Source organism: Myxocyprinus asiaticus, chromosome 14 (assembly GCF_019703515.2).
Source record: "Myxocyprinus asiaticus isolate MX2 ecotype Aquarium Trade chromosome 14, UBuf_Myxa_2, whole genome shotgun sequence".
Lineage (NCBI taxonomy): Eukaryota > Metazoa > Chordata > Actinopteri > Cypriniformes > Catostomidae > Myxocyprinus > Myxocyprinus asiaticus.
In genome coordinates this window covers 12,849,316-12,993,494 of record NC_059357.1, presented here as the reverse complement: position 1 = coordinate 12,993,494, position 144,179 = coordinate 12,849,316, and the positions used below count along the sequence as shown (strand labels likewise).

The window sequence follows — 144,179 nt, the reverse complement described above, 5'->3', positions numbered from 1 at the left end:
AATACTTCGGCTGCACTGATTTTCATTATTGTACCATCTGTGTAAACCACTTTATTATGCATGGCACAGCAAAAGAGACCCGGTATTTCATCAGACTGCATGGAATCAATTGCTGTGACCGGATGAACTTGTATTTGTGTGTGTGTTAGAAAAAGAATGCACGAAGAGAGAGAGAGAGAGCAAGACAGAAGGAAAAGTTATAGTGAAAAGATGCAGAATAGCAACAGCACGGTTCAAAAGTCTGAAACCACTAGTAAAAATGCTTATATTTGGCATTTTTCTAATTCAATTAAGTTTTATGTCAATCTGTTACTATTCAATATGCTCCCAGACTTTTGGACCCCACTGTACAGTATGTGATAGCTCAACTGGTCAGCTGAAGACCACATGAAGGCCGCATATTAGTGATGTGACTTTGATGGGCTCATCACTTACCACATTCCTCCTCTGTTCTTTATAATCCCCATTTTCTTTCCTTCCATTCCTCTTTGTTTTCATTCTTTGAGAGCAATACAACGATTCAGACGTGGTGAGGGGGCCTAAAAAATTACAGCATGATATACAGTTAGCATCAAAGAGATGATAATGTATGTTTTTTTAAGATACTCTGCCTCTCTCCTACAGCTTGGCTATGTTCCACTCAGATACATGTACTCATAGTTTGTGAAAGAAGGTATATTCATCAAGTATAATTCCTTTTCAGTAACCAATTGCATGTGAGGTTCCTGCTCTAATGTGACAGGTTTAAATGCACACATATGTGAACTCACATGCACATTTCTCTCTCTTTCTCTCTGTCTTTTAATAGCACCACTTCTCTTGCACACTTAAGGGGGCGTACACATTGACAGCATTTTGCAAAGACAAAGCAACAGGAAGTCATTAATTAATCACATTTACTCTCAAAATCTGAAAAAAAAAAAAAAAGTAACCCAATAACTTTTCGGTGTACAAGTTGCCCTACACAGAGAGGTGTGCTGGTACCTTTCTTAGCAATAGAATTTAACATTTTTGCATGGCGGATGACAAAACAGGCCAAAAAATCCCATTGACTTGAATTGAAGAGCAATATCTAGTAGGTACCAGAACATCATAGAGACTTGGGTTGGGCTAAGGTCAGTTTGCAACCATCCAGAATACACTAGCAACCACCCATAAGACCACAACTGCATAGAAATATGCTAAAAACCTTTTAGAATCCTAGCAACCACATAGAAATGCCAAGGCAACCACTCACAACACCCTAGCATTGTGGTGGCGAGTTTAGCGCAGGCAAGCACCGCTTACAGTTTCTTGTGTCAAAACAATTTGTGCGAAAAATGTTCAAAATTCAGTTTCAATGCAAAGTTGAAAAGAGTTCAACTTTATGCAAATGATGGGATGCGGCAACTACCAATGGGGATGCAGACAGAGATGAGCCGCTAAAAGTACAAAGACATGGCGAACTCCAGCAATTTAATCACTGTCATTGCAAACACCGCTCTACTGATGTCTCAATAAATGTTAGTGTTTGCCCCTCCCCCGAGGGACTCACAAAATGCACAATGAGATATGACTACAATATGTAGCTGCCAGTGACCCCTTTGTGCTCTATAGGTTTGCAATAACTGGCAAAGCGAATGGCATCGTGGAGTCGGCATGCTTTAGATCCATCATATGGTTGGAATCAAAGAGGCACAGCATTCCGGGTGAAAAAACGTAACATCTGTAGTGTGGATTATTTGTAACAGGCCGCAATGGGAATGTTGAAGGTATTTTGTGCAGCCTGGAGAGGCTTCAGCTCTTTGTACCGTGTGCACAGTGAGTGTTAAACAATCGCAATAACAGTTGATGTTGCTTACAGACAGTGTCAACTGATTGTTTAATATAACCCACTCCTTTCCTACTCCAAATATAGCAACGCAAATGTCAGACATATTTAAAATATCTGGGTTAAAAAGGTCCATAGTAAATTCCTGTATTAATGGGTTTTGTGCAGACACCGTAGTGACCTGTAGCTGATACATTCTGTAATTGGGGTCAATGACATTACTGTTTCTTAAAAAAAAAAAAAATAAGCAGTGAAACAATTTTGTTTTAAAATATTATTAATATTTGAAAACAACACGCAAATAGCCAATCTGTTGACAAGATTGGTTCATGACAAGGAAGCCATAAAACAGAGTGTGTGAAATGAATGCTGACACTTTATTCAGGTCAAATGGAAAAACCCTAAGAAAACTTCAGTAAAAAATTCATGCTTTCAAATATATATATATATATATATATATATATATATACACTATATTGCCAAAAGTATTCGCTCACCCATCCAAATAATTGAATTCAGGTGTTCCAATCACTTCCATGGCCACAGGTGTATAAAATGAAGCACCTAGGCATGCAGACTGCTTCTACAAACATTTGTGAAAGAATGGGCCGCTCTCAGGAGCTCAGTGAATTCCAGCGTAGTACTGTGATAGGATGCCACCTGTGCAACAAATCCAGTCGTGAAATTTCCTCGCTACTAAATATTCCACAGTCAACTGTCAGTGGTATTATAACAAAGTGGAAGCGATTGGGAATGACAGCAACTCAGCCACGAAGTGGTAGGCCATGTAAAATGACAGAGTGGGGTCAGCGGATGCTGAGGCACATAGTGCGCAGAGGTCGCCAACTTTCTGCAGAGTCAATCGCTACAGACTTCCAAAGTTCATGTGGCCTTCAGATTAGCTCAAGAACAGTGCGTAGAGAGCCTCATGGAATGGATTTCCATGGCCGAGCAGCTGCATCCAAGCCATACATCACCAAGTGCAATGCAAAGCGTTGGATGCAGTGGTGTAAAGCACGCTGCCACTGGACTCTAGAGCAGTGGAGACGCGTTCTCTGGGGTGACGAATCACGCTTCTCCATCTGGCAATCTGATGGACGAGTCTGGGTTTGGCGGTTGCCAGGAGAACGGTACTTGTCTGACTGCATTGTGCCAACTATGAAGTTTGGTGGAGGGGGGATTATGGTGTGGGGTTGTTTTTCAGGAGCTGGGCTTGGCCCCTTAGTTCCAGTGAAAGGAACTCTGAATGCTTCAGCATACCAAGAGAGTTTGGACAATTCCATGCTCCCAACTTTGTGGGAACAGTTTGGGGATGGCCCCTTCCTGTTCCAACATGACTGCGCACCAGTGCACAAAGCAAGGTCCATAAAGACATGGATGAGCGAGTTTGGTGTGGAAGAACTTGACTGGCCTGCACAGAGTCCTGACCTCAACCCGATACAGCACCTTTGGGATGAATTAGAGCAAAGACTGCGAGCCAGGCCTTCTCGTCCAACATCAGTGTCTGACCTCACAAATGCGCTTCTGGAAGAATGGTCAAAAATTCCCATAAACACACTCCTAAACCTTGTGGAAAGCCTTCCCAGAAGAGTTGAAGCTGGGGCCGAGGGTGGGCCGACGTCATATTAAACCCTATGGATTAAGAATGGGATGTCACTTAAGTTCATATGCGTCTAAAGGCAGATGAGCGAATACTTTTAGCAATATAGTGTATATACTGTATATACAGTTGCAATCAAAATTATTCAACCCCCTTGACCAGCAATACATCCTGGTGATGTGAATTAAAACAAATCAACTAAAACCTCAGGAAATGGTCAAAGTGAGTTTTTAATACACATTTAAGTGATTTTGAGAACAAAGAGTTCGGTTTTCCCAAATTTTTAAATAAAAAATAACTAATTCTCACAGCAAATGTCATGTCAAAAATATTCAACCCCTAAAGTCAATCATTTGTGGAGCATCCTTTATCCTTAATAACAGCAAATAAATGTTTCAGGTAAGTGTTCTCAGGCTTCACACACCTCTCTGTTAGAATTTGTACACATTTCTCATGAGCAAAAGCTTCCAGCTCATTGACATTCATTGGTTTCTGTGCTGCCACTGCTTCCTTGAAATCCCAACAAAGGTTTGCAATGGGATTTTAATGATGGACTGAAATGGCCATTTAAGGACTTTCCACGACCTATCCCTGAACCAGATTTTGGACAACTTGGATGTATCCTTGGTGTTATTGTCTTGCTGGAAAGTCCAGTGATCACAGAGCTTCAGTTTACACACTGAAAGCATCAAATTTTTCATGCCAAAATGGCCTGATACCTGAAAGAATCCATGGTGTCAGTCACATAGTTAGGATAGCCGTTTCCTGCAGCCACAAAACACCCCCATAACAGGACTGACCCACCTCCATGCTTGACTGGGGATGGTGTCATTCTTGTCATCACCTTGTCATCTTACTCCAGACATACTGCTGACCCATGGGTTTTCAGTTTAGTGTCATACATCTATAAAACCTTCTTCCAGGACTCCACATGTCTTTCCTAATTACTTCTTGAATATTCAAGTCAACATTTCCCTTGGTGAAATTTTGCTTTCTTCCACACCCAAGAAGGTTGCTGTTGTACCATATTTAAAAAATGGATGAATGGTGCTGCCAACTTTGTCTATTGGAAATTGAAGTGCCTTGGAAATGTACTTTTAGCCATGACCTTTCTTGTGTAAAGAAATAATCTCCTCTATTAGCTTTTGAGACAGCTTTTTTTTAATAGCATTTTTTGCATAGAAATACATTTTTGCTTACAACGCTAAACTTAAAATTTAAATCTTACATAAGTGCCACTGCAGATTGATGACTTAATTTTGTTTTAAAACAATTACTTGTGTAGCCTTACATATTTAAGAAACAGCTACATGCAATAGGGGTTGAATAATTATGACATGGCTGTATTTTAAAAAAACCCTGCTATTTAGAAATATTAGGTTATACATTCACAGTATGACTTTGAATGTGTCACTCAACTGATATAAATGTAATCATCAGAAAAGCTTACCTGGGTCATCAGAAAAGCTTACCTTTGTAAATCCTTACTGAATAATTTCGATTGCAACTGTATATATTTTACTTTCAAAAATATGTTCAAACCTTTTTTGAAATGAATGATTAAGTTGTGTACCCACATGGTGAGCAAGGGAAATATTTTAATACCTTGTACTTGATTGTTACACCACTTGACATTTTTAAGTTCATTAAATACACTGTTAACCCTAAAGTTGTCATTACTGGAAATATCAAGTTGTCTTAATTAAGCATTACTTGAAATGTCAAGTTTTGGGCTCATAACTCCAATATTTAAGTTCATTGAACTTATTTATCTTAAAATCCATAGACTGAGTACAAAATTTACGACAGTGCAAAGTTAAAGAGGTCGATGTAAAACTGGATGTGAGGCTGTATCTCGGCAACGGTTTGTCCTATTCAAACGAAACTTAGTATGCTACATCAGGACCATGATTTGAGGGTACAGGCAAAGTTTAGAGACAGTGCCAAAGGATGTAAAAATTGGCAATTTTTGCCTGTAACCTTTGAACCGTATGTCCTATAATCATGGGGTTGGTGTCTTTTGATTCATTAGGTCATGCAGATTTCTCATGTCATTTGAACTGAATTTAATTAAAAAGTGATATATCTTTTAAAAGCATTGTCATATTTAAAAGAAAATTATAATGCATCAGAAACATCATGTCCAGAGGATATTTGAGCAGTTTTGAGACAGCGCCACCTATAGTAAAAAAAAAAAAAGATAATAAACACTTGTGTGCTGACTGTAACCTTGCAATGTCTCTTTGCCATCAGCCCACCATGTCAACTGAGTGACTCAGTGTGTTAAACCACTGACTTATAGTTTCAAGGGGCATGGGTTTGAGTGTCCACCTTGACAATACATGCAGTTAAAATGTCTGTTGTTACGGAGGTCTTTGCATTGTGTTTTGAATGATTGCTGGACTTTTTCCAATCAAATTTAGATTTTCATTTTGTTGTAAAGTTACATACAATACATACAAAGTTGATTATGGTGACTACGATGATTGGCTGCAATTGCTCTATGCTTGGTATGTCCCTTTGATGACTCTCACTGTTGTGGTGCAGTGGACTGTGCAGTGACCTGTTGAACAGAAAGTTATAGGTTCAAATCCATCCTGAGCTATTATGTAATGTTATATGTGTTTAAATTTTATGTCATATGTGATCTTTGGGTTGTGGTTAATGCTGTGCAATGCTTGGCCACATATTTGCTGCCTGCAGCTATATTGTATGTCTCTAACCAATGTAACTCGATGGAACATCAATATATCCTGACAGATAAAAAAAAAAAAAAAAAAAAAGAGGTTGAACTTTGCAAACTGTATTTCCTGATTACTCGCCTGTCCATCGATCACAAAGCTGTTTCTGTGATGCCTTAATTTTAGCGAGTGAGTTAATTAAAGTGTATGTGCTCTTTAGGTGGAGTGGTGGTCACCTTTGAGAATGTAGGATGTGGGCTTATTGATAGAAGAATGGATCAATGAGGAACAGCTATGATTGGCTATATGATCCCAATGATACCAGACCTACTGTAACACACACCTTAAGATTTCAAAACACTCACTATCTACAGCCTGACAGATGCTAAAATACAACAGAGCAGCTGACTGGCACAGTAAGGAAGATGTCTTAATGCATTCCAATTGGATTGGAATCAAAACCATTTGGCTATAGAGTGCAATAGTGCAGCCCATTTGTTTCAGCAGCCTTGGTTCTGGAAGTATTTTTCCATTCATTGTCTCCATTGGGATTTCAAAGGTTTCTTCAATAAAAAGTTATAAACCCTAATCTGAACCAACCAGCTCTGAGATGCAAAAAAAGTTTGATTTGAAGCAAAAAAAAAAAAAAAAAAAAAACACATAAAAGACCAAGGTACAATACGGTGTACTTACATTATTTTTTTTATACGGGAATTAACTTCTCTTCCAATGAATGACAATCAACTTTTCACTATTGACCCATAGTCAAATTTTAAGTTTATTGGAAAATATTCAGATAAACTTTATCAGCAGTTCTTTTGCTTTTTGTGTTTTATTAAACATTTTTTGTAAATGAAACTGAAATCACACTTTTAGACTTGTGGCTTCTACAGAACCATATATCAATGCTTAATCTCAGAGCTCATAATAGAATTTTTACTCTGGAACCCTACTTTTCGCTCTACAGACTCTCGTTTTCACATGCAACTTCTCATATTTTGCATCACCTCATTGGTTGTCAGGTGTTAAAGGGATTGTTCACCCGAAAATGAAAATTCTGTCATTTGCTCTCTCTCATGTTGTTCCAAACCTGGGGTTCATTTCCCAAAAGCATCGTTAGCCAACTATGGTCGCAAGGTTCATCATTACCAACATAGTTCAACGATTTGGTATTTCCCGAAACCGCAGTTCCAACGAACATCCACAAAGTTGTGTGGTTGGAACTACAGCTCTTTACCTGTGGTTAGAAGCATAGTTTCTTATTTGTTTGCTTTGTGGACATCATTTGACTTCGGTGAAGCTTCTATATCTTTTATTCCATTTACTGAATATCTTTGTAATGGGTAAGGATGGGCAAGGAGGAGGCAGGAACCGGCAGAACAGTCAACATAACTTTAGTGACATAACTGAACTTAAACATAACATAAAACACACAGACACACACAGCGGCCACGTGTGTTTCTCTCTCTCTCAAACTGGCACCCCTGGCTTGTCTTTATCCCCCTACCGGCTGATTAGGTGACTCAGTGCTGGCCGTGCACCCTCACGGCCCGGCCACGCCCTCCTCCTTATCACAATCCTTTATTCTGTCAAGACTTTGACCATGTTTACAATCACTTAAGAAAACTACTTATTCCGGGGGTTTGCAGAATGCGGTGTTCTGAAACGTCACGTAAACGCGAATGCAGCCGTTAAGGAATTAAAGGCTGTTAAGAGAAAATGCTTTAACACACATGGATTCTGTCGGAGAACATGACTTATGTGTCAATGTTAACACATAAGTTAAGTTCTTATATGTTTTTGAAGAGTGTGCATGTGCATACTGTATGTGCTCATGTGCGTCAGGGGAACCGCAATGTCTGAAGTAAAGGGAAACCCTACTATTGCAGCGAAATCATCTGTGGTATTTACGTAGTGCACGCAGCTTTTGTTTCTTCAGCAGCTTTCACGCATTAAACATCTTTTTGGAGTATGTGTGAACGAGCTATTATAATTTGATACCTGCAGAAGTTATCACTCCACCCCCTGCATGACGTCATTTACGACAGCTCTTTATTGTTGAATCAACGTGGTTCGAACGATGGATGTGTGACATAGTTACTACGGTTTCGAAAAACAGTCATGACTAACTGGTTCATTTCTCGTGTGATGCATTGTACTATGGTGGTTAAGCAGTGTGTTACATAGTTGTATGGGAAATGCACCCTTGTATGACTTTCTATTTTTTGTGAAACATATGTTTAGGAGTGTTTGCCTCAACATTGACTTTCACTGTGTAGAAAAAAGATGCAATGAAAGTTAAATGATGACTGATACCAACATTTTGCCTAACATCTCCTTTGTGTTCCACAAACGAAAAAAAGTCATTTGGAACAACATCAGAGTGAGTGAATGATGAGAGAATTTTAATTTTTAAGTGAACTATTCCTTTAATATCTGATTTGATAGATATTTGGAATACTTAGAATTTTCAAAAATTATCTTCAGTGAAACAGATCATCAGTTCCAGAGGCTCTATTCCAGTGTCATTTGATCTTAAGATGTCAGTTGATGCCAGTCAGCAGTCTTTGTGATTCTTACTATTGGCAGACCACTTTAAAAAATGTTCTGCTCTCCTTTAATGGATTGGTGAGCTGATGTTACATGTCTAGGTTACCCTTTAAACTTATACAGCACAAAATATCATCGCTCCTCATCCTCAGCATTTTCTGTCAGAACTGTAAAACTTAACAGACTAACATTATTTATGCATAGATATATGCATAGACTCAAATTACATAGTTCTCATAAGCTACACTCACACAGCAGCAGAGCACAGTTATCAGTCCTGTTTGGAGTGCAGTTCTGGTAAGACGCAGTTCCCTTATGATTCAGTACACTTGACATTGCATTTATTAATGCATATGGGGAGTGCCTTCTTACACGACCTAGTTGAAACCTCTCTACAATAACGCCAATATTCTAATATTGGCTATGGTGTTTGAGCCCCGCCTGTTTTGGCGTGAAGCTGTAGCTATAAAAGCAAGTGTGCAAACACCATTTCCTCAGAATTTCTTCCTTTAAGACAGCGATCATCTCTTGTCTAGAAGCCCTCTACCCTTCACCGTCGATGTACACAAGTCAGCGTGCAGAATCTTCACAGATACGAGAAGACTCTCCGCTCTTCTGCAGTGCTCCGGCAAACATCACTCCACCTCGCCGCTTGCTGCTTCACTAATGAACGGGTCTCTTCATCCTGATTCCACGCAGTGCTTCGGCAGGCTTTGTGTATCCTTACAAAGCAATTGCATATTGTATATTGTGTGAAATATAAATATAAATATATATTTATTTATATATTTATATATCTAAAAGAGTTGCTTACGTGTTCGCGTCTTTTCACTGGCTGGAAAAGCTTACTCAGTGGAAGGACAAGCTGGAACAACACTCCATACAGTGGCGGTGCTCCAGGTATTTCAAGCCAAATTCCTCAAACAAATGGACGAGAAAGTCTTCAATCCTGAGACATTCAAAGAGCTCTGCACCGCTACAGACTTAGTGCTGTGTGCCACGGAAGTCACTGCGCAGGATATCATCAAGTCCATGGGCAACCTGGTAGTTCTGGATCGACATGTATGGCTGACCCTCACAGAAATGAGTGATAAGGAAAAAGTCACTCTGTTGGATGCTCCAGTGTCTCCAGCCAGCCTCTTTGGCGGCTCTGTGTATAAGTTTGCTGAGCATTACGTCACGACTCAGCAGCAATCACAGGCTATGAAACACTTTATGCCAAAACAGAGTACATCACAGCCAGTTCACCCTCACTCTGTTTCGAGCCAGCGTCCGACTAAAAGCCCCATACCTGCTGCCTCAGTGCCTGAACCTGCTGCCGCAGAGCCACCGGTGAGGCCATGCATGCCGTGGCCCAATCGGAAGCAGCCGTATCAGTGCCCGCCACGCACCGGAGGAACAAACCCACCCACGCAGCAAAAGAGCTCCTGACGGGCACAGCCCTTTGAAGCAGAATGCAGAGCCTGCGGTTCCCTCCAGGTCTGCTCCAAAGAAGGCTTTATTGGAGACACAAAACACTGTTCCCCATCTCCCCACTGCTGTTTGTCAGGAAAGGAATATTGTTGTTCACAATATTGTTCAAAATGTTGTTTCTGTGTCTTGCACTCAAATAAATGCAATAAAAAATGCAATAATACAAAAAAGAATATAGCACTTGTTGCAAATGCATGAAATGCTCACAAATTTTCAATAAAGAGCCCTTTTCCTCTTCAAAGCCCACACATTATGCGCAACCGCTTCCCTATGGTTAGCGACGCATTATATCATACGGTGAGCAAAACCAAATTGCCCTTTGTCCCATTACGTGGACTCAATGTCACTGGGTGAAGAGCACACTCTCCCCCAGCCAACAAATCTCCTTTTTGGGAGTCCACCCCACTCCACGAGTAGGTGCGTGCACCTCATGAATGAGCGCATTTAGTCCATTCTACAGTGTATATCTCAGTTCAAACTGGGGAGAACCATTTCACTGAAGCTGTTTCAAAAAGGATTGGGGTTTATGGCGGTGGTATCCGCCATCATTCCATTAGGTCTCTAACACATGAGACCTCTTCAGTGCTGGCTCAAGCGCCGTGTGCATCACTATATCCCGCTGCTGTATAGCTGCTTTAGCACCTTGGACTGCCCCTGCCTTTTACCAGCTAGGTGTCGCGCTAGGGCAGATTGTCAGGCAGAAATTGTTGACTATGGATGCTTTCAACACAGGTTGGGTGGTGGTGTGCGATGGATACCTGACTTCTGGCACCTGGACAGGTGCGAAGAAAGCGTGGCACATCAACCACCTAGAGCTATCGGCTGTATTCCTAGCCTTAAAGGCTTTTCAGTCAGAAATAACAAACTGTCATGTCCTGGTTCGCTCAGACATCATGACAGTTGTGGCATATATAAACCACCACTGTTGAGATCGACGAGTCACCTCCTCCTATGGAGCGAGCGTCATCTCCTCTCCCTGAGAGCTACATGTGTCCCAGGCCGCCTGAATTAAGGCGCGGACCTATTGTCACGTCAAGGGGTGATACCGGGTGAATGGAGACTTCATTTTCAAACTATATTGAGGATTTGGGAAATATTCGGCAAAGCAGAAGTCGATCTATTTGCCTCAGTAGGGGATACCCACTGTTCCCTCTGGTACTTGAAGTCCCAAGCCCCACTGGGAGTGGACGCAATGGCCCACAAATGGCCAGCAAAATGCAAATATGCATTTCCCCCGGAGTGCCTGATTTACTCTGTCATATGCAAAGTCCGAGAGGACAAGGAAACGATTCTATTGGTTGTGCCGAAATGGTCCAACCAGCCATGGTTTCCGCAAATGATAGAGATTCTGTACAGCTAACCATGGGAAATACCGCTGAGGAGGGATCTCCTCTCTCAAGTGCAAGGCACAGTCTGGCATCCCCAGCCCAAGCTGTGGAACCTGCATGTGTGGCCCCAGAACAGAGTGTGCTAAACGTGCCAGAACTGACGCATTCAGTCATGAACACCATTTTACAGGCCAGAGCACTGTCCACAAGATGCCTCTATGTGCTAAAATGGAATGTGTTCACTGATTGGTGTCTCTCACATGGCAAAGACCCAGTAAACTGCGTCATACATGAAATTATCATATTTCTTCAAGAACGATTAGAAGCAGGACTCACTCCGTCAACGCTCAAAGTGTATGTGCTGACTATATCTGCGTACCATGCACATGAAGCCAGCATCACTATAGGCAAGCATGATTTAATCATAAATTTCCTTAAAGGAGCAAAACAATTAAACCCACCTCGGCCGGCTATAGTCCTGACTTGGGACTTAACTTTAGTCCTAAATGCTCTCATAGGGCCCCCCTTCGAGCCTTTGGACTCGACTTGATTTGCGCATGCTCTATGTTGAGACGGCACTACTGTTGGCTCTGGCCTCAGTAAAATGGGTCGGTGACCCACATGTTCTATCAATCGACAATTCATGTCTGGAGTTTGGCCCTGGACTTACAAAAGCCACTGTCAAACCCAGAAAAGGCTATGTGCCTAAGGTCCTAACCATGCCCTTCAGAGCGCAGGTGGTTCACCATCAGGCCTTCTTCCATCCTCCATTTAATTCAGATGAGGAACAATCATTACATTTGTTATGCCCTGTGCGGGCGCTACACGCATATGTTGAGCGTACACGGCAGTTCAGACTGTCTGATCAGCTCTTTGTATGCTATGGAGGATGAATGAAAGGAATGTCTGTCTCCAAGCAAAGACTTTCTCACTGGATTGTCGATGCGATTGCTCTGGCTTATGAGTCACAGGGTAAGACTTGCCCAATTGGTGTTAAAGCACACTCAACTAGAGGCATGGCCTCCCCATGGGCATGGATGAATGGTGGGTCCTTACAAGACATATGTTTTGCAGCAGGACGGTCTTCTCAAAACACACTTGCAAGGTTTTTCAATCTAGACGTAATGTCTCTCTCTTCACAAGTCCTCTCTGTTTAAAGCACTTGCTATTTCATTGGCCAAATATATATACTTATGCTCTTCCCTTTTAAGGACAAGCTCCCCATCATTTTACACAACCACCTGCATTCAGGCCGTTGTAATTTACCATAAGTCACAAGCACTTATATTATAAATAAACTCCCTTCCTGACTGGGTTTGTGAAGGAGTTAATTCATACTATATGTCTATAGTTCATATATTCATTCTGAGTGCTCCCCTCTTGGCCCAACACAAAGGTCAGTCCCTGCGGCATACTCATGTCAGTTGCCGTCCCACGAGACTGTGGCGTCATGTTTCCTTTCTGGGAGGTTATGTCGTGTAGTGCGGCGTGATGGAATTCTGTTCCCCATACACGTTAATAAACGCAATGTCAACTGTACCGAGTCATAAAGGAATGTCTCGGTTATGTACATAACCTCGGTTCCCTGAGACGAAGGGAACGAGACATTGTGAACGATAGCCGCACTACAAGACTCAGAGTTCTTGAGGTACGAGCGATGCACTCCTTGTTCTCAGTCAGAAATTCTGAGGAAATGGTGTTTGTACACCCGCTTTTATAGCGGACAGCTTCGCGCCAAAACAGGTGGGGCTCAAACACCATAGCCGATATTAGAATATTGGCATTATTGTTGAGAGTCTTCAACTAGGTTGTGTAAGAAGGAACTCCCCATAGCATTAATAAACGCAATGTCTCATTCCCTTCGCCTCAGGGAACTGTGGTTATGTTTGTAACAGAGACGTTTAGTTTAGTGAGTGACAACAAATTTTCACAACCGTATTTATGGGTGAGTTTTGGTTGTGCTGTGTGAACAGATCAGAGCTGTACAGAACATAAAGTTAAATTTCTGTCAAAGAAGGGTCAATGTCTGCTATCACACCTAATGCTTCTATAAACACACTCAAACACACCTGGAATTTTGAATACCATATTTACAACATGTGCATTTTATTATAAACACCGACCAGGTGGAAAAAATATCAGAAGAATGGAAGTGAAAAATGAAAAAATCATAAAACCCCCTCATCCCTGGCACCTAACCGTCTATGGCATTATTATGCCTCATACCTCACACGCGCGCAGCGGTGACTCACAAGCTGCAGTCGTCTTCCTATGGCATCTGTTTGATTACACCAGTCCCATGAGTCTTGCCCATTATGCTCATTCACTCAAATGATTTACTTCTTTTTTAAACCACTTTTTAAAAAGCTTAACAGTAACATTTACTTTACTATTTCATTTAATATTTTATAATTAAAATTAGATGCGTTTTCTGAGAGGAAATGGGGCAGTGAGCATATATATATATATATATATATATATATATATATATATATATATATATATATATATATATATATACACTGTATATATACAGCCACAACATTAAAACCACCTGCCTAATATTGTGTAGGTCACCTTCGTGCCGCCAAAACAGCGCCAATCCGCATCTCAGAATAGCATTCTGAGATGCTATTCAACCCACCACAATTGTACAGAGCAGTTATCTGAGTTACCGTAGACTTTGTCAGTTCAAACCAGTCTGGCCATTCTCTGTTGACCTCTCTCATCAACAAGGCATTTCTGTCCATAGAACTGCCCCTCACTGGATGTTATTTGTTTTTGGCACCATTCTGAGTAAATTCTAGAGACTCTGCATGAAAATCCCAGGAGATCAGCAGTTACAGATATACTAAAACCAGCCCATCTGGCACCAACAATTATCCATGCGATTATCTAATCAGCCAATCATGTGGCAGCAGTGCAGTGCATAAAATCATGCAGATACGAGTCAGGAACTTCAGTTAATGTTTACATCAACCATCAGAATGGGGAAATTCTGTAATTTGGACCGTGGTATGATTGTTGGTGCCAGATGGGCTGGTTTGAGTATTTCTGTAACTGCTGATCTCCTGGGATTTTCATGCACAACAATCTCTAGAATTTACTCTGAATGGTGCCAAAAACAAAAAACATCCAGTGAGCGGCAGTTCTGTGGACGGAAATGCCTTGTTGATGAGAGAGGTCAACAGAGAATGACCAGACTTGTTTGAACTGACAAAGTCTAAGGTAAAGTGCATCCGGAAAGTATTCACAGCGCTTCACTTTTTCCACATTTTGTTATGTTACAGTCTTATTCCAAAATGAATTAAATTCATTATTTTCCTCAAAATTCTACAAACAATACCCCATAATGACAACGTGAAAAAAGTTTGTTTGAAATCTTTGAAAATTTATTAAAAATAAAAAACTAAAAAAATCACATGTACATAAGTATTCACAACCTTTGCTCAATACTTTGTTGAAGCACCTTTGGCACCAATTACAGCCTCAAGTCTTTTTGACTATGATGCTACAAGCTTGGCACACCTATTTTTGGGCAGTTTCTCCCATTCTTCTTTGCAGGACCTCTCAAGCTCCATCAGGTTGGATGGGTTGCGTTGGTGCACAGCCATTTTCAGATCTCTCCAGAGATGTTCAATCGGGTTCAAGTCTGGGCTCTGGCTGGGCCACTCAAAGACATTCACAGAGTTGTCCCGTAGCCACTCCTTTGTTATCTTGGCTGTGTGCTTAGGGTCGTTGTCCTGTTGGAAGATGAACCTTCGCCCCAGTCTGAGGTCCAGAGCGCTCTGGAGCAGGTTTTCATCAAGGATGTCTCTGTACATTGCTGCATTCATCTTTCCCTCGATCCTGACTAGTCTCCCAGTTCCTGCCGCTGAAAAACATCCCTACAGCATGATGCTGCCACCACCATGCTTCACTGTAGGGATGGTATTGGCTAGGTGATGAGTGGTGTCTGGTTTCCTCCAGACATGATGCTTGCAATTCAGGTCAAAGAGTTCAATCTTTGTTTCATCAGACCAGAGAATTTTGTTTCTGTCCTTCAGGTGCCTTTTGGCAAACTCCAGGCGGGCTGTCATGTGCCTTTTACTGAGGAGTGGCTTCTGTCTGGCCACTCTACCATACAGGCCTGATTGGTGGAGTGCTACAGAGATGATTGTTCTTCTGGAAGGTTCTCCTCTCTCCACAGAGAAACAGTGGAGCTCTGTCAGAGTGACCATCGGGTTCTTGGTCACCTCCCTGACTAAGGCCCTTCTCCCCCGATTGCTCAGTTTGGCCGGGCGGCCAGCTCTAGGAAGAGTCCTGGCGGTTCCAAACTTCTTCCATTTACGGATGATGGAGGCCACTGTGCTCATTGGGACCTTCAATGCTGCAGATATTTTTCTGTACCCTTCCCCAGATCTGTGCCTCGATACAATCGTGTCTCGGAGGTCTACAAACAATTCCTTGGACTTCATGGCTTGGTTTGTGCTCTGACATGCACTGTTAACTGTGGGACCTTATATAGACAGGTGTGTGCCTTTCCAAATCATGTCCAATCAACTGAATTTACCACAGGTGGACTCCAATCAAGTTGTAGAAACATCTCAAGGATGATCAGTGGAAACAGGATGCACCTGAGCTAAATTTTGAGTGTCATGGCAAAGGCTGTGAATACTTATGTACATGTGATTTTTTTCGTTTTTTATTTTTAATAAATTTGCAAAGATTTCATACAAACTTCTTTCACGTTGTCATTATGGGGTATTGTTTGTAGAATTTTGAGGAAAATAATGAATTGAATCCATTTTGGAATAAGCTGTAACGTAACAAAATGTGGAAAAATTGAAGCGCTGTGAATACTTTCCGGATGCACTGTAACTCAGATAACCACTCTGTACAATTGTGGTGAGAAGAATAAAATCTCAGAATGTTGTACTGGCACTATTTGGTGGCACGAGGGAGACCTATGCAATATTAGGCAGGTGGTTTTAATATGCGTATAAATATATAGAAAGGGGGAGAGAGAGGGAGAGAGAGAGAGAGAGAGAGAGAGAGAGAGAGAGAGAGACTTGACTTTAGGTCTCCTTTATTTATAAAAAATTGAAAACAATATCCAAAGATTAAATTCTCTAATACATAAACAAAAAAATATAAGATTTACATAGTTTTCTTATTTACAAATACATTTGTAATTGGCCATCATAATCAACTTCACAAATGCAGTTATTTACTCCCCATTTGTATTTGAAAGACTCCAAGTCCTCACATAATATGCATATTCTACTTTTATACATGATTTAATTAATCCCTTACAAATTAATGCAACATCAGTTGGCCCTGTACCAGTTAACTTGCCTTTTCTTGACTACCATATTGCCATTTTTGCTTGTCCAAAAAGGAAATGTAATTATACATGGACCTCTTTTCTGCTACGCTTATATTTAGGGCCATAAATAAAAAACAAAGGTGTAAACACTTCTCCCAGTGTCTGACACAACTCTTCTGGTTTTCAAAACAAAGGCTGTAATCTTGTACAATTAAAAAAACAAGTTTCTTGTTCTCCACAGAAAAAAAAAAAAAAAAACATTCCTCCCCAACCTGTGGATCCAGATGTGCTCTGTATCTGTTTGTAGCTATTATACCAAGCACAATCCACCATTGTAGATCTCCAGATCTTTTCTCAATGGGTGGTTTGAAAAAGGTCCTCCAACTACCTTTAGGAGAAACACCTGATCCAAACATCTTTTGCTATTTCGATTCTTTAAGGCTCTTAAATGCATTAAAATGTGTTGTTTTAGCAGTCATAATATAGAGGGCCTTTTTTCAATGTAAGACTCTAGTTGAGGTGTTTTAAAAGAAAGTAAACTTCCCTCTATTTCTTGCCAATTTTTAAAAACAGAAATTCTCAGCTGTGGAAAAGAGATTTCCTCTTCATAATCATATGTCTCTAAAGAAAGTTTATAGTCTGATGGGAAAAAATGAAGGATTTTAGTCAACAGTCTTTGTACTACACAAACTGATTTGAAGCCAAGCTTTAGTGCCAATGCCCCTGCAGTTATTTTTGTCACACCTAAAGTCCACATAGTCCTCCTCAGAGCTTCTGATTTAAGGACATCAAGTGCAGGGTTACACAGCAGAGGCTCTTCTTTCAGCCATAAACTTCAAGCACCATTTATTTCTCAAGAAAAACTGAAAATCTTCCAAGATTTCAACATTGATCTATAAAAAGGCGATACTCCTGTCAAATTAAGTTTTTCAATGTCCATTAGAAACATATGCCGATCTAAATCCATCTTCCCGGCTCTCCTCAATAGGGCACATGCTAGCTCATGTTCTTCTCATAGAGCAGTCTTTGAGCCGCCTGAAGTCTGAAGGTTTTAATTCAGGATTTTATATCCACCAGTCACTGGCCTCCTTCCTGCCGAGGCAAATACAGCACAGGTGCCCTCAGCCAATGCTGTCCCGACCAAAAAAAGTCCACCAAGCGCTGCTGAACATCTCTGACCAGATCTTCTGGAGGTTCAAGGATCATTGTATTATGCCACAGAGAAGAGGCTATCAGATTATTACAGATCAGCACTCTTCCCCTGTAGGACAGCTGGGGGAGCAGCCTATGCCAGGAAGATAATCGAGCACAAATCTTCCCCATTAGACCCTCCCAGTTTTGTTTTTTATATTCATCTGTACCTAAAAACACACCAAGGTATTTAAAACCAGCTTTCCCCAACTGTAATCCATCAGGTTGTAAAGGTTCTACGGTATTAAGACCACACCACAGAGCATTACAGCATGTTTAACAAACGCCTGCAGAAACAGGTGTATAAAACATGGTAAATTATAATCTCTTTTGATAATCATACACCTGTAGCCCCCCAGTTTACCTTTGCAGAGGCAGCTTTTCCATATCACTCTAGGCTCTCTTTTAAAATCTGAATGCCTCGATCAATTTTAATGACTACTGTAATGTCATCGGCATGCCCGGAAACTTTAATATGCTGCTGTATAGTTGAAGTATTTACCTGCAGTCCTATTTATTCTCTCCTCAGTCTACAGAGTAGAGGCTCAATGGCCAAGCTGTATAGTTGACCTGAGAGAGGACAACCCTGCCTGATACCTCTCTGGACTTTAATAGGAATGCTCAGACCACCAACCATCTTAACCATACATGTGGCTTCTGTCTTATCTTTGAAATAACATGTTCTCCAAAACCAAAGGCTTTTAAAGTTTCAAAAAGAAAGACATGGTCAATTCTATCAAAAGCCTTTTCTTGATCTAAAGACAGAACTCCCATATCAGTGTTATTTGAAAGCATAATCAGTGGTGTCTTGTACTAGATGTAAATAGTCAGTAATAGACCTATTGTAACATCCGAGGTTGTTACCCCTCCTACCAACTACCAGAGGGAGCCCTCTCCCGAATACTAACTCTGTTTCTTCTTTGGTGACTTCCCATTTGAATTATATAAATACCATGCTGTCCCATTTTGACGTTGCGAAGTATTGCCAGTTTACCCTGCCTTACCAAGCGTTTTTCCATTGCCATTGCTGATTGTTCTCTCGTTATGACCATTGCCTGTTTTCCTGGATTTACTGCCTTTGGATACCCCTTTGTTTTGTTTGCCTTGTTGGACTGTCTTTTTGGTTTATTGAATTATACCGCCTGCTTAACAACTACCTCTATTTGTCTGCCGATTTGGATTGTTTGCTTGTGTACTTTAATAAACTTCCTGCACATGGATCTCCATGGCCAGTTCGTTACACCTATCCTTTATACAGTATGATTGATTCTTGTGTATGATTACATGAAGTACATTGTTCAGTCTATTTGCAAGACATTTTGAGAGAATTTTATATCCAGAACACAAAACTGCTATGGGTCTCCAGTCTTTCAAAACGGTTAATTTACCCTTCTTGGGAAGCAGTGTTAAAATCGCCCTCTGACAGCTCTTAGAAAGTACACCTTCATTAATGCATTTTTTTTTAAAACCTCAAAATAATCAGTCCCAATAATATTCCAAAAATTCTTATACAATTCTGCAGGGAGTCCGTCTATTCCTGGCATATGTCCTGAGGAGAGCCCCATAACTGCATCAGTCACTTCCTTAAAGGTGAGTTCCATTTCTAGAGAATTGTTTTGCTTTGAAGTCAAGCAAGGAAGATTCTGTTGGAGTTCATTTCTACTTTGGTCATCTGAGTTATGTGCAGCATACAAGGATGAGTAAAAGTCCACAGCAATTCTGTGAATCTTTATGGGATCTTATGTCTCATGTCCATTATTGTCCTTTACAACGTATATTTGTTTTTCTTGTCCAACTTTACGTTCAAGATTAAAACAGTAAGATGTTGGTTAGTCCATGTCTCTTGCTGATATAAAATGACTCCTTACAAGAGCTCCTTTAATTCTTTCATTTAAAAGTGAGCTTAAATGATGTTCTTTTCAGTCCATGATTCCTGTAAATTTATAGAACTATTCACAGTCATGTTCTTTTCAATTTCAATTATATCTTGCTCAAGACATTCCAATGTTTTTCTTAAACACAAGGTAGCATGAGATGCATATTGCTGACAAAAACCTTTTATGTGCACTTTTCCAACCTCCCACCATTGAACAATACTTTCATATCTACTTATTCTGAATTCCAAGTCTCCCAGAAAATTTTAAAATTCTCACAAAAAAAAAAAATTAGCATTTAAAATTTTACATCAAACTGCCACAATAAACTTCTTTTAAATATTTTTGCCAGAGTATACTCAACTGTAATTAATTTATGATCAGAGAGAGATGTTGGTATAATATTAGTACGTAAAACCCTATTTCTCAAAGTATTTGACAAGTAAAACCTGTCTAAACGCGCTGCAGAAACCCTACCAAAATTAATCTTCACCCATGTATACTGTTTAACAGAAGGATTATTTTCTCTCCATACATCTGAAAGACACAAAACTTTGATAATGTTGTCTAAACAGACAGCTGACTGAGCATGTGGTTCCTCTCCATTCCTATCTAATGTGAGGTCAACTGTCCAGTTTCAATCTCCCGCTAGGACAATAAATTCTGCTGCTGCCTTAATATATAATCTAATTTATTAAAAATAAATGTATTCTATCTGCATCCGTATTATGAGCATAGATATTAATAAACAAAAAGGGCAGGTTTTAATCACAGCTTTCACAAGGAGTAATCTTCCTGGCACCACTTCCTCTTTTGCTAAAATTTTAACTTCAACAGCTGAAGAAAAATGTTTCCGTTGTGACAGCTCTTTAAAACTGCTGATTTTTCTTGCCCAGATCACAGACACAACTAATTTTTGTAGATCAGGGAGGAAATCACTCACTTCAACTCCAGATTTTCCTTTTGTCTCATCAAGAAAAGCATTTATTTGCTCAACAGTGTAAAAATCTTTCTCTGCCGATCTTACCATATCAGCCACTTCTGATAACTGTTCCTCATCTCTGATGCTATCATCAGTACACTAAGACATACCATCCAAATCATCAGCTATACCTTCCTCTGTCTCACTAGCTTGGGCTGAATCAGTAATATTAGACACAACATCATCTTGTTTCTCACTGGTATCAGAAACACTTTTATCTGTAGCACCACCATTTAACACAACATTTACAGCACTGCATCCAGGCTTTTCATTACTTAAAATGAGTTTTTGATTTCCACTCACCTCATCAGTAGCCCCATCATCCTGTGCTTCAGTTCTGAGTGACCTCCCATTACTCTCCATACTTCCAGTGTTATTTCTCTCATCATTTGATGTAGATGGCGCTGGTCGGGATCTTTATTTTTATGCGGACATGAAAAACGCCAAAGTCCTAAATCTCCACAATCAAAACACCTCAAACTTTCATTGATCACGTACACCATATACAAATTTTCTCTGTGATTTACACAGAATTAAACTTCTAAGGTATGTTCTGATGAATTCAAAATAAATCTGCCATCTGAAAGAGAGAACATGTTTAAGCACTATGTTTTTGCATCCCAAAGAGATCGTTTTAACAGGGCTTGCAATCTTTCCAAATCTTACAAGACCTTTCGTAATGGCTTCATTTGAAACAAACAGCGGCACATTTGAGATGGTGATTTTAGTTGCAGGGGTGGATGGCGGGGTTACTGGAACAAACATTTCTTTCACCCATATTCCGCTATGTTCAACTGAGTGACTAGTGCTTCGGTCTTCAAGACAACAACGACTGCTTTATTCATATGTGAAGCCGAAAAGATACTATCAAAACCAGTGGCGGGCCGTGCATTAAAATCTAGGCCTTCAGTGTGATTCATGCCATTAAGAAAACACAGTTTCACAATGAATACCCTATGCCTTTGGGCATCATACATTATGTCGCAGCTAACTAGTAATACCAATTGACATTTTAAAAACACGTCCACGCACGAAAGCCAGAACTTGAAATGACACTTAATGCTCAAGCCTAATTTTAACTGCAGCATGACTGTTTTGTGAAATGAACGTCTCCCGAACAGACATTCAAAAATCATAATTTTTTCATATGAATCTACCAAGGAGGTCTATAATACCTGGAAAAATCGATCTAATAATATTTGCGATTTAAATGTTGCTTGCAATAAATTTTGTTTCGTCAGGGTTAACGGTTATGCTGCGTTCCATTCAAGTTGGATGTGGGATATTCCTACTTGATATCTCCGACCATAAATGCATTCCATTCCCTGATATTCGGAACTGCAACGCTCCCGTTAGCTTAGCAGGGGTTTGACTCTCATTGGAGATGTCTCCTAGCAACCCAATTGATAAACAATGCTGCAGCGCTAGCATTTGTGCTACAGGTGTATAATTATCAAAAGAGATTATAATTTACCATGTTTTATACACCTGTTTCTGCAGGCGTTTGTTAAACAAGCTGTAATATAATGTGATGTGGAAACAAACTCATTTATCAATATTACTTATTAAAGTGAATGTTTATCACTTACTTTGTATATCTCCCTGAGTGTCAACATGATCATGCCCCTGCATCTCGATGAAATCGGTGTTGAGAATTTCTGCAGGAGCCTACAAGTTGTAATTCTGACTTCAAGATGCATTCCATTGCACTTTTCCTAGTAGGAAGTTGTAAAATCCGACTTTCTGACTTGATCCAACACTGAATGCTCCAGCAGCCTAATTTACACTTAGAAAACTCCTGATGTTGCTATAACAACGCAAAAAGCACTTACCAACTTGTTTGAAGTGAAAATTGTCCTCCTTTCCTGATTAATAAATTAAGCAATCACACGGTCATGCAGAACATCTCAAGTTTGTAAATCCATAAGGATCTCTTTCTCATTGGTGATGTGGCAGTGACAGCTGATCTCGCACTGTTCACATTCAAATTACGTCACTTAAAGCGTGATTGCGTCACTCAAGGCCAGCTAGAAGGCCTCGACCGGGACATATCCTAAAGATCACACCCACCAAGAGCAAATAAATCAATCTGCTTGGCTGATGAATCTGACAATCTGACTTTAGTTGCCCATTCATTTGCACTGTTGAGGGATTCTGTGGAAATTCTGAAGGCCTGAGGGGGTGGAGCTCAGAATCACACGCTGTTTCGTGCATGTGATACGTGAAACAGTTGTCATGCTTCGCTTGTAAGCATAAAAGAATACATTCTGACTGGATAAACATTTCGTTTTTCTCTATTTGTTTGTAGATTTATTAAGAGTGGAAAGCGATTAAAAATACATAGGCAAAAAGGTGATTGAGAATGAAAGGATGAAAAATATTTATTTATTTGGCATGTTAGGCCAGCAGAGAAGGCTTTGCTTGCCCTGAGAATTTGCCACTGATCAAAACCAACCTGCTCTCTTCACTACGAGCAGGTCCTCAATGGCATGCCAGGCTCCAGGACACACCTGCACCCATTAAGGAGGGATAACGGTGGTAGGGGAAACGAGGCCATTGCTGGTCTCTGAGAATCGCTAGACACAGAGTGATTACATTTTGAAAAACAGTTTGTTTGCTTGTTTGTTTTTTTGGACCAATGAGGGGAAAAAAACAAATGCATTCAAAAAGATTTCAGAAAACACTAGTTTTTCCACACTTGCTCTAAGCAATGCACTCAGCTCTCACACACGCACACTCACACAGACGAGAGAGAGAGAGAGAGAGAGAGAGAGAGAGAGAGAGAGAGAGAGGGGTGCTGATGGGGGAAGTTGGTAAGCATTCGTGCCCCCCTCATCTCTGTGTGCATGACTCTCTCCTCCACAGTGCACTGCTGGACAGCGCTGAGTGTGGAGTGCAGGACAGTATACAGGACAGTCCAGATGTGCATCAGCAAGCACCAGCCAAGGGGACACGCTTCTGCATTGTCCTAAAGTCCTAAACATCAGCCATGCACGAAAGCAGCACCCACATAGACTTAATATGAACTGTCGGAGCACTGATCTTCACTTCAAGACACACACATTTACACTTTGAGAGGCAAGGAAAATACCAGACATGGACACCTTGGTGTGGATCTTGATTTGTGGAGCGGTAAGTCTTGATGGGATGTTTACATTTGAGTTCAGATTAGATCTCTTAAGTGATCAATCATTGTCCTTGCTGGATTTCTCTGAGTACGTAGGTAAACAGACATCAGGTGAACTGGTTCAGTATGCCTGATGCTTTGTTTATCATAATGCTGATCTGTGGTGCGCCTGCGGATACACCTGAACTTGTTTTCAGTTTTTGGTCGGGTGGTGGTGATGACTAATCTCAGCTGCCTGGTTTCTGGAGAACAGGTGTCAGCCTCCTTTTACCTTACGCTTAATTTGTTGTCTATTGCAATCTTACATTCATCTATTACTCTTTAAATCGTTATGATAAACAATAAAATTAATTAAATTAAGCCGGTCTAACAGGAGTTCAGCAAGCTTGAGCATCATATATTTAACTGTGGCAACTTGCTTAACTTGGCACAAAAGTTGGTTACAGTTGGGCACACATTTTTGTGCATTGGTGCCAAGTATGTTTCTGGCCCGTTATATTGATTTTATTTTAACTGTTTATATGTAGCTAATGACAATCCCTGAAATCGTCACATTTATTTTAAGACAATACACTTATTTGTCATTTTCTTTTTTGATCAAGGTGATTAAATCAAAAGTTTTTTAATAACTGTCCAATAAGTGATAGTATTTGGGGTAAAAAGCCCCCCTAATGCAGGGGTTAAAGGCCCATATAAAACAATGTTTTATTTACAGTTGAAGTCAGAAGTCAGAAGTTTACATACACCTTAGCCAAATACATTTAAACTCAGTTTTTCAATATTCCTGACATTTAATTGTAGAAAACTTTCCCTGTCTTAGGTCAGTTAGGATCACTACTTTATTTTAAGAATGTGAATGTCAGAGGTCACGTGATGTCATGCTAGGTTCGGACGTGTGAATGGTGAGCTCTGCACACTTTGCAAGTTTTAATGCTTTTCATGTCATAAACCGGTGAGATCTGATACACCCTGATCCTTAACTGTGCTAGGAAGACAATATGTCAAAGAATTCAAAATCTTCGGGCTCTGGAGACATTAAAAGACACTTACGTGCTTAAGCTGAAGCCCCTGAGCAACAGGCCGAAAGCCCCAGACTCAGTTTGGCCAGTGAGGTGAAAGAGATTCAGCGTCAACTGTTGAACATGTCGCGATGCTGACAAAGTCATTGCTGACTTGGAGGATCTTGCTGTAATATGTTGATCGATTACTGCCATGGAGACGAAATTCACTGATATGGTCACAAGAGTGGCGGATGTCGAGAAACGGATAAATTGTCTGGAGTCATCGGAGAGGGAATTAGCTGCTAATCCATTTGGAGCACCTCTGGGAAAAGTTGGAAGACTTAGAGAATCGTAGCCGGTGAAATAATGTCCGAATTGTTGGAATACCTGAAGACTAAGAAGGTCGAGATATGGTGAAATTTCTGGATGAGTTCTTTCCGAGTCAGCTTGACATAACAGGCCATAAGCTGGAAATCGAGCAAGCTCACAGGGTCCCGGCTCGGCGGTCCGCTGAGGGAGACAGGACCTGATCAATTCTGGTCAAATTTCTGAGATCATCTGATAAAGATCTCGTGTTACGTGAGGCGAGGAGTAAAGGAAGGCTTTCTTGGAAGAACCACAGCATTTTCTTGTTCCCAGACTTTGCAAATTCGACGACAGATACGTGATCGTTTCAAGGAATGCTAGAAACCCTTACATCAACGGAAGGTCACTTTTACACTGATGTTCCCGGCCAAATTGAGAATAGATACTAAGGATGGCCACAAAATATTAACATGCACACTTCAAGCAATGTCCTTCATAAAGTCAATGACTGAGTAAGTTATTTGTGGTTCTCATGTTGCAGCCAAGTGGGCCTGACTCACTGAACATTCACTTGACTGTTCGAGGAACTGGGCACCTTTTTTGTTTCTTTTTGTGCTGGTTCCGAATTAGCGGCTGGAGTTTGTTTGGTGGAATAACACTCCTTCGGGACAGTTTGTGGATGAATCTGCACGTTCTTTGTGCTTATGCCTCCTATTGGCTGGAGTTTGTTCTATAGATTATTTTCTGTTATGTAATTCTGTCTCACAAAATTTGTATAGAAGCACCGGACTTGAGCAATCCGACGGCAAAATTGTCACAGGGGCTCTCGTAGGCATACATGGACTGTTTGAATTTGGAGGTGTGTCAAGGAGGAGGGCGGGGCCAGGCCATGCATATGCACGCCCGGCCCCCAATCAGGCTAATCAGCCAAGTAGAGGGATAAGTGCAACAAGATACAGCAGTTTGGGGGAGAGAGAGCTACAGGCATCTGCCCTGTATGCATTTATGTTTGTGTGTTTTTGTGTTTAGGTTTATTAAAATATTACTTTGATGCTTCGTCCAGTTCCCGCCTCCTCCTTTCCATTGAACCCTGTTACAGGAGGAATGGATGCCAGTTGGCGCTGAAGTGTGTGGGGTTAATGCTCACATTTTTCTTTTTTCTGTTTTTTTTTGTTCGGGGTAGGGGTGGGGGGGGGATTTGGGGACTGATTGTTACTCTAAGGTTGGAATGTGGTCGTTATAATTTTATTTTTGACACACAATCTATTTTTTCTAATACATCAAAATGTCAATTGTTCATATGAGTGGATTGTCTCTCTCCACATGGAATGTGAATGGGTTGGGGCACCCCATAAAAAAAAGAAAGGGTATTTCTTTTTTAAATATAACAAATATATATAGTGTTTCTTCAAGTGAAGTCTGCTGGTGGTGAAATTTTTACCTCGGCCATTGATATTAATAATGCTTATAAAGAATTATATCTTGATCTTTATAGCTTCACATCTTCTTTTGATGACTGAGCAAAAAAATTATCTTGATTCTGAGATAACCTTGGAGGAGCTTGGCGAGGTAATTAAGGCCTTACAGGCAAGGCTCCGGGGCCAGACAGCTTTGCCGCTGAATTTTTTAGATCTTTTGCTAAAGAACTGGCTCCACTTTTGGTAGAAGTTTATACGGAATCATTAAAGAATGGAAAGCTTCCACCAACCATGACATAAGCCCGGATCAGTCTGATTCTTAAAAAGGACAAAGATCGTTAAGATGTTAAAATATTGTCAAAGATTTTGGCTAACCAATTAAGTTATGACATCTCTTATACATATAGATCAGGTGGGGTTTATTCGGAGCTGCAGCTCTTCTGATAACCTTCAATTATTCATCAATATCATGTGGTCAGTGCCCTCCAGTGGCCCAAACAGGGAATTAAGTATTTGGGCATTTTAGTTGCAGCAAATTTGAGTGATTTATTTAAAATTTTTTCGAGTGATGTGGACAAGTGGGCTTCATTACATTTATCTATGACTGGGAAGGTTAATGTTATAAAAATTAATTGTATTCCAAAATTCAACTACCTACTACAGTCTCTCCCCATTGAAGTTCCACTGTTTTAATTTAAACAATTTGATAGTATAGCTAAATCCTTTATTTGGAATGATAAACACCCTTGGTTGCATTCTAGTAAGTTACATAGGCCAATTGACAAAGGTGGGTTAGGTCTCTCCAAGATTTTGTTTTACTATTATGCTTTTGGTCTCAGACATTTGGCACAATTTTCGCTTCCACCTGAGAGAGCCCCTCCCTGGCTCTTTATTGAACAGGAGGTCCTTGCCCCTATCTTGGCATTGCAAAGTCTTTCTACCAAGCTGCCTGAGAAGTAAAGACAGATCTCGTTACCTCGCACATGCATTTAGTGTGGACAAAAGTTTCCTGCATGTTCAGTTCAGACATTTACCTGAACGTTACCGCAAGTATTTGGTTGAACCCTAAATTATGCATTAATAAGTCCCCTTTCTGCTGGACAGAATGGATTGAGAAGGGTTTTGCGACACTGGGTGACCTGTATGAAAATGGAGCATTGAGATCCTTTGAAAATATAATACAGCGGTTTGGGATTCCTAGATCTCAATTCTTTAGGTACTTACAGCTGCGCCATCTACTCTGTACCACCTTTGGGTGTAGTACACAGCCCTCTAAAGCGGCAGACATTCTTAAGATGGTACTTGCTGCTTTTAGAAAAGTCATGAAGCTTCAGTCCTGGCTAATTAAGAGTCTAGGGCAGGGGTGTCAAACTCGGTTCCTGGAGGGCCACAGGAGTGATTTCATTATTCTTGTGCTGTTTATTTAAATATGTGTATTGTATCAATAAAAAATTGTTAATGACAAAAAAAACAAACAAAAAAAAAACAAAAAAGTGAAATATCAGAATAATAGCAGAGAAAATGACTTATTTCAACTTTTATTTCTTTCATCACATTCCCAGTGGGTCAGAAGTTTATATATATAATGTGTTAGTATTTGGCAGCATTGCCTTTAAATTGTTTAACTTGGGTCAAACATTTTGGGTAGCCTTCTGCAAGCTTCTCACAATAAGTTGCTGGATTTTTGGCGCATTCCTCCAGACAGAACTGGTGTAACTGAGTCAGGTTTGTAGGCCTCCTTGCTCGTACATGCTTTTTCAGTTCTGCCCACACATTTTCTATCAGATTGAGGTCAGGGCTTTGTGATGGCCACTCCAATACCTTGACTTTGTTGTCCTTAAACCATTTTGCCACAACGTTGGAGGTATGCTTGTGGACATTGTCCATTTGGAAGACCCATTTGCGACTGAGCTTTCTTCATAGCTGATGTCTTGAGATGTTGCTTCAATATACCCACATAATTTTTCCTTCCTCACAATGTCATCTATTTTGTGAAGTGCACCAGTCCCTCCTGCAGCAAAGCACCCCCTCAACATGCTGCCACCCCCATGCTTCACGTTTGGGATGGTGTTCTTCAGCTTGCAAGCATCACCCTTTTTCCTCCAAACATAACAATGGTCATTATAGGAAATTTCTCCAAAAAGTAAGATCTCTGTCCCCATGTGCACTTGCAAACTGTAGTCTGGCTTTTTTATGGCAGTTTTGGAGCAGTGGCATCTTCCTTGCTGAGCAGCCTTGCAGGTTATGCCGATATAGGACTTGCTTTACTGTGGATATAGATACTTGTCTACCCGTTTCCTCCAGCATCTTCACAAGGTCCTTTGCTGTTGTTCTGCGATTGATTTGCACTTATTGCACCAAACTACGTTCATCTCTAGGAGACAGCATGCGTCTCCTTCCTGAGCTGTATGATGGCTGTGTGGTCCCATGGTGTTTATACTTGCATACTATTGTTTGTACAGATGAACGTGGTATCTTCGGGTATTTGGAAATTGCTCCCAAGGATGAACCAGACAGGTTCTTTTCTGATTTCTTTTGATTTTCCCATGATTTCAAGTAGGGGCTGCCCCCTGATGGTCGACCAAATGTTAGTTGATGAGAAGAGTCTTGGTCGACCAAGTTTTCATTGGTCGGTTGGTCGCAGGAAAAAAAAATCTCCACAGGAAACCGAACACTAGTATTACCACTGGTTGGACGCTAGGTGGTACTATGGTGTAATTTTCGTTAAGCAGGGTTAGGGTTAAGCCTACACAATAAAGCAAGACACCTTGATTTCAAACTTTGAACTTTATTTTTTATTTATTTTAACTAAAAGTTCAAATGAAACTGGAAAAAAAAAGAAGTGCATTTAAAATGTGTGTTGTTCAACTATTTGAAAGATGGCTTTACAACAGTTGTCAACATCTCTCTGGCAAAGAATGTACTTCATCTGTGTATTCTCTACCGGTCGGGTATTTTGTTGTCTGGGAAACTATATCATGTGTGAATAAATTTGTTTTGTTCCCTCCTTCACGATATATATATATATATATATATATATATATATATATATATATATATATATATATATATATATGGCTGAGGGATAGGTGAATATTCTTGCTTTAGTGATTTTGCATTGAAAATTAAATACATTTATTTAAAAAATGAAAAACTTAAATTCTCCATCTAAACATGCAGGCGGAAAATTACTTACATAAATGAAGACATAAAAACAATTATAAATGTAAAAATAATAATTATAATGATGACAATAATCACTGAAATATAAATCATGGTTCGAGGTGAATGTGCTTTTGTATTATTTTATGATTTAATCACAGATGTTGATTTGTGTTGTGGTCAGTTGTGGTCACAATGAACTGCTCTGTGGAAATAAAGCAAAATGAACTCAAAGCACCTCCTGAGTTGAGATGTCTGAGGTAATTTGCAGCACTTATAGACGATACTGTTTTTGCATCAAAAAATTCAGAAGACAGAAACAAAGAAAGAGTGAGAAATAGGGTTGCCGACTGTTCCGTATAATACAGAATCATCCTGTATTTAAAACATCAAAGCAGCGTTCCGTATTAAACCCATACGGAACGCAATTTATCCCGTATAGGCTACATGTAGATTAGAGAGGCGTATATCAGTGTGCAATTGGTAATGTCTGTGCAAGGTAGCGGTATGTACAGTTACTGAATTAAAGAGTGAACTTACATATGTACATGAGATGTGTCTGTGTGTGCACACGTGAGAGTGAGAGCTCTCTGTCATTGGTTGTTGCTACGTTACCTGGATCATCCAGGCTGGATGCTAGCTGACAGTGGTGGGAGGTTTAACTTTACAGCGAGTATCTCATGATGGCAACTGTTACTAGTCCACCTTGTAAACGAAAAAAACGTTTACAGAAATATAAACCAGAATGGGAGACCGAGAACCCATGGCTTGGCGAAGTCCGGGGAAATATGTATATGGCAAATTGTAAATTATGTAGGAGAGATTTTTCTGTAAGCCATGGCGGAATTTGCGACGTCAAACAACACACATCCACAGAGACTCATGCTTTCAGATATGATTTTGCCTATTTAATTTTAAAATAAAATATTTCATTATTGCTTAGTCAGGTGATGGGCTTACACATACAGACAGTTCCTGTAATACTGAAATCACAAAACAGTTAGTATACTGTTCATTTTGATGCTAATAACTGTGATCTTGATCCTCATGTTTGCATTTTTACTTTTAGGTTACTGCAGCTGATTTGGCCCACGTTTACCACACTGTAAAGCACAATATGAGCTATGTCAGTGCTGATTGTGCTAACAAATTACTTCACTGGACAGTCAGTGACTCAAAGATAGTGAAGAAAATTTCCTGTGGATGTACAAAAGTGGAGACCATTGTCAAAAACATCCTTGCCCCCAAGTCAGTTGCTGAAGTGGTTAATATTCTGAAGGGCTCGAAACCCATCCCATTTTCCCTTCAAACAGATGCATCTAACAAGGGCAATCAAAAGATTTTTCCTCTGTCTATTCAGTATTTCACTCCTGAGAGTGGAGTAACCCAAAATATTACTGATTTTGTAGAGAATCCTGATGAGTCTGCTGATGGCATTGTGACATGTATAGAGCACAGTCTTGAACAACTGTCACTTACTCTAGATCAAGTGTCTGCATTTAGTGCAGACAATACAAATGTGAATTATGGTGTTCACAACTCAGTTTACACAAAGTTGAAGAAGAAGAATAGCTACCTCCTAACAGGCAACTGTCATGCCCACATTGTCCACAATACAGTAAAACATGCACTGGATTAGTTTTCAGTTGATGTAGAGAACATTGTTCTCAAAATCTATGCATTCTTCTCAAGCTCTGCAAAAAGACGAGAAAAACTTAAAGAATTTTGTGAGTTTTGTGATGGTGAGTTCCGTGAGTTTTTGCGTTATGTTGTGACCAGATGGCTGTCCCTGAACCCTGCGATCACTCGCCTCATGCAGGACTGGACTGCTCTTAAGTCCTACTTAATTAGTCTTGGAGATGACTGTCCAAGTCACCTGAAGATTTTGCTGAACCTGAACATGGATGCAGAAGAGCTGCAAGAGGAAGGAGATGTTGTAGAGGTTTATCTTCTCTTCTGCAATAATATTCTCTCCCTCTTTGAAGAGGTGGTGAAGAATCTTGAAAAAGATGCCACAACATTTGTTGATTTGTATGCCATCATGAAGTGTTTCATGGACAAGTTGATTCAGAGGAGAGATGATGAGTTCTATGGATATTTGACAAAACTGAAGCTCCAGCGTCTTCCCCCATCTGGTGCAAACACTGCCAAAGAGGAGTTCAAAGCCTTCTTCAGCACTGCCATCAGGTATGTTAAGAAATGGTTTGACTTCTCTGAGGACAACTGTCTTTTTCACCTGCAACCTTTGTCTCTACAGTCTGAGAAACTTTCCTTTGGTGATATGGAGAAGGTTGCAGAGACACTTAACCTCATTCAAAAGCTACAAATCAACATGGATGCACTTTACGATGAGTGTGTCACTGCCAACCCCATTTTGGAGAAGCAGAGAGAACATGACCAGTGGCAGCATACAGACACAGCTAAAAAGTGGATGAAAGTGCTTCAAGCAGCAGATCTTCCAAACATACTGCCTTTAGTCTCAATTGTCCTGAGCATTCCATCATCCACAGGCTACGTGGAGAGGATATTCTCCATAATGAAAAACAAGTGGAGTGACTCAAGGAACAGATGCTCTGTTGAACTCATGAAAAGCAAGCTGCTTATCACCATGAACTTCAACACACCATGTTATGAATTTTACAAAACTGTACTTCATGACAAACAAATCCTTGCTGCTGTGAGAAATGAGAAGAAGTACTCATGGAAAAGATGAATGGGCTCTGAGAAGAAAAGAAAGAAAAAGTTAAAAAATTGTTTTTTTTTTTTTTTTTTTTTTTTGCACTTTAATCTGTTGAATTTTTGCACTTTTGATTGCACTGTTCATAAAAAATGTGAAACATAAAAGACAAAACATTTCTACATTTACTGTAAGTAACATTTCTACATACATGTCCACATTTAATCAGTTGCTGTGTTTATAAAAAAGAAGTTGAGCTTATTACATGCACATTAACTTTTTAACAAGCTCAACTGTCATGTAAAGTACTTTAAAAATAAAAATGACAACATGCACTTAAAAGAACAATCTGTTCCTCATCATTTTTGCAGTCACAATTCTATAGTGGTACTGCTCAGGCAGGTGGTTTGTGTGTAACGGATGTGACATTTTAATATGAAATTATAATTCTTTTTAGAATTAAATTGTACATAAATAGCTTAAGCAAAACATGTTTATGTCTGAGATTCCTTTTAGCATTTAATTCAGGCAAAAATAAAGAGAAAAAAAAAGAGACATTTATACACATACTTCTTCAGACACTGAAATGACATAAACTATGTGGTACAGTACAAATATTTTGAGTGTCCCTTATTTTCCTATAAAGAACCAAGATTGTCCCTTATTTTCCTTTGGTGAAGTTGGCAAGCCTAGTGAGAAACCTTTACATGCGCGTGTTCCACGAGACTGCACGCCTCCATATCAGCGCGTCAAACATGCGCATAGACGGCTTTTCTGTCATCTGTTCTTAATTCTATAATAAAGTGTGTCTACGAGCAAATTATTTGTAATATTAATTTGATAATAATAATAGTATAATAATAATAATAATTGAATAGATTAATGGGAAAACGAGCCAAATATCATCTTGACATCGTCAAAGGGATCTACTATTGGCGATCACTCTGATCATCGTCTGTTGGCACAACTCTACATTTCTCTCTATAAATTAACAAAATGTTCAGACAGTCTCATTGCTGGTTTTTCCGACACATTCAGGATCATTACAGCTTTTGCCGGTGTCACTCTGGCTCGCTTTGTGCGTGCGCTTGTAAAATGTATATTTTAAAGGCTCATTATTACAGTCTCTGTAATGTAGAACAGTGTTAGCAATGTTTCTTATAACATTCTTTCTCAGCCCTGGAACTCAAACCATTTTCTAATGCCCCCCGTTAAGTAATTAAATTAATATCATAAACGTGCGACTACCGACTACTAGTCGACTAGGAAAATCTTTGGTCGGGGGTAGCCCTAAAAAAAAAAAGAGGCACTGAGTTTGAAGGTAGTCCTTAAAATACATCCACAGGTACACCTCCAATTCAGTACACCTCCTATCAGAAGCTAAGTGGCTAACTGTCTAAAGGCAAGATAGTAAGGGCTGGAGTTGAGGGGGGATGCGAGCGGATGCCATCCCTCTTGTCGCAAGAAATACCAAATACCATCCCCTTTGTAAAACCACCATCCCCCTTTCCATCCCTTTTAGATCAGTTGTGCCGTGTATTACATAGAACTAATCATGCAAGTAAAATATTTAATTCTTTATGTTTGATAAATAACAGACTTTAAATATTGGTGATTAGCCGAACAGAATTAGATTTCGGCATGTTTGGGATTGCCAGATTTCAAGAGATGAAATCCCCCAATCAGATTTTTACACTTACACAGTTTGGAAATATTCTGCCAGTGTGATGCTTTAGTTGTGCAATCTGGCATCCATGAGCGCTCGCGCTCTCTCTCTCCACCGCAAAAAGTCGGCGTTTTTTTGAAAACACTGGCAAACAGGTATGTCGGAGTTTAGCGATGGGTTGACTTGTCCTTCCTAGTTTTCAAAAGTTTCAAAACTTTTTCAGTTCAAAAATGGCCAAGAGAACAGTTCAAGAAAATATTTAGTCTTTCTTTAAAAAGAAGATTTTGCTATGACGAGTGTACAACATGTACGTGTTTTTAATTCAAACAATTTCAGGGTTTTGCCATAAAACGTTTTTGTGTGTAGAACAACTTTTTGCACCACTGTTTAAGCATCCTTCATATAACTTCTTTAATAGTTCGGTTAATTGAGTAGAAACAAATGTGTGTGTGTCTGTTTCTTTCACGATCATAACATGGATTTTATTCACAAAATTAATCATAAAATACAATAACAGAATGTATACAATAACAGGTAACAAGTGTATATTATGGCCATGTTTAAGGGTCATTGACTTGATGCTATTTTTTTTCTTTCAGATCTATTAAACTAAAATTACATAAAAATGCAATTCACACTAAACATTTACTTGAATACACCTCTTGAACATATTTTCAATTTTTGAATTCGAAGTCATATTGATATTTTTTCTAGGGCTTAAAGTAAAATGTCATGTGGTGTCCAGAAACAGAAAAAAGTCTCATCAAAGCTGAAATGTTTAAATAATAAATGTTAGCATGACTACTGCAGAATACTCTTTTTCTTATTTCTTTAAAAAAAAATAAGCAGTGAAACAATTGTTTTAAAATATGATTCATTTTTAAAAATGCTTTTGTACACAAAATCAAAGTCATGTGGTGTAACTAACATGTATTTGTTGTTTACGTTGACCATAAAACCATAAAACAGAGTGGAGACCTTGAGACCCTCGAGACTGAGTGTGAAGGTTTTAAAAAACAGATTTTTTAAATGAGAAAAATGTTTCAAAACTTTTTTAAATTAAAGATTAAGTTGTTTATCCTCTCATGTATTCAAGGTGCAAAGTATTACATTACCTTTTACTCTATGGTTAGACCATCTGACATTTTTTAAATTATTTTTAGGTTTTCAAAAATGTATGAGACCAGATTGAACACAAAGATTACATTTCTAAGAACTTGACACAAGTGTTTTAATTTAAAGTAAAAAAATTGTTTTTTATAATGATTTCTTATTTTTAACTCCTCAGACAACCTTATTTGTTAATGAGTGGTTAAAAAGTGAGTTTATTGACTTCAACCTAAGTGTATGCAAACTTCTGACTTCAGCTGTATGTGGGGCGAATAGATTTGTTATGAACAATGTTCAAAGCGGGCTCATATTGACTTATCCAATCACAATGTAATGAGGGAGACTCATCAGGCTCATTAAGATCCATGTGCAGTATTTATTATGCAGTAATCAGATCGGGGTCACAAACAGGCAGAAGGTCCAATACACAGTAATCAGTCCAACCAGGCAAACAAATCCAAAACGTGAGACACAGAGAATAAACAGGAAACGGGCAGCAAGGTAATACACAGGATAAACAGATCAGGCAGGTAAATAACACTCAGTAATGTTCGGTGATGAGACAACACTTTGCAAATGTAGAGTGTGAGTCCAGGACTATTTATAGTGATCTTAATGAGTGATGGCTAGCAGGTGTGTGGAGAGTTCAGAATTTGGGTGAGAGGGGGAATGGCGGAAGCAGATGTGACAGTTACCCCCCCAAGATTTGATTGCTTCTCCGAATCCAGTGATCGACAGCAGGGAGGTCGGTGGGTTCTCCAGACCACAGAAAGAATGGAGGTTGAAACCCCAGCACACATTCGAAGGGGGTCATGCCAGTGGATTGTTTGTGAAGTGAGTTTTGTGCGTATTCAGCCCAGGGCAGAAACTGGCTCCAATAAGATTGGTTTTGATGGCAGTATGTATGTAAAAAGCGGCTGATTTCCCGATTGAGACGTTCAACTTGACCGTTGGATTGAGGGTGATAACCAGCCATGAACTCACACTGATGTTCAGTCTCTCACAGAATACCTTCCAGACACGGGAGATGAATTGAGGCCCCGGTCGGATACAATGTCCTCAGGCAAGCCAAAGAGACGAAACACATGATTTGACAAGGCTTCAGCGGTTTCCAGGGCAGACGGGAGCTTGCTGAGAGGAATGAGACGACAGACTTTAGAAAAATGGGAACCAAGATGGTAGTATTACCTTTTGATGGTGGGAGGTCAGTTATGAAGTCGACTGCAAGTTGTGACCACGGTCGGTGAGGAATGGGTAGCAGTTGAAGTAGACCTGCAGGTAGTTGTTTTGAAGACTTCATCTGAGCACATGTGGCACAGTTGCGGACAAAAGTAGATACCTCTGCAATTAACTTGGGCCACCAGACGCGATTCCAAACCAATTGAGTAGTGCGATTCTCTCCCGGGTGTCCTGAGCTTAGAGAAGTGTGAACCCACTGAATGACTAGGGACCGAAGGGTAGATGGCACATAGGTGCGATTATCAGGACACTGAGGGGGAGATGGTTCGTATGTTGAGCCTCTGCTATCTCTTCCATGATGTTCCAGTGAACGGGAGCTATGATGACAGATGGGTGTAGAATGGAAGTAGGTGTCTCAGAGTGAACGGAATCGGAGTATATACAGGACAGATCATCTTCTTTGACATTCTTGGAGCCTGGGCTATAAGAAACAGAGACTTGTAATCTGGAGAAGAACAATGCCCACCTGACTTGAGTCATTTGGTGCCCTGGATGTATTCGAGATTTTTATGATCAGTTAGAACCACAAATGGATGCTTAGCTCCCTCTAGCCAGTGTCTCCATTCCTCGAAAGCCACCTTCATGTCCAGTAACTCCCTGTTTCCCACATCATAGCTGTGTTCAGCGGCTGACAGTTTCCTGGAAAAGAACGCACAAGGTAACAGTTTAGCAGGTGAACCATGACGCTGAGAGAGAACGGCTCCCACACCTGTGTCTGACATGTCGACCTCGACCACAAAGGGAAGAGAAGGATCGGGATTCTTGAGTATGGGAGCACTGGTGAAGCGTGCTTTGAGGTCCGCAAATGCCTTATCAGCTGTGGGAGTCCATTTCAGAGAATGTGGTTTTCCCCGGAGTAAAGAGGTGAGAGGTTCGACTACCAGACTGAAGTTGCGGATGAACCATCTGTAGAAGTTTGCAAATCCTAGGAAACATTGTAATTCCTTCACAAATGTTGGAGTAGGCCATTCCACCACCGCTTGGATCTTTGCAGAGTCCATATGAACACCCTCCTCACTCAGTATGTATCCTAGGAAGGAAATAGTGGGGACATGGAACACACATTTTTCTGCTTTCACGAACAACTGATTCTCTGCCAGATGTTGTAGTAGCATGCGTACATGTTCTCTGTGTGCTTCTAGAGGAGGAGAATAAATGAGAATATCGTCAATGTAGACCACAGCAAATTTGTTGATGATGTCTTTGAATATCTCATTCATGAACGCTTGGAATACAGAAGGTGAGTTCGAAAGCCCAAAGGGCATGACCTGATATTCATAGTGTCCCATGTTGGTTACGAACGCTGTCTTCCACTCATCTTTCTTGCGGATGCAAATCAAGTTATAGGCACTGCACTAGTCCAGCTTGGTGAATACTTTGGCCTCTCTCATCTGTTCAAGAGCTGCGGGTACCAATGGCAACGAATAATTAAATTTTACTGTGATGTCATTGAGCTTATGGTAATCGATGCAGGGGCGCAGACTGCCATCCCACTTTTCAACAAAGAAAAAGCCTGAAGCAGCAGGAGAAGAAGAAGGTCGGATGAAGCCTAGGCACAGAGCCTCCTCCACATACTCCTCCATGGCCTTGGTTTCTGGAAAAGACATAGGATATACACGGCTTTTGGGAGGATGTGTACCTGGGAGAAGATCAATGGTGCAATCTTGAGGGCGATGTGGAGGTAATTCAGTGGCTTTCGTTTCACTGAACACATAACTCAGGTCTTGATACTCATCAGGAACATTGGCAGGGAGGTCTTCACGCTCTCTGTGCAGGTTTGTAGAGAGACAGCATACAGGGCGAGAAGTTTTCAGACATGCGGCATAACAAGGACTCCATTGAATTATATCTCCCTCCCTCCAAGATATTATGGGGTTATGAGTGACCAGCCAGGGAAATCCAAGGATGAGAGTCTTTAGAAGTGTTGGTGACAAATATCTGAAGAGTTTTGTGGTGTAGAGCTCCTACTTGTAATGACACAGTTTGTTATATTCTGAGTGGCGCCGGATTCTAATGGGCATCCGTCTAACGCTGTGATATACAAAGGGGGAATACAAGGTACGGTATCAATAGCCAGAGTGTAAACTAGGGATGCATCAATGAAATTCCCTGCTGAACCAGAGTCAATTAGAGCAGTAACTGTAGCAGACTGTCCATTATAGCTTATTGTCACCAGTAAAGAACAAAAAAATTGTGACCCTGCACTCTGACCCCAGCTTGGCTGGGATATGCGAAAACTGGGCAGAAGTGGCTCAGCGGTTAAGGCTCTGGGTTACTGATCAGTAGGTCGGGGGTTCAAGCCCCAGCACCGCCAAGATGCCACTGTTGGGCCCTTGAGCAAGGCCCTTGACCCTATCTGCTCCAGGGGCGCCGTATCATGGCTGACTCTGCACTCTGACCCCAGCTTAGCTGGGATATGTGAAAAAAAGAATTTCACTGTATATGTGCAAATGTATAATGTGTGAAAAATAAATATAATTAAAAAAATTAATTAAAGAGAGATGAGTTAACAATGGGACTCACCGGAGGACGCACCCAGGCAGCATCGGCGTTGATGTTCCATAGGCGTGAGGTGCATTCAGCCGACGAGTATGGGTTTAGAAGCGGAAGCAGGGAGTGTCTCGGACGGAGTGAACTGAGCTGACGCCAGTGGTGAGCGAAAGCATATCAAATAGTCAATACGAATGGACAATTGGATGAACTGTTCAAGAGTTAGCTGGTCATTGTGGCTCGTCAGCTCAGTTTGGAGAGCCGGTGATGATTCTCGTCGGTAATGGGCTCTGAGTGGAGCATAAGTCCATCCACTTTCAGCAATGAGCATGTGAAATTGTAAAGCATGCGATCTTCCACACTCATTCCTCCTACCGGATGCCCAAATACTTCCTGAAGATGAGAGTTAAAGATCTCGAGAGAATTGCAGATAGTGGTATTGCTATTCCACACAGCGGTAGCCCATTCCAGTGCACTTCCACACAACAAATTAATGATAAAAGCTACCTTGGCTTGTTCGGAGGGAAAAGCGTGAGCTAGCTGCGCAAAGTAGAGAGAACACTGGAGCATGAATCCGTTGCAGCGACCCGGAGTGCCATCAAACTTCTCCGGTAACGCAATGCATGGGCAGAAGTGAGCACTGCATGAGGGTTGGAAGCAGAAACAGGAGGACTGGGCGTAACAGGTGCTTGTGCTGCGGTTGGTTGGCGGAGATGGCGAAGCACTTCATCCATAGTGGTAGAAAGCCGTGTGAGCTGTTGGTGATGCTCACCTAACATGGCCGCTTGTGTAGCCAGGGTGGTCTGCACTGCCGCCTCTGCTGGATCTATTGGTGGCAAAGTCTTCTGTAATGAGGGAGACTCATCAGGCTCATTAAGATCCATGTGCAGTATTTATTATGCAGTAAGCAGTTCGGGGTCATAAACAGGCAGAAGGTCCAGTTCACAGTAATCAGTCCAACCAGGCAAACAAATCCAAAATGTGAGACACAGAGAATAAACAGCAAACGGGCAGCAATGTAATAAACAGGATAAACAGATCAGGCAGGTAAATAATGATCAGTAATGTTCGGAGACGAGACAAGACTTCACAAAGGTAGAGTGTGAGTCCAGGACTATTTGTAGTGATCTTAATGAGTGATGGCTAGCAGGTGTGTGGAGAGTTCAGAATTCGGGTGAGGGTTTGGCGGAAGCAGATGTGACACACGATAGAGATTAATTTGTTTATAGAATACTTGAGCAGATATGAAATGCCAAATGTGATTGAAACTAACAGAAAATGTTTAACCCTTTTTTGATAATTTATTATTATTATAAAAAAAAAAAAAAAAAAAAAAAGCATTTTAATGTCTCAAAAGTATTTGCCTAAGTTGACCATTTTTGCCCTATAACTATTGTTCCTATATTTTCACTATATCACTATAACCCCCCTGGGGCCTTTTACCTCAAGTGTAGGGTAAACGGCTCCCTCACCACCTTGTATAAAAATAAATAAATGTTTTTATTTTATTTTTATTTTTATGAAAACAACCTTCCGTTATTATTTATTTTCACATAAATGATGCTGCTCCATCAATATTTAATATTAATTAATTAATTTTCTCAATCTTGATACACTTTGTGACAGAAGCAAAAAATCAGATTTTTCTTAAGGTTTGCCTTTAGCCTGTAAATTCACGCAGTTCCACAAAATAATAAGAAATCAAGAACGCGCATATGCATTAGCTACAAGCGGGAAAATTGCTTTTTTTCTTCTTCTTCATAATCTTAGGTAAAGAAGCAAAATTTATGATTCCAATGTTGTCAGATTTGCTGTTTTGAAATATGTTTTTGATCGCAATCTTGACCAAACAATTTGGAGATTTCGGTCTTTCCCCATTCAAGTAGGTAGGAGCTGCTCTTGAATTCTGCTTGTTTACATAGAAAAATAGCTGTCCGACAGCGTTCCAAAAATGGCCACCAGTGGACTGACTAGCTAGAAAGACTTACCAGACATACTTAATCAGGGAACGTAGATACAGTTCTCATAAGATACGCTCACACAGCAGCAGAGCACAGTTGTCAGTCCTGTTTGGAGTGTAGAATACAGTTCTGGTAATACACAGTTCAGTTTAGTGAGTGACAACAAATTTTAAAGAGCCACAACCGTATTTTATGAGTGAGTTTGGTTGATATGTGCTATGTGAACAGATCTGAGCTGTACAGAACATAAAGTTAAATTTCTGTCAAAGAAGGGTCTGTGTCTGCTATCACACCTAATGCTTCTATAAACACACTCAAACACACCTGGAATTTTCAATGCCATATTTACAACACGTGCATTTTATCATAAACACCGACCAGGTGGAAAAAATATCGGAAGAATGGCCGTGAAAAAGAAAAAAAAATCGTAAAACCCCCTCATCCCTGGCACTTAACCGTCCATGGCATTATTATGCCTCATATCTCACACGCGCACAGCGGTGACTCACAAGCTGCAGTCGCCCTCCTGTGGCATCTGTTTGATTACACCAGTCCCGTGACGTCATGCCCATTACGCTCATCCACTCAAATTATTTATTTATTTATTTTTTTAACATTTTTTAAAAAGCTTAACAGTAACATTTACTTTACTATTTCATTTAATATTGTATAATTAAAATACGATGCGTTTTCCGAGAGGAAATGGGGCCGTGAGCAGATATATATATATATATATATATATATATATATATATATATATATATATATATATATATATATATATATATATATATCTTTATTTCCAAGAGGCACGCATATGCAGTAGACTGAAAAGGCTGGTTTGATTATTACAATTTAGACTAGTATTTTTTTTCTTAAACTTATATATATATATATAGAGAGAGAGAGAGAGAGAGAGAGAGAGAGAGAGAGAGAGAGAGAGAGAGAGAGAGATGCTGATGGGGGGAGTTGGTAAGCATTCGTGCCCCCCCTCATCTCTGCGTGCACGACTCTCGCCTCCGCAGTGCACTGCTGGACAGCACTGAGTGCGGAGTGCAGGACAGTATACAGGACAGTTCAGGCGCGCATCAGCAAGCACCGGCCGAGGGGACACGCTTCCGCATAGTCCTAAAGTCCTAAACATCAGCCATGCACGAAAGCAGCACCCACATAGACTTAATATGAACTGTCGGAGCACTGATCTTCACTTCAAGACACACACATTTACACTTTGAGAGGCAAGGAAAATACCAGACATGGACACCTTGGTGTGGATCTTGATTTGTGGAGCGGTAAGTCTTGATGGGATGTTTGCATTTGAGTTCAGATTAAATCTCTTAAGTGATCAATCATTGTCCTTGCTGGATTTCTCTGAGTACGTAGGTAAACAGACATCAGGTGAACTGGTTCAGCATGCCTGATGCTTTGTTTATCATAATGCTGATCTGTGGTGCGCCTGCGGATACACCTGAACTTGTTTTCAGTTTTTGGTCGGGTGGTGGTGATGACTAATCTCAGCTGCTTGGTTTCTGGAGAACAGGTGTCAGCCTCCTTTTACTTTATGCTTAATTTGTTGACTATTGCAATCTTACATTAATCTATTACTCTTTAAATCGTTATGATAAACAATAAAAATAAACAATAATGTGCCAAACATTAATTAAATTAAGCTGGTCTAACAGGAGTTCAGCAAGCTTGAGCATCATATATTTAACTGTGGCAACTTGCTTAACTTGGCACAAAAGTTGGTTACAGTTGGGCACACATTTTTGTGCATTGATGCCAAGTATGTTTCTGTCCCGTTATATTGATTTGATTTGAACTATTTATATGTAGCAAATGACAATCCCTTATATTGTCACAATTATTTTAAGACAAAATGCTTATTTGTCATTTTCAATTTTGATCAAGGTGATTAAATCAGAGGTTTTTAATAATGGTCCAATAAGGGAAAGGATAGTTTTTGGGGTAAAAGCCCCCTTGTTGTAAAATGGTTAACCCATTTTTAAAGTGGTTATTTTGATCATTTATTATTATTATAAAAAAAGCATTTTAATGTCTCAAAAGTATTTGCCTAAGTTGACAAATTTTGCCCTATAACTATTATCCCTATATTTTCACGATGTCACTATAACCCCCCTGGGGGCCTTTTACCTCAAGTGTGGGGTAAACGGCTCCCTCACCACCTTGTATAAAAATAAATAAATGTTTTTTTGTTTTTTTTTTTATGAAAACAACCTTCCGTTATTATTTATTTTCAAATAAATGATGTTGCTCCATCAATATTTAATAAAAATAAATGTATTTTCTCAATCTTGATACACTTTGTGACATAAGCAAAAAAGCACATTTTCCTTGAGGTTTGCCTTTAGCCCCGTTGTACCCTAATTAGGCCTTCTAAACACAATCTTCACGCAGTTCCACAAAATAATAAGAAAAGTAAGAAGTTATATGTAGTTAATTAGAATTATTAGCTAGTAATTTATCATTTATACACAGTCACATGAACACTTATGACCGTTTTTGGTCAAAATACCATTATTGTTGCTACTGTTAAACCATATTAAATCAGTATGGGATGCATTTCAAACTTTTTAAGAAGCTTTCAGAATTGTTCTGTCATTTATTTTATTTATTTATTTTTACTGATGACAGTGATTACCAATATCAATTTACCACATGCCTAAGTTATTGATAAAAATATCTATGGTATTTTGGCAGAAACTTGCCATGCTAAATTTTTTTCTAAGGGATGTTCCTCATGCTCAGGGAGACAAAATGAATGTGCACAAGGATGTGACCCTCAGGGTCCCCCACACTGCAAGACCTTTGTGACCCGCACCACCTCCTGTCTTGTGTAACAAGGACCAAATCCATTTAAACACGCATGCGCTCTTGACTAAACACAATTACTACGTGACCTCTTTCCAATGATCTGATTTGCAAAATGGCAAACGGGGCTGGCAATTGAGTATTATCCAGGTGCGCAGAGTCTGTGAAGAATCTCCACCGACACATGAGCCAGCAGCGGTCTGTCTGGAGTCACGATCTGACAGCTGTGTGATGGCCATGTGTTCCCCTGGTGCCCGTTACAATCTTTGAAGGGGAGAGAAAAGGCCTAATTGGTGGTGAAATGTGTGACGGCTCATAGAGGCTTCATATTTTCCTGTAATCTCACTCAGCTCTCTCTCTCTCTCTCTCTCTCTCTCTCTCTCTCTGTGTATGTCTGTGTGTTTGTGTTGGTCTTGGTGAATTCGTGAAGACTAACTTACTTTACAACGTTAATAAAGTACATTCCAGAGACAATTTAAAAGAGACGGGCCACTTCCGTTAAAATGAATGGGGGAAATTGGAACCCCCAATGGTCAACGGATGTAGAAAGGAAAAATAACTGACTGACAGCGTTCCAAAAATGGCCGCAAGTGGACTGACTAGCTAGAAAGACTTTGGTACATTCCCAGACATACTTCATCTGGGAATGTGGGAATTGTCCCATAACCTGAATATATGACGTATTAACAACAACAGTGAAAATAACTTATTTTGGTTTTGATAAACAAGTACAATTTAAGGAACAACATTCTTGGTAGCACTTGCAATTGAAAAGAGCCACCCAACTGGTTGTCTCCGCCATTTTTTAAACTCAGTGTTTTGAAAATGACATCTCCTCAGCTCCTGTGAGATTATGGGATAGTGAAGTGTAGGCTATCTACCTTTTTCCTGAACGCGGAAGTGTTCCATGATTCATAACGGATGCCTGTTTTCGTTTTCCAGTCTCGATTGTTTATAGTCACATTGGTGTGTGTTTTAAGTTGATAATTTGATGCCAAGCATATGTTTAGCGTGAATTTGTAAAAAATTGCCAAATTATAAAACATGTGGCTCCAGTGCCAATACTTTACAGTCGTGAAGGCCATCTTTTGACAGTTCCTCATCCAAGTAGGTACCTGACACAAAGCTATGGCCAAAGGTTAGTTGCGTTGATATAATTAACTACCTCAAGTTGTTATGTTAACTGCACCAGTTGAGTTTAAACTCATTTTTTACTCCAACTTACACTTACAATGGTTCCTGTTCTCCATCTGGATTGCTTGTTTCAGTGGTTTTTACATTGTTTCTTATGGAGATGGAACAAGAAAACAGTCTAGAAGCATTCAGAATCACCACAGCGCTGTCCAGTGGTTGGTGAGGAAAACTGTACATATATACGAATAGTGAATGTACACTTTAGAATCTTGGCGCACGTAGAAGGTCATCAGGGTATTTCCTGCCTAATATTTTATGGATACTGAGGATTCAGACACTACTGAATTGACACAGTGCTTTTATATTAGGGAAGTATGCATATTCGGATGCCTGCCGAGCTACAAAGAGGAGAGCAGTTAATTTGATGGTAAACCAGATCGGGTGGATAACAGTGTTTTACGGACAGGTGCAAATCACTCAACAGAATTCAGTGATGATAAGGCCTTGTTGCAAAGCTCACACTTAAGTGAAACACACACACACACACACACACACACACACACACACACACACACACACACTTTGCTCAGATGTGTTAAGTATTGGGCATGCACTATACTGGTGAGTCCATTAAAGCCTGCCAAGTTAACTCAGTGGCACGCTTACTCAAGCGAATGCAAATTGAGAGAGAAAAAAAGAGAAAGGAAGACAGCCAGGGTTTGAAGAAAAGAGACAGAAGAAAAGAGAGAGGGAGTAAATGAGGGGGTGAGTTGGCCGCTGTACAAGTGCATCTGTTTTTGAATGAGTACAAGAGAGGATATGGATGAGGGGAGGAGGAGGAGGGTTGAAAGGGGAGTCGTAAAGGGCACAGAGACAAGAGAGAGGGATGAGTGAGGAAGATGGATGTGAGATAATGTTTTAATGAAAATGTAGATGTGATCAGAGAGGTTTTCCCTCCTTACTTTGAATATGGTGAGTATAGATGGTGTCCACCTGCCTAAATTGTGTGTAATATTTTTCATATCTCCAAAAAAAAAAAAAAAAAAGAAAATGAAAAACAAATTCTAATGTAGGCCTACTATAATTTTTATTAATGGATGTGTGTATGAAAGAGAGGAAGGGAGAGAGAGAGAGAGAGGAGAGAGAGAGAGAGAGAGAGAGAGAGAGAGAGAGAGAGATTGAGTGAGGATGCTAATTCATCATTAATAAATGCAAAGAGAAAAATGTGCAGGGAGTTAAATTACTGTGTGTGTATATGTGTACATGGTTGTTTGTGAATGTGTATTTTGGAATGCTCTGGAATCCACAGGTTAATGAATAAATATTCGCTTCTTTCACAGATATATCACAGAACCTATTTAGTCATCAATGCACATTAAACACGTCACCCTCCAATCACACATCTGCACTGAATACACATGACCAGACTAAGTCTATAGAATTGGGATAAAAGTGCCTAGACCTGTAACCTAGACTTAGACACATCCCCACTTCTATGTAGATTAGTGTTTGATCAATATGTTTAAAAAAAAAGATTTTTAAACTTTTACATTTGGTCCCCCACAATCTTGAACATTTGGTAGCATCCTTGCATTCACCAAAAAACAAATCTCCCACTCTGCCAGAGAAGAAACGAGAAATAAATGCACCACAGCAGTAAATGAAAAGAATAGTTCACCCAAAAATAAAAATTCTCTCATCATTTACTCACCCTCATGCCATCCCAGATGTGTATGACTTTCATTCTGCTGCTGAACTCAAACAAAGATTTTTAGAAGAATATCTCAGCTCTGTAGGTCCATACAATGCAAGTGAACTTTGAAGCTCCAAAAAAATATATAATTCAGAATAAAAGTAATCCATCAGACTCCAGTGGTTAAATACATGTCTTTTAAAGCAATCCAATTGGTTTTGTGGGAAAACAGACCAAAATATAACTAATTTTTCTCTGTACATCTTGCCATTGCAGTCTCTAGGCATGATCACGATTTCAAGCTCGATTACATTTCCTAGTTTTTGACGCATACGCAGAGTGCTAGATGAAAAACTAGGAAGTGTAATCGAGCTTGAAATCATGATCACCAAGGAGACTGCTGATGTCACAATTTATAATGAAAAAGGATTTATATTTTGGTCTTTTCTCACCCAAAACCAATTGGATCACTTCAAAAGACATGTATTTAAGCACTGGAGTCTGATGGATTACTTTTATTCTGCCTTTATGTGCTTTTTGGAGCTTCAAAGATTTGATCACTATTCACTTGCATTGTATGGACCTAAAAGAAAGAAAGCCATACACATCTGGAATGGCATTAGGGTGAGCAAATGATGAGAGAGTTTTCATTTTTGGGTGAACTATTCCTTTAACACAAAGTGAAGGCTAGTTCCTCACTTATGAGCCTGCAAGTCACCTTAAACACACCACACATATACTTGACAAAACAAGCCCAGAAATACCCATAAACACCTATCATACAGTGCCGGTGTGTGTGTGTACTTTAAAGATGTTTATGACCCCTTGGGTTATTGTAAATACTCAACAAACAGAACAGATCCTGTGTAAGAGGCAGCACATATGGGAAATGGATGAGTATGTGTGTTTGTGTGTGTGCATATAATCAGGGTAGGGCTAATAGCTGTCTTGGATAGAGAGGGTTTGTATACAAGACTCCAGCCTGTAAGACCTCAGTGTGTGAAGTATGTGTAATCGTACCCGTGATAGTACTGGAGACGCAGCTGGACATACAATCGACATATGTAGAACTCCAACTGCCCGTCTCATCTTGCTAAACACATCCCTTTTGGACACACCAGTGCAGTGAAATCAGTACAATATATTCGGATGCAGCTGTTAACAAACTGTGGTCGCCATATGCATCAAACATGAAAAGAAGGAGTTCAAGGACTACGGTAAAGGAGGTTAAGTGGAATAATTAAGATGTAACATGTCTAACGTGATTTATCTTTGTTCAATCTTTCCATATGCATGAGTGAGATTTACATTTCCCAAAGGAAAAAATAATTTAATGTAGCTCAAGCGGTAGAGCATAGCACTAGCAATGCCAAGGTCATGGGATTGATTCCTAGGGAATACACATACTAATGAATGCTCTAAAGTCTCTTTGGATAAAAGCTTCTGCCAAATGCATAGATGTAAATAACAGTACTTTCAAGGCAGTAAAATTGTGTTTAAGTTTGCAGTAAGCCAGAATGATTGCAATGTAAATTTGGCAACAGTAGTTCAAAAGTTCCTCAGATGAAATTGGTCTTCACTTACTGAAATTCTAACCACTATCCCAAGTGGCTGAAGCTGAAAGTGTTGTTAAAGATATAGGCATGTGTCTGCTTCAGTTTCCAGGTGAAATGTCCATAGAATAGCACTAAAAGTGAGGAGTATTTTTTGTTTTAAATAATGTAATACAGTTAACAGGATTGCATTTTTTTTTTATTTTTTACCTCTTATCCCAAATCCCAACCCTAAACCTAATCATCTGTGGAGTAAAAATATAATTTTAGAACAAATATGCAACCTCTGAAATATGAAATATGCTTATCATTGTTTAAGTGAACGTGATTACATCCTGGTTCCCACGGGACCAGAACCCTTGTCTCAGATGGCAAGATTGGCGGGTCAAATGCACCTGGCTGTTAGCCCTGAGGAAGCCCCAAAAAGGCACGATAAACCCCAGGAAAGTGACAGTGGGAATGCAGCTGGCCCAGGCACGCACTAGCATGCCCTGGTTTGGCCCGATAATAGAAACACGGCTTATGATGTCATTGCATTTGGTTTGATTTTGAAACATTCTAAGTCAAATGGAGATTTCTAAACTTTATTCTTATATTTCTTTCAAATAGTATAAAGTTTATAATGACAAAAAATAGCAAACCTAAGACATTAGGTCAAAGACACCTTAGAAATTATCCAAAGAATTTATACAAGAATTTAAAATCTTTTATACAAATGTTTTTAATTGAATCTGTCATGCAGTTTGAGCTGAATTAATTGCAGAACATTGTGGAGATGTAACAGGAGAATTAAGAGAATTTCAATACAGTGATGCCTTGCAAGTACTGTCTCAGATGTCTTAAAGGAATAATGATGTCAGGAAATATTCTTTCTGTCTCTTTCTTTCTTTCTTTCCTTCTATTACTTAGCTGGGGTTGGTGTTTGGCTCTAAACTGGAGCGTGCCATGGAGGAAGAGTGTGAATCGGGCCAGTACACCTACAGTAGGGAGTGCTGTATGCAGTGTCCACCAGGAGAGGGAGTGGTCAAGGAATGTGGAACTACCCAAACCGAGTGCAGTCAGTGCTTAGACAGTAAGTACATCTTCTCATATACAGTACATGTGAACACACACATTCATAGCCTTCCACATGTAAGACATGTACAGAATTGCACATGCACACTTAAATCTTCATACTGTATACCTATTAATGCATAATTATACTCCCCCCCCCCCCCCCCCCCCCACCCAATACACACATATGCAAAAAATAGCCTGAAAACTGAGAATAATTTTGCATTGAATAAATTAGCTGGTTATGGTATAGGAGCTGCTGTTTGTATGTGTGTGTTTGATGCTTAAATTTGAGCCAAATGCTCTCATATCAGCTTCATACCCTCTAAGGAGTTATACCAAAAACCAGAAAGAGAAAGAAAGAAACAGATGGAAAAGAAAAGGGATGAATGGAAGCAAATCGACAGACACACTATCACATACTCACAAATGTTCCCTTAGCACAACCAGGGGTGTAGCAATCATTATAACAGGAGGGGACATGCCCCCTCACATTTTCTAAGTTTAAAAAGTTTGTCCCTTCCAATGTTTGGGTAATAATCTTAATATTTTAAGAGCTTTGTTTTGCTTGGCCACTGTCAAAGATAAAAACTGAAGCTGACCATGAAAAATGACAGCTTTAAGACCAAGCAAAAGTCTCTGCAAAATGTATAATTGGCAAGCGGAAATCCTAATATTGCACACCGCCCACTTACTTTCCTTTCAGCAAATCAGATATGACTACTGGGTGAACATGAAGTCATCTAATTAATATTCATGAGCCTGGCTGATAAGGTTTAAAATGTGTCCTCCCCCCACACACTTTTCAGATCGTTTCTATGCCCCTGACCACAACCATTAAAATAAGATATCAGAACAATAATAAAAAAAGAACATTTTCCATTCACCCCAACATATTTAGAAACTGTGCAATGACACATTCAGAAATGACAAGATACATTTTTCACTTGTTCTATAGCAGGTCTCGTTTTTTGTTGCGAGTGTTTCCGAAACAGGCTCTATCCTACTTTCAGCTCACAGTAAGAGAAACGACTGGTCCTCCGTCAACTCTGAGAAGCTCTTAGGACAACATGCCTGAAATAGAGGACGTCTTATATTTCAGGACAGGGCACTTTATATCAATAACCCAACTGGGCGTTTTTTTTTTTTTCAATGGGTATAGGATATAAATAAAGTGGTGAATCGTGTATTAGAAAAGCATCTGCATTAATTTTTTAGTTTCAAAAACAACAACAGAATCAACAAAAACCGAGCTTCCCGTTTACTGACAAAAATAAATGTTGTGACCTTTGTGCTTGTTTTCTTTCACCTTTTAGCGTTTGGCATAGACACATGCTTCTTTCATGCATCTTCGCATCATCCCTTAGTCTAGACACAAGCATATATCAGCAACCACTGAAATATTTAGCTGTCCGTTTTTCTCTCTACCCTCTTACCCCCCCCCCCCCCCAACAAACACACACATTCATGGAAAACTGAGTGACACAAACCTCTCAGCTGCTGACTTAGCCGCCATTTTATCACAAATCAGGCCAACATCTTTTACAGGAACACATACGCATACACACACTCACTGACTGACACTACTTTCCGTTCATTAATTTTATTAATTAATCGAGTTGGTATCTTAAGCCTGACTCTAAAACAGCCTGAGGGCTCACACATGGCTTTTGATCTTGTAGCTTAACTGGTGGAGCATGGTGTCAGCAATGCCAAAGTCAGGGGTTCGATTCCCAGTGAGAACATATGGGGGGTCATATTTTCACCTCCAAATCAAAAGAAAGAAATAAGAAAATGAAGCCTATTTTTAAGACAATTAAGATTTTTTGGCATTGTGACATTTTCAAGACAATTGAACGCACCCCTTTCTTATTACTGTAATGGGAATAAATAATAATGATATCTTATTTAAATTGTGAAGCAATTCTGATTTAAATACATGCTGATTTAAATTTAAAAACCACAGTATTACAGTGCTTTTAATGTAATATAATACAGAATACTGTATTAGAGTAATACGCATCTAATGAGAGTCACTATTGAAAATAATGTGATTTACAATAAATAAATAAATAAATAAAGTTTAATTTTCTTTATGTAAAAATATTTTCTTATTTTATTTTAAATTTTGTGGTGAAATGTGCCTTGGATATGTTTGCATGAAATAAAGAAATAAATACTAACATGAATAAAAAAAGAAGAATAAAAACATTTTAAGTAAAACAGTACAATGTACATGTTCTTTTTTAATATTTGTACTGAAGGAGCAGCACTGCACTAGGGGTCAGAGTGCTGTTTTAGATAGAGCTGACTAAAGACTGATGGGGATTTTGGAAATAACAGCATTGGATAATGATGAATTTAAGCACAGGCAACATCAGATACACTGACCTCTCTAGACAGAGTCTAATAAATCTCTTATGCACCCGAGAGAGACTGGTTAATGCTACTGAACATTTAAGCAGAATTCAGAACTGGAGCCATAACTATTTTTATTAGTCTTTGCAGCCATTCTACCATTCCAAGCAGCTTTGATATATTACTTTAACTGATAAAAAAAAAGAAGAAAAAAAAAAAGCAGCCGTTACCAATAAAGAACAACTGAATTGTGAAAACAGAACACTGATACGCTGATATGGTTGTGATTATAGATGAATACAATGCATTACGCAATGGATATTTTCCTCCATCCATTCTGTATTAGGTTGCTTTACAAGATCTTTTAAAATGAGCCAGATAAATATTGGCAAACACCCATAGTTAAAATTCTTCTCCAGCCAGTGACAGCCAAGCAGAAAACCAGCTTAGAAAGAAAAGTATAAAACGATTTTATGCACCTGGCTGATTTGTTGGTAATTTCGAAGGGATAAAAATGCACAGACTTTGGCTGATGACATCACAGTAAGACACATTGCATGAGGCAGCTTGAGTCCTTTTTCATTTAACCTCCTGACTTTGCCAACAATCCTGTGTTATCAAATTAAAACAAGCTATTTATTATATGTGTAAACAACCACTCACTCAGTGGAGCATGTGTGTGTGTGTGTGTGTGTGGGCACTTCCAGTTGTTTTTGGTAGTGTTGTTTTACATCCGTATTTATAATCAGGTATATCCGTGTGATCAACCAGCTGGCATTCTTTCTGTCTCTTTTAAACACAGACGAATGCACATGCTTCATATGGACAAAACTCAACAGTTCAGCAAAACCACAAAGAGGAAATGTTTAAAATAAACACAAACAAGGAAAAACAGAAACAAAATCCACAAAGATTGTAATGTAAAGAAAGGTTAAGGCAGACATCAGACAGCAGGTGGGCCATGTGTGTTTCCCACTCAGGATCAGCAAAAACAGGGATATTACAGGAAACACAAAACAGAAACACTGTCAAATATTGTTCTTACTGTAATCAGCGAAGGCCAGCACCAAACCTATTGATCTTTAACATACTGTATACATGAATCTGGCAAATCTCATGAAACATGTCAAGAACGTGTCCAGGTCATATTTCACCCCAAAATCAAAAGAAAGAATAGAAGGCTGACTGTAAAATTTTTATGCAAAATATAGAGTCCCAGGGACACGTTTTGAGTTTTATGCGCTAAAGTAAAAAATAAAACATTTAAATTATTATATCTTGACAATGGTTTGGAGAGGAAACCTAATAATTATATTGTTGAAAGCTTAGACTTTTCTTCTTAATGTAGTGCATAAAACCATGGATTAAAAAAGAAATGTTTTTCATTTCGGTTCATTCTAAGGAGAATATTTTTTCGTTACGGCTCCAGCTTTGCCTTTCTAAAAGGTAATGGGTTAGAACAAAAAAATATAATAAATAAATAAATAAATGGTTAATAACATTATTTTTAAATGACAGTATGATGGTAAAATGACAGTAATCTGTGCTAAGGTTGGATCATATACCTGTTGCAGTGTTGCCAGATCTCGCAAGAGAAAGAAGCACACTGGTCTGAAAAAACAAGGTCAATATAAGTGATTAGCCTCACCGAAATAAGTAAAGATAAGCTATCCAATTTTTTCTCGATAGAGGGGGGATCAGCATAGAAATCATAAGAAGTACAGTTTAGTATCAAACATTCAGAAAAAACAACTGATCATTTCTATGGACGCTTTTAACATCTTTACTGAATCCACATATGACTCGTGTGATATAGTACATGTTTTCTAGATTCATATGAAAGTTTTGTGTGGGTAACAGACCTACAGACTGAAATTGTACATGTTGTTAGCCAATGACTGTGTCTTGTGAGACAAAATGTTTTATTCCTGCAGGGGCGCTCTGAAAACCGAATACTCCATACATTCACATTTAAATCTCAGAACGTTTTATATCCCTTTGGAGACATGTTACACTGGATAGTTATTTTTAATAAAAACTGATAATTGCAAGGATTCATACCTGTGAATGGAAATCCGCCTCATCATTATATATAAAGCATTTTCAAAAATCCTCATCCAGTAACGGTAAACAACTGTGACAGGCCCATCCTCGCCAGCACTGAGAAAAGTAACAGGTACCACGTGACACCGCCATCTATACTAAAGGGGGATTGTGCAACACTAGTTGGGCGATACCAACTCATCCAACGGAGGGGGGACTTCAGTTTTTTTGTCTGATTATGACAGACTCACAGTCACGCAATTGCAAAGTATCTCATACTAAATTATTTTCACCATTAATTAAAATATAGTTTTAGGAGAGCACGTCTGGTGAATGGCGATCTCCTTCCCGCACACACATACAGCACGCGCGTCCGGGGGGGAGAGGGAGAGAGAGAGAGAGAGAGAGAGAGAGAGAGAGAGAGAGAGAGAGAGAGAGAGAGAGAGAGAGAGAGAGAGAGAGAGAGAGAGAGAGAGAGAGTTAAAAAAGCACTTTGAAAGAGTTGCGCTGCTGCTCTCAGCCAGAATAATCACACGTAAGGACATATATGCATAAAAACTAATGCGCAGTATCAAATACACCAAATGTATGATAGTGCTAACTGTAGAAAGCACATCAATATGAAGACAAAGACAAATCCTGTACATTTAGAGGCAATTTTGAAAATCCCATCCGGATGCTTTTTTCAGGTCTGAAAAAAGAGGACATGTCTGGGGAAAAGAGGACGTATGGTCACCCTATGTTATGTTATTTTTTTGTTTGTTTTTGATTGCATCACAAATGCCATGGACTCGGCTGGACTCGGAAAAAATCCCAAGTCCGAAAGACTCGAGTCTGAGTCAAGTCAGAGTAAAAATGCATCCAAGTCCGTGACAAGTCCAAGTCCATTAAAATCAGACTTGTGACTCAGACTCGAGTCAGAACTCTATTACCCCAACTCTATTATTCTGTAAATAAATGTACTGTAACCCTAGAGTTCATTAGTGTTATAATCTCACATCCTGTATATGTGCTCTAATGGTAGGGGTGACAGAAAGAAATGGAACGTTTCTTACAGTTGGGTGACAAATGGTCTGATCTTTAAAATCTTTGCCACAGAACGAGGTCATATCTATCCATTAATAATTAATGAAGGTGAAAATGAAGAGAGAGGGAGAAAAAAACAGATGGGTTGAAAGAGATGTTCGGCTGAATTGACACTTTCACAGCTCACCCTGGCCTTTATCACATGATCTGTATATTTACCCATTAACTCCCTGTGCTCCCATAGACCATCTGAGACCAGTCTGCGCTTAACTCTTAGAGTGAACATTTACTGAGCATGTAAGTCCACAAAATTGAGCTTAACCTTACAAAATCTCCTCTTTTGTCATAAATAAGGTAAACACTGTATACATAGCATTAATTGTAAAAATGTATTTAAACAGTGCTAATAGTTTTCGTTTAGAGGTAGGGTTATGATATAGCTTTATTTATATATTTATAAGTCTATGGTATGTCCCCATCTAGAAGTAAAAATTTTTGTGTGCTTGTGTGTTTTTAAGGGAGGGTGTTACAGGGTGGTAAATACAGCAGTGAAAAGTGGTACATTAAATGTACTGTAAGGCATTAAGGAGCATTTTGTACCCACAGCATCAAAGCACTATAACTGACAAAAATGAATTTATCATCCTAGAAGACAGGGAACATTCAAACAGGAGCTTAATTAAAAGTAGCAGTATCTTTGTTATTACTGACTGATTGATGGAAACATAGATGGATCAGCATGTTTGAGCAGTTGTTTTGTATCTCTCAAATGCCATGAAGCAGGTAACTAAGTCATTAGCTTTCACATCACCTGCAAAACAAGAGCAAACATGACAAGAACAGAACGCCAAGTGTTATTCACTGTTAATTAGATATCAAGGAGAGCTTCCATACAAAGTAAGGCATAAGGTGAACACCCCACCCTCAGGCCAACATTAGGCATGAACACATTTGCCTTCCCTGATCTTTTCACATCAGGCAGAAAATGTGACCTGATTTGTTGGAAAAACAGTATATTAATATGCACCAGATTAGTGTCAACAATCTCCTCATATGCAGTTCCCTCTTCTTCCTCAATCCTCATTAGATCCTATTTAAGGGACAAATACAGAGTTTTGTCTCCCTCTGGGAAAGAGAAATCACAATTGAGATGACTTTAATATCTTAATTGTGTCTCCAACGAGTTTTTCCTCACAAGTGTCTCATAAGTTCAATGTCTCACATTGTGCTCAGGTAAGTAAAGATTCCAAATTCTCATTCAGCAGTCAAAAGAGATTTCAATACAAACATCTCTCATCAAATTCCTCCAGACCAATTTATCTGAGCAACATACATTTTGTTTTCGTTCTCTACTCATGTGTCAACAGTGTGCATCCATCTTTATTTCTCCTAAGAAATTTGGCAGGAACATCTGAGACAAAGTTGATGCTTAAAGAAATAGTACACAAAAAACAAACAAACAAACAAACAAAAAAAAAAACATTTTACTCTTGTGACTCTTTCCATAAAAAGGCAGACCATGGGCTCTATTTTCATAAGTGAGCAAAGGGCAGCACTATGCGCTACAACTATGTGCTACGTCTTATCCAATTTTCATGAAAGCACTAATGCTAAGTTCAATTTTAGTGCAAGCGCAAAACGCGAGTGGGTGTGGGTGGAAGTGTTTGTGCTGCTATGGGTGTAGGCGTGCAAACTATGGGTGTATTGTATGTGAATGAAGTGGCACAAAGTGCAATTTGCTATTTTCCTGAAAAATAGGTCATTGCGCTAAGACATTTCAAAACCATATCTGTTTTCAGCACAAAGTCTGAATTCAGTTTCTGCATTTACAATTTGGAGAATCCATCAGCAGGTGGTAATAAAGTTCATGTCCAAACTCTGAAAATATAGTGGAACATCAAATTATGTCAATGACGATCACTGTTGTAGCCTTTTTATGAAACAAAAATGTATGAGATTTGTGTAAACTATCTATAGTTCTTGGTTTATTTTTTTATTGTTATTATTATTTTTAATTATTATTATTATTGTTTATATTTACAAATGTATTTATGATCTAATTTGTATTTATATTTTTCCACCTGTTGTCATTAGGTGATTTTTAAGTCTGCAAAAGGGGCCGGTGGAAGAAGTTAAAATGTTTGGATTTGGTATGATTTTTTTTTTTTTTTCTACCACTTCATTATTTTGATTATATTTGTAATTATAAAGTGTAATTTGAATTTAAAAATATTTTTGGTTTAATTTTTGTTTCAATAAATGAATGTAATTTTTCAAAATCAAAATCGACCGGTAGAAGTGCGTTCTGATATAAACACTGTTAATACTAGCCATGATTTGTGTGTCAGTATTTTACTTACATTCTTTATAATTAAGCCTAAATCCATATTTTGAACCACATTTTCCATGTGTATAAAAGGAGCATGTCCCATTTAACAAGAACGCAGTTAATGCACAAAAGAACGTGAGTCCATATTTCTATTCTTCTAATTCATTGCATACAGTCCATTTACACTACACTCCCGAGCATGTGTAAATCGGAAGACATCTGAAAATATTGTGCTCTTTCAGACAAGCTGACATGACTATATTATGATAGAACTAAAATTAAAGAAGTAATGAAAAAAATTATAATTAAATGAGTGAAATTAACCTTAAAAATAAATAATAATTATAACTATATTTAGAAACGTTTCTTTGCTGATTGCATTTATTTTTCAAAGTAGCCTTTAGTTTTTTTCCAAGTCTGCTTATTTCCAGCAGAAGTTCTTGAAATGGGTTTGCATTTGTTTTTCCCAACAAAAAACAAACAGACAAACAAAAAATTGCTCTCTAATGTGACTGGCTGGACAGTTTTTTTTATTTGACATAAGCTCTGTTATTTAGATTTCATAATTTAGTATAGGCATCGGTAAATCGTGTTCAGTTGACGTATGGTAAGTGGTAAAACCATGAATGAACATATCACAGGCAGGTGCATAAAAAATACAGTGGGAAAAATCGAAAAAGCCTGCACACTGTCATATAGCTTTTAAATCTGTAATATCTTACAGCGTTTTGGTCAAAGACCTTCTTCAGGCACTCTGTCAATTTCTTTGAAGATTGTTCCTGTTGCAAAGGAAGTAGACTACAGTATATCACTCTACAGTCTTGGATTTACTCGAGAAGTTTCTCCAGTGATGCTGGTGTTGCGCTCAACCAAACCAGAGAAGGTGGTGGACATCCTCCTGAGCCCCTCTGCCCCAGTCTCCATGTTTGTAGTAACTCCTCCCCATTGGGCAGGATCTACCTTGAAGGCTCTCCACATGGTTGGAAAGACCATGTGACGTATTTTTCCACTTAAATATCCCCCCCTCTCTTGGGGCGAGGTGTGGTCTCCGCGGTGTCCTCCCCTTGGGAGGGACACCCTCCGACTAGACCTGGCGGCCCAGTCGGATAATCCCTCTTCTTTTTTAGGGAGTGGAAAAAGAGAAGGGGAAAAGAGGCCACGACTGGTTAAGCCTGTCTCTATCTTTGGGTAGTCGACCCCAGAAAGGGCCGTTCGACACTCATAACTGTGTTGGGGGAGGTTACGTGTCGACCTGGTGTGCTGGCTATGAGGCACACAGCAAGTCTGTCCACCACACACCACCAGTTCACGTAACACCGTTCAGCCTTGTGGCGTTTTGTATAGGGACCCCTAGTGTCACTACATCGACACCAACGTCGAGTGAGTGACAGATAGGGAACGTCATGGTTACTGGTGTAACCTCCGTTCCCTGATGGAGGGAATGAGACGTTGGTCCCTCCTGCCACAACGCTGAACTACCCGCTGAAATGGCCGGACCTTATATCGGCTCCTCAGCGTAAAACCTGTAGTGGTTGCATACCAGCTCCTTTTATACCCATATGTCTGGGGGAGTAGCATGCAAATACCACTCGCCAATTTTCATTGGCCTTTTATCAAAGACCAGAGGTGTCTCGGGCTCCCAAGAGTGACCCCTAGTGTCACTACATCGACACCAACGTCTCGTTCCCTCCATCAGGGAACGGAGGTTACACCAGTAACCATGACGTACCTCCCTACCCTAAACCTTAAACCTAAACCTAACTGATAGTGTCATATAAAGGAAATGTGAGATGAAAAACGCAAATGCTGAAGCAGCCACGTCATTTTGTGGTGCTGCTATGACACTTTGGTGTCGAGGCAATTCGATTGCACTCAAACAAGCAAATGTAATTGATTATACAAAGCAAATAATGTTAAAACGTATCCTCTTACAAGTCATGCACGACAGTAAAAATGTACAGGTGTCATAAGATAGCATTGTGTGAGGAACAGGGTAAAAATTAAGTGTTTATTAACTGATAATATGCTGTTTTACCTGTGATTTGATTTCACCAGGAAACTGCCATGAAACAATTTAGCAAAAATATAGGTATAGTAACGTGATTCTATGAGACCAGGTTGGAGATTTGAAATGTAATACAGAACAAAAAATACAAACAAGTCTTGAACGACATGAGAGTGTGTAGATGATGACAGAAATTTTCAAGTAAATTGTTTGCATCACGATTTGATTGGACTGACCAAATTTAGGCATGTGAATACATGATTTCTGCTACAGCATTTTATACAAACACCTTTTCCTTGGGGGGCCTGGGTAGCTCAGTGGTAAAGATGCTGGCTACCACCCCTGGAGTTTGCTAGTTTGCTAGTTCAAATCCCAGGGCATGCTGAGTGACTCCAGCCAGGTCTCCTAAGCAGCCAAATTCACATGGGGTAACCTCCTCATGATCACCATAATGTGGTTCGTTCTCAGTGGGGCACATGGTGAGTTGAGCATGGATGCCACGGTGGGTGGCGTACACACACGCAGTATGTCTCCGTGGCAACACGCTCAACAAGCTACGCGATAAGATGTGTGGGTTGACAATCTCAGACGCAGGTCCTCCACCACCTGGACTGAGGCAAATCACTACATGACCACAAGGACTTAAAAGCACACTGGGAATTGGCCATTCCAAATTGGGAGGAAAAAGGGGAAAAATAAAAAAAAACCCACCTTTTCCTTGATAATATTTTCCTTTGGGAAAATATTTACTGCACAGTGGATCAGTCTTAAAAATAAAAAAAGCACTTTGTCTCTCCATAAGAGTGTTGATGATAACATTTAGTCTAAATGTGCGGATGTGTATATGTGCTGTAAGCAGGGCTCGCCGTTTTGGAGTGCACTTCTAAGGAACTATTTGTAATGGTTATCCTCAGACAGACCCAATTGGCTTATGTAGCGTTAACAGCTCTACCCCTTAGAATCCATCGTTAAGTGTTTATGTGGAACTAAAATAGTTTCATTCTTGCTTTACCGAAACAAAAATGATGTTTTTGCCTTTTCCAAATATAATGTTCTGTTCCCATTCCTTTGATTTCTGTTATAAGAACTTGACTCTAATATAAAAGAGGAGGTGTAATGGTTCAATTTAATAGTTCAGATTTATCTGCAAGATGTTTTTATTGTAATGATGGATCATCTGCAGAACATAAATTGGTCTGAACAAGTTTTACATTTAATTTCTGTGAGCAACACAGAGAATGAATATTTCACCTTCTGTTATGACATGAAACCCCAAAGGAAAATTTTATTGCTCAATGGTTGCTCCTTCAAAGCTCAGGAGACTTGATTAAGTTATTTCAGTTATGTTTCATTTAACAGGGTTCCCACACTTTTCGACCAATGAATTTCAATGACTTTTCCAGTTGTTCTTGAGTACTAAAAGGATTTTAAAAAATAATTTCACAGTGAGCACACACAAAGAACAGTTTCTAGCCAATTAAATATTTTACAGCTCAGCAGAACAAGAACATTTATATTCACTAATGCAATTTCCATGATGTTAACATTTCTTTACATTTCAAGGATTCCTATGACTGTGGAAACCCTGATTTAACCCTAATCAACTTTGTCTCAGATGTGATCTCCCAAAATTCCTTAGAGGCTATTATAATAGTAGATGCAAATTGGATAGTTGTTTACATACAGAAAGAATATAGAGATTTATATAATTAGTGTGGATAGATTAGCTGAGGTAATTTGGCCTGAAGTAATGTGATGGAAATCTCTGACTTTTGATTGCAAACTTTGGTTTCTTGACAAATAAGAGCACAGTTTGAGACATCGTTGAGATCTCTTCTGAAACTCTAGAGGAGATACATGTGAGATTACTGGGGTCTGTTTCTCAGGAGAAAAATCTGAGAAGCAGGGGACTTTTGAAAAGTGTTCATTTAATCTCACTGCTGTAGGAAACAGTTGAGATATTAAAGAGATATAATTTGTGGTGTTTTTTTCTCTACATGGAAACTGTGAAAGCGGCAATGACACCTTTTGGTTGTCGTGTGAGAGAGCAAGTGTGAGAGAGCGAGAAAGCCAAAGGCTCCCATATACAACTAAGAGGTGTCATTGTCATGACCAAGCATTTTAAACAACTTGGTTTATTGAAGAACATCAAACATTAAACGGTTCCTGTAAAACAAACCACATGTTCTTACTGTCCTTTTATCCTTGCTACCTCCTCTCCTGTTATCAGAGTGACACAAAATCCAGGGAGGAATATTTAAACCCTTCTTTTGCTGGGATAAAATTGCAAAACCTTCAAACTTCATGTTATCTAAAACGCCTGTCTAACACATACTGTGTCCCAAACCAGAGTTCACCAGAACCAGCAGCACAAACAAACCTACAGAATAATTTAAAGCTTTCTCACTAATATTCCATATCTATTAAAAAATGCATATACAATTAATGTTTTATTTTCTAACTGCAGCTCAAACTCTGTCATAGGACAAAACTCCTCTTGAGAAAAACTATACTGTAAACCCCAACAGAGCATTTTTATTTATTAAGAGATGAATTGGTATAAATTATAAGCGCAGTCCTGCAAGTCAAGACATTTTCAAGAGCCAATTCAAAGTTTATGTTTGGAATAACATACTATGGCTGCAGTATATAGTATGTATACTGTGCACAACATGCACATTTTCTGTATACACATAAAACCCGGATTACCTACTACATTTGCCAAAATAAACAATGCATGGAATACTGTATCTGACAATGCAGGGCACTTGACCTGATCTTGCATTTCCAGCAGGGCCGGATCTAGGGGGGTGCTGTGGTGGGCCTGATTTCCAGTGTGACTGATGAACAGGAAGTAATATCAGCCACAAATTTTAACATCTCTATTTGATCTTTATATGACTTATTATTTGAATGTCAAGAGTCAAGACATTTTTACACAAGAAGCTAACTGAATGTCACTCGTTAAATTAATCATGCAAAATTATGGGACAAACTTACCAATGTCTATGGCAACAATATAGCTTGCTACTGTTTGAAACATTGGCATACTACCATGGTATACTACCATACTACTATTTCTGCCATGGCTTTATACGGCAGCATAAATAGCATGAGTACTATGGTTGTATGCCATTCTGAACTCAGCCAATTATTGTTGATTAATGCCTACTCTTTCAAATTCTATTAAAAAAGAATTTGTATACAGTATATATTTTGCGAAGTATTAAGGATTTAGTCAGCTAGAATTCCATTCCGAACATAGACAAAGTTCTTGGAAGGAAGGAAAAAGACAAATCAGGGAAAAAAGCATGAAAACATATCAGAAGTTCTATGAATTCAAAATAATGAGTCGTGTAGCCATGTGATATAGGAGCATATGCTCAGACACATTGAGCTACGGAGTTCATGTGGGTGATGTAAATTCAAATCTGGCTGTGTGATTTGCTGATCCTGTTCCTTCCTCTTTTCCCTATCATTTTCTGTCCTCTCTCAACTGTCCATACAGTCTATAAAGTGGAAAAAAGGACAATTTTAACAGCTGTTCCTTAGCATTCCCATTCATTTCAGTGGTAAATGCTATGTGACTAGTCAATTGGAGCCACAGAAAAATGTTGTACTGATAACGCTGGGCAGCAGATGGGGGAAAATACTGTACAAGTCCATTACATGCTTTTAGTAGCCCTGTGGTACAAAATCTACTGTAATAAAATGACATTTTTGCCATTTTTATGTTACTTGCCAAAAACGTACTTTATCAGGATACATGACAGGATATAACTTTTGAGTGGCTTTCATTAGAGAAACAGGCCGAGTTCGGAATTACATACTACCATACTACTCTTACTATTTCTAACATAGACATATATGGCAGAAGTAGTATGAGTAGTATGGGTAGTATACCTCTCTGAACTCAGCCATAGTCTTTTTGCCCATATAATGTTGTAGATATGGCATCTACCAGCAGGGGCTTACTGCCCATACCAACTAGCCAAATCTTGTCCCTCTTCCTCTCACCTATGGACTGCACAGTTATTCTGAAATCTGGAAGGTTTTGAGGATCAGATTTTGAGCCAAAAATAAGATTCAGATTTAGTGTGTATACAGTCATGTCTGCAAGCCTTGTTTTGACTGCACATCACAATCAATGGCATATAGAGACAATTAGCTCCATGCACACAAACACAAACCTCTATAATACAATCCAATCAATGTTGTCAATGTCAAATTTAGCTGGTTGGTTCAAGCTGGTCTACCTGCCCAATAAGGTGACAAGTGCTCAAAACCCCTCTAAAATCAGCAAACCAGACCTATTTAAAAAGGCTGAGAGACCAGCTTAAACTAGTTTAACATGATATTTCAATAGGAACCCCTTCTTTTCTCTGTTCATTTCCCCCTTTTGTTCCTTTCTTTGATTAGTAATTTTTGTTCTCTTTATTTTAAAGGGTCCCCTATGTTTTGTTCTTGTTTTCATGTCTTTTATTTTCAAGTTTAGTTCCTGTTCCTGTCATGTCATGTCATGTGATTTCCTGTTCCCTCATGTGATCTTGTCATGTGTTTCCCGTGTTCATGTGTCTTGTTTTCATTGGTTCATTGTGTGATTACTTTGTTATTAGTCTTGTCTTTTCATTGGTTTAAGTACATTTAGTCTTGTTATCTTGTTTATAGTTTAGCCTTATGATTGGTTGTCTTGTTTACCTGTTACCCATGTCCTTGTACTTAAGCCTTCATGTTTGGAAAGGCATAGTACTTTTTTCCTCCGTGGAACATAAAAGGAAATATTAGGCATAATTTTAGCCTAAAGTCACCATTCAATTTCATTGCATCTTTTTTTCCACATAATGAAAGTGAATGTAGACTGAGGCTAACATTCTGCCTAACATCTCCTTTTATGTTCAGTGGAAGAAAGAAAGTCATATTTTTGGTTGAACTATCCCTTTAACAGCAGATAGGCAAGTTACAATTATTTTGCCATTCTGATTATTTTATTGTTCTGATTATTATTGTTTCAACAGGTGAGACGTTCTCTGAGATCTACAGTCACTCAGAGAGGTGCCAGACGTGCAGTGAATGCACAGGTCTCATGCGTATGCAGACACCCTGTACTGACTCCAATGATGCTGTGTGCGTGTGCAACTATGGCTACTTCATGGACATTCTGTCGGGACAGTGCGAGCCCTGCACTGTGTGTCCGCGCGGTCAGGGCGTGCTGATGCGCTGTGAGTACGACCATGACACGATCTGCGAGGAGTGTATGGACGACACCTTCTCTGATCAGGAGAGCTCGCTGGACCCCTGCCTGCCCTGCACCGTCTGCGAGGTGCAGACAGAGACTCTGATCAGGAATTGCACACCCTTTGTAGACACACTCTGTCATGGTGAGAGAATCACACAAACACACACATCTATGCAGAGATGTCAAACATAGAGTCTAAGGGGCTGTTCAAACAGAACATGTTAAAAAAAAGCACAATGAATGGAACAGAATGCAGGTGTTTCCATGAGGGGTCTGACCATGAATATTTTAGCACAAGGACTGTAGAGATGCTCCCGTAGACACCAGCAGGGACAAACTTTTATTAGAAAGTCACTTAAGCCCTATTCGGACAGCAATTGTTTCTCAGGGTGACATCTGTAAAAGTACATTTTCATGGCTCCTCTGTGATAAAACTCATGCTTTCAGATGACAATTAAATCAAAGGGGCCGAGCGAGACTTTTTGTCGATCACATGATTGCAGTCGCGCTTGTTATATGGAAAATTAATCAATCCACAAACGGTGTCCTCTGTATTTGCGTTTAAATATGTTTGGAATTATGCTAAAGTGAAAATAAACATTTTAAAGCATGTGGGAACCACACTGCAAAGCACTGCGGACATTTACAGTGTACATTTTCACATACGGAGCAAGCCACAGTTCTTGCGAAGAGCAATTCAATTAATCAAGAAACTGTAGGGACAAGACCGTTTATCAACGCAGCCAAATATATCTGGGGATACTCATTTCAGTTGCGCCGCTTGCGCGCTCTCTCTTAAGCACACGCAAGGAGAGTAAAGATAGTTAAAATGAAATTTGAGGAGCTATGGTAAAAATGGTTTTCTTATATTTTATCCATCAAAATGACGGACATCATTTGGAATTATCTGTCAGTGATTTAAAAAGTGGAGGTGGAAATTAAACCTTTTAAATAAGACTAAGACATTAACCCGGCAACTTTTCTGGGACTTCTCGACCCGTATAAACGAGTAGTCATGCAAGCCTTATGTATAAATGTATTTAGTAAACGTTTCTACATTTAAAATGTGATATTAAAATGTTATTACATTGCTGCCATAATAATGGACCATTTCAAAAGTTTACGTGATCTTGCTCTCGTTTTTCTTTCCCTTCTACTTAAGAGTTCCCACTCACTGTGGTGGAGTGGCGAAGTAATTTTATTATTGTGAATTATTTAAATTTCTGCTAAACAATACTCCAACTTTCACAGCTGTCCTTTACAGCCAGAGCTGTTACCATGCACAGCGCAAACGTATGGCAATTAGTGGTCAAAAAGCTTTTCCAAAGCGGCTTTTGGATTATAAACTCAGAGATGTGGATTCGGACGGCAATTAAATTACCACATGACCTTAGTATTTGTCAAAAACAGTAGGTAATTTGGCTGGGAATTTTCTTGCCGGAGGTGGGAGAAAAACAGACATTTCGGATTCAGACGGCAATAAAATCACTGACTATCCCCTGTAAATGCTGGAATTACCTCACGTCCCCATGTAAAATAATTGTCATCTGTATAGGGCTTTAGACACAAAGCATTACACACAAGTATGTAATTTCTGTGCCACTAGTGGCACCAAACTTAATTGCAAAAATAATCCATTTTCAAACATAAAACTCTCCGTTTTCCATTGGTTGTACAAACAGATAGTCCCACCCCAACCTAACACCATTGGTTGAGCTGATGTTCCTGTGTCAAGCTGGACGGCCTATTCAAACAGCGTTTTGATAGCGCCACATGGCCACAGTGTTTCACTTTTAGGTGAAATCAACCTGGCTTACATGTAGTTGACACTGCATTTTAAAATGAGACACGAGAAAAAAATTATTTTGAAAGTACACACATCAGCTTTAAAAGTATATTCCAGGATCAATACAAGTTAAGCTCAGTTGACAGCATTTGTAGCATAATGTTAATTTTCACAAATTATTTTGACTCGTCCGTCCTTTTCTTTATAAAAAGCAAAAATCAAGGTTACTGTGACGCACTTACTATACAAGTGAATGGGGCCAATTTTTGGAGGATTTAAAGGCAAAAATGTGAAGCTTATAACTTTATAAAAGCACTTACATTAATTCTCATGTATTATTTGAGCTGTAAAGTTGTTTAAATCTTTGTTTTAGGGTCATGGCAACTAAGTTGTAAAATTGGCAATAACTTTACACAGAAAAGTTTAGTAAGTGATTTTGTCACACTAAAATCATGTTAACACGCATATTGTTTATGTCTTATGTAGGGCTGAAACGAATGATTATTTTGATAATCGACTAATCTAACGTTTATTAGAACAATTATTTGACTATTCGGCAATTATTGCAACGATTAATCATTAGCTCTTAACCGACTATTCAGCTTGTGCCCCGACTTAAAAGGTTGTATTAAACATGCTTACTAACAATAAAGAGGACAAAATCATCTTTTAAAAATGCCTCTAAATGACATCTGAATTAAATGACTGAATTAAAGGAAAAAAATAGTTTTTATTAAGTTTAAGTAAAACATTTACTGCAAAAAATCCTATTGTTATCAAGTGTTTTTGTCTTGTTTTCCATTTAAAACTATCTAAAAATCCTTAAAACAAGATACATTTACTTGAAGCAACATACGATATTTAGACTTGCTTTAAGAGAATGTATCTTAAATATAAGTGGATTTTGTATGTGTGTATTTTTTCACTTTATTATACTTCTGCGAGAGCAGTACAGACAATATATACTTGTATTCAAGATCTATTCTCTAAAAGCAAGTCTAAATATCTTATATGCTACTTCTCGGGTGAATGCATATATATATATATATAAGGATTTTTAGATATATTAAAATATTATTTTAAAAATTAAACATTCTCAGATAAAAAAATTATTCAGCAGTATAGCTGCTAAAGTAAATGTACGTTGTTTTAAATGAGTTTTAGATATCATTTTTGGAAACAAGCCAAAAACAAAAATAAATCAAATGTATTTTGTTGCAGTGTATAATGGGGCGAAGACTACCTTCTCAACTTTGTTCACTTCAATCCATCTTTAACTAAAAAAAAAAAAAAAAACTCTTAATAAAGCGGCGTAATGCCAATTTTCTTCACGATAAGAAAAGAACAGTGACACATTATGATTCATAAAGTCACGAGCTATCACGTTGTAATCTAGCTGCATTAAGCATGAGCGCTCGAGGGATGAGCGTCCCCGCGACAGAGTGTACATCATCTGGGTGCAGTTTCAATCTCTCCCCCTTAGATCAGGACACTTTGCGCAACTGTTAGAAGAGGCGCTGACCGCGCTGAGAAATGTCAGTTTGAGAGAGAGAGAGAGAGAGAGAGAGAGAGAGAGAGAGAGAGAGTGAGCTTCTGTATTTACTTATTTTGTATTATTCCCACATACTTGCGATCTACATCAGCTGAAACTGTTTGGAAAGTTTAGATTGCATCTAGACTGTGAGCTGTGTAATTCTTCCTCTCCCTAGTCAGGCGTGAACTGCAGTGCTGCTCTCATGCGTCATCATTAGAGTTTCGTATGATCTCATGTTACGTTAAATGAGATCAAACTACTATTTGACAATGCAAATTTTTGTCGACAATTTTAAAAAAAAATTTTTTTATTGTTGACGTGGTCGATAACATCGACTAAGCGTTTCAGCTCTTGTCTTATGGCTATACTTTTGAAACAGTGAGTATTTTAGTCTTTACGAATTGGCCCCATTCACTTCCACTGTAACTGCCTCGCTATAACCCCAATTTTTCTTTTAAAGAAAAGGAGGTACAAGTCAATTTTTTTGTGGTAATCAATTTTATGCCAAAAATCCTACCGATAGAACTTAAAATGTATTGAACCCGGAATATTCAACTGTTTTTTCAGACTCTAACTCTTTCTACCCAGCTGATTCCTCTATGTTTGCTTTCCTGTGTGTTTAAGGATCACTCTGGGTCATTTCCACATGTGTTGTCTTGTTGCCTTGCAGTTGAAAGGTTAAAGTGTTGATATTCTATGTAAGGCCCTGTAGTTATAGAGGTCACAATGGTCAAAAAGGTTGAACCTAGTGACACACGCAAACACACGCTTAACGCATACACAAAGCAAGATTTATGCTTGCTTTAGTGTCACTCTTTCCATCAAAATCTTTTCCTTTCACCCCCAAGTCAAAAAAATGCCCATACATTTAAGAGACATTTGTCTCTGTAAGAGCTTAGTTAAAGGTACTGTAGGCAATGTTTGCTGTTTCACTAACTTCCACCAGACTTTGCCACTTAAATTTGAACGCCCCCTCTCCTCAAACCTTATGTCAGCAAACCCAAATACTCAAAATGACTGTCAGGCTGAGAGAGAGACACAGAAGTCCTCTGACTTTTTGGGCTAAATAACTGTTCCCTACGGTCAGATTCATTTTTTTTTTTTTTTTTTTTTTTTTTGCTGTTTACAGAGCCTCGAGCTGTCACGGAGACAGGTGTGGTATCTCAAGACACCTATTTCAATTATATCTGTCAGGTAGTGACAATTTGTCCTGACAGGACAATTTATTATTGTGTGATTCCATTAAAATCACTTAACGAACCTTAAAATCATAATTTATTCATCCTTATGTCTTTCTAAAGATTTATGACTTTCTTTCATATGCAGAACACAAAAGATATATATTCTTTTCAACACAATGGCAGTGGATAGTGCCTCACTTTAAATGTAGGACCCAAAAGTATCATAAAAGTAGTCCATGTGACTTGTGTCATAATCCAGGTCTTCTGATGGCGTACAATAGGTTTTGGTGAGAAACAACATGAAATTGAAGTCACATTTCAAAGAAAATCTTGATGTCCATTGCACGTTCTTAAGTGCATGAGAAGAGCTCTTTCACAGTGGTTTGCATGTTCACTTGAGAACTTGCGTCGCAAGCCTAAGTAGATCGTAGAGACCATTGGCACCAATGGGTTCTACGATCTACTTAGGCTTATGATCAACTTAATTTTGCAACGCTTTTGAGAAATTCAGCAAGGGTTAGTACACTGATCCAATGAAACCCAACAACCGCTCAGTGACCAAAAGGTGTTTGTTGGGGGCAGTGTGAACTAGCCTTAACAGTCAAACTCTATAAGTGGTTATATCGCGTTCGCATTGTAGTGTGGACAGGGGAAACGGAGATATCTAAAAAAACAAATGACATTTGTTGTCATGTGATGCAGTCATGTGATCAATTCAACCCAAAACTATCAAGATGGCGGCCCATGTTGTTATGGCTTTGTTGTGCCTGCCATTCACTTTGACAGTGCTGTTAAAGGTGAATATTACTTTCAGGGTTGGGAGGGTTACTTTTGAAATGTATTCCATTACAGAATACATGCTGTAAAATGTAATTTGTAACGTATTCTGTTAGATTACTCAAAGTCAGTAATGTATTCTAAATACACTGGATTACTTCAGCACTGGTAGATGTTTTTCGCTTGTTTTGACAATAAAATCTCTGCCAGTACAGTAAGACAAAATACACATGTTAAAAATACATTCTCTGAAAAACCTAAATATCTTATGCAGTGTTGTTTCTAAAACAAGATAAATCAAATTGATCTTGTTTTAAGGACTTTTAGATATATATTTTTTTTTTTACAGGAAAACAATACAAAAATTATCAAGAATATAATTTTTGCCCTAATATCAAAGGTCTTACTAGAAAAAAGATGATCAAACCTGAATTTTCTTGATAAAAATATGATCGTGCCTGGTAATATGTGCATGTGAAATGGCTTTTAAGCTTAACGTAAAGCTGACAGTTTACACAAGGTTTATTTCTATTTCTTGTGCTCCACACTTACTTCAAACTTAATTCTCTGTCTGCTCGTAAGAATGTAACACATCATAAGAAAGTTTCACCGCTGTTCAAATGCACTTTGGATCGCATCATTTATATGTATAAATGTTTTCCATCTGAAAGGACTAATTATTAAATGAAACAAATGACAAAATGCAAAGTAATCTCTTCAGTAATCAAAATTTATGAATGTAACTATTCTAATTACCAATGATTTAAATTGTAACTGTAGTGGAATACAGTTACTTATATTTTGTATTTTAAATATGTAATCCTGTTAAATGTTTTGTTACTCCCCAACCCTGATTACTTTGTGCAACCTTCACATGACATTCCTTCAAAGGTGACGGTAAGTTTACTCAGAATTGCTGTCCGAGTGTTTCTGGAGTGACTCACTGAACTAGACAGTAAAGAGCAGTTCTTATTTCAGTCAGTGATGTGTTAGACCCTAAATCTGTGAAGTACACAGATTTCAGTGTATATTGAGCTTATATTTCAGAATCTTTAAAGTGGCCAGTAGCAGCTCTTTGTCTAGATTACAGATCTTCACACTCTTGGCATTATCTCAACCAACTTCACGAGGTATCCACCAGAGATGCATTTAAACAGTCTTAAAGGAGTTCCCATGTGTGCTGGCCCTTTATTGTTTGCCTTTCCCCATCTCATCCATTTCAATAATATATATATAAAAAATTAAGTTCATACCTAGGCACAATTTATTTCTACAACTAACTGTCATTTCAAGCATGTACGCAAGACCATGAGAAACTCGGTATGTCTAAACTTTTGATTGGTAGTTATAGTCTTTGCATTGGGATTGGAGAAAATATTTTACCATTGGAAAATGACAGACTTCACCTTTGAAGACATTTAGCTGAATTTTGGTTGGGCAAGTGACCAGGTCACCAGTGTTTTGAGTGAATGTTGGATAAAGCATACAATGTATGTACATTCTGCTCATCTAGACCATTTGAACATGTCCTGAAAATGGGTGTGTGAGCAGCAGTTTATTGGCTTGCTTTCTGTATGTGCCTAGTATAGTGTGTGTGCCATATTAAGAAGATGAGAGAGAGACACTATATTGCCAAAAGTATTCGCTCACCCATCCAAATAATTGAATTCAGGTGTTCCAATCACTTCCATGGCCACAGGTGTATAAAATGAAGCACCTAGGCATGCAGACTGCTTCTACAAACATTTGTGAAAGAATGGGCCGCTCTCAGGAGCTCAGTGAATTCCAGCATGGTACTGTGATAGGATGCCACCTGTGCAACAAGTCCAGTCGTGAAATTTCCTCGTTACTAAATATTCCACAGTCAACTGTCAGTGGTATTATAACAAAGTGGAAGTGATTGGGAATGACAGCAACTCAGCCACGAAGTGGTAGGCCACGTAAAATGACAGAGCGGAGTCAGCGGATGCTGAGGCGCATAGTGCGCAGAGGTCGCCAACTTTCTGCAGAGTCAATCGCTACAGACCTCAAGTTCATGTGGCCTTCAGATTAGCTCAAGAACAGTGCGTAGAGAGCTTCATGGAATGGGTTTCCATGGCTGAGCAGCTGCATCCAAGCCATACATCACCAAGTGCAATGCAAAGCATCGGATGCAGTGGTGTAAAGCACGCCGCCACTGGACTCTAGAGCAGTGGAGACGCGTTCTCTGGAGTGACGAATCGCGCTTCTCCATCTGGCAATCTGATGGACGAGTCTGGGTTTGGCGGTTGCCAGGAGAACGGTACTTGTCTGACTGCATTGTGCCAACTGTGAAGTTTGGTGGAGGGGGAATTATGGTGTGGGGTTGTTTTTCAGGAGCTGGGCTTGGTGAAAGGAACTCTGAATGCTTCAGCATACCAAGAGATTTTGGACAATTCCATGCTCCCAACTTTGTGGGAACAGTTTGGGGATGGCCCCTTCCTGTTCCAACATGACTGCGCACCAGTGCACAAAGCAAGGTCCATAAAGACATGGATGAGCGAGTTTGGTGTGGAAGAACTTGACTGGACTGCACAGAGTCCTGACCTCAACCCGATAGAGCACCTTTGGGATGAATTAGAGCAAAGACTGTGAGCCAGGCCTTCTCGTCCAACATCAGTGTCTCACCACACAAATGCGCTTCTGGAAGAATGGTCAAAAATTCCCATAAACACACTCCTAAACCCTTCCCAGAAGAGTTGAAGCTGTTATAGCTGCAAAGGGTGGGTCAACGTCATATTAAACCCTATGGATTAAGAATGGGATGTCATTTAAGTTCATATGCGTCTAAAGGCAGATGAGTGAATACTTTTGGCAATATAGTGTATGTGCAGATGGAACCTGAAAATCATAAAGCATCTGCAAGTGTTGTCACTTACATCCACTTTCGCACACACATATGTTTGGCTTCATTGGCAGGCTCTTGCAACCATATGCCTTTGATCCCATCAGCCTCTGTCCTGAAAGGAGAGAAGAGATAAAGAGGACAAAATAGGAAAAAAACTCAAATCTAACGGCAACTAATTAACTGTAACAGTAACTAGTAAAAAAAGTAGTAATACTGCTAACGTAAGGGTGCAGTGAATCATATCTGTGCTACTAGCTACACTCCCTCCTCTGCTATTGGTCAGACAAACAGACAGTGCTGACTCAAACTCATGCCATTGATTGAGCCAGTGTTATGTCAGGCTGGTTGGGCTGCACAAACAAACACAGCCATGTTTTGATAGTGACACAGTGTTACACTTTTGGAGAGAATCAACCTACAAATGGCTTACTTATACAGTAATTGTCTCTGCAAAAATCTATGCGTATCACATTTAATACATGATTTTCTAAACCCTCTACATCATTAAAATGATTGAAACTTTGCTGAAAACCTGTTGTTTGCAATATTCTAGATGTTTACTGCCTCCTGGTCTTAGTTTCCATGCTCTTCTGGAAGTAGAAGACCTTGTAATATAATTTCCAAAATGTCCACCTTCTTATTGTGATTCTCACGTCTTTTTGCTTCGAAATCTTTGCTAGTAAAATTAACAATAACATTTATATTGTTACTGATATTTCAAAATGAGTATTTGCTGAATTGAAGCAACTTGTGCTTGGTTAAAATTTAGTACATAATTTGATAGAAAATCACATTGAACATCCCTCAAAATCATGCCCATCACAATAAAAAACAAAAAACAGAGCTTTTAAAATACTGACATAATTTTTATAAGATATACTTAAAGTGAGAAACGATATTTAAATGTACAGCATTTTTTTTTTTTTAAATGTACAGTATCCAAAAAGGACAAAGGCAGCATAAAAGCAATTCATATGACTTCAGTGGTATAATCCATGTCTTCTGAAGAGATGCTATCAGTTTTGGGTAAGAAACAGACCACAATGTAACTCCTTTTTCACTGTAAATCTTGCCACTGCAGTCTACAAAGGCCGATCATGATTTGAAGCTCGACAACACTTGTGCTTGACGCATATGCATTTGGAGCCTGGACGTGTTGGTCCCCATTGGCTTGCATTGTATAGATATTCACCTCATATCTCCATCAAAATATCTTTTTGTTTTCCGCAGAAGAAAGTCATAAGAGTTTAAGGCAAAATAAGGGTAAGTAAATGATGAGAATTATCAATTTGGGGTTAACTATTCCTTTAAAGCCTGATTTAATCTGATTAAAATAAATAAGTAAATGTCTTTAGTAAAAATAAATAAATAAATAAAAAAAATAAAAAAAGACTTATTTTAATTTGTCAGACTTTATAGGGCTAAGCTGGGACAGGAGAAAAACAAATTACACATTATCTTTAAATTTTTCAGTACTGTGACAGTAGCTGAGCTTTTTTCAAAACTCTGTAGCTTTTCCAGTAACAAACACTTTTTTTTTTTTTTACTTTTATTTCACATTGTATTGTGAATGCAGCTTTACAATTGTGCAAGCTGAGGCAATAATCAAACACAAACCTCCATTAAGTTTCTTACTCAAGTTGTGTTGGGGAATCTGATTAATTTTAGTGAATTGGTTTATTTGAACAGTTAGAAAAATGATTAATCAATTCTTTTATCTCCCTGCAAAGCATTTTAGATCTTTTTTTTATTGCTAAACATAAATTATGCTTTTCAACTTCTAGTTTTTTTGGTTGACAGGCTAGTTGAGACAATTAATTCATTAACAAATCTGAAAATCATTTTGTTAGTAGCTTGTAGTGTAGAAGCTTTCAAAAGGGTAGATTGACAGTAGTTTAACTACTTAAATTATTAGTAGCTTGGAAAGCAGTAATGTAGTAGCTTCCCTGTCCTGTAGATAATGTTTTGGCTATTCTGTGCCATTATAACGTTCTATAACATTCTTGTATGCTTAACATTTAGCACAGAGAAGCCTTGTTCTGCAGCATCACAAATACACAGACACCCAGCCAGAGACCACCCTCTGTGAGTGCCACATGATCATCCTTAAAATGACCTTATATGTGACCTTTATCTCACTTTCTGTCTGTGTATCTCTGACCCTTTCATGTCTATCTCTCTGTGGTCAGTCATCTATGTGCCCTTTGATGAGGGGGCATATTAAAGGCAAGCTCTTTCATGAAAATGACCACAGTTGGAGTCACCGGCACACATGATATAATGACCAGTCTCTCTTTATGCAGGTGATCCATGCTGCATGGTGGTTCACTTCCTGCAGCCACATACAGATTTAAGTGGCATGTGTCTGTGTGTGACAGAGAGAGAGAGTTGTGCTGAGCTCTTTCCTTTGTTGGATCGATAAGATTGCTGGAGTTTCTTACACTCGGATTTCAGTCTGTGACCTCTATCGCAGCTATCGCATCACATACACACTCACTGATACACACATATAGATGATTTCTAGTTTTGTCAATTAATCGTTCGCAGTGTGGATGGCTTTGATTATAATGGGAATGTTGTAGTTTTGACAAGTCACTAGTTTGCAGCGTAGACAGTTTTGTTGATGATAATGGGAACCTTCTAGTTTTGTGAAATTGCTTGTGACTGGTGTAGACAGCTCATTGATTATACCAGGAACGTTCTAGTTTTGTCAAGCCACTTGTTCACAGTGTAGACACCCTCGTTGATTATACAGAGAACATTCTAGTTTATCGAGTTATTTGTTCACAGTGTGGATGGCTTCGTTAATTACAAAGCGAACGTTGTTTGTCAAGTTGCTTGTTCACAGTGTGGACGCAGTTTTGTTGATTATAACTTGAACGTTTTGGTTTTGTAAAGTCACTCGATCGCAGTGTTAGATGGCTTCATTGATATTAACAGGAACATTCTAGATTTGTGGAGTCGCTCGTTCATAGTGGGGATGGCTTCATTGTTTTCTTAAGTCACTTGTTCGCATTGTTGATGGGTTCATTGATTATGGGTTTTGGTCAAGTCTCTCGTTCAGTTTGTGGACGCCTTCGTTGATTATAATGTGAATGTTCTAGTTTTGTCACTGTAACAAGGTTCAAATGGGAAAGGAGGAGGCAGGAACCGGCTGAACAGTCAAAATAATATTTAATTTTAACAACAAAACACACAACACAAATGCACACATGGCAGCTGCATGTGGCTCTCTCTCTCCTGAACTGCCGCATTCGCTGCACTTATCCCTCTCCTCGGCTGACGTGCGCCCGGCCCCGCCCTCCTCCTCATCACACTTCTCCCTCCTTTGCCTCACGACATACACCCCCCCCCGCCTGCCGGTAGGCTATTCCACGCCTATCTAGGGCTGGGGAGGGGTACGAGGTGAGGGAAAAACAACAACAAAAAAGAGGAGAGGAGAGGGAAAGGGCAAAGCGGAGCGACAGCGAGAGAGAGAGAGAGAGAGAGGAGAGAGAGAAATAACCTGGTTCGCTGGTGCACAGATATGCTGTCACCTGGCCCTCAGCCACTCCCCAACCTCTTGTGGATGACAGCCGCTCCTCCCTGGGTGGACTGGAGCAAGTCCTCCGACCCCTGGCAGATGGAACGCCCCTCCACATTTTGGCGGCTGGTAGGGAACTCCTCCGCCCCTGGCAGCGGCTCCACCGTTCCAGGCAGCTGGCAGGGTGCCCCTCCTCCCTTCGCGGATGGCGGCCATTCCTCCGTGTCCAGGCAGTCAGCAGCAACTACTCCGTCTTCCGGCGGATGTTTTGTGTTGGCTGGTAGTGGCGAGGACTCCACGACAGCGCATCCCTCCTCCTTCCCGGGCTTTGGCACCAATGTAACAAGGTTAAGGTTGGGAAAGGAGGAGGCGGGAACCAGCTGAACCATCAAAATAATATTTAATTTGAACAAAAAGACATACAACACAAACACACACATGGCAGCTGCATGTGGCTCTCTCTCTCCCGAACTGCCGCATTCGCTGCACTTATCCCTCTCCTCGGCTGATTAGCCTTATTGGGGGCCGGGTGTGCAGTCACATTGCGTGCAGTGTAGACAGCTTTGTTGATTATAATGGGAACGTTCTAATCTTGTCGTGTTGCGTCGTTCGCTTGCAATGTAAACATGATGTCACAGATATGCATACGCAGACTCTCACATATGCACAGCACAGGCATAATCAAATGGCTTCAAATTAAAGCACTTCGATGTATTTTTACATATTGTTTTTACACACACATCCTTGTTTAAGACAGATGAATACGTGAGTTTACAGTATGTGTATGTGTGTGTTAATGCCTCCTGCTAGAGTAATTACTGCAGCTAATCAGAGCACTTAACAGCAAAGCTTCTGTTCATTTAGCCATCCATCCATCCGTTCACACACAACCACACACACACACACACCCACCCGTCAGGATCTTGTCGCTCCCCCTCCTATCTGTCTATCACACACTCCAACTCTCACACGAGGGAAGAATAAGGGTTGCTATGTGTGTGACACATGCAGTCTTTCGAGAAAAAGAGAACTATTATATTAAACTTTAAACGGGTTGCCAGATAAGCATTAAAATCCCTTCCAAAAAATGTAATTGTGAGAGGATGAGAATAAAGACTCTTCATTAAAGAAGGCGCCCAGCTGAGGGTTAACAAGCACTTTACACTTGGCGCCTCATCCTGAAACTCCCATTTAAGAAAGAAAATGGTTGAAATAAAAGAGAAGAATTTGAAAGCGTTAACCTCTGGCTTGGATACGTTTTGCCATCTTAGCACAATAAAAGCATGGACTCATTTACACTTAGGTTTTAAGTTCAGTCAGGCCAAAAACACATCCATATATCTCAATTTCACAAACCCTTTCTCTCAACCAGAGAGACAGAGGGATAAAAAAAAGAGTTTGCTTTTTAAAAATCGTTTAACTTTTGTTGCATACTCAATCAGAATACATAAATATATCAGAAATTGAGAGTGAATATTTCCTTCAAGAAAGAGGAAAGAGTGAGGAGCAGGGCTGGGGGAGGTCTTGAAAAGACTGACGTCTACTGAGAGAGAGACAACAAGTGAAAGAGACTGATAAAGAAAGAGGACTGCCTACACAAGTCTTCAGATGCCCACATGTTTGAAAGGTGGTCTGAAGATAAGAAGCCATTTTGTGTGTGTGTGTGTGTGTAAGCTATATTTTTGGGGACAAATTTTTGTCCACAAAAGTGAACTAAATCCATCAAAACCACTTGTTATTGACATTTGGAGATGCAATATGTTCTTTTTCATGGTAAACGCAAGACCTCCTGTCCTGTCGATTTTACCCTCTCATCACCAATTTTATGGCCATGAAAGAAATTAATCATAATGTGCTCCACAACATTCTGGAATCTCTTCTTGAGAAAGAGGCCACGTTCACACTAATGCGTTTTCAACTTTCAGAAAGACTTTCGAAAATGCTCTCTAGTACTACACACTTTGGAAAACTTCTGGTACCTAGGCAATATATCATATAACACCATTCAGACAGATATTTGTCAGTTTCACAGCTTCCATTGGCTGTCCCATTAGGTTCAGTTCATTATTCCATTATCACTGAATTATATATATATAGTACATATAATAGAGTGTGGATTCTATTTAGACACAACAATAGACAGCAATAGTTTTTTATGTCTTTGGAGGTTCTCAGTCATCCAGGTCACCATAGAAAGACTTTGATCTAATTCACTTGCACAGACTGACAGCCTGTCTGGAACACAGACAAGCAGAGTGATACAAACTGTGAAGCATCCCAGAGCTGTTATACTAAATATCATTCAACTTGGAACACTGCATGTCTAGTCAGATAAGAGGGCCGGAACTAACTGCTGTATCAATCAATGTACTTGAACCTTATGTACATGCTGCCTTTCTCTTTCTCTACTCTAGATCCATTTGCTCCCACCTATCCCTCCACCACTGCCTCTCTGAGCGATTCTAATCCCCCTTTCAGCGATCTGGATGGTTTGTGGAGCCCCAGCCCTGGAGGGGATGCTACCACACCCAAACCTAGCTCCCCTCACTTTATCAGCAGAGGGCTCAACGAGAACCTGATCCCCATCTACTGCTCCATCCTGGCAGCGGTCGTGGTCGGCCTTCTGGCGTATATCATCTTCAAGAGGTGAGTGAAAAAACGCAAAAGATGGAAAAACATAAGGGAAATACTGGACAAACACAAGTCTGTACTTAAATAATTTTATTTCATTGTGAACGATGGTAAAATATAAAAATATTGACTGAAAGTCATTAATTATATGTATATAAAACAATATATTTGAAAAGTTAATTGCAAAACATTCAAATATACCCATATAGTTAAGTATTTGAGAGTGTAGGTTCAACTCAAAAGTATAGGGAGACTTATTCAAAAGGTGAATAAAAAAAAAGATTGAAAGACATAAGAGCAGATAGAAAATGATTAAGGACAGTTGATTCAGGCGTTGCTGACGTTAAATGTGCTGTTAGCGATTTCAGACGTTTCTCTAACATTCGCCATTTTGCTAATTTTAACCACAATCTTCAATCCCGCCCTACAAAATAAAATCAGCCAATTTTATGTCAGATTTCCTGATTGTGCAAAATGATTCGCCGGGAGAGTTCAGTTTTGATTGACTTACAGTAATGGATACACTCACTTAATTTGGACTTAAAATAGACTCCTGTTGTTTTCAGATTAAGTTATTTACTACAGACTAAAGACCCTAATATACTTCTGGAGAAGTTCTTCTTCATTCTTCATTCAGGAGTGAATGGGCACTTGAGAGTATTTGAGTAGATTTCAATCCTTTTGTAGACTAATTAAAAATGAAAAGAACACATGGCATGTTCTTGGAAAATGTCTCTGTGTGAACGATATTACAGATATACGTAGATAAATTTGCACCAGCCCACTAATAACTCTGCACACCGCTGCTCTTTATATTGACTGATCTTGACTGACTGAACAACGTAAACAGAACAAGCTGTCAGCCTTAAGGTAGGTGGAGCTTCAGATCACACCTACCGATGATGTGGACCAATGGCAGGAAGGTGTTTAACAGCTGGTAAGAAATTTTCCTAAAAGTTTGCCCCAGCGAGCCGTTACGAACTACTGAAACAAACTCAAAAACCCCTTCTTTTTGGCCAGATTTTTTTCTAAATGACGTCACACCTGTCCGTTCTTCAATTTAGTATTAAGTATATTGGGGCCTTAACCCTAACTCTACCCCTAAAAAAATGATTGTCCACTATGCAAGCCAAGCAGATGTGTTTGTTGTTAAAATTCACTTTTTTCTCAATCATTAATTTAATTTTACTGCATGTGTTACTGTGTGCCACTCACAGGTTGAACAGCTACAAGCAGAATAAACAGGCAGCTAATAATCGTGCAGCGACAGCTAATCAGACACCATCTCCAGAGGGAGAGAAGCTGCACAGTGACAGTGGCATCTCAGTGGACAGCCAGAGTCTGCAGGAGCAGCAAGCGCAGTCGCAGACGCAGATACAGGCGCAGGCCCACACGCAGCTGCACGCGGCAGAGCAGATTGGTAAGCTCACAGGTTAATGACATAAAAACCTAATTTGAGAAGGTAAAATGTGCACCACTACTGGCACCAAATAGAAATGATTCTAAATAGTAAGTTTCAAACACTTCCCCATCTTTTATTGCCTGGAAAAACACGTAGCCCCGCCCCAAACTTACACCACTGGATAAGCCAATGTTGTTATGTCCAGCCCAGTTACGCCACTAAAACACTTCATCTTTAAGGTTAAGTGTAAATTTGGACATTCATAATCAAATATACGTAATACATTGTTGGGGAGTCACTAAATAAAAGAAGCAACACTACTAACTAAACTAAATATTTCAGTAATGTGACAGTAGCTCAGCTGTTTTCACAATAGTGTAGCTTTTTCAACTGGCAGAGCATGGCGCTAGCAATGCCATGGTCATGGGTTCGATTTCCAGGGAACACACAAACTGATAAAACTGTATACCTTGAAGGTACAGTAAGTCGCTTTGGATAAATGCGTCTCCAAAATGCATAAGTGTAAATGGTTGGGCATATTGAACAAACGTTTCAATTATCAATAACAACTAATGTAGTATTAAAACCTAATCATACAGCGTATATATGAATTTGTGTGAAATTGCATTCCACTTTAATTCTATCTCCTTAAATTCAAATTAGTATTCTACATACTGTTTGCTACCTCAGTTTGAATTCAATTCAAATTTAGGATGTGAACTGGAACCTTCTAAATTCAGTTCTGAATGGCACTCAACCGAAACATCACAAGGACTTTGGCTAGTCACTAACTCTGCAGATCTCCATTGCTTCTCACTTCTCATATGTAGATCTTTTGTAACCAGCTTTCTCTGTCTCTTTCTTTCCCATCCCCCCCATTCACTCTCATATCTTCCTTTTAAGCCTCACTGTCTTTTACTCTTGCCATTTCCATGTAATGCTGGGAGTAGACATGACTGACCTGTTTTATCATTCATATCTTAAAAGGAACACACAAGTCGAGAACACGCATGCACACACATAGGCACACTCACATAAACCTTGAAAATAAACCAAAGAAGTGCTGTCATACATTCCAGAGAAATCTCAAAGTTGACAGTGTGCTGTTCAATAAGATTTAAAAGGCCATGAAACAGAGATTATAGTCCTGTAGTACCCTCACAAGGGCACTACAGGACTATATGACGCCATAGGAAAGTGGCCATGTTGACTCAACCTGCTGCACTGTTTAAAATCTCAGTTTGAAGAGCACTAAACATGAAACTGTGCCTATGTACAGTATAAGCAGTCAAGGGAAATGGACCATATACACCATAAAAGTATTCAATCGATTCAGCACAGAGCTTGCATTTAAAGGTACATCATGTAAACGGAATTGTAAAAATGATCAATATTGTTTTAAAACAGATTTCCCAAACACTCCTCCTGTACTCCACTGTTCGGAAAACATATAGGCCCTCTCGAAACTCAACAACATTGGCTCAACCAATGGCGTATGTTGAGCAACAATGGGCAACAAAACAAATAGATTGTAATTCCATTTGGTGCCACTACTCAACATCACACAGAAAGCAGGCATGTTGTTTCGCGAGTTTCAGTACGCTGGGGTTGGACACATAATGGCAACTCTCTGACAAGCGCTATCTCCCATCATACATTTTTACATTGGCTCAAAATGTGTTTACCTTCACTTGTGGTGTGAAGCACATTATATCAGCTGTGTGGGAGACCTGGGTTCAGATACCGTGTTGAAATCAGGAAGCAATATACTAATCCATCAGTGGAGTAAGAATGTATTGTTAGAGGGAAAAATGCGACCTCCAAATCACGTTCGTCACGGATTATGCAAACGCAATTTGGAGGTTGCATTTTTCCCTCCAACATTACATTTTTACGCCACTGATGTTTAGGTTTAGGTTTGGAGGGGGGATGGGGGTTCAGTTTATTAAATATTAATTCGTCTTTACTGTATTACATCTTGTACAGCTGAAAACAGCTCACTTCACAGCTCGCTTTTGGTGCCCCTCCGTGGACATTTCACCTGGAAAATGGAGCTCACACGTGCCCATACGCCCAACAACGCATACCGCTTTGGCCACTGGTGGTAGTGTTTCGAATTTTGGTAATCAAACCGATTTTAGCTAAAGAAAAGCCAACCTACTTTTTCAGATTTCACTGTGAGATCAGTCTGCACTAGTGGCACAGAAATTACACACTGAACCTTGAAATCAAAAATAATGCAAGAGCCTAAATAATGGAGAGAAATTTATAATTATAAAGTAAAATTGTGTGTGATGAATTGTCTTTACCCAATCAGAAGCAGCACACTAACAGTTTTCCAATAAAAGAGTGCATGAAATGACCTTTCCAATGACCAGACACTAATAAGCTATACAAGCATTCATACTCAAACAATTAGTTAATGTAGTAAATGTTCAATGTACTACCTGATGTGTCTAGTGTCAATGAAATGAATGACGAAAATGTTCATCATCGAAGGTTTTTTTTTAAATTTCTTCAACGATAACAAATGAGTCGAAAAAAACACATCATGACAATAATTAAACAATTTTATTAAAGCATACTGAACTTTAGATAAAAGCATCTATATGATGGAAAATTGCATCATAAATGATTAAATACCTAATTATAAGAATGGAAGCTAAAACCAGAATGGAGTTTTTGAGGCACTTAGTAACCAGTAAACTGTATATCCTTGATTTATGTCTAAAATAATCAGTACTTCTTGCTTTTGGACAGAAAAACCTTTCTACACATTTTATACAAATTTGATCTGATTGCGGTGACTGGGGAGCCATTATTTGAACGAGCTGTTTTAGACGGTGGTCCCTTATTGCAGTATATAGGTTTCGTATATACCTGTTCCTAATCGACCCAATTACAAAAAAACAAAGCAAGTAGTTGTTTGCTTTAAAAGTGGGTCAAGCGGTCTCTTTTTAAGTGGGTGGTTCTTGGCCAGAAAAAGCTGCAAAGTGGGCTGGACTTTATACCAATGGTCAAAATTCAGACTCTACAAAACTAGTAATGGACTGCAAATATCACAGATCAGTGAACTAGATGATGAAAAAAATAAAATAAAAATAGAATGGTTTCAGATATTACAATGTCAAATATTTCACCCTTGATATAAGTACTGTGTTTCAGTGTGTGTGTTTGTGTGTGTGAGAGAGGAATCACTCTGGATAAAAGCACCTTCTTAATGAATAAATAAATAGCAGCATTTTCATTTGCATTTATTGTAAATGGTTCTTTGGGTCAAGGGCATTATGTTAACCTCGTAGTCATACGTAGTATATTAGTGCATTTGGGAAATGTTTCCTGGAAACAGATTAAGCTGCAAGCGATGTTTTTGTAATACCACGCATAAAATATCCCTGCTACCTGACAGACATCACTAAAATGTGTGTCCTGAGAAATCACACCTGTCACTGTGACAGTCTTAGGCTCTAAAAAGTAAAAAAGCATCTGACCTCTCTCCCTGTCAATCATTTTGTGGGTTTGCTACTGACATCGGATTTGCTGACATGTCCTAGGAGGGTGGGGCTTTGGAGGTTTTTATTTTAATCGAAATAAAGAAATTGCAAGTAAACAAATGAACAAATTAACCTATAGATATATTGTATAAGCACATGGTATGCAAGTAATGGCTAGACAACTAAATTCCAGTCCCAATTTATACTAGGAAGAAGAACAGATATTCTTGGGGTTAGGAGATGAGGCTTATTGCGTTCTCGAGAGCAATGCATCATAGAAGATGGGTGGTGAATGTTGATGGGTTTTTGGGGGGAGGAGACGCAACATTTGTGAAAGAAACAGAAAAAACAAAAACAAAAGTGTGAGGAATGTGAAGCAGATCCTCGAAAAACAGATCTCACGAAAAACAGGTCCAGGTCAGACAGAAATTATAAATAATTTGAATCAAGTTACATGCAAAAACGAAGCGTAATGCATTCAAATGTTTAACTTCTTAGTTTTTGGTAATCCTTGTTATTCCCAATACTGATTTTCATCATATTTGCATTACTGTAAATTAGCATAAATTGATGGCAGTACAGTAAATACTACTATTATTTCCATGAATACTTTACAATTTAAATAATTTATTATTATTTTGTTGCATTACACCAATAAGAATGCTACTTTTTGGTAATACGAAATGGGGTAGGAGGTTGTGGAAGGTGTAGGAGGTTAAAAAAATTATGGTCTTAAAAAATAAAGACTTCATTTTCTTAATTTCTCATTTTCTTCTTTTGATTTTGGGGTGAAATACAACCCAGACGTTCTCTTGTCAGTTTTTTGTCAGATTAATCCACATGCCCTTTCCGTCTCCCTCTTTCTATCCATTTCTATGCTACACGTTACGTACATAGCTTCTCACCAGCATTCACTGTCTGCCTCAAGTCCCACAGGATAACAGCAGCAGATGCTTTCAGTCTAAACACACACACACACGCAATGTCAGTCTGAACAGGTGTGATTGTTCCATCGGGTCTTTCTGGCAAAGACTGGCCCTCCTCTATTTCTCAAACATGGCTATTGTAAACACCCAGGCGCCAGTTCTAAAGGCATCAGAGACAAGAGCCTCTCTGTCATTTGCTTAAACTATTGTCTCAGAATTAGTCCTCAGTGCCTACACATAGCAATCAATGATTTGCAATTGGCCTTTTATTACAGTCAGTCTATCAATAAATAAAACACACTTATTTTTAATTAATCATTTTAAAGTCAACATGAAATGGCATTCACAACCCATTTTACTTCCGTAATCTGACGTATTTCCGACTTAAACTGGACACTCTAAGAATGTAGGGTGGGAATTGAAGTTGTCCATCAGAAAAAGTAGTTGTAACATACCAGAATGGGGCCAGGTAGTTTGAGGAGAGGGGTTGAAAAGTACGAATGATTTGTAATGTCAGCACTAATACGAAAAGTTATTTCAGAGGCAGAGCAAGTTGTTACATTTTGGCTAAAGATTATGAGGACAAGCATTTAAAATTATTCCTTTGTAATAACGTGCACCGAAGACTCAGGCATGATTCATTCTAGCGAGTCAATCCTCTCAACGGCCATATTTGGAACATTATTTTTCTTTAGTGGCATACAAGTGCAACTCCTATCTACTTGAATGGGGAAAGTCTGAAACCTCCGAAATGGTTAGTCAAGATTACATCAAAGAACATATTTCAAATCACAGTAAAATCTGGAAAAATCCTGGAGCCATAAATTGTGCTTCTTTACTTCAGATTATGCAAAAAAAAAAAAAAAAAAAAATTTCCCAGCTTGTATAGCTAATGTGTATGCGTGTTCTCGAGTTGATTTGACAGGCAAGGTCTGTATATAAAAAGGTGATTGGCTCTTTTACATGTAAAATGGGACTTCTTTATACATGCGTTGACTGCTGGACATTCCAATTTCTCACATTCATTTTAACAGAAGTGGCCCTTCTTTGCTAAATAGTCTCTGATCATGCACAGTAAGACCAGGAACATGTATTAAATGGGGTCATTTCATGGTGACTTTTAAAAAGTCTTGATTTACCAGTGCAATTTTTGGATAAAAGCATCAACGGGATGGCAAATTACCAAATTATAAGAACTAAAATTAGAAAATGGATTTTAGAAAAATATTTAGATTTTTGGTTCTTTTATCACATGTTTGCCTTTCATAGGCAAAGGTAAAAAAAAAAAAAACCTGCCTCTTTAGCTAGAAAAACCTGCATTGACCAGACAGAGTCTGACAGTATGACTGGCTCATTAGCAGGTGTTGTATGATGAATCACAGGCGAAACACAGACCTACTGGTGTGTCAGTGGCTGCTTTTTCTGATGTACCAACAAGCTGCTAATAAGCCTTAACTACAAATGTTTGCCGCTGCTACTGCAGAAGCCATTAAAAGTTTCAGACAACCCACAGGGTTTGATCAAAAATGTGTGTGTGTGTGTGTGTGTGTGTGTATTTTTAGAAGGGGATAGCTGGATGGTTAATGGGGCAAACTTGTTAAAGCACCTAAGAGACCAGTGAATATGTTCAACATTAAAGCTGTAAAATGAGCAGTTCTTGTCTGTATATACACAGCACATCTGCTTCATACTTCTATTTAGAGTCATTGGTCTCAGTTGTCTGTTGCTGCCAATTAGGAGTGACAAATGACTTGATTAGTTGGTGTAAATCCGCTGTGTCAGTAGTTTAGCAAGAGATCCCATCGAACATCCCATTGCAGAATGTCAGCTTAATTACTTTCTCTTTCTTATGCTCTCTCTCTCCTGTATTTCCTCCCTCTCTGTTGCTCTCTTGCATCTCTCTATCTCAAGCTTTCACTAGACTCTAAGGAATGGGTGGATGGATGAGTGGATATCAGAGAGGTGGATAGAGGTGAAAGGGTGTTTAATTTTTTAAAGGAATTCAGTCTTCTTGGATCTAGGGCATGCGACCTTGCAGATCCACACTTTGCTTTACAGGAAGAACTGTCACGCCATCTGCCAATCTCTCTCCCTCCTTCTGTCTATCCATCTATATAACTTCAATTTCCCTGACCCTAAATCTCGAAATTTGGATCACTGCCCCCAGTGGCCGAAGCTGGAAATGTTGTTAAACGTATGGGCATCCAGCTTCCAAATGAAATGTTCAAAAAGCGGTGCCAAAAGTGGGTTGTATACTAGTTGTAAATGATGGAATACAGTCAACAGGAATGTCCTTTTTATTAACTATAAGCTCTTACCCTAAACATAACTGTCAGTGGAGTAAAAAACAAAAAACAAACAAAAAACAAAAAGGGGGGGGGGGGGGTAAACCCCCCAATAATCAAAACAAGCAATTACAACCCTCCCAATATTTATACTATGATAAATGGAAACATGTAGATGCTTCATGCTGCAACCCCCCCCCCCCCCCCACCCCACACAAACAATATTCAAACCAAATCTACATCCTTGCATTCACCATTGTTTATGTGAACACGATTAATTCCTGGTTACCACTGGACCAGAAACCATGTCTCGGAGGTTACTCGCAGAACAGGGAAAGGAGGTCAAACTCGAAATACAATTATTTATTTTTTTTATCTGATGGGGGATAGTGCATGTCAGTAATTCGGCTAAATAGGGTTGATTTCAGGGTGCATGTAGCAACATGTTGATTTTCTGTGTGATTATGTTGTTCTCTCCAAGAAGGCAAGGGAGGAAGTGCCTCCACAAACTGACATAACTATAAAACAAAGAAAACATTATGAAATATGAGATCAAATAGAATGTAAACCACTTATTTACTCAAGGAACACTGTCCAACAGTGACACCATAAATGTTTAGGAGGCAGTGAAAGACAGTACATGCGAAAAGTCACATGAGAGGAGGCAATTGCTTAACGTCCCTATAATTGGCTGATAACCGTCAATGGGATAATGCCCACCTATGATATTAGCACCTGCTCTGCAAATCGTCCTTTATAGCTCAAATTTATGGAAATTGCTGGAATAAATAACAGACACCATTTTAGTCACTTTTGCTAAATTTTCTCTGCTACTCTTTCTATTCACAAAATTTTTCCTGTATTTTCCTTAGTTTTTTCATTATAAAAAGTGAAAGTCACAGAGATATTGTTTTATTGTGTGCAGATTATTGCTGAACTGTAACTATAGCTGAAATATTGTGTTTACTGTTTGCCTATGCACATTTTCTCACACACTCTCTCCATATGTTTCTCTCTCTGCTCATTGCTATGGCTTGATCAGAACTATCCTTGGCAGGCTGAGAGAATGCGATTTCAAAATATCGCATCCCCCGCTAAGGGTACTTAAAATGTAGGACACCCCCCAAGGGACAAAGAGTGTTATACTTCCATCCAGATTTTAATAGAAAGTGTGCACTCCTTCTCAATAAAGATCAATAAAGACCTTCTCATGAGACTAAATCTTTTTGAAAAAAAGATTCCAGTTTCAATCCAAGTTAAGCGGCATGAACACCATGTGAGGCATGCTGTCAATTACCACTAACAAAATTTTTTTCTCGTCCTTCAGTTTGTAAATACAGTTAAGACAATGGGGCAAGTCATTCTATATCATGTTAACAAGTATAATATTTAAATCTTGTGGGTATACTTTCAAATGTCTGTTTTATTCAAGTGCAATGGCTAGCCACATAGGCTTCCATTGTAAGTGCATTACTTTAAAACACGATTTCTGCTTATTTTTACAAACTGTGAGACGAGTAAAAAAAAAAAAATAATGTCTGTGCTAATCAGCAGCATGCCACAGATGCTATCTATACAGCTTGATGTTAGTTAACCCCAGGAACATTCCTTTATAACTTGCTGTTTAAAAGTTGAAAGCCTAGCAAACACATGTCAGTGTTTTTAAAGCAAATTCCTAAATCATTTTTTTAGCTAACTAAAACATGTTTTTCTAGACTTCTTAGTAGCCTACTTTGAATTTATTTAAATGCTATGTATACAAAGTCTACTAAATTTGGTTCAGATCCCAGACTTTCTATTGACTGGTTTGGCACCTATGAACTGTACAAGCGAATATACTAAATTCGGACCAAAACATTGCTAATTAGGCAGTACACTTTTGTTTTATACAATGGGTGGGTGTGGCTAGAATAATCTTCACAGGGAGATATAATGTCATGACAAGATAAGAAAAGTGTTTTGTATTGCACAGCTTTGAATTGGTCCAGACACAAAATGGTACCTCAGAACAAAAAGCCTACTTGCAGCATTCCAAAACTGTTTCCATGGCAGCCCACAATTGACAACAGATTGAAGGGTTAGTGGGAAAATTAGGCATTTGTGTCTCAGGCTGAATGTAGTAGTGATTGCCGTTAAATGGTTAGGGCAGGCAGAGGGGATCAGGGAGCTCCATGGGGGCCGCTTGCCTCTGAATGGCTAAAATGGAAGCTGCATGTTATTTAGAGAAATACTTTGCTTTAGTTTTTTAGTTTTATTTTGTCCCAAATTACATTTTGAATTAAATAGTAATTATTTAATAATAATTATCTTTAAATGATCAGTGTAGTGCACAGCAATACTATTTTATCTTTATTTCCTGTAAGAGATTACTGCAAGATTTGAGAATTTGTATGTGCAGTAGGAAGGATGACCATATGACCATTTGGGACTTGGATGTGGCCTGGTGGCAGTGTGCTTGCTCCGACATGGGGCTAAAATGCAGGCGAATATGGCCTGGTTTGATTTAGGTTCATAGTTATGTTTTAACTTGCAACAGTCTGTAAAGAATTAAAAGGAAATTAAAGAAACATTGTTTATTGAAAATGGCTTGGATACATCTGATCTGTGGACACACTACAGTAGGTCAAACCTAAACTTAAACTCTCATGTTGTTATTGAAATCCAACACAAAGCAAAAGTTTTGCTGACCTGAAGTCTGCTTAAGATTTTCAAAGTTCATGCCATCGTTCCATAATAAGAGTTTGTACAAACCACAAAAGGCCAGGTTTGTGTTTGTAAGATTGCCAACAAATTCAACAAGTTTAACTGTATAATCTAGTTTGTTTTCAGAGTTATAGCTGTGAAATACTTATTAAATTTGGATGTACAGTAGGGAAACTTTGACCACTGTCAATAAACAGGTTTAATTTCTTTGGTGTTGTCTGCAGAAAAGATCACTGTTGCAAAATAAGCTACAATATGCAAATATTGTAATAATAATATTGTATAACTTATTCCGATAATCAAAATTTTGGCTTGCGAGACTACATCTGAAGTATAGAACATAAGCTCTAATTGGGTTTTATAAGTGACAAAAATGACCAGGCATGAAAACGTCCTGGTTACCTTCGTAATCTCCGTTCCCTGATGGAGGGAACGAGACGTTGTGTCGATGTAGTGACACTAGGGGTCACTCTTGGGAGCCTCTTTTTTTTTTTTTTTTTTTTTTTTTTTTTTTAACAAAGGCCAATGAGAATTGGCGAGTGGAATTTGCGTGCCACTCCCCTGGACATACGGGTATAAAAGGAGATGGTATGCAACCACTCATTCAGGTTTTGTGCTGAGGAGTCGAGACCAGGTCCTGGCCATTTCAGGGGGTAGTTCAGCATTGTGGCAAGAGGGACACAACGTCTCATTCCCTTCATCAGGGAACGGAGGTTACGAAAGTAACCAGGACATTCCCTATCTGTCACTCACTCAATGTTGTCGATGTAGTGACAGTAGGGGTCCCTATACAAAACGCCATAACTGTCTGAACTGTGTTACTTGAACTGGTGGTGTGTGATGGGCAGACCGCTGTGTGCCTCATAGCCAGCACACCAGGCCGTCACGTAACCTCCAGTTCACGTAACACAGTTCGGATAGTTGTGGCATTTTTGTATAGGGACCCTAGTGTCACTACATCGACACAACGTTGAGTGAGTGACAGATAGGGAACGTCCTGGTTACTTTCGTTAACTCCATCGACTGCCCAATGATAGGGAAAGGCTAGCCCAGCCGAGGCCTCTTTTCTTCTCTTTTCTCCCCAAAAAGAGTGGAATTTGTTAACCGACTGGGAGCCATAAGTGTCTGCATCGGGGGTGTCCCTCCCAAGGGAAAGACACCGCGGAGACCACACCTGCCCAAAAAGGGGGGGGGGGGGTATTTTGAGTGGAATATGTCACATGGTCTTACCGAGTCTTGTCGGAAGTATGTCATGTGGAGAGGTCCCATGGTAGGTCCTACCCGAAGGGGGAGGAGTTTCTACAGAACATGGCGACCAAGGAAGATGCAGTTTACCGACAGGGAAATGATTTTGCTGAAGATATCACAGGGGGTCGCCTTCAGAGAACCAGCACACGTGGAGCACCTACCTCAGTACAGGGTCTCATTAGCGCACGTACTGGGCTGGCAGCGAGCTTCTCTGCAAACTCAGCTGCCAGAGGGCTAAGGAGGAAAGTCATCCAGGGATCACAGTCTGTGAACACGACTGGGAGTCAAGAGTGCACATCTTCACCTCAAGGGAGGGGAAAGGCGCTATGCGCAACCGGTACACCCGGCCAGCTGTCCCGGAACTTACCTGCTCATGCCTGCCAATACACGGGATGAGACTGGCTCAGCCTGGAGATTGTAGAACCTCGCAAAGGTGTTGGGTGTTGCCCGGCCCGCTGCTCTGCAGATGTCTGCCAAAGAGGCGCCACTGGCCAGGGCCCAGGAGGCTGCCACACTCCTTGTAGAGTGGGCTCATAACCCCACAGCGGGTGGCACGTCCTGAGTCTGATATACAATTGTGATGGCGTCAATGACCCAGAGGGCGATCCTCTGTTTGGAGACAGCACTTCCTTTCCGCTGTCCACCAAAGCAGACAAAGAGCTGCTCGGAGCTCCTAAAGCTCTGCGTGTGATCCAAATATATGCGTAAAGCTCACACAGCAATGCCAAGGCTGGATCTGCCTCCTCCTGGGGCAGCGCTTGCAGGTGCACCACCTGATCCCTAAAAGGGGTCATGGGAACCTTGGGCACATAGCCCGGTCGGGGTCTTAGTATCACATGAGAGTAACCCGGACCGAACTCAAGGCATGATTCGCTGACAGAGAACACCTGCAGGTCCCCTACCCTTTTGATGGAAGTGAGCACAGTCAGGAGGGCAGTCTTGAAAGAGAGTGCCTTAAGCTCTGCTGACTCCAAGGGCTCAAAGGGAGATTCCTGTAGACCCCGAAGGACTACAGAGAGGTCCCACGAGGAGACGAGGCATGGTCTGGAGGGATTCAACCTCCTAGTGCCTCTCAGGAACCTGATGATCAAGTCGTGCTTCCCCAAGTACTTACCATCTACTGCATTGTGATGAGCCGAAATAGCGGCTACATACACCTTCAGGGTGGAGGGGGATGCCCGCCCCTCCAGCCTCTCCTGCAGGAAGGAAAGCACCGATCCGTCTGCGCATCTCTGGGGGTCTTCGCGTCGGGAAGAACACCACTTAGCGTACAGATGCCACTTCAAAGCATACAGGCGCCTCGTAGAGGGTGCCCTAGCCTGAGTGATCGTGTCTACCACCATGGGTGGTAGGCCACTTAGGTCTTCTGCATCCCGTCCAGGGGCCAGATGTGGAGATTCCAGAGGTCTGGTCGCGGGTGCCAGATGGTGCCCCATCCCTGAGAAAGAAGATCCTTCCTCAGGAGAATTCGCCGGCGGGGGCTGTCGCGAGGAGCATGACATCCGAGAACCACATCTGGGTGGGCCAGTAGGTTGCTACTAGGACGACCTGCTCCTTGTCCTCCCTGACCTTGCACAGGGTGTGTGCTAGTAGGCTCACTGGGGGAAACTTGTATTTGTGTATTCCATGGGGCCAGCTGTGTGCCAGCGCATCTATACTGAGGGGTGCCTCGGTCAGGGTGTACCAAAGCGGGTAGTGGGAGGATTCCCGGGAAGCAAACGGGTCTATCTGTGGTCCGTCCAGACCAACACTTGCTTGCCCTGGATCAACGGCCGGAACCTCCACAGGGCGAGCAGTACTGCCAACAACTCTAGGCAACTCTTGATGTGCCAACACAGCCGCAGGCCAGTCCAGGAGCTGGCGGCTGTGTGCCTGTTGCATACGGCACCCCAGCCCGTCTTGGAGGCATCTGTTGTAACCACGACATGCCTGGAGACCTGCTCTAGGGGAATCCCTGCCCGTAGAAATGCAAGGTCGGTCCAAGGACTGAAGAGGCGGTGACAGATCGGCGTGATGGCCACGCGATGTGTCCCGTGGTGCCATGTCCATCTCGGGACTCGAGTCTGAAGCCAGTGCTGAAGTGGTCTCATATGCATCAATCCGAACAGTGTGGCCACCGCTGAGGATGCCATATGCCCCAGGAGCCTCTGAAAAAGTTTCAGTGGAAGCACTGTCCTCTGTCTGAATGCCTTCAGACAGTTCAGCACCAACTGCACGCACTCGTTCGTGAGGCGCGCTGTCATCGAGACTGAGTCCAACTGCAAACCGAGAAAAGAGATGCTCTGAACCGGGGAGAGCTTGCTCTTTTCCCAGTTGACCCGAAGCCCTAGTCAGCTGAGGTGCCAGAGCACGAGGTCCCTGTGTGCGTACAGCAACTCTCGAGAGTGAACTAGGATTAGCCAGTCGTCGAGATAGTTGAGGATGCGGACGCCCACTTCCCTTAGCGGGGCAAGGGCTGCCTCTGCGATCTTCGTGAAGATGCGAGGGGACAGGCCAAAGGGGAGGACCTTGTACTGGTACACCTTGCCTTCGAAGGCAAACAGCAGGAAGGGTCTGTGTTGAGGTAAGCCTGAGACGTGGAAGTACGCGTTCTTCAGGTCTACCACCGCGAACAAATATTGATGCCGGACGCTCGTTAGAATGTGTTTTTGCGTCAGCAAGGCAGGCGCCTGGCGAACTGAATCACGAAGCAGAGTCGGACGGTCCGGGTCAGCCATCGCGACGGGTTGGAAAGCATGAGTCACGTGCCCAAACTCCGGGCGAGGAGGACCAAGGGAATGATCACGTCGGACGTACCGGCGGGTGGGGCCTCGTGGCGGGGGCAGAGCTCGAGGTGCCACGTCGAGGAGTCTCGAGTCCCATGGCCGTGCTGAGTCTGGGGACATCGAAGCACTTACCTGGCTCCTGCCGCCCACCATAAGATTGGCCAAGGAGGGGGGAGGAGGAATCCGTCCACGTTGTCCACTGGAACCAATCCTGTGTGGGCGTGTTTGTGCCACAGCTGGGCACCCAGGGGCGGGGCGTCCGCCGTTGGAGCACCATACCTGCCAAACGGGACGGTGGATGGTGGTCGTGATGACGGCCGTGCGCACTGGACATGTGACCCAGGAGAAGAGGAAACCATTCTTTTGTCAGGCTTTTGGGTGCCACAGCCTCCTGGGCATGCGGCGACAAAAGATTATCCTCCCGGCCCTCCGCCGGGAATGGAGTGGTCTGTCGACCAGCTCCAGAGAAGTGGGTCTCCTCGCCCCTGGGTCACCCGTCTCAGGGGGGATTTGAAGCCTTCCTCGGGTTCTTAGTGGCCGGCCATGAGACGGGTGGCATCTGCTTCCTGTGGAGGGCTCCACGCCGGAGCTGGGCCACGGGGGCGGGCTGCGGCAGAGCCGGTGTTGTTGCTGCAGGAGGACGCCCTTGGTGACGAGCAGACAGATCCACCTGGGGGAATCACCGAATACCCCCTGGCTGCTCCACCATTGAGGGTAGTGAGAGTGGGGGAGCTGAAAGACTGGGACCGGGCAGTAAAAGGCGCTTCCCACGAACTTGTCAGCTCCTCATGCACTTCCGGAAAGATAGGGGGCAGGGTGTGGCCGTGGGTGGCGCCCTAAGCCTAGGAACCAATCGTCAAGCTGTGAGGATTCAGGGGAGAGTGGAGGGTTCCACTCTAGCCCAACGCTCGCAGCCGCCCGGGAAAGCATGTCCATCATTTCCGCGTCGGCCTGAGACTGGGCGACCGTTCCCGAAGGAAGAAGACCAGCCGAAGCCTCTGCGTCAGACTGGACGAGCCCGCACTCCGATGCTCTCTACCTCATCGTCTTACCGAGCTCCGAATGAGAAGCCGAACTCTGAGCTGAGACGAGCCGGTGGTCTCGTGTGAGAGCCTGACCAGGGCAAGTGAGCGTGCTGGGGAATGGGAGGTCCGTGGGGGGATACCCGGCGGAGGTGGTCCCACTGATGTCCCCAAATCGCCCCCAGTGCTAACCGACGCAACCTCAAACCCGTAGGTAAAAGGACCGGTGCGGGGAGCCGCTGGGGTGGCTTGCTTTCTTATGAGAGCAAGCTGCGACCACAACGTTGCCATGGTCATGTTCTTGCAATGAGGACATGGCTCATCCGTGAAAGATGTCTCCGCGTCGACAGTGCCCAGACACGTAAGACAGTGATTGTGGCCGTCAGAAGCTGAGAGATAACGACCGCAATCAGGAATAACACACAAACGGAAAGACATCTTTAAAAAGACGTTCCGCGTGTGCCGCTCTTTTTGTGAATGAAAATATACTCTTTTAGAATATACTCTCTTATTTTCACACTGCCGAAGCGCCCAGGGGTGTTCTCTGCACTCCACAGGTGCAGAGGGGTAGAAGCCGCTGAAATGCGCTGTAAATCCAGCAGTTTTGAGGTGCGTCTTTGAAGGGAATTGAATTCAGTGCACTGAATACAACCGCTCGGCTCCGAAGAGAAAATCTGAATGAGTGGTTGCATACCAGCTCCTTTTATACCCGTATGTCCGGGGGAATAGCATGCAAATTCCACTCGCCAATTCTCATTGGCCTTTTTTCAAAAAAGCAGAGGTGTGGGGCTCCCAAGAATGACCCCTAGTGTCACTACATCGACACAACGTCGAGTGAGTGACAGATAGGGAACTTTAGTAGTAAACACAAGCTGATTAAAAAAACATTCAGAACTTTTATATAAACTATATAAACTTTAAAGGAATATTCCAGGTTCAGTACAACTTAAGGTCAAGTTTGTGGCATAATTTTGATTACCACAAAAATGTATTTCAACTCTTTGTCTCTCCATTTCTTTAATAAAAACAAAAATCTAGGTTACAATGAGGTACTTACAATGGAAGTGAATAGGGCCAATCCATAAAATGTTAATATACTCACTATTTCAAAAGTATAGCCACAAGACGTAAACATTATGTGTTAACATGATTTCAGTGTGATAAAATCACTTACTAACCCTTTCTGTGTAAATTTATAGCCAATTTTACAACTTTGTTGCCATGACAATGTAATGTCAACAAACCCTAAAATTCTAAAACGCCTATAAAAATTATGATTTAAATAACTTTACAGCTCAAATAATACATAAGTTTTAACAGAAAAATGAATGTACGGTAAATGCTTTTATACAGTTATAAGCTTCACATTTCTGCCTTTGAACCCTCCAACAAATGGCCCCATTCACATAAAATCTAAATGGGTCATAAGATACAAAGTAAAAAATAAAACATGCAAATATGATGAGCAAGGCAATACACTATATAGTTTTAATGATCATATTTCAATGTCCAGTTGGTTGATCTATTCTGGTGCTGCATGATAGAACCGATTCCCGATAGGATCGAAGATGGCATTCAGTGACAATATAATGAATTGTTTGATTTGATGCGCCAAAGTCACAATGTGGGAAAGATGTTTTCCACACTTATGTAAAGAATCGATTGTGTGACTATTATCATGTGGTGATCTAAAAGTTCTGACTACATGATTGGTGATTTGATTGGAGGAAGTATTGGCTTTGTTCTTGGGTTTGTATATTTTGTAGATCCTCCAAGCCTCCTTAGCAAGCCCCAAGCTTTCCTGCATGAGTGTTTAAAATCAACATTTTCAACCGTCTCTGTATATCGCTGTCTTTTGGCAGCATCAAGACTGGTCGTCAGCAATTTCCGGTTCACCACTTTTTATAAACTTGTCGTAGAGACATTTACTTTCTTGGCTCCATCCTGGTATATAAGCTTTTCTAAATCCCCTGGGAATGAATTGTTTGATTTGATGCGCCAAAGTCACAATGTGGGAAAGATGTTTTCCACACTTATGTAAAGAATCTGCACATTTACCCTGTCAAGTACAGATTTTGTTGAGAGAGAACCATAATTTTTGACCGAGTTGGGTGCCAGCAACATCCTGGTTATAACAAACCAGTTTGCTAAGTGAGGGTCTACTTGCGAGTTCCATAAACGTGTCCACTGCTCTCTGAAATTGTAGTTGCTTGCACTCAGATGTTCAGCTTCAAGGATGGGAGGTTTCCAAGATTTTAGTCTCTGAAGTCTTAAAGTTGGGATGTCTTCATGAATTGGAAGTTTGGAATTGTCATGGATTTTGTCATATTCTCGCAGTAAAGCCTCAAATCTTGAAAACCAGGGGAAAGTAGATTACTTAATACAGGAAACCATGCAGAGGGTGTTAACTAAATTGTTCCGCTAATAAGCCACATTAAGTTATTGAGCTGAATATCAATTAAATTTGTATGGTAACATTAAGCCATGCTGGAGCACAGTATTCTGTCACCGAGTAGACAAGTCCGAGTACAGAGGTGTATGGAGTACTTGCGTCCGCTCCCCACAATGTACCGCAAAGCTTTTGGATTATATTATTGTGAGTTTTAATTTGAGCTGCCGTATTCTCCAGATGCATTTAAAAGAGAGAGTCCAATCTTAAATGACTCCAAGGCATTTGGGGAATTTGTTGTGGCATAAGATGGTATTGCTGAAATGGACTTGTATCTGAGTATTGGCCAATTTATTATTGAGATGAAAAGTTGATACTTCAGTTTTGTTTTGACTTGGTTGGAGTATTCACATTTTAAAATAGTAATTCAGAAAACTAAGATCATTAGTAAGAATTTCTCCAGTTATGCTTAGGATTTTATGTCTAGTGGCTAAAGCTATGGCGTCTGCATAGCAGAATTTTCTGGAGTTTGTTTGTAGTAGGTCAGATATACAAGTTGAAGAGAATAGAGGCTACACCGATCCTTATGGTAGTCCGTTATTGAGTTTTTGCAGCTGGCTTTTGGGCCAAAATGGGCCATCCACTTCCGAGCACTTCTACATCTCAAGATGGATTTGATTAAGTCCTGGGGCTTAACCAGGTTTGGTGAATACTAGTGCTAAGTCAGTTTATTTTTCATTTAATATTTGTGAGGACTCTAATTCTTGCATGGAGTTTTCTTTTAGATTTTTCAGCTCCTGATTAATCACGATTGTGTGACTATTATCATGTGGTGATCTAAAAGTTCTGACTACATGATTGGTGATTTGATTGGAGGAAGTATTGGCTTTGTTCTTGGGTTTGTATATTTTGTAGATCCTCCAAGCCTCCTTAGCAAGCCCCAAGCTTTCCTGCATGAGTGTTTAAAATCAACATTTTCAACCGTCTCTGTATATCGCTGTCTTTTGGCAGCATCAAGACTGGTCGTCAGCAATTTCCGGTTCACCACTTTTTATAAACTTGTCGTAGAGACATTTACTTTCTTGGCTCCATCCTGGTATATAAGCTTTTCTAAATCCCCTGGGAATGTGCTTTTAGCTGTCGAGATTACAGCCTTCACATAATTACTATGAATTGGGGGAATGAAGCGAATAATCTTATCAAGATCTGCAGTATATTTCTCCCAACAAGCTTTACGGAAATTCCACCTAGGACGAGAGATGGATTTAACTAACTAACTTGGAAGTGGTTCTCTGTTGCTATTACTAATAACAAAGCAGAGGTCAGGATGATATTCTTTTCTCCATGCAGCTGATTAAAATGTGCCTGGATCATTAGGATCAAAAACTAGATAGAAGTTTTCTTGCTCTGCCCAGTCTACAAGTGCATTACCACATTTATTTATTTTTATTGTTTTTAACCATACTTCCACTGTACATGGTGGCTGTTAAAATCACCCGACCCGCATAGACACATGGATGGTTGGACACTAGTAACAATTCTTATGGCCAAAATATGTTCATTGGCTCATATTCAAAATAATGATTTATTCCATTTTAATTCTAACAGTATTGTCGCTATGGATATCGTTAGCCATATTCGAAGAGAAAAGTTGGGCTTCCTCAATGTGATTGTGGACATAGGTTGCTACTCTGTGCACATGGTGGAAAGTAGCTCATATTAAGTCATACCCATAGATTTTTTTTTCCTTCTCTTTTGTAGATCTTCCTGCAACAGGGTGTGAGTCTCCTGGAGAAGCAGGACTTTTGATACATAGTCACATTTTTATCTACTTATTCCTTCAATGTTCAACTGGCAAACTTGAACTAAAGGTCCGAGTTCTTAAGTCGGATATGAGAAGGACCATTGTTCTTTGTGACTGCATGTAAAATATTCAGGAGATCACCAAGGATAGATTGACTGCCAAATAGTTCTAGCGCTTTAGCGTTACACGGGGTGCACCACGAGGAGGCAATCTAGATTTGAACCCCACACAAGTACAGCTTCTACCTACTTGAATGGGGAAAGACAGAATTCTCAAACTGTTGGTCAAGATTAAGACCAAATATCATATTTAAAATCAGCAATCAATTGAGGGGGGCCTGAGTAGCTCAGCGAGTATTGACACTGACTACCACACCTGGAGTCACGAGTTCAAATCCAGGGCATGCTGAGTGACTCCAGCCAGGTCTCCTAAGTAATCAAATTGGCCCGGTTGCTAGGGAGGGTAGAGTCACATGGAGTAACCTCCTTGTTGTTGCGATTAGGGGTTCTCGCTCTCAGTGGGGCGTGTGTTAAGTTGTGCGTGGATCACAGAGAGTAGCATGAGCCTCCACGTGCTGTGAGTCTCCGCAGTGTCAGGCACAGCGATGCATGACACTAAGATGCGCAGATTGACGGTCTCAGAAACGGAGGCCACTGAGACTTGTCCTCCGCCACCCGGATTGAGGTGAGTAACTATGCCACCATGAGAACCTACTAAGTAGTGGGAATTAGGCGTTCCAAATTGGGGGAAAGGGGGATAAAAAATAAATAAATAAAATCAACAATCAAATCTGACAACAATGATATCACATTGTGCAAAAAAACTAAATAAAACAAAACCACAAAACAAAAACAAGAAAAAAAATTCCAGGCTGTTCCAACTAATGCATATATATAACACTAAACAAACAGATTTGACTAAATAAACAGATGATTGGCTCTTTTAACTATAAGGTGGGACTTCTATTCCTACAGCCGCCATATTGAGTGTTGCTATGCTCTATCAAAAAGCTGAATGACACTTTTAACTTTAAGGCGAGACGACAGCCACCATAGGTACCGTTATGAATTCTCCAATTCATATGTAAACGAGTGGACAGTCTCATCCCCTTATAATGCTTAAGCCCCGCAAGCCCACTTCTAGTCATGTACTTTTGGAAACCTACTCAGATTGTGGTACTCTCTGGTACAGGGGAACAAAATTGGAAGAGAAACTGTGCTACCAAACATTACAACTACTAATGTCTTCTTTCTCTCTCTTTCTCTAGTGGTGAGAGTGGACGGAGGTGTTCAGCCTGACTCCCCCCCACCTCAGGCCTAATGAGTGAGGAACAGGAAGTTACATCATCAATATAATGATGAAGGGGGAGTGAAAAGTTGGAGTAAAGGAAATGAAGGTGACTGGAAGATCACTTAGGAGAATGAAGGAGTTAATCCATGATGGGCATCAGCCAGTGAGGCCAAGACTTTGAATACTTTTGAACTTGGCATGAACAATTCGTTGATGTGCTGGGTCATCAGCAGGAAAGGACCAGTCTTCACAGAATAACATTAACAATCAGACTCTCTGGCCTAAAGTAGCTACTTCTAAACAAACATAAGCCCATTAGCCCAAAGCGAGTTCACAGCGTAATGTATACCAAAACCCAGTTCAAACCTCAACAAATGAATGTTTTATACTGGGTTTCTAAAATTTATTGACATGACCTCGTGACACGAACTTTTTATCTCTTCACGATTGGAAGTACAGACGACGGTCACGGGTTTCACGGCTATAATGCAATTTAGCAACCGCACCATGGTTCCTCTACCTGGGGCCTTCTGCCTGATTCAATAAGGATTTCGTTTTTGCCTTATCTTTGAAGTATTAATAGATTTTGTCTAACATAAAGGCCCTTTGTTTAATCAGAATTTTACCCGTTTTCATTCAGCTCTTTCCAGGTGTGTGTTAAAACTTTGGTGTCAGGTTTATGCAGTTAGCACATAACTGCCCTTAACCGTCGAATTTGAAAGCAACTGACCACAGGTCAGCATTTATAGGCAACAACTCACGACTGTGACATTTGCTGACCTTTACTAATGTAATGACTCAGATCTATACATAGTTCTCCTTCCCTTTCATCTCTTTCACACTCTCTGTGACAGCCTTTTCTCTATAAACTCACACAAATACACACATCGTATCATATTCCCTGCCTTCCTTTGCCCATTGCAGCTAAGGTTTCTTTAGGTGTTCTGTTTTTAAAAATCTGATTAAAAATGGAAAGAGAAACCAGAACTTGTTCTGATTTAGATTCCAGTTCCGTTTCAATGGTCATAACTGTATTCTGAACAAAAATGTTAAACACAATAGTATTTTAGTTTCAAATTTTAATAGTATATTAAAATATACATATAACATCAATTCTGAATCTATCTTTAACTACACATTGTCAAATGACCAACCAATCAGTATTTACACTTATTTAAGTCTCACAAGCCTTAAGTACACAAACCAATAGTCATAAGTGTCATTAAAAAGAACCAGAACCTGGTTGTGCTTTATGTTTGTTGTTGCGTGCAATTACTGAGGACAACGGAATAGATGTCTTTGTGTTATTTTGCGGCGCACAGGTCTCATTGCATTAAATTCACAATTTATTTATTTTGCCGCTGCACTGTTGATTCAAAATATTGATGTAGGAAACCTGTACTGAGTACTGTGTTTAAGATGTTTAAAAAGTGGTAATGGATATCTTATTCAGAACTTTCCAACCTTAGCCACAACACATAAGAACTATTGGGCCAGTCCTGGTGTGTGATCAATACTGGGATTTCCCCATTATATTTTAACTCCTTTGTTTTAAAGTTCAAAAAATCTCTTTCTCTCCTTTCCTCTGTCTTTCTTAATCTCGCTCTCATCACCACCACTGGGATTATCAGACTCCATCAACTCGTGCTCTGGTTCTTGATGAGTCATCCTTTCTTGGTTTTCTTCCTCTTTGTTACCAACTCTTTCGGTCTCTGTTCTGTTCAGTCTTGGCTAAATGATTAATTCCATGAAAGCTGGGGGCTGGACATGTGGTGTACAGTATGTGAATCAGATGCTATTATGTGGTTTGAATTACATTGCCATCTTAGTATTCATGTACTGGAAGCGGTCATGTTCATTGCGAGCTGAATGTTATGAGAATCTGCGGGATGGAGAAAGCCATGTCATGGGACTCTGTCACTAACTAGAACTGGACAAATTACAGGGCAGACCTGTCATCAGCTCAAAAGAAGGAGTGTTAGTGAGATTTGCGTTTGGACAGCACACCAAATATGTTTACCTTAATGCGCTGCAGGACTACATGTACCTGCGAACTCGTGAAATATTTCTTATTGGCAATGAAACTGTATTTCTGTAATATGAAAAATATTTAGTTTGTTTATTTAATGACAATTGGTTTATTTAGCTGCTTTTTTCCTTGCTTATTAATGACAAACAGCGCAGGTCATTGTGTCACTGGCAGAATCATATAAAAGCTAGTCTCCTTCTGTCGGAGAAACTATTCCTGTTACAATTGGGATTTTGTGCAGAGTAAATTCATTTCAGTGGCTTCATGAGAGGAATATTCCCCATAGGTGTCGCCACATGGAGTTTTGGTGGAAAAACCCCATCAACAAACAAAAACCCTAAAACTTCTGATGGTAAATTTTCCATTGAGGTAAACAAAAGTTGTTAGAGGATAAGACATACTTGTAAGTCATGACAATGTCTTTTATTTGAATTGCCTGCGTCACTTACATCAGCGAGAGTCAGAAAATAATTTTTACAGTAAGACATAAATCATGTATTAAGTTGCAGCTCCTAATAAAAATACAGGCCTCTGGTGATTTACTTGCCAAAGCCAATTTTACTCACATTTGGCACTTGTCAAATGTTAATTTTGGACACAAACATGTCAACTAAAAGCCAGAGATACTAAAAATAGTTAATTACTTCCTGTTTTCCGTCCATCCACTAGGATATTACGCTAGTAAACAGACACTAGGGACCTAATGCAGAGGGATCCCACTGGGCGTGAACGCACGCACGCACACACACACACACACACACACACTATCTCTCTCTCTAATGTACTGTCTTTATTTGCATTCCTAATGTGCTTACTGCCAGGCTCTGGAATAAAGATGCGAGGCATTAGTGAGACATTCCTGTCAGGCAGGTCGTAATGACCCCTGAAGCTTTCAGTTTCTCTTCCCCGTGCTCAGTTCACTCTCCTGGGGCTCTGTTCTGCTCAGCTTCCTTTCCCTGGAGCTCTGCCTCTCCATTCTGGGACTCACCATCCAAACTTACTGGGTTCAGCTTCAATAATACTGCTATATCAGTGGTTCTCAACTTGTTTTGCCTTTTTTCAGGCACCAGATTTTACTTTGGACATCCAAGTGGTGGCCCAACACAGCACAAAATTTCTTATCATAAAAAAAGTAAGGCAAAAATCAATATTACAATGAACATCATTTTTAATATTCAAAGGGTGAATAAGAAAACCTTTTTTTTTTCTAAAATGATTGAGGAAAGCTATATGCAGATATACTAATAAAATGCGACAGACGAGGAAATGCTTCCCATATCTTTTGTTGTTGACATCAGTCTGCACGTCCGATCAAACTTCCAATTAACATTTTTGGGTCGTGACACACAATTTGGGAACCACTGTGCAACATTAATGATACATCTACAACAAATCACTTTTTCATTTGACAGATCTTTCATTTAAGAATAAGCCTATGCGTTTGCACCATTATCCCTGTCTATGGACCGTTTTGAAGTTCAAGCCACTAATATAGTTCCTACTAGAAGACATGCATTAACTTCAGGTTTGATGTATGGGTTGGTAGAATAATTTTGCCTCCTGCTTTTTGGCAGGAAGGTTGTCGGCTTCATCACCTTTAGTACCGTGCATCTCCCCTGACACTGTGCTTTCCATTAAACCAAGCTGTGAAGCATATCAATGGCTTCTGGCGTTGCTCGCATGCTAGTGTTTAAAGTGCTTTATGAGTTCAACGTTTCTCGTGGGGCACCTCACTGATGTTTGCTCTGAGATTAGACTACTTGAGAGAACCTGATGAGATCAAGATAAGATCTCTTTCACTTTCTCACTCTCTGTCTGTGGGAATGCGCTGAGAAAAGATTGGGTTGTCTCTATCCCACGCTTGTTTCTTAACAGAGAGCAGATAAGTTGGCAAACGTCAAATAGAGAGGGGTTGTAACGACAATACTATAGAAATTACAGTGATTGATGCTTCTCACGGGGTGGGGTTCTGATATACTATATATATTCAAAATGTGGCTATATTTTCATAGAATGTTCAATTGATTGGTTGTTCTGAGAGATGAATTGAGAATGTAAGTATGAGGGAGAGCCATTTATTATGTATTTCACATATACAGTAACCCCCATGATTTGTGCTTGGCATTTAAGGGGCATCAAAGAATCAATCAGTAAGCATCAATTCAAATAGAGAAAGTAAACAAGTAGATTGATTCTTGATTCATTTCCTTGGAATGTGCCAAAGTCTCCATAAATAACAGCAGCTCTACACCAAAATATCCCGTTTAATAGTAATAAATCTTCCTTTGTCAAACAGAATATGTATAAAAGGAAAGCAAAACTCATGTTCGCAATATAATCACATGATAAATAAATTCTCCACCCTTTTCTCTCCATCTTTCTTCTACTTTCTAATTCTTTATTGTATTTTTTCTAATTTCAAATAGATTTAGTCTTTGACGGCAGTATGTTATAAAGATCACTTACTTTCGTAGCACTTAAAATTTATTGAATTTTAACACTCAAAGTGTGTTAATCACCAGAAAGTGCCTGTGGAATATATCAGGTGTCTTTGAGTTATGTTCAAAAAGTTTAATGTATTGTGTGCGTGTGTCTATTTGTCTATTTGTGTGTTCTGTTTTAATTGTATGTGATAGTTTTTTGCTTCATTTTTATCTTGTTATTCTATCGTTGTGAGAAAATGTTGATGAAGGTTACAAGACATCATTATTCAGTTAAAATACATCCAGGTGAATATTATCAAACAGTCTGTGTTTCTGAGAACAGCCTAAAATTGAAATAGACACATACTGTATGTGTTACATCAGTCCCATTATGTGAATATATGACCCCAAAAACACAAAATATATCATGTAATGTCACTTTTAATGCACATCAGATCATTCTATGCATTCTACTAACAGCGCAATCTAATTCACAATACTCTAAACACAAAACTAAAAAGTGGCAATATTTGATAGCTTTGTGTTTTACACATATGTTGATATGGATAAAAAGGACTGTATGTTACAAATTAGTTATAATAGCAACTGTATCACATTTAAGAGATGTCAGGAAGAACTGTCACATCGATGCTTTTGAAAAATCAACTCCCCATGTTCAGCCAATCCCTTCCATAGAGTTTAATGTTCTCTGTATGCAATCCATGCTATACAATGCATTGTGTAAATTGTTTCCTGGAGTTATTACAGTACACTTAATGTAAACAAGAATTTAAATCATTTAGAATTATATTAAATAAAAACCACATATGACTGATATGACATGGTCTGCTTTATTGAAAAAATGATTGGCTTGCTGAAAAAAAAATTTTTTTCTTTTTTTTTTTGCTGGATTAAGTTGGTTTAACTGGTCTTCCAGCCTGGCCAACCTGGTTTTCAGCTGGTCTAGATGGTCTTACTGCTTGTTTCTCTTCTAAATGCTCAAGACTCCCGTGGGGTCAGGCAAAACCTTATAGCTTGAAATGTTTGACTACAGAGTAAGCATGACTCTTTCTCAGGGAAAAAATATCTATAATTAAATTTTTAAACACCCTGTTTTGATTTAGCATGTGAATACCCTGGGAAACATAAATCAGGCTGGCACCAAGCTCAGAATCCATAATAAATGTTTAGTGGCTCAACCTCTGTATGGCCCTAAGAGGCTTCTCGGCCAATATTAGCCCCAAATCCAGTCCTAGCTATTACAAATGAACCAAAACAAAGCCCTTAAGATCTGCATCCCAGTAACAACACAGGCAGCACATCAGATTCCTCACGTAAAATTATATGAAAATTGCTGTGCTGTGAATTTAGGCAAGCATGAATAATTACACTGCAGAACTTTATTGGCTTTTTGCAACACATATATTGGAAGTTCATTCTTGCACTGTTCTTTTATTGTGCAGGCAGCAAATAAATAGAAACAATTCCAGATTCATGGCAATTAAATGATTGACAAGCCTGTCACATTTCCAAATGTACAGTATATCACTTCATGTCTATGGGATGTGAGACAGTTTTAAATTCTGTCAAAAATGTCAGCAGACCAAAAAACCCCAGAAAACTTAAGAGTGGGCAGAAAAACATAGACCATAAAATATGTTTGGAACAAGTGTTTGCCAAACCGCAGCGTAAAGCACATCCATATGCTTCATTAGAACCAGTCTTTGACCCACTGCAATTGTAATGCTGCTCTAATTTTTACTAAAAAAACAACAACAATGAAACACTTATTATGAAGAAAAATTTTATTAAAAAAAAAATAAAAATAATTGTGGGTGCCTACCAAGTCTTCATACTAATTTGTATGAGATGGCGAAAACTTACGATTTTTACAACAACCAAACGCTTTTCTAGTCTCCTAATACAGTATTTCCTTTCTTCCATGGTACACAAAATGCATTTTTCTATTAAAAACATGGTAAGGTGTTTCAATTTATGGTTAGGTTTAGGTATGAGGTTTGGGTTAGGGGTTTAAATTAGGATACATCTTACGATCACACCTTTAAGTATCTCAAAATCTCTTAAACGCACGTTCAAAACCCGGATGTTTATCTTTCTTACGTGCTACAAAACAGGGCTTTTAGGATCTTTGGGGTCTGGGTAGGGGTTACAATTTTCTGCTACGTGAGAAACAGATCAAAAATTAAGTCATTTTAATTTACTTAATTTCCACTTTCACTCTTACATCTGAAACCGCTGCCACATATCCCCACCGCCCGACTCCGGCCGGGGCGACATCCGGCCTGCCTACCACTCCCCCCCCATTCCTGGAAAGGAAGTCGGCGACAGCCATCTGCGCCCCCGGTCTGTGGACCACCTTGAACTTAAACGGCTGAAGAGCCAGATACCAACGGGTGATTCGGGCGTTAGTATCTTTCATGCGGTGGAGCCACTGGAGTGGGGCGTGATCCGAGCAGAGGGTGAAGGCCCGCCCCAACAGGTAGTATCGGAGAGTGAGGACCGCCCACTTGATGGCGAGACACTCCTTCTCCACGGTGCTGTACTTAGTTTCCCTTAACGAGAGCTTATGGCTAATGTACAGCACCGGACGCTCCTCCCCCCCCACCACCTGCAAGAGCACGGCCCCCAGCCCCCTGTCTGAAGCATCTGTCTGTAAAACAAAAGGGAGAGAGAAGACAGGTGAATGTAACAGCGGCCCCCCGCAAAGTGCGGCTTTAACTTGCGTGAACGCCTGTTGACACTGCTCCGTCCACTGGACCGGGTCTGGAGCTCCCTTTTTAGTGAGATCAGTCAGCGGGCTGGTGACGTCCGAATAGTTAGGCACAAACCTCCTATAGTAGCCAGCCAGCCCCAGGAACTGCCTCACCCCCTTTTTGGTCTTGGGTCTCGGGCAGGTCGCAATCGCTGCTGTCTTGTCAATTTGGGGGCGCACCTGCCCGTGGCCCAAGTGGAACCCCAGATACCGTACCTCCACCCGCCCAATCGCGCACTTCTTCGGGTTCGCTGTGAGCCCCGCCCGGCGTAGCGATCTCAGGACTGCCCTCAGGTGTTGCATGTGCCGCTGCCAATCATTGCTATAAATTATGATGTCATCTAAATAGGCAGCGGCGTAAGCTGAATGCGGCCTGAGGATTCGGTCCATGAGACGCTGAAACGTAGCCGGGGCCCCAAACAAACCGAACGGAAGTGTTACAAATTGGTGTAATCCAAACGGTGTGGAGAAGGCGGTTTTCTCACGGGAAATTGGTGTCAAGGGGATCTGCCAATAACCCTTCGTCAAATCCAATGTCGAACAAAAACGAGCAGTGCCCAACCGATCAAGCAACTCATCAACGCGAGGCATTGGATATGCATCAAATTTAGACACCGCGTTGACTTTTCTATAATCCACACAGAACCGTACAGACCCGTCGCTCTTAGGCACTAGAACAACTGGACTGGACCAATCACTGTGGGATTCTTCTATTACCCCCATATCAAGCATCGCATCCAATTCCTCCCAAACAATTTTCTTTTTGTGTTCGGGTAGTCGATAGGGGCGGCTACGTACCACCACCCCCGGCTCGGTCTCGATGTGGTGATGGATGAGGTTTGTACATCCCGGTAGAGGGGAAAACACATCTGCAAACTCCTGTTGCAACCTGGCAACCTCCGCGAGTTGGCTCGGTGAGAGGTGGTCTCCGCAAGTGACCAGGGTGAACTGTTTATGTTTTGAGCTCACCTCCGGTCCGAGCTCCGCCTTCTCGGGAACCACCGTAGCCAACGTCATGGGGACCGCCTCCCTCCACAATTTTAGGAGATTGAGGTGGTATATTTGACGTGCGTCCCCTCTATCGGATCGTTTAACCTCATAATCGAGATCTCCCACTCGTCGTGTGACCTCAAAGGGTCCTTGCCACTTGGCGAGTAATTTAGAGCTCGATGTGGGAAGCAATACAAGCACTTTATCTCCCGGTGCAAATTCCCTTAGCTGAGTTCCCCTGTCATACAGTCGGCGCTGTCGTTCTTGAGCTTGGAGCAAATTCTCCTGTGTTAGTTGCCCCAAGGTGTGGAGTTTTGCTCTAAGATCAAGAACGTACTGAATTTCATTTTTACTGTTCGAAGGTCCTTCCTCCCAGGCTTCTCGCAATACATCAAGCACGCCGTGTGGGCGTCGCCCATACAGCAGCTCGAATGGGGAGAAGCCAGTGGAGGCTTGCGGGACCTCTCGTACTGCAAATAACAGGGGGTCGAGCCATTTATCCCAATTTCTAGCATCGTCGTGCACGAACTTACGAATCATGTTTTTGAGAGTTTTATTAAATCGTTCCACCAGGCCATCCGTTTGAGGATGGTATACACTGGTGCGAATCGATTTAATATTTAATAACTCGTACAGTTCGCGTAGTGTCCGTGACATAAACGTTGTGCCTTGATCGGTGAGGATTTCTTTCGGAATCCCCACCCGGGAGATTATTTTGATGAGTGCCTCCGCAACACTGTGTGCTGAGATGTTGCGAAGAGGCACTGCTTCCGGATATCGCGTTGCATAGTCCACTAGGACCAATACAAAGCGATGTCCGCGTGCTGACCGTTCTAATGGCCCGACGAGGTCCATTCCAATTCTCTCAAAGGGGACCTCGATCAAAGGGAGAGGGCGCAATGGCGCTTTTGGGGTGGCCGGTGGGTTAACCAGCTGGCATTCGCGGCATGCCGCACACCACCTGCGGACATCGCCGACAATGCCCAGCCAATAGAAACGGGCTATTAGACTGTTCAGTGTTTTCCTTTCTCCTAGGTGACCTGCCATAGGATTATAATGAGCCGTCTGGAATACCATTTCCCGACGGCTCCTTGGAATCAAAAGTTGGGTTGTATCCTCTTTGGTTCGAGTGTCCTGCGTCACTCGATACAACCGCTCATTTATAATTGCAAAATAGGGATATGAAAGTGCGATGTCAGGCTGGAGTCGTTGACCATCGATAACTCTCACTTGGTCAAAGGCGTGTTTGAGGGTTTCGTCTCGCGACTGCTCCAAAGGGAAATCCCCCTCAGGGAATTCCCTGAGAAGGGGAGGGGCCGCGGCCTCTCCCCCTCTCTCGTCATCATGACGTGGAGCTGTCGAGGACGGCCCCGGCTCCGCCTCCCCTGCCAGAGCATCGCACATCACACATCTCCCTATTCTCACACAGGACCCATCCGCACAAATTCCCTTTAATAAAGCTTTAAAATCAGGCCAATCAGTCCCCAAAATCAGCGGATGGGTGAGGCGGGAACTAACCGCAGCCTCCACTCTATGCTTTTTCCCCCGAAATTTAATTGTCACCACTGGATACTTGTGAATATCCCCGTGTACACACTTCACCTTCACCGTTTTGGATGTGACCAATGCCTCGGGTTGAACCAGGCGTTGGTGGATAGTGGTTTGATTACACCCGGTATCCACCAACGCTTGGTGAGTACCCCCCTTGACACTTACCGGTATCCGGTACGCTCCGGCCCGGTCGGGGGCAGCCTGTGGGAGGTCAGAGACCCGCACCACCGTCCCCAGCTCCATCAGAGGGCACTGATCTCGGAAGTGGCTCGGGTCTCCGCACCTCCAGCAGGCACTTGCGTCGGCGGGCGCCCCCCCCTGAGGGGGAGAGCGGCGAGCCACTGGAGTAGGGGAAGGTGTCGCCTCCCACACCTGGGGAACTGGTCTCAGGGGCTGGGTTCCTCCTCGTCTGCGTGGGGCAGGAACGGGACCTGGAGAGAGAGCAGACGAGAGAGAGAGAGGGGAGGGGGAAGAAACAGAGGGAGGAGAGAGAAGGTAGGAGGGATCTTCTGTCCTCGGGATCGCCGCCATGTGGTCCTCCGCAAGTCGGATAGCTTCCTCCAACGACGCCGGGCAGTGGCACTGGACCCACTCCGCCGTTCCTTTTGGCAGTCGAACTATGAACTGTTCCAGTACCACCTGGTCGATAATTCCCTGGACGTCGCGATCCCCCGCTAACAGCCATCTTCGGCAGGCGTCACGGAGCCGCTGGGCAAAGGCAAACGGGCGGTCAGAGCTTTCCAACTTCAAGCTCCGGAAGAGTTGACGACTTTCCTCCGGAGTGCGACCAACCCGTTGCAAGATGGCTTTTTTTAGATCTCCGTAGGCCAGGAGGCTCGACGCTGGCAGTTGTTGAGCCGCGAGCTGGGCTTCCCCGGACAGTAGTGGGATCAGTCGGGCTGCCCATTGGCCGAGCGGCCAGCCCCAGATCTCGGCGGTCCGCTCAAACAAATCCAGGAAAGCCTCGGGGTCGTCCGCCGCCCCCATTTTCTGTAATGCTGGCGGGGGTAACGGCGTGGGTGTGTCCGGGGTCGCGGCTGACGATGCCCCCTGGCTGAGGAGGCTCCGGATCACCTGTCGGTCCTCGGCTTGAGCATGCATGAGCTCGACAAACCGGCGGTCTTGATCTTGCCGGAGCTCAAGCAGCGTTTGTTGGTGGTTCCGATGTAGGCTGGCGAGGGCTTGGAGGATCTCCGCCAACTGGGAGGACTCTACGGGACGACCTCCATCCATCTTCGACCCAAAACTTCAGTTCCCGGGTTTCGGCACCAGTGTAAAGAGGAGGCGAGAAGCAGTTTTCCTGGTTCAGGTAAGGGTTTATTTTCTCTCTCTCTGCAGCACAAATTACGGTCTCCCAGTCTTTGCGTTATGCACAAAGTTAATCAACAATTACACACCGCTTCACAAAAATAAACTCTCATCATTTGTAATAAAAACTCTTTGCTTCTTGCTCGGGTCTGTCGTGCCCAGGCTCTCTCTCCCTCCTATTTGTGGTGTGTCTCTATTTATGCCGCTCTCCCCGTGCTCACTGAAATTAGAGGCAGGTGTTATACATAATTTAGCTCAGGTGTAAGCACCCTTACCACTTTTTCTCTCTCCGGAGAGATGCTTGACCACGCCCCCGCTGCCACAATGCTGTAAGATAATATTGTTGATTGGTAGTTCACCTAATGCATGAATTAATGTTTACATATTAAACTTTACCATATTGTAAAGTGTGTCTTTAGTAATTAGAATGTTAGTTTTGTAAAGAAATGAATTTGTAGGCGCAATTCATATATATCTATACAACTAAAGTCAAGCACTTAAGTATAAGCCTTTAGATCAAAAGGTTTAAGATCATGCGAAACAAATTCAGTCAAGTGTGCCCAAACTTTTGACTGGTAGTACATGTTAGCATTTAGAAATACTCGCACACCACCAACACACACAAATAACCACTGGGTGTGAAAACTGCTTGACAGAACAATGCTCGCAGGAGAACGAGGGCTTTACAAAGCCTCTACATCAGACATTTTTACCCTCTGATGGTTGTCAGCAGGCTTGAAGACAGCGATGAGCAGCAGGGTGTAAGGGACAAGCTCCACTGTCACCGCATTCACTTTCAATTAAATTATCCAGGAAAACCAACTATGGCAGCAAAATGTAGTCACTAATTGAATAATCCTTTCCTTTTTTGTCCTTTAACCCTCATAAACGTAATAGGGACCATGACTCAGCGAAAACTGCATGAGACAAAGAGATTAAAAGATTAAATGCTGTCATAAAAAAGGGACATTACTGATGTTGAATTACATTCATTTTGACAGGCAAATACTTACAAAGTGTACAATGACATCATTGAATCTTGAGCACTTGGGCTCATAGACAAGATTTACAGTATGTCAGAGACAAGGACACAGACACATACAGACAAACTATTGCTATTATCAATGAGAGAAAAAGTGTGTGTGTGTGTGTGTGTGTGTGTGTGTGTGTGAGAGAGAGAGAGAAAATAAAATATAGACAGATGAATGAATGCAGAGAAGAAAAAAAATGAATAAATGTGGTGAATAAAATTTAATTTTACACAGAGCCTACATGTTTACTGACTGTCTAGTGCATATGGCATATAAAACTGGAAAGCACTTGCGAAAATCAAAAGCTCCAATCAGATTGCCAGACTGCAACGCATTTTCTGGGTGTCTGGATGCAAAGGTTTTATCAGGGAAATCATGTTTAAAAGTTACCAGTGTTGGGCCTCATGTATTCAGATAGAAGACAAAGACAGGCCTAACACAGTCGTAAAACCTAACTCAGGCCCCCACATACCAAGTCATAAATTGTACTGATAAAAATCGCGCCAAAATCAAACAAAGGGAGTCCAAAACAGACTTCAAATCCCATGAAGCCTTGCTCACTAAAGGATCGAACTCTCAACTCCTATTGGATGAGGCACACAACAGAACGTCCCTCAACCATGACATCATCAGGAGTAGAAATACCTCTGAAATGCTTCCGGGATTTGCTTCCAGCAACTTTGCTCGCCGTGTGTAGACAAAGCTCATCGCTGCTCTCAGGTGCAGCCTCGTGGCACAAGGAAGTAATGTCTGACTTGAAACTGTGGCCATACAATCTCCATCTCGCTGGACGAGTTGAGATTACTCTGTGTTCCATCGAACACTCTAACGGATCCGAAGGAGACCGCAGAGCAATCCGCATCTTCATCCGTTTGCCTGCAGAAGTGAAGAGATAAAAGATTTCTCTCAGGGTATTAATTATCACGAATTTGATTTGCTGTATTGTGGTCCAACCACATTGGACTGTTGTGCATTTTCGCCATCGCGGGTGAGACCGGCAAACTGAGTTTATCCATTAAAGAATCAAAGAACGCGGGACGGTTTACAAGCCGTCCACTGCGTCTCTGAGTGATAAACTAACAGCTGCTTCCTCTCCCACGATTGCGAAACCGGCTTTGGGGCCGTCACTTTATTCTCTCTCTCTCTCTCTCTCTCTCTCTCTCTCGTACTAACCACACACACACATGCACACGCGATCCCTCACAAACATTCTCGGACACATTTTTGGCTAGTAGATAGCTTCGTGATAAAGCTCAGCTTTGACCCTAAGCTATCGTTCAAGCGGATACACGTGGTAACTGGTAGACGCCATTGACTAGTTTCTCTCCGCCCACATTCGCGGCCATATTCTCTGGCCAGAAGTCTCGCGTGACATGCTCTCCACGAGAGTCACGTCCGCCATTTTGTGCGTGTCCCTCCTTATACACACTCGCTCTCACACACACACACACACACACACACCCTCATGTGTTATAGGATTATTTTGATTTCCATATCTAATTATATCACTGTTTAGTTTGTAGTTGTAAGTCGTAAGTTTATTGACGGCATTGTATTAATTATTAACTGATATTACTGCATAAATAAACTTTGTTATATTACAAAGAGATGTGTTTTGGTTTGTTTTGCATACACATGTGTCATGTTGACGTGATGTCATTGCTTGGATTCAAGCCTTCATTCATTGTTTTTTTTTCCGAAAATCGATATTCTTTGGATGTCGATTTTCCTAAGAAAACAATCTAATATTGAGACTGTTATACTATCTGGTTATTAGTCCCTGATTCCAGGGTGGTGCCCCGTCAATGTTAATCCTTATTAATATTCTATTGATTTTTGATAATTGATAATTATCTTTGATGATTGTAGAATTTGAATGATCAATAAGCTAGTGTTAATTTTAATTAATGTTTCATCAATGTTAACAATTAACGATTATCTTTGATAATTGATGATTTAAAGGATTAGGAAAAGCTAACATTGATTCTCATCAATGTTCTATTGATTTTAATAATTAATAATTGTCTTTGACAATTATTAATTATTGCTAATAACCAAACCCGCTCCTAAACGTAGCACACTACATTTACTGGAGTCCCATATGAGGTTTCAATGAGTTAGATTCAATTAATTAATTTAAATATTAATTAATAACTAAAGAAATAATTATTAATTATTTCTGATAGTAACACTGATCTAAACGACCAGTAAAGCCCTACACCAGGTTGATATTATAAGCCCTTCTGAGGAAGAACTAATTACTACCAAAGTTTGCAAGGTTCGTGGATTTAAATATTGAAAGACAGTTTTGATTGAGGCATATCGTAGCAAGCAAACCGGATATTTGTGAGCAGAATTGTACACTCACTGACCACTTTATTAGGAACACCTGTGCACCGACTTATTCATGCAATTATCAGATCTGCCAATCGTGTGGCAGCAGTGCAATGCATAAAATCATGCAGATATGGCTCAGGAGCTTCAGTTAATGTTCACATCAACCATCAGAATGGGGAAAATAAATTTGATCTCAGTGATTTCGACCATGGCATGATTCTTGGTGCCAGACAGGCTGGTTTGAGTATTTCTGTAACTTCTGATTTCCTGGGATTTTCACGCACAACAGTCTCTAGAGTTTACTCAGAATGGTGCAAAAACAAACAAACAACAAAAAAAAAAAACAGTGAGCAGCAGTTCTGCGGACGGAAAAGCCTTGTTGATGAGAGAAGTCAATGGAGAATGGCCAAACTGGTTCGAACTGACAGAAAGGCTACGGTAACTCAGATAACCACTCTGTAAAAATTTAGTGAGCAGAATAGCATCTCAAAATATACAACACATCGAACCTTAGGGCGAATGGGCTACAACAGCAGAAGACCATGTGGAGTTCCACTTCTGTCAGCTAAGAACAGAAAGCTGAGGCTGCAGTGGGCCTACCACCTGTGTACCTCAGCAGAAATCTAGATTCATCAGACCAGGCTAAGTTTTTCCAGTCTTTAACTGTCCAGTTTTGGTGAACCTGTACCTGAACCTCAAGGTTCAGTGTGTTGTGCATTCCCCTAACCCTAACCCCAAATTCTACACCAATGTGTATTATGTATTTCATTCAAGATACATGGATCTGCAAGCCATTTGATAATAAATGTGAGTCATAATAATAACAACTATGAGGTCATCGCCATGTTCTGTGAGTTCATCAATCTGTGAGCTTCTGTGGAGTAATAATTCTTTGATGTCAAATTTTAAAGAGGCAGACTAAACTAATTACATTGCTAGGTCAAAGTTCGCTCCATTAATTAATTGCATTGCAATTTAATGTAGCTGTGAGATCTGTGAAATCACAGACCGGTGATGTAATAACTTTTAAATGGAAAATGCATTCATATGTAATTAAATCAAATAAGTGCAAATAAATGAAAGAAAATAAAAAGATTAATCTATATGTTATTATGGATTATAAAAATTTCCTTTTAAAGACCCCATGAAATGGCTTGACAAATACAGTTCTTTTATGTGTTGATGTTTTTCCTATTGACACAGGAAGCTGGGGAGAGATGCATCAAAAGGCTTGTACATTTTGTTTTAAATGTGAATAATAAATAACACCATGTAACAATATATATATATATATATATATATATATATATATATATATATATATATATATATATATATATATATATATATATATATATATATATATTATGCATTTGGCAGACGCTTTTATCCAAAGCAACTTACAGTGCAATTATTATAGGGACAATTCCCCTGGAGCAACCTGGAGTTAAGATATATATATATATATATATATATATATATATAAATTGCTTATTGCTTATGCCTCAAAAGTATAGAAAATGGCTATTATTCCCCACAAACTTTGCTTTTGTGACCAGGACAGTGATATTTTGAAATTTACCTATTTTCCAGAACATTCCAGATGGATTCAGTGCTGAGAAAACTTGGAGTAACTTCTAGAACTTTCCAGTAATGTAAATAGTAGTATAAATACAGGGGCCTTAAACCCACCAGTTCAGTTTAGTTCCAGCTGCCTAAGTGGATACATATCTGCATTTTTCTGAGATGGCATCAAGAGGCTGCAAGCATCCTGCAGACACATTTTGCTATGTCTGTGGCCAATTTATCAAGACAAGAGCGAAAAAGTACTCCGTGGAAGCATCTGCTAAGATGTGTGAGGCCTACAAGGCATACAGTGCATCCGGAAAGTATTCACAGTGCTTCACTTTTTCCACATTTTGTTATGTTACAGCCTTATTCCAAAATGGATTAAATTCATTATTTTTCTCAAAATTCTACAAACAATACCCCATAATGACAACGTGAAAGAAGTTTGTTTGAAATCATTGCAAACTGATAAAAAAGAAAAGAAAAAAAAATCACATGTACATAAGTATTCACAGCCTTTGCTCAATACTTTGTTGAAGCACCTTTGGCACCAGTTACAGCCTCAAGTATTTTTGAGTATGATGCTACAAGCTTGGCACACCTATTTTTGGGCAGTTTCTCCCATTCTTCTTTGCAGGACCTCTCAAGCTCCATCAGGTTGGATGGGGAGCGTCGGTGCACAGCCATTTTCAGATCTCTCCAGAGATGTTCAATCGGGTTAAAGTATGGGCTCTGGCTGGGCCACTCAAGGACATTCACAGAGTTGTCCCGTAGCCACTCCTTTGTTATCTTGGCTGTGTGCTTTGGGTCATTGTCCTGTTGGAAGATGAACCTTCGCCCCAGTCTGAGGTCCAGAGCGCTCTGGAGCAGGTTTTCATCAAGGATGTCTCTGTACATTGCTGCATTCATCTTTCCCTCGATCCTGACTAGTCTCCCAGTTCCTGCCGCTGAAAAACATCCCCACAGCATGATGCTGCCACCACCATGCTTCACTGTAGGGATGGTATTGGCCAGGTGATGAGCAGTGCCTGGTTTCCTCCAGACATGACGCTTGCCATTCAGGCCAAAGAGTTCAATCTTTGTTTCATCAGACCAGAGAATTTTGTTTCTCATGGTCTGAGAGTCCTTCAGGTGCCTTTTGGCAAACTCCAGGTGGGCTGTCATGTGCCTTTTACTGAGGAGTGGCTTCCATCTGGCCACTCTACCATATAGGCCTGATTGGTGGAGTGCTGCAGAGATGGTTGTTCTTCTGGAAGGTTCTCCTCTCTCCACAGAGAAACGCTGGAGCTCTGTCAGAGTGACCATCGGGTTCTTGGTCACCTCCCTGACTAAGGCCCTTCTCCCCCGATCGCTCAGTTTGGCTGGGCGGCCAGCTCTAGGAAGAGTCCTGGTGGTTCCAAACTTCTTCCATTTACGGATGATGGAGGCCACTGTGCTCATTGGGACCTTCAATGCTGCAGAAATTTTTCTGTACCCTTTCCCAGATCTGTGCCTTGTTACAATCCTGTCTCGGAGGTCTACTGACAATTCCTTGGACTTCATGGCTTGGTTTGTGCTCTGACATGCACTGTTAACTGTGGGACCTTATATAGACAGGTGTGTGCCTTTCCAAATCATGTCCAATCAACTGAATTTACCACAGGTGGACTCCAATCAAGTTGTAGAAACATCTCAAGGATGATCAGTAGAAACAGGATGCACCTGCGCTCAATTTTGAGTGTCATGGCAAAGTCTGTGAATACTTATATACATGTGATTTTTTGTTTTTGTTTTTTATTTTTAATAAATTTGCAAAGATTTCAAACAAACTTCTTTCACATTGTCATTATGGGGTATTGTTTGTAGAATTTTGAGGAAAATAATGAATTTAATCCATTTTGGAATAAGGCTGTAACATAACAAAATGTGGAAAAAGTGAAGCGCTGTGAATATTTTCCGGATGCATTGTATTTCGGCATGTCTGTTGGGGATCAAGACAAACCGTGGGCACCTCATTTCACCTGCGAGCATTGCAAAAAAAAAAAAACTCTGGAAGGTAAGATGAACAATTGTTGCTCTGAATTTTATGTTATTAAATTTGTTAATGTTTAAAATTGTAAAAGTTTTTAATTTTAAAATGTTTATTTGGGACGCCTTTGGGACAGCAGGGACACCAAGGCACACTACCACAGGCGGGACTGGCCACAGTGGACCGAGTTCTCTGTGGGGAGGAACAACGTCAAGTGGGAGCCACTGGTGGACCCCTGGAAGGTGCTGATGCCACCACTGCACATCAAATTGGGCCTTATGAAACAATTTGTCAGAGCTCTAGATAAGGAGTCAGCAGCCTTCAAGTACCTTCAAGACTTCTTTCCTAAGCTGTCTGAGGCAAAGGTCAAAACTGGTGTCTTCGTCGGACCACAGATAAAGAAGATCCTGGAGTGCAATGAATTCCCCAAGAAGCTCACTAGTAAGGAGAAAGCGGCTTGGAACAGCTTTGTCGCAGTGGTTCGGGGCTTCCTGGGCACAATGGGCTGTAGGATGTCCCTCAAAGTCCATATCCTTGATGCTCATCTTGATAAATTCAAGGAGAACATGGGAGCGTACTCGGAGGAGCAAGGCGAGCGCTTCCATCAGGATATACTGGACTTTGAACGCTGCTACCAAGGACAGTATAACGAGAACATGATGGGAAACTACTCACTTCTAAATCTTTTGTAGTCATTTTTGTATTACTTTAGTATAAACACACGTTAATTTGGATTCATATGTTGTTTTTTTCTGACTAAAAATCTTACAAATTCACTTTATGGTATATGCAGTTTTAACTACATAAATATGAAATTTAATGTCTTTTAAATCATATGTTACACATAATTATATATAACTGAAGTTACAGATTGTGAAATTAAAGATGTGTCATTTTTGTGTTTTTCAGTTAGCCTAAACTTCAAAGACATGCTATCACAATAACATGATAGGTTTTTGCTTAGGCATTACAAACGGTTACCCCCATGAGTGCTCGATTTACTGGGCGGACTCAATTCATCATGACAACGGAATGCGTCAAGAACAATGGCATAGATTTGGTTTTAACAATGAGGTAGACCAAATGTGGATCCGGCGGTCGGGGGATAAACAAGATAATTAAATAAACTATATTCAATGTAGGGATACCGCTGTGTGAGTTTTTGACGGTTAGATTGTCGTCTGAGAAAAAAAAATAGCAGTTAACCGGTTTTACAATTATTTGCACATTTGCTTATTATGTAACAGCACTGATGCAAAAAATGCATATCACATAACAATTGTCTAAACATCTAAGTGGATGGGGGTTTATGTGGATGCTAAGGGAAGCCCTATGATAAGACTTTCTAGGACTTCTGTCTGCTTGTTTTACATCCGTCGTCTTCAGTCAGTCATTTAAATGCTGCCAAACAGCTGATTTAAGTCGCTTTTTTGATGGATATGAATCTGGTAGATTGAATTCCTCTGTTATATTTTGGAATTCGTGTGTTTAAGCTTCAGTTTCACATGAATTGAAAGTTCACTTTCAGTTTGTAACACCTGGCCATTAAAGCATCATGTGGCCAACGTCTGTAACCATAGCAACAGCTCCAGTACACACATATATGCGCAAGAGTTTTCCCATTTAGGCTTACAAAATCTTATGAAAAATCTTTTATATGATATATTTATACATTATATCTACTATTTTTGCCACGTGTAAATAAAGCATTTCACGGTTAACCATGGATTCTAAATTCTTACAGTTAAATTAACCATATAATCGCATCATCCCTAATTCAGTTCATACTCTTAAATATTTATACACTGTATCATATCAAACATTCAGAAAAAGCATTAGGGTTAATGTTTCAGAAAAAAATTTACCCGTTCAGAAAATTACAATTCATACCTGCTCATCTGAAATGCCTGTCTGCTTTCCTCACAGTGAAAAATAACTGATCATTTCTATGGGCTCCTTTAACATTTTCACTGGCTCATGTGATGTATTTCATGTTTTCTAAATTCATACAAAAGTTTTGTGTGGGTAACAGACCTACAGACCGAAATTGCACGTTGTCAGCCACAGACTGTCTTGTGAGTTTTATTCCTGTAGGGGGCGCTTGACCTTTCAAAACGGAATCCTCCATGCATCCACATTTAAATCTAAGAATGCTTTATATCCATTTGGAGACATTTTACATTATCTTTAAAAGCATTTTTAAAAATCCTCATCCAGTTATAATAAACGACTGTGTGCTCATGCATCTTGGCCAGCGCTGAGAAAAGTAACAGGTACCACGTGACACCGCCATCTAGTTGGGCGATACCAACTCGTTCAACGGAAGGGGGACTTCAGTTTTTTTTTTGTCTCAATATGACTGACTCACAGCCACAAATTTATTTTCAGCATTGATAAAAATATATAACAAAGGACAGATGCATGATTGGCAGGGGACAGATCACCCCCTTCACAGCACTGGGGGGGACGTGTGCCCCCCCTCTCACCCAATTCTACACCAGTGGTCAAGAATGAGGACCCAAATGCAGGAATGAGTGAAAATAAAAATAATTTTATTAAAACAACTGAAAACAGAACAGGTATCACAAAACTCTCATGGGGGAGATAAAACAAATCAAAACATAAACTAGAAAAATTATAATAACTAAGACCGACCGGGAACAGGAAGACAGCAACAGACTGACAAGTAACAAAACTCACAAGATTACCTGACAAATACAAGAGGGAAGAGGGCACAATATATAATAGGGATGGCACCGATCTGATACCTGGATCAGTATCGGGTCTGATACTGATGTTTTTACCCGGATCGGTCATCGGTCCAATGAGCCCAATCCAAATCCGATACTGCACGTTGGTCATTGACATTACAGTCAAGCTCAAATAATGACGTAAATAACCTTCAAATCACCATTAAATTAGTCCATATAACTCGTGCATTTTATTCAGGCTCTTACAGTCATCCAAAAGCTTTGTGAATTGCAAAAAGCTGTGTTTAATAATAAATATACAGTCAGCATGCACAGCTAAGTAGTCTCTGGCAGCATGCTTTACTGAATGAGCGCCGCTCTGCCGATACACACTAATAAACATGCGCAGAGGCTCGTGGTGCGCTGCTCAGCGCAATATGTGGTCGCTCCACACAAACTCCATCTCAGATGTAGATGATCAATAGTCATCATCGATAGTACGGTCTGCCTATAACATGCATTGAGAATGGCACCGGACATGCATTTGACCAGATGTTGAATGAGAAACGTATTACACTACTGTGATTTAGCCTACAAACAAAAACTCAAATACAGGCTTCCTGGAGCGCTCAGCGCCGGACTTTCAAAATAAAAGCCTTAAGAATTTACAACTGAAATGTATCACTGATGTAAATAATAATAATAATAATAATTATTATTATTAGAAATTACAATAAAAACTCACTGAGTTCCAAAAATTACTGTGTGATTGAAAAGTGGATTGATATACTAATAAAACCCAAAAAAACAACATAGAGCAACAGTGATCTGAAACCATTTAAAAGTCCAGATACAAGTTAAAATGTGTAAAGAGAACTGACTTCTTTTCTACTGAAGACTTTCACTGGAATTACTGTTATTTTTGCTGCTGCATCCTGCAGACTAGTTAACAATAAAGTTTTGCACATGCTCTTATGTAACTGTTTTTTTGTTTTCCTATTTTATAATGAAATAATGTATTGTTAGAGGTTTCTGTTTATTTACACAAAGAGTACTCCCAATCAGTTCCACACAGTGAATTATAGATGTTGTAATATTATTAAGAAAAAACAACAACACTGGTATCAGATCAGCCGACACTGATAGTTCAGGTATCGGGATCGGATCAGAAGAGAAAAAAATTGTATGTTCCATCCCTAATATATAGGCAAGGCACATGAGGAACAGGTGAAGGCAATTAACATAACAAGGACTAAACAGGGAGTGTGACAAGGGTAACGAGGAGGCGGGGACAGTGAAGCACATTAACAGAAACTCAGACACAACCAATTACACATACACAGCAGAAAACAGACAGAGACCAAAGGGCAGACAGAACAGGATCATGACATTATGAGCGAACTGAAGAAAACAGAACACAGAAATGTTTAATGTAACCAATTATATCTTCAGTTTAATAATATGTGACATATGAATTAAAAGTTATTCTGTGATGTTAACAGTTAAGACAACATGAATCATACAGTGATTGCTTAAGGATTTTAAAAGTTATTTTAGCTAATAGAATTGCTTTATGATTAATGGGGGCCTTACATGGAGTGGGTGTGTCATGTAGTTGGTGTTCCTTGTAGACGCAGACAGACATACTTGAAAGTTCTCAGTGCTTGATTTATGGTAAGCTACTGTTTTTTTCCCATCTGCTCTTGTGTGCTGAGGAGCCATCTTGTCTTGCTAAAACTGAGTATGTTTACCGTTACTATACTGTTACGAATGTTGCTTACGATGCTTACATAAAATTGCAACAATATTTGCTTTGATAAGAAATTACGAAGAGAGTTAGTGATTTGGGGTTCGGTTCCTGTTTGGGCCTAAAATCGAATGTTCGGGTCAGGTCACATGGTCTCAGGTATGGGTCAAGCAGACCTGTACTTGATATTGCTAGTCTGAGGCAAATGGTATTAGAGGGAGGGGGCATTCTCATTCTAGAGAGTATTTTATTAGACAAAAATCTGGATATGCCCCTGAGTGCAGGATTAGTCCTCAATATTTTTGGCCCATTTTACTCTTAAAGAAAGACTGTGTATTTTAAAGACATCCACTACATCTGCTAAATGTTACTTTTGTCAACTTTTTGGAGTTCTCTAGCATATAGATGGCCTTAAATCTAACAGGCATGGACTAAAAGCCAGAAAAAGATCCCAATTTTGTTTTCATTGGAGCTGTAATTTTGTGTTAGGAAGAGCAATGAGGCTTTACTCTCATCCCAGATGGAAGCTGGAATATAAAGAATTCCTTGGAACAAAGGAAAGAAATCCAGCTCACCATTAACACATCTACAAATCAATACACTCAATCACTCTCTCTCACATACACAGACCCCACACCACATACCACCTGCTGCCCTGAAGAGAAATGGACCAGGACTACCAACTGAAGAAAGAGAATAAAGAAGAGAGAGTGGAAAAAGAGACAGATGGAGGGAAAGCACAACACCCAAAAACATACAGTAGAAAGTGCATCACTGTCGCTCTATTTGTAACACACTTGTGCATACAGTATGTTAGCAGAGCCACATACACAAATTCAGCCCTGCACGCTAACACAGTCATTGCCCACCCACACTCATATGGCCACACACATGGCAGGCTTTTACTCTCTCATTGTCTCAATCATAGAATTCCACTGGCGCACTTTTAAAAAGTGGCTGCTATGACATGATTCCACCATCTGTTCATGAGTAAGCACCCTCATGATGAACACAATCAAATACACACTGTCTCTTGGTTTCTCTTCCTCTCTGTACAGACGCAGAGGAATGTGTGTGTATCTAAAAATATTTATTTATAGATCAGTCTAATCAATATAGGCATAGACTTCAATATAGACATACAGGTAGAGATATAGGAACAGATGATATAGATATAGATGGATATACTGTAGATATCGATATCGAATCACCATTATCATGGGCTTCATTCCTATAGGGTAAACACATTGAGAAAAATGTATAACCTGAATGTACCGTAAGTCGCTTTGGATAATCATCTAACAAATCAATAAAAGGAGATACAGTATTTGGAGACTTGAAGGAATATTCAAGGTTCAATACAAGTTAAGCTCAATCGACAGAATTTGTGGCATAATGATGATTACCACAAAATTATTTAGACTCATCCCTCTTTTTCTTTAAAAAAAGCAAAGATCAAGGTTACAGTGAGACAATGGAAGTGAATGGGACAATTGTTTGGTGGGTTTAAAGGCAGAAATGTGAAGCTTATAACTCTATATGGAACTATACGGTTCAATACGAGTTCGGTACAACAGGAAAGAGCAACAAATCCCAAAAGCTAGGTTTCTTTTCCTTTTTTTTGAACAGACAGTAGTGCAAATTACAGTTCCCTATCTGTCACTCACTTGACGTTGTGTTGATGTAGTGACACTAGGGGTTGCCCTTGGGAGCCCCAAACACCTCTGATCTTTGAGAAAAAGCCAATGGGAATTGGTGAGTGGAATTTGCATGCCACTCCCCCGGACATACGGATACAAAAGGAGCTGGCTCGCAACCACTCATTCAGATTTTCTCTTTGGAGCCGAGTGGTTGTGTTCAGTGAGCCATTCCATTCACCTCGAAAAGCTGTTGGATTTACGCCGCATTACAGCAGCTTCTCCCCCTCTTGCACCGGTGGAGTGCAGAGAAAGCCCCTGGGCGCTTCAGCAGCTAAAAGAGTATATTCTTCCTACTGAAAGAGTATATTTTCCCTTCTAATAGAGTGGCATTAATAGAGAGTGTCTTTTTAAAGATGCCTTTCCGTTTGTGTGTATTTCCTGGTTGTGGTCGTTACCTTTCCGCTTCCGATGGCCAAGATGCTAATGCAAAATGCACTTTAGCGAGCGTCTGACATCAAGATTGGTTTGCGGCGGTAGACCTGAAGGACGTGTACTTCCATGTCTCAGTTTTACCTTGACACAGGCCTTTCCTACGGTTTGCTTTTGAGGGCCGGGCATACCAGTACAAAGTCCTCCCCTTCGGTCTGTCTCTGTCACCTCGCGCCTTCATAAAAGTTGCAGAGGCAGCCCTTGCCCCGTTAAGGGAAGTGGGCATTCGCACTCTCAACTATCTCGATGACTGGCTGATTCTGGCTCACTCGTGGGACTTGTTGTGTGCGTACAGGGACCTGGTGCTCAGGCACCTCAGCCGGTTGGGGCTTCGGGTCAACTGGGAAAAGAGCAAGCTCTCCCCGGTTCAAAGCATTTCTTTTCTCGGCATGGAGTGAGACTCAGTCTCGACGATGGTGCGCCTCATGAGCGAGCACGCACACGTGCACGCACACGTAGTCGGTGCTGAACTGTCTGAGAGCGTGAAACTGTTTCAGAGGCTCCCGGGGCATATGGTGTCCTCAGCTGCAGTCACGCCGCTCGTGTTGATACATATGACACCGCTTCAGCACTGGCTTCAGACTCTAGTCCAAGATGGGCATGGCACCACGGGGCACACCGCATGCTCGTCACGCCGGTCTGCTGCCATCTGTTCAGCCCTTAGACCGACCTAGCATTTCTATGGGCAGGGGTTCCCCTACAGCAGGTCTCCAGGCACGTCGTGGTTACAACGGATGCCTCCAAGCATGGCTGGGGCACTGTGTGCAACGGCCGTGCAGTTGCCGGTCCTTGGACTGGCCCGTGACCGCGTTGGCACATCAACTGCCTTGAGTTGCTGACAGTATTGCTCGCCCTGCTGAGGCTTCGGCCATTGATCCAGGGCAAGCACGTGTTGGTCCGGACGGACAACACGGTGACGGTAGCATACATCAACCGACAAGGTGGCGTGTGCTCTCGTCAAATGTCGCAACTCACCCACCGTCTCCTCCTCTGGAGTCAGCAGCGGCTCAAGTCATTGCGAGCCACTCACATCCTGGGCAACCACAACAGCGCAGCGGACGCACTGTCGTGGCAGGTCACGCTCAGGGGAGAGTGGAGACTTCACCCCCAGGTGGTCCAGCTGATTTGGAGTCGATTCGGACAAGTGCAGGTAGAACTGTACGCTTCCTGGGTATCCTCCCACTGCCTGCTCTGGTATTCTCTGACCGAGGCTCCCCTGGCACACAGCTGGCCCCTGGGGCTGCGCAAGTATGCGTTTCCCCAGTGAGCCTACTTGCACAGACGTTGTGCAAGGTCAGGGAGGACAAGGAGCAGATCGTCCAAGCAGCACCCTACTGGCCCACCCAGACTTGGTTCTCAGACCTCATGCTCCTCATGACAGCCCCTTCCTGGCAAATTCCCCTGAGGAAGAACCTTCTTTCTCAGGGACGGGGCACCATCTGGCACCCGCAACTAGACCTCTGGAACCTCCATGTCTGGCCCTTGGATGGGATGCGGAAGACCTGCAGTGGTAGACACAATCACTCAGGCCAGGGCTCCCTCTACGAGACGCCTGTATGCCTTGAAGTGGCGTCTGTTCGCTAAGTGGTGTTCTTCCCGACGTGAAGACCCCAAGAGATGTGCAGTCGGATCGGTGATTGCTTCCTGCAGGAGAGGCTGGAGGGGCGGCTGTTCCCCTCCACCTTGAAGGTGTATGTAGCCACTATATCGGCACACCACGATGCAGTAGACGGTAAGTATTTGGGGAAGCACGACTCGATCATCAGGTTCCTGAGAGGCTCTAGGATGTTGAATCCCCCCAGATCGCACCTCACCCCCTCGTGGGACCTCTCTGTGGTCCTTCGGGGCCTACAGGGAGCTCCATTCAAGCCCCTGGAGTCAGTTGAGCTGAAGACACTCTCTTTGAAGACTGCGCTCACTTCCATCAAGAGGGTAGGGGACCTGCAGGTGTTCTCTGTCAGCGAAACATGCCTGGAGTTCAGTCCTGGCTACTCTCACGTGATCCTGAGACCCTGACCGGGCTATGTGCCCAAGGTTCCCACGACCCCGTTTAGGGATCAGGTGGTGAACCTGCAAGCACTGCCCCAGGAGGAGGCAGACCCAGCCTTGGTGTTGCTGTGTCCGATGTGTGCTTTACGCATATATTTGGATCGCATGCAGAGCTTTAGAAGCTCTGAGCAGCTCTTTGTCTGCTTTGGCGGAGAGCGGAAAGGGAGCGCTATCTCCAAATAAGAGGATCGCCCACTGGGTCATTAATGCCATCGCGATGGCATATCACACCCAGGACATGCCACCCCCCTTGGGGCTACGAGCCCACTCTACTAGGAGTGTGGCGGCCTCCTGGGCCCTTACCAATGGCGCCTCTTTAGCAGACATCTGCAGAGCAGCGGGCTGGGCAACACACAACACCTTTGCGAGGTTTTACAATCTCAGGGTTGAGCCGGTCTCGTCCCGTGTGTTGTCAGGTACAAGCAGGTAAGTTTCGAGACAGCTGGCCGGGTGTACTGCTTGCACATAGTGCCTTTCCCCTCCCCATGATGAAGACGTGCGCTTTGACCCCCAGTCATGTTCACAAAGTTGTGGACCCTGGATGACCTTCCTCCTTAACCCTGTGGCAGGCGGGTTTGTGGAGAAACTCGCTGCCGGCTCAGTACGTGTGCAAACTAGGCCCTGTACTGGGGTAGGTGCGCCACATGCGCTAGTTCCCCATAGGTAACCCCGTGTTATGTATCTTCCGCAAAATAGTTTCCCTATTGGTAAACTGCGTTTTCCTTGGGCAGAGGTTCCTCTGCCCCTGGTCACCGTGTCTGTAGAGCTCCTCCCCCTCAGGTAGGACCTACCATGGGACTTCTCCACATGACATACTTCCGACAATACTCGGTAAGACCATGTGACATATTTCCACTCAAATACCCTCCGGGCAGGGTGTGATCTCCGTGGTGTCTTCCCCTTGGGAGTGACACCCCCCCGACGCGGACACTTATGGCCTCCAGTCGGTAAACTATTTCCACTCTTTTTTGGAGAGAAAAAAGAGGAGAAGAGGCCACGGCTGGGCTAGCCTGTTCCCATTTTTTGGGCAGTTGACTTATCCCCGAGGTGCAGGGGACCGTTCGACACTCGTAGGAGCATTGGGTAGGTTACGTGATGGCCTGGTGTGCTGGCTACGAGGCACACAGCGGTTTGCCCGTCTCGCACCACAAGTCCATGTAACACAGTTCAGCTTATTGTGGCATTTTGTATAGGGACCCCTAATGTCACTACATTGACACAACGTCGAGTGAGTGACAGATAGGGAACGTCCTGGTTACTTTCATAACCTCCGTTCCCTGATGGAGGGAACGAGACGTTGTGTCCCTCTTGCCACAACACTGAACTACCCGCTGAAATGGCCAGGACCTTGTCTCGGCTCCTCAGCACAAAACTTGAATGAGTGGTTGCGAGTCAGCTGCTTTTATACCTGTATGTCCGGGGGAATGGCTTGCAAATTCCACTCGCCAATTCGCATTGGCCTTTTCTTAAAGATCAGAGGTGTTTGGGGCTCCCAAGGGCGACCCCTAGTGTCACTACATCGACACAACTTCTCGTTCCCTATATCAGGGAATGGAGGTTATGAAAGTAACCAGGACGTTTGTTCCACCTAGTGGCATGTAGTCCCCCCTGTGGTAGTTGGTACAGTATAGCCTCCTTTAGTGTATTAAGCACTAAGCAGTAAACAGAATGCACTCTTGCATAGGCCATAGTTTTTTGTAGGGTTGATAAAAAACAAAAGGCATCTCTTGTGTTATAAAAGTACAAAATAAATAGAATAATGAAAAATGAAACTTGTGCATTAGGAGTAACCATTCTTGTTTTGGGTTGGTGCATAGATGGTCTCTTCTTCTACTCTTTTTGCTGTTCTGACGGATAGCAAACAGCGCTGCATTACCGCTCGCGCCCCCTTCTGGATTGGAGTGTGGATCGCCTGTGACTGACTCTTCATCTGTATTCTTCATCTGAATGCATGCACCGAACCGTGACATCAGTATCGTGACGGTTCGGGACGAATACATGTACCGTTACACCCCTATATATATATATATATATATATATATATATATATATATATATATATATATATATATATATATTATTAGTGCTGTCAGTCGATTACATTTTTAATAGTGATTAATCGCATTATTTCTTTTGTAGTTAATCACAATTAATTGAAGATCTTGAAAATGCTGAAATGTTACAATATATTTACTTCTTTTCTTGTCAAGATTCATTCATTTCCATCTTAGGAAAGAAAACAAAACAATATGAAGCAATATAATGCTTTATTAACATTTTCCAAACAAAGCCTTCCACAATATAAAGACAATGCACTAAAATAGCACCAATTCAAGTAACATTAAACATTTCCCAAAGTCTAAGTGGGAGTTTGACTAATTTAAAAAATAGTCCCCACATAGGTTGCATATTCATTGCAATGGGCATTAAATCCCCTAAACTGTCATCCTCCACAATATTAATTTGCCAATAGGAGAGGGCATAACAGTCAGCTACCGTGTTAAGACAGTACAGCCCATAGAATGTTTATGGGACCTCCGTGTTATTCTATTTTATGCTAAACTTGCAGGCTACATGTGGAAGAAGGGCTCTGGCACTGTGGTGTGATCGTTAGTGTAATGACTCCGGGTGGACACATTACAAAGGTTCCGCCCTTCACACTAGTGTTTATGCTGTATTAACGGTAAATGCGTTAATTTTGATTAAGAAAAATTATCGCGTTAAATCATTTATTTTAATTGCATGCGTTAACTCTTTAATTCTGACAGCTATATATATATATATATATATATATACATATACACACACACTTATGAGCCTAATATGCTGTTGGTCCTCCACGTGCCGCCAAAACATCACAGACCCGGTGAAGCATGGACTCTACAAGACCTCTGAAGATGACCTGTTGTATCTGGCACCAAGATATTAGCAGCAGATCCTTCAAGTCCTGTAAGTTGCGAGGTGGATCCACCTTGGATCGGACTTGTTGGTCCAGTGCATCCCACAGATGCTAAATCGAATTCAAGGGAAACACTTTGAACCTTAATATTCTTCTTTCCCTGTTCAAACCATTCTCGAACAATGTGTGTAATGTGGCAGGGTGTATTATCCTGCTGAAAAAGGCCACTGCCATCAGACAATACCATTGCTATGAGGGGGTGTACCTTGTCTGCAACAATGTTTAGGTAGGTGGCACGTGTCAAATTTACAACCACATGAATGGCCAGACCCAGGGTTTCCCAGCAAAGCATTGCCCAGAGCATCACACTCCCTCCACTGGCTTGTCATCTTCCCACAGTGCATCACGGTGCCATCACTTCCCCAGGTAAATGGCGCACATGTACACGGCCATTCACGTGATGCAAAATAAAATGGGACTCATGGAACCAGGTGACCTTCTTCCACTGCCCAAGGTCCAGTTCCGATGCTCGCGTGCCCATTGTTGGCACTTTCGATGGTGGACAGGGATCATCATGGGCACTCTGAACGGTCTGCAGCTATGCAGCCTCATACGCAGCAGAGTGTGATGTACTGTGTGTTTTGACACTTTCCTCCCATAACCATCATTAAAATTTTCTGTGACTTGTGCCACAGTAGACTTTCTGTTGGTTCGGACCAGACGGGATGCCTTTGTTACCCTCATGCATTGATGAGCCTTGGGCACCCAACACCCATTCACCAGTTTGTGGTTTGTCCCTCCTCGGACCAGTCGGTAGGTACTCTCCACTGCGGACCCACAAGCCTTGCCATTTCAGAGATGCTCTGACCCAGTTATCTGGCCATAACAATTTGGCCCTTGTAAAAGTCACTCAGGTCTTTACTCCTGTCCATTTCTCCTGCATTCAACACGTTGACTACGATAACTGATTGTTCGCTTATCATTTAATCTACCCAGACCTCAACATATGGCCTTGTTAGGAGGTGATCTATGTTATTCGCTTTACTTGTCATAATATTTTGGCTCATCGGTGTATATCTATCTATCTATCTATCTATCTATCTATATACATTTCTAATGGTGGCTTTTCTACAAATATATTTTGGGACCACTGTAGAGAGCATAATACATAGATATATAGAGTATTTACACAGATTTCAATATAGATTTAGACCAAACCTAGATATAGACATATGTACAGATAAATAAGTTCATTGTAGGCACGCACGTGTTGGGGGTACAGTGTATGACTACAGTGTGTGTGTGTCTGACACTCTGCTGCAGTATTATTCTTTGGCTTCATGGCACACGAGTACCAAAACACCATCAGCTAAAGTGTGAGTCACCACTCTGGTCCTCCTGTATGTGTTTGTGTGTGTGAGACTAACAGCAGATGGGGAAAAAAGCAGAGGTATTCCTTTCCAATCTCCCCATTGAAAAGGTCTGGTCTTGGCCTGTTCTGCATTAAATTCATTGAGTATGGTCAGCTTTGCATAAACCATTCTATTCAGCTGGTGTTAATCCATACATCATCCCTGCTGACATAATCAATATTTATATGAGATATGGAAATTTATGTTAAGTTATTATTCATCTCATAATATTTTTAGTCGTACCTATCATTGCCTGCAGCTGCTTGAGAAAGAGCCCCGTTATAGTGAAATGAAAGAATATGGATGGGTGCAAATGATCTATTCTTGAGATTTGTTTGTTTCCATGATTTTAAGGGTTCAGGAATTCCATTCGCTCCCAGTTTGATGAATAGCTCTGGCTGGAGAAATGAAACAACAGATGTTGAATTCACCGCCAAATTCACAGACATGAATTCTCACACACATACACAAATAAATAAACACACAGACACATAATCATTAAGCATGTCACTGGTGTACAGTGCAAATTTTCATATTACTTTCACTATGATGCAAAACACAATTCTTAAACTAGGTTTGCATTTAATGAAAGAAACTATTTTCCCGGGAGCAAAAGAACAGTGTGATGATGTTTGCTATAATGATCCAGAAAAGATCAAAGGAATAGAAGACCAAGAAAAGGATCCTGTTGATCCAGTTGAACCAGATTATGACATCATTACTGAGAGTCAAATTTTCAAAACCGAACACTCTAAAAGTATCAATGAGCGCGTTTGCATGCACATTCTTACACCGATTATGCTTAATAAGCCGGCAATGCCTGCGGTCATACATAAACACAATAACCTGTGTTCCTTTATCGCTATAACAATCATAAACGGCTTATGAATAACCTGGTCGACACAGGTAGATTTTTGCCTATTACGCCGATTTTGCGTGCCATGTAAACACCTTACCCGGTGTTCTTACCGGCTCATCCAATGTGTGCACGTGTTGAACGCATGTCTCTTCATGGTTTGACGTCAAAAGTAGAGAATAACACGATTATTTCAAATGTCATGTAAACACGGATTTCTTGCCATGTCAGATTTTTTAAATAAGCTGATTTTAGAGAGTAATAAACGTATTGATGTGCATGTAAATGGGATCAATGAGTGTGTTTACATGCACACCGATTATGCTTAATAAGCCGACTACATGTATGGTTATATAAATGCCTTAAACTGTTTTCCTTTATTGGGGCAAGATCATAAGCAGTTTAAGCATAAACCAATAGACACACATAGATTCTTGCTAGAGCTGTCAAGATTGATGCGTTAACTCATGCAATTAATAAAGTTTAGTGTTTAAGTTATCACCAAAACGCAGAATGAGATGTTTATGACTGCAAACGCTTTTCATGTGGAGTTCAAATTGCTGTTTGACACTGGCGCTGACGCTATGCTGGAAACATGAATTCACGATTGCTATAACAAAGAGGATAGGCACATTCACCTGGCAGATTAAAATTGTGGAGTGTGAGAGTTTAAGAGATTTAATGACCATTGCAAAGAATATGCAACCTATGTGGGGACTAGTTCTTTCAATTAGTCAAACTCCCACTTAAAATTTGGGACACATTTAATGTTACTTGAATTGGTGGTATTTTAGTGCATTTCTATCTTTATACTGTGGAAAGCTTTGTTTGTAAAATGTTAATAAAGCATTATATTGTTACATATTGTTTTGTTTTCTTTCCTAAGAAGGAAATAAATGGATTTTGACAGGGAAAGAAGTATATTTAGTGCCAAATTTCAGCACTTTCAAAATCTGCGCTTAATCTCGATAAGCTATGAAAAATTATGCAATTAATCACGATTAAAAATTTTAATTGACCGACAGCATTGATTCTTGCCCATTACCCCGCTTTTGCATTGCTTGTAAAATAAAAGTAATTTCTGCAGAGCTACGTTCCCACCAGAAGCCTGCGTTCGGCTAATGGGTGGCGCCTTGTTGTACCAACACAAAGAGGCACCAAAACACTTTCTCTGACTTTAGGTTTCACTGTACCACGTTGGTGGAATGACCTTCCCAACTCCATCCGTGAAGCAGACTCACTTTCTTTCTTCAAAAAACGGCTAAAAACACATCTTTTCCATGAGCACTTTACCATGCCCTCATTAAAAGAAATAAATAAAAAATAAATAAATATGTATATATATATATATATATATATATATATATATATATATATATATATATATATATATATATATTCTTGTTTCACTCTAATCTGTCTTGGATACTACTATTCCGATGCTAGTGAAACTTTGTAATGCAGCACTTTTCGTACCACTGTCTCCGATGAATCGCTTATGATGCATTATTCCTCTTTTGTAAGTCACTTTGGATAAAACCATCTGCCAATGAATAAATGTAAACACTCAATGGGTATATTTTAATAACTTATTTCATAAAAAAGCTTTTAGTTAATAAGATACAAAAAAATAAATAAACAGCACCGCATTATCTAACAGAAATTATCTACAAAACAAGGTTTAGATCGGGTCTGTACTTTAAGTAGTTAAAGCTGAATTGTGTAAACTTGTGAGATTTCAATACTTTGCTCACCTTTGAAGCACAGTTATAATAAATATGTCAACTGCTTTGTATTTACAGGAATAGTTGACCCTCCCCCCACCCCTCCCACCCAAAAAAAAAAATAAATGAACATTTTGTTATCATTTACTCACCCTCATGTCATTCCCAAACCATATGGCTTTCTTTCTTTCATTGAACCAGGGTAGGGGAGATTATCAGTGAATAATGACTTATATTTCTGTCTGTTCCTGTAATATCTCTGTCTGTCACTCTCCCCACAAAACTACATTACCCAGAAGCACCTCCCCGGACTTCTAATCACCTGCACCTGCACACAGTTACCATGGTAATCAAGGACAGCTCAAATACCTGTCACAGCCACACAATCATTGTCTAGTCACCCATAGGAACACACAGACCTCACTGCTCTTCTACAGCAGTATCATCCTTCTTCGTGCTCTCATCATTAGTGTTATTCTTCATCAATGACTGTCTACTACAAACTACATTACTCTGAAACCAGTCCATTTATCATTTCTCTCACCTGTTCTCTTACCTGTTATTTCAGTAAAGTTCCCGCATCTGGGTTCACCATCCATCTGCGTGTGTTGCCTTCCCAACAGAAGACTAGACCGCCATTTAGACCCAGTGGAAGCGAATCTTCATCTCTCCCTGGACGATATTGAAACACTGGTTAACCGGTATAGTCAAGCTCTCATCACCACTTTGCTAGCGTCACCTTCAAACTCAAATACTACCAACCCATGAGAATCTGTCGATACTTGGCATCTCGCTTCCGCTCCACTTCCTGCTGCCACTTCTTCTGCCTCTGCCTCGGTGAGTTCAGCCAGTCCTTTGGTCTCTCCAGCGCCCAACACTGGTTCGGCAGCGGATTGCAATGGCTTTCCACTTCAGTGTTCACTTGCTGTGGAGAGGTAGCCTTTTGGGGTTGTTGTTCGTCGGATTCAACACGCACTTGACCCCATAGTGAGAGTTCCTGTAATCACCTCTCCATCATCGGTCAGTGCTACCAGTACTACAGTGGCTTACTCTGTTAACTCCTCTTCTGACCTTCTGGTTCATCTTCCTTGCAATCCAATGGCCACTCCGACTTACTTTTCCAGTTCCACCAAGGAGTGCCATGGATTCCTCCTTCAATGTCCTCTCCTTTTCCAGAGTTTTCCACACAGTTTTCCCACCGAGCGAGTGATGATCGCTTATATCATATCCCGTTTGACTGGAGATGCCTTGAAATGGGGGTCCGCAATCTAGTGGCGAGGAGGTAAAGTAACTCAATCCTTTGATGCCTTCATCACCCACATTTGGGAGGTATTTGAGCTACCAATGTGGTCCTATGATGCTGCAGTTCCCCTGAAGGGTTCTACGAGCCAGTGCCCATGCCCGCCATGGTCAACGAGCCAATGCCCGTGCCTGCCATGGTCAATGAGCTAGTTTCTGAAGCCTCATCCATCCCAGAGCCGATGTTTGAAGTTCTGTCATGCTCTCCCCAGTCTCTGTCTGTTACTCTCCCCACAAAACTACATTACCCAGAAGCACCTCCCCGGACTTCTAATCACCTGCACCTGCACACAGTTACCACGGTAATCAAGGACAGCTCAAATACCAGTCACAGCCACACAGTCATTGTCTAGTCTCCCTAAGGAACACACAGACCTCACTGTGCTTTTACAGCAGTATCACCCTTCTTCATGCTCTCATCCATAGTGTTATTCTTTATCAGTGACTGTCTACTACGAACTACATTACTCTGAAACCACCTAAGTCCATTTATCACATTTATTCTCTCACCTGTTCTCTTACCTGTTATTTCAATAAAGTTCCCACATCTGGGTTCACTATCCATCTGCATGTGTTGCGTTCCTAACACCCAGATTTAAGGACTGTCAGAAATATAAGAAATGGGATGTAAGAAGAAAATCAACCTAAGCTATCACATTGCTTCAAAAGACTAAAAATATAGCGCACAAGTCATATAGACAAAATTAATGATAAGTTTATGCAGCTTTTTGTGTCATTTTGGAGCTGGGCAGCCCCAGCCCCTATTCACTTTCATTAAATGAAAAAGATCTGGATATTCTTAAAAAAAGAAAAGAAAAAGAAAATCACCTTTTTTTGTTCCACAGAAAAGAAAATGCCAAACAGGTTTAGAAAGACATGAGGGTGAGAAAAAAATAACATATATATAATTTTTTTAGGTGAACTATTCCTTTGACAGAACTGCCACTTTCTAATGCTGATTCTATTCAGTTTGTTGTCTGCCTCGCAAAAAAGAGCTCTCGGAAGACCTACGATCAAGAATTGTTTCTTTGCATTAAGGTTGAAAAGGGTTACAAAGTTATCTCAAAGAGCTTAGATATTCATCTGTCCACAGTAAGACAAATTGTCTATAAATGGAGATGATTTAGTACTGTGTCTGCTCTCCCTAGAAGTGGACGTCCAGCCAAGATGACTCAAAGGGCACACTGAAGAATGCTAAATGAGGTTAAAAAGAACCCTAAAGTGACAGCTCAAGACTTGAAGGAATCATAAGAACTGGTTAACATCTCAGTTTATGAGTCTACTATACTGAAAACATTTAACAGGCATGGTGTCCATTGCAGGACACCATGAAGGAAGCTGCTGCTTTGCAACAAAAACATTGCTCAGCGCCTTGCCAAAGACCACCTTGACACTCCACAACTCTACTGGGAAAAGGTTTTGTGGACTGATGAAGCAAAGGTTGAATTGTTTGGGAAGAACACGCAGCTCTACGTATGGCATAAAAGGGCACTGCATACCAAAATGAAAACATCATCCCAAATGGTGAAGTACGGTGGAGGGAGCATCATGATTTGAGGCAGCTTTGCTGCTTCGGGGCCTGGACCGCTTATCAAGATATCCTACAGGATAATGTCAGGGTGGCTGTGCACCAGCTGAAGCTCAGTAGATGTTGGTTGAAGCAGCAGGACAATGACCCTTAACATAAAAATAAATCCACTACAGAATGGCTTCAAAAAAATAAAATACTCCTTTAGGAGTGGCCCAGTAAGAGCCCAGACCCATGCTGTGGAATAACGTCAAGAAAGCCATTCACACCAAACATCATAAGAATATGGCTGATCTTAAGCAGTATCGTAAGGAAGAATGGTCCAAAATTCCTTCTGGACGTTGTGCAGGTCTAATCCGCAGCTACCAGAAATGCTTGGTTGAGGTTATTGCTGCCAAATGAGGATCGACTAGTTATTAAATCCAAATGGTTTGCATACTTTTTCTTGCCACTGTAAATGTAAATGTGATAGGGTTTCTCTTTAATCGATCGCAAAACCCTCTGAGTCTCTCCTGAGTGCTGAAGATTTTTTGGAGATTAATGCACATATCACATGCAGAAGAGCACAGGGAACACAGTACAACCACAGATGCTGTCGAAATTAAAATAATGGCGTACTTATGATGATGCACCTTCATTTAAATGTCTGCATTATTTATAGATGACATTTAAAAGAAAAATGAAACTTGCACAATAAACAGAGCACCCGTCTGATTTGGTCTTTTTAGAGTGAGGCCATGACCCTGTAAGTGCTATTGAAGTCTATTAAGTGCTTTCTAATTGCCGTTGGCTCAGCATGTACTGTTTTATGAATAGTTAAAAAGGAGCTCCCACAGGTGCTTGAGCTCTCTCACAGAAGACAAAGACATCTTCTTCACTGTCTGTGACATAGGGCTCATACAAGAGCAGCGACATTTACAAGCAAGCCCAAATTAGTAGCACTTCATATGATCCACAAGGACGGCTCAATATCAGTAAGGCCTTTTGGAATAAAATACATTTGATATTTCATTAATTGTCAAGATCAGAGCCAAATTGTAGTGTTCAGTTTTATGCTTGTATTAAGGTGTATTTCCATTTACCTATACATTAACAGCACAGGAGGCTTTTAATTAATTTACGGGCTCTTTAATGCATTTATATGACAGGACAGTAAAGAGAGACAGGAATTGCAGAGAACTTAATTGCAATCTGGTTATTTGATTGGCCTGAGGACATGACATAACAGAATTTGCTCAACCAATGAAATGAGTTTGTGGTGGGGTTATATGTAAAAGTCAATTTTACACTTTTAAAGCCCTCTAGAAAAATCGGGCACTGGTGAAACATCTACTATAATATAATGAAATATTTAGAATTTACTTATATTTTGCCTGCAAAAAAAAAAAGAAAAAAAGAATGATGAATTAAATGGTGGAGAAAGATGCTTTTGTCTGTGTAATGATGTTGTTACAACATCTGACAGCAGCTGCTAACTGCTTAAGCTAACCAGCCAAACCCTGATGCCTTGGGTATGTCACTATTTTTAACTCAGAATGCATTGTGGTAACAGTCCACTATAGCTTTAATGATACCTCATAGTCCATACTCCCCCCTAATTGTCATCAGTGAGTCTCTAACAAACAGCCCTGCACCTGCATCATCACCAGCTCAACTCAGTGAGGCCTGCAGCTAATTAAACCTGCATATGTTTACAGCATAATTCTGCCTATAGCTCAGAATGACATGCCAACCACAACAAGCTTTTATTGTTTGGAAAAAGATGTTGGCTCATTAACAAGTTGTGTTGTAAAAGAAATGTTAAGGCAATTTAGCTTAGATTTAACTTAACTACAATCTAACTTACAGTAAATATTTTAAAACCATGAACAGAAAAGTTTCTCAACAGTTCTGATATATACAACCACTTTTCTAGGAAAGGAAATATGCAACCATTCTGATTCCCAAAACATCATCTGATTAATGAGATAAAATAAATGTTTCTAATGGGTGGAACATCGATAATCTCCAAACTGGCAACGTAATTGGAGTAGATAAAGAGAAAACATCTTCTGCTCTTTGGTAGAACTCAGAGAAACCATCGCATCACAACCCCAAACTCACATCAATTGCTGTTCACTGTATATAGTCTCACACAACCAGATCTTTGACTTTTGGCCTTAAGCCTGGTCCACAATGCATCTTATTATGGACCACCTACTTCTATAGTAAGGTTCTGCCTGACTGACACATAAAGCAACCAACCACATTTTGTATTGCTTTTTCGGATAGGTTTATGTGAAATTTTTTTTAAATAACAGTAGGGCATTTCATTCAAATAAAAATATTTTGTGATCAAAATTGATGTTCGTATAAAAGTAATAAAAAAAATAATTTATGTACGAAAACTCAGAAAGCAAAGTGTAATATACTGTACATTTCTTCTCTAGACCAGTAGGTCCCAACCTGGGGGGGGGGGGCGGCAGAATTCAAAAAGGGGGGTGCGGAACCACAAATGCTTCGATGCAGTCAAAGATATATAAAATGTGCTATACCAGTTAGACAGCATGTCAGCATCCTTGTCTAACTCAATGTGATATAAGAAAAATCTCAACATAAACATCAAAAAACTGTCCAAAGATCTTGACACCATGGCAGCTGTTGCAAAACTTAATTAAATGTCGCTCTACCAACCAGAGCATCTTTGCACAACTGCATGAGGATGAAGCGCCCAAGTGCTTGTAACTTTCTTTTTCTTGGATCTTAAACATGCATGGCTTTACTGCAACTTCATAACCACACACAACAAAACCTCTTAAAACTGCAGACCTTGGTGATGTTAATGCTTTAATGAGACAAACAAGCAGCTCCAGGGCTCTGCATCAATAATCACCAAAATGATATACCATTTGTGTCAGCCGCTTTAAATTTTCTAGTTTAGTTTCTATTGCGGTTATGCAAAATCCCACCGAATGGCAATGACATTGTAAAAATCATTATATTATATTCATCATATTTTTTTTTTATCAGTTGTTATACTTTTGCATTATTTTTGCATTTCTCACTGCCTTGGATGATAGCACTCTCTCTCGCATGCGCTCAAGCGAGCACACACAAACCGTGCGGGGGAGGGGTGGAGAGAGAGAAACTACCTATTAAGGCCAAAGTATACTTTGGTTGTCCGCATTGCCTGGAATGCGCTCAGTTTGTGTGACGCAAATTTCATCATCAACACAATCTGCGCAGACTGTCCGCGCGCAGCCTAGATTTTCTAGACAGGAGGACAGTCCTCGTCTGTGCGCATCGTTGGCGCATGCGCCTGTCATTGACTGTACTAAAAAAGCATCACAAAGCAGTCATCGTACACGCTCGTATTAAGAGTATACTTTGAAAGGCAAAACAGGCAAAGCAGATAGATAGATCTAAATAGAAAATGTGATAGAAAATGTGGGACCTGTCCGACAGAGAAGGGCTACATTTAGGAGCAGTTTGAAAATGTCACATAAAGTGTGTCATATTAATTCCCTGATGAGGTCATCAATCAGCACCAGTCTGGGAAGGAGTATGGCAGCTAGTAATACAAGGCAAGGTGTGGGAAAGATTGAGAAGGAAGAGATTCAGTGTAATCTACATTAATAAATAATATTTATTTATTTATTTGCAATATTTATTTATGCTAATAACACATTGTTAAACCAATTATCAGTCCATCTCTACTTTTTGTGTCTCTCTTGTCTGTCAATTTTAAAACTACCGATTCAATTTTCTTGCCATTCCTCTGTCTCTTGCAAGACTTTTCCCTTTGGCTCACATCTGTCTGTGAGATTTATATGTCTCATCTATTTTCAGCTGCTGTTTTGCTAACATGTTACTGGAGCTTAGTGCTTCCACCCCTGTGCTTCCTGGGCTGCTCCTGCAACACAGGCCTGTGAAATTAAAGATCCCCATCTGGACATAACTTTAGACCTGAACTTCAAGACGCTAAACACAACTGCGGACCAAACCTACACATTTATGAACTACAATAACGATGCATGAAAGTTAACGAACTGTTAATATGTTAACAAGGTTTGACAGGGCAGCCAAGAGGTGATGTTCTTTGCTGTTACAATTTGCCGTTGTACTGCAGTAAAATTAGGTGTAATCTCAATGGTCTTATTTCATCGGTGTTTCAAAAGCTAACGAGCTACTACAGCATCCGAACTGTAATTAAAGCACATAAGTAACCTATTAGGAACGCTCTACATAGGCAGCAACTTTGTGCCTCATACATACTGTAAAGATGTCCTTAAACAGATGCTGCCTTCAAGTGCACCTGGGAAGCTCCTACATCTGGGCTGGGCATTCATTATCACGCATTCAGTTAGGAATCAAAATACTGAAAACACCAGTGGATCAGCCTATACACCAGAATTTCCATTAGCTGGTAATTACTGATTACCATTAAAACGTCCAAATGTCTGACAAATTGAAAGTAATGTCTGGTGAAAACATTAACACGAAGCGTCAGCAACCCCTTTAGTTGATGCTACAAGTGAACTGTGTGACGCCATCCCAAAGATAATGGACGGAGCTTTAAACTTTCCCAACAGTTCGTGAAATTCTAATCTACGACTACAGTGGGTTGTATCCTGCACACTAGCAAAAGCAGCCTGTGTTATTCCCATCTTGAATGCCCACAGTGAGAAATTTCTCACTTCAGAATCGCATTAAAACAGCCTTGCATAGCTGTCTTCTGGAGGAGAAGGACACCAGGCTTATGTGAATCTCAAGCTGTAGAGAAACACTGCACACATTTAACTTTATGTCAGCAGCAAAACGCTTCTGTGCTCTGAGGAAAATATTCAGCCAAGGTGAGAAATTATATGACATAATAACCTAAAGATATTTGTTATTTTAATATTTCTTTGTGAACGAAAAGATATGTGGCAAACTGCAGTTTTGCTTTGTTGCTTTGACCTCTGTTTTCGTTTGGAATGCTCTTTCTGTTGTTTTTTATTTTTATGAAAAAGCAGCTATAATAAACACATTTATTTTTATTTTACTTGATATGTACTTTATTATATTGCATATTATGCATAGTCCATCGCGTTACAGTGCAAAATAAATGTGTTTAATAAATGTGATGACTGGATTTTTTCCGAATTTGTCTGGTAAACTTAACAATTCCCGGACATGTTGGCCAGCATCAAAATTTCTTAGTGGAAAAGCTACTATACACCTGCAACACTTTTATACAAACTATATACTAGTGTTGGGTTCGAGTACACATTAGTTGAGTCCAAGTCAAGTCCGAGTCTTTAAACAATCGAGTCCGAGTCGAGTCGAGTCCGAGTCCAAAAGGGGCACAGTCGGACTCAAGACCGAGTCCATAACAGGCAGAGTCTGAGTCGAGTCCAAATGAATCTGTTCAAGAATCTGAATTAAAATTGTAACCGTAATCTCAACATCAATATTTTAAGCTTATTTTAAGAAAAACAATTTTTCAATATAAATACAAAAAACAAATAATTGCTGAACAAATTTCAAAGTGGTTTGAGAATGAAAGCATATGCTTTAGGTGTATGAAGATAAAACTGTCCTTCAACACACTTCTTATTGCATTCTGTTGACATTTCAATTATTTTTTGCTTTTCCCCCTCCACTCATAGATACAAAGAAAGTGAAAGCTGCGTTAGTTATTACAACCAGAGTTATTATTATTTAGAATTTTAATTGAGTTTTTATTTCTACTTCATTTTCAGTTTGTCCATTCAAATTAGTTTAGTTTTATCAAAAATTATGGGTGAAATACATTTAATGTAATTAATTAAATACATTTAATGTATTTAATACATTTAATAAATGGTAATATTAAAACATTAAATAATGCCCATTAAATTAAATACAACAACATAAAATAATAAAAACAGAAAAAAATAATAAAAACAGAAAAAAATCGTTCGATCCACCAGGGGTTGGAGGACTTACTCCGGTCCGCCCGGGGAGGAGCAGCTGTCATCCGCCAGAGGTTGGGGAGTGGCTGAGGGCCGGGCGGCAGCATATCTGGGCGCCGGCGAACCAGGTTGTTCCTCACTCTCCTCTCTCTCTCTCGCTGTCACTCCGCTTTGCCCTTTCCCTCTTTTTTTTTTTTTTTTTTACTCCCTCTCATCCCCCTCCCCAGCCCTAGAGAGGCGGGGAAAAGCCTGCCGGCAGGCGGAGCCAGGATTTCGAAATCCCGGCAGATGCTTTTTTCAGGTCTTTTTTTATTTTTATGTTTGTTTGTTTGTTTGTTTGTATTTCATTGCATCACAAATGCCATGGACTTGGCTGGACTGTGAAAAAAATTCCAAGTCCACAAGGCTCGAGTCCGTGTCAAGTCAGAGTAAAAATGCATCTGAGTCTGTAACAAGTCCAAGTCCATTAAAATTGGACTCGTGACTCAGACTCGAGTCCGAACTCAAGTACCCCAACTCTACTATATACAACCCCAATTCCAAAAACATTGGGACAGTATGAAAAATGCTAATAAAAACAAAAAGGAGTGATTTGTAAATTATATTCACCATTTTCTATATTGAAAGCACTACAACTAAACATTATATGATGTTTTACCTTGTGAATTTCATAGTTTTTTAATGTACAGTAATTTAAAATCAGATGATTGCCACACACTCCAGAAAAGTTGGGACAGTCGAGTGTTTACCACTGAGAAACGTCACCATTTCTTCTAGTAACACTTATAGCATTTAGGAACTGAAGACACAAGTTTGTAAGTTTAAAATGTGGAATTTTCTACCATTCATTTATTCATCCATATTTGTTGCCGTATTGTGTGCTTCATAATGCACCAGTACGTGGTTTGATGTTGTCCTGCTGAAAATGCCAGGATGTCCCTGGAAAAGGCAGTGCTGGTTGGCAGTATATAATGTTCCAAAATGTTTACATTTCAGTCTGCATTAATGGTGCCCTCACAGATGTGCGAGTTACCCATGCCATGGGCACTGACACACCCCTGGCCCATACAGACACTGGCTTTTGGACCTGACGCTGATAACAGCTTGGATGGTCCTTATCCTCTTTGGCCCGGAGAACATGACGGCTGTGGTTTTTCAAAAACTATTTGATATGTGGACTCATCGGACCAAAAAAACACAGTTCCTCTGTTCTACTTTCCATCTAAGATGAGACCGAGCCCGGAGAATTTGACAGCGCTTCTGGACAGTGTTGATGTAGGGCTTCTGCTTTGCATAGCAAAGTCTTAACATGCATTTGTGAATGCAGCGGTGAAATGGTGTTGACTAACAAAGGTTTACTAAAGTAATCCCAAGTCCATGTTCATGATATCCATTACAGATGAATTAATTTTTTAAGACAGTCTGAGGGATCAGAGATCATGCGCATTCAGAAGTGGTTTTCATCTTGCCCTTTACGCACTGAGATTTGACCAGATTCCTTGAATCTTTTAACTATATTGTGCACTGTAGATGGTGAAATGCCCAAAATCCTTCCAATTTGCCTTTGGGGAACAGTCATTGTGTCGGGAGTGCACCAGTGACACCTCACAAAGCTGCCAGCATAGGCAGCTCACTAGATTTTGGACTAGAGCCAACATATGCTTTTTTATTCCTAATGCAAAATACAAATTGTAATGATTTATTATAGGTTCACATAAGTAAATTAGCTAACAGACTAATACTGAGTGTATGCTTCATGTAGACTATTTAGTTGCAATGTACCTGAACTAGCTAAAATTTAATTTAATGTATTACATGGTCAGTGATGGATTAGAACAGTTGCACTCGACGTTCTGTCGATGTAGTGACACTAGGGGTCACTCTTGGGAGCCCGAAACACCTCTGATCTTTTGAAAAAAGGCCAATGAGAATTGGCGAGAGGAATTTGCATGCCACTCCCCCGGACATACAGGTATAAAAGGAGCTGGTATGCAACCACTCATTCAGATTTTCTCTTCGGAGCCGAGCAGTTGCATTCAGTGCACTGAATACAATTCCTCAAAAAAAAAA

At 40.5% G+C, this 144,179-nt stretch overlaps 1 protein-coding gene across 2 annotated transcripts; it reads left to right on the top strand.

Moving 5' to 3' along the window:
- The first annotated feature begins 23,797 nt into the window (after nucleotides 1–23,797).
- LOC127451927 (tumor necrosis factor receptor superfamily member 16-like) lies at nucleotides 23,798–105,123 on the top strand. 2 transcript variants are annotated; one of them, XM_051717003.1, is made up of 6 exons: nucleotides 23,798–23,929; nucleotides 49,076–49,238; nucleotides 63,996–64,358; nucleotides 78,298–78,529; nucleotides 79,732–79,934; nucleotides 99,820–105,123. In XM_051717003.1, exons 1-6 carry the CDS (start codon nucleotides 23,894–23,896, stop codon nucleotides 99,870–99,872), a joined length of 1,050 nt encoding a protein of 349 aa, XP_051572963.1. In that variant the 5' UTR covers nucleotides 23,798–23,893; the 3' UTR covers nucleotides 99,873–105,123. The 2 variants fall into 2 exon arrangements, with proteins under 2 accessions (XP_051572963.1, XP_051572962.1); XM_051717002.1 differs by lacking the exon at nucleotides 23,798–23,929 and adding an exon at nucleotides 41,998–42,246.
- The last annotated feature ends 39,056 nt before the right edge of the window (nucleotides 105,124–144,179 follow it).

Excerpts from the sequence above, each read along its gene's own strand:
- LOC127451927 (XM_051717003.1), top strand. The coding sequence starts at position 23,894 with ATGGACACCTTGGTGTGGATCTTGATTTGTGGAGCG. Across the intron at positions 64,359-78,297 it reads TGTAGACACACTCTGTCATG|ATCCATTTGCTCCCACCTAT; the intron begins GTGAGAGAATCA and ends TCTCTACTCTAG. Across the intron at positions 78,530-79,731 it reads GCGTATATCATCTTCAAGAG|GTTGAACAGCTACAAGCAGA; the intron begins GTGAGTGAAAAA and ends TGCCACTCACAG.